At 51.2% G+C, this 142,281-nt stretch overlaps 3 protein-coding genes across 3 annotated transcripts in view; all 3 read right to left on the reverse strand.

Annotated features, from left to right (window-relative positions):
- Nucleotides 1-15,726: 15,726 nt before the first annotated feature.
- On the reverse strand, nucleotides 15,727-34,530 carry Clec19a (C-type lectin domain containing 19A). The gene is made up of 5 exons (XM_076840116.2): nucleotides 34,443-34,530; nucleotides 23,617-23,782; nucleotides 19,620-19,713; nucleotides 17,088-17,220; nucleotides 15,727-15,806 (listed from the first exon to the last, which is right to left on the reverse strand). The coding sequence occupies exons 1-5, from the start codon at nucleotides 34,528-34,530 to the stop codon at nucleotides 15,727-15,729; spliced, it is 561 nt and encodes a 186-aa protein (XP_076696231.2).
- Nucleotides 34,531-42,401: 7,871 nt separating this feature from the next.
- On the reverse strand, nucleotides 42,402-102,500 carry Syt17 (synaptotagmin 17). The gene is made up of 8 exons (XM_077106072.1): nucleotides 102,486-102,500; nucleotides 98,918-98,935; nucleotides 98,121-98,269; nucleotides 92,529-92,677; nucleotides 88,086-88,705; nucleotides 67,989-68,109; nucleotides 66,387-66,542; nucleotides 42,402-43,392 (listed from the first exon to the last, which is right to left on the reverse strand). The coding sequence occupies exons 1-8, from the start codon at nucleotides 102,498-102,500 to the stop codon at nucleotides 43,196-43,198; spliced, it is 1,425 nt and encodes a 474-aa protein (XP_076962187.1). The 3' UTR covers nucleotides 42,402-43,195.
- A 34,474-nt stretch (nucleotides 102,501-136,974) lies between these two features.
- Nucleotides 136,975-142,281, reverse strand: part of Itpripl2 (ITPRIP like 2) — a 6,267-nt gene continuing 960 nt past the window's right edge. Inside the window, exons 1-2 of the mRNA XM_077106049.1 lie at nucleotides 141,122-142,281; nucleotides 136,975-137,926 (exon numbers count right to left, since the gene is read on the reverse strand). The exon at nucleotides 141,122-142,281 is cut by the window's right edge and continues 960 nt beyond it. Coding sequence (XP_076962164.1) covers nucleotides 141,457-142,281 — 825 coding nt within the window. The 3' untranslated portion in view covers nucleotides 136,975-137,926; nucleotides 141,122-141,456. The remainder of the gene's footprint in view (nucleotides 137,927-141,121) is intronic.

Below are 142,281 nucleotides of genomic sequence, written 5' to 3' on the forward strand. Positions count from 1 at the left end.
GGAAGAGCTCACCTGGTGATCAGGAAGGAGAGAGAGAGAGGAAAAGAGAGAGAGTGATCTAGAGAGAGAGGAAGAGAGATCTCTACTCACCAGATACAAAATAAATACCCCGTAGCCAGGCGGCCAAGGCCCACCTCCTCCAGCCACACCTCACCTGTCTCCAGCCACCACTCAATTAATCCCATCAGGGATTAGTTTACTGATTAGGTTAAGGGTCTCATAACCCAATCACGTCCCCTCTGAACCCTCTTGCACTGTCTCACACGTGAGCTTTTGGGGGACACCTCACATCCAAACCCTAACACCCAGCTACATAATAGGTCCAATAAAAGGTAATAAAATGTACCTAACAGAAGGGTGGTGACCTCCACCTGGGAAGGGTGGGGGTGGGGGAATGGAGAGGAGATGGTTAGTGGGGACAGGGGCACATTGGGACAGGAGAAATGCTGTCTAGTGTTCCACAGCACACTAGGACACCTAGGCTTTAAAACAATTAGTTGTGTATTCCCAAATAGCCAGCAGGAAGAATTTTAAATGTTACCAACACACACACACACACACAAAAAGATAAATGCTGGAAGTGATAATTGCTCTAATCATTACACATGGTACACATGCATGGAAATGTCACATGGAACCCCATAAATACGTGCAATTATTATTTGTCAATTAAAAATAAGAATATGGCCAGGTGTGGTGGCCTATGCCTGTAATTCCAGCCTCAGCAATGTAGGGAGACCCCATATCAAAATAAAAAATAAAAAATGCTGGGGATGGGGGCTCAGTGGGTTCAGTGCCCTTGGGTTCAATCTCTGGTACCCAAAAAAAAAATTTAAATAAAAACTATGTAAAAAGACATAACATAGAATTTACTATTTTAGTCATCTTTTAAGTGCGTGGCTCAGACTATATTAAGTACACTCAAAATATGTAACCCTCACTACTATCCATCCCAAGGATTCTTTTTTTGGGGGGGTACGGGGATTGAACTCAGGGGCACTCGACTCTTGAGCCACATCCCCAGCCCTATTCTGTATTTTATTTAGAGACAGGGTCTCAGGGAGTTGCTTAGCACCTCACTGTTGCTAAGGCTGGCCTTGAACTCGCGATCCTCCTGCCTCAGCCTCCGGAGCCGCTGGGATGACAGGCGTGTGTCACCGTGCCTGGCTTCCTAGAATTCTTTATCCATCCGAAAAGAAACTGCACCCGTGAAATGATCGCTCCCAACCCCCACACCTTCTCCTCTGGTTCACTTTTGTCTCTGTGAAGTGGCCTGTTCCAGGTGCCTCATCTCAGCAGAGCCACACTGCCTTAGTCCTTTGCGTCTAGTTTACTTCACTTCGTGTGACGTTTTCCAGGGTCGTCTGTGCCGCAGCTCGAGTGAGGACTCTATTCCCTTCCTTGGTTGGGTGATAGTCTCAGTTATTTTTAACAGAGGCGGTGGAGCGGGGAGGCAGGCGCTGCGATTTTCCAGAGGACTTCAGCAACGGGAGGGAGACAGAAAAGTCACCTGTGTGTCATTTTCACGATGGCCGGTCACCTCCACCGTACAAAGAGCGCTCTTCCCTGGCAATGCCGAGGACCCAACCCAGGGTCGCAGGGGCTGGGCAAGCGCTCTACCCCAGTTACACCCCCAGCCCCAAGGAACTGTCCAACCCACGTGCCCCATGGCCCCTTCCAGTGAAGTCAACTTGGCTGGAGAGGGACCTGTTTTGGGGGGTGGGGGTGCTCCCCCTTTAATTGGGCTGGTAATTTATAGCTGACAAATTTTGCGGTGGATTTGTTTGCTATCAACTTGGCTAAAATGAAACGAGGCTTCCAGAACTCCCTGGTGCAGAGCTCCTGGGCGGCTGCGCCACAGACGCACTGCGCACTGCGCGCTCATCTTGGGCGGTGGAGATGGAGCTGCGTCTCCCTGTCTCGGTTTTGGCGCTCACTCCCGTTGGCTCTTATCTGCTGGCTCACCTGGCTGTCCCTGGCAGCAGCCAAGTCTGGCACCGCCTAGATCTTCCTTCAGCTCTCTCTGCTCCTGGCTCAGAAGCGTGTTAAGCTGCAGGATGAACCGCACCCGGGACTCCTGCTGGGTGCTTCCGTCTCTGGCGCTGGAGGCCTGGAGGCAGTGAGACTCACATGGGTTCTGGCCTGTCCTGGTGGGTCCAGGTGCCTGGCAGGTGCTCATTGGTCATTGCTCTCTTCCACTTCACGTCCATCATCTTTTCCTGTCTGTCTTCCCTGGGGACCCAGCACAAGACACAGAAACCAAGGCCCCACGTAGGCTGTGTGCACAGCTCCCACCACTGGGTAGGATGAGTTGCTATGAAAACCCTTTATGCACTGGGCCCGGTGGCCCCTGTCATCCCAGCAGCTCCTGAGACTGAGGCAGGAGGATCGTGAGTTCCGAACCAGCCTCAGCAACTTGGAAAGGCTCTGGGCAATTTAGCAAGACCTTGTCTCAAAATAAAATATAAAAAGGGTTGGGGATATAGCTCAGTGGTAAAGCACCCCTGGGTTCAATCCCTAGTACCCTTCTCCCCCGCCCAAACAAACAAGAAATCCTTAGGCTTTGTGACTCCTGATGATTGCATTTCTCCAGTGGGATGACAATGAAAATTTATAAATGAAGCCCTCACTGATAGGTGGAGTTTTAGACCTCTGTTAGCTCATTTTTTGTGTGTGGTGCACTGGGGATCCAACCCAGGGTCTTGCACATGCTAGATAAGCACTCTGCCACTGAGTCACACCTTCAGGGTGTCAGCTCATTTAGTGTTTATACTCTTGTCCAGATGTCGGCAGGAGAGATGTTGTACCCATTTACTGAAGAACATACAGAGACTTGAGCCGTGAGCTCAACGTACAGAACTAGTAAGTGGTAAGACACCAGTAAGAACAGGGGCTTTCTGATGTCTAACTCTGCCCCCCTGCTGCTACGTTCTGGACTTTCTCTCACTTTGACAGGTCAACAGCACCAAAGAGGCTAAGGAAACCCATCCACCTGCTTCCTGCAGATCTGTGTCCTCCTTGGCAATGGCTCTATGACTGTCAGATTGAGAGAACAAAACGCAGAAGGGCCCACTGTTCTGCAATGCCCTTGAACCCTGCTGGTTGGTGAAGAAATCCAAAGCACAGTCTGAAGGGCTTGGCCAGCCACCTAGACCCCCCGAAGCCCTCTCCTGTAAGAGGGGTGCTCACCTGAGCTCCTCTGACAGACCTTTGTTGCACACTCATTTTCCCTGTTTCTGCTTCTCAGAGATGAGATGCTACTTTGGCCAGGTAGTGAGATGTTGATGAGGCCGTTAATTACTGGTGGGCAGAAACACTATCCATTCAAAGATATTAGGGTTCTCCAGAAAAACAGAACCAACAGGATGTGTGTTGTGTTAATCAGTAATACGTATATAGCTTAAAATTTGTATTTTAGGGAATTGGCTCCCACGGTTACAGAATTTTTTTTATCAAGCAGGGGCTCATTGCCTGACCTGTGTAGCCAAAACTGTGGCACTGAGTTTCTGCAAAAAGAAAAAAAAAAAAACTTCATTGTGTGGCAAGAAGGCCAATGTATCTCCTTGATCAGCTGGTAGGAGGAGTTGGTAGGAAGGGAGAGGAAGAAGTTGGGTGGTCTGCCCCTTTGCAGGTCACATGTTTCTTCCTGGAGGGAGTCACGTTCTGTGCAGAGAATTTGGAGCTGTGATGTCATTTATCTGAAATCGGGCATCTTCTGATCATGTCCGTTCTTGAGAAGCTGGCTCCAAACCAGAAGCATCATTATCAGGAGATATGAGTTTTGCTGGAGTCCTAGCCCCAAGGGGAGGGGGCTGCCTTCTGGGAGACCCAACAAACTAGGTTCAACCACTGGTTCCAAAAATCAAATGGAAAAAAAAAATAAGTAATTGGTGGAGCAGGAAAGGAATTTCATTCAGTGTAGCTATACTGGAAGACGTGGGGAGGTGAGCAGTGTCTTCAGCCCTGACTTTGGGGTCCTGATGGGAGCCTTAGGTTTAAATTGGGAGGAACTGGGGCAGGGCCAAAGGTGTGCAGGGTTAGGCATTGGCCTGGTGGATCAGTATCTCAGGGCTGGTTCTGCAAGGTCCTGGGGAAGTGGTCATCTCCCGAGGGGGCAATTCAGTTTCCATCTTGAGATGATTGTTCCTTCTCAGTGGGGCTACCTCATTTCCCTCAGGGGTAACTGCTCCTGCTTAGGGGGACAGCCTCATCACGGGGTGATCTGCCCCCAAGGCTCGCTGTTCCTGGAATGCCAGGTGACAGCAGTAGACAATGACAGGCAGAAAGGAAAGATGCGGAGTTGGTTCTCTGGGATTTAGGACAATCTGGGGGTCTGGAATAGGGTCCTGTAAAAGTGAACAGTTGACAACCCGTTGATTATATGTCCCTGCAAATTTTGAAACTACTGTAATTATTCTTGGCTGTCACGAGCCGTCCATGGGCTGAGTGTGAACTATTACGCACAGTCGCCAAATGAGGGGAGAGGCCTGGCACTGCGGGCTCCCTGTCAGGGAGTGATCCCAAGATGCAGGTGCGCCTCCCCCTCCAGATCTGCCTAAGATCCCACACAGCACCAGGGATGGGTGTGACATGCCAAGATGTCAGTCCCTCTGCTGATCACAGGACATCACGGAGCAAGACTCCACCCTTGAAACCTAATCTCTCTCTGATGTCTCCATCATAAAGTAAAGGAAACGCAGGGCTCAGGCCCTGTCATTCCAGCGTGGAAGCTGACCCTTAAGGTGGCAGAGCCGTCCCACACTCTATTTGAAAAACTTGTGTCTGTGTCATGTGATTTTTTGCTGCTGTCTTAGATTAATGTTGCAGCCAGCTCTTTTACACACCCAGTTTGTGTCATCTGCACGGGGCATGGGCATGGGCGAGACTTGGCACCTTTAGCCTTGAAGGGGGATGGGAGAGATTGGGTAAATTCAGGACAAATTGATCTCGAATTACCAGTTTTTAGACAGACACTCCTTACGTGATAGGCATGTCTACATGGAGAGCTGAGCAGGAATCTGCCCCAAGGTTTAGAGTAGAAAGGGGACTGTAATCCCAGTCCTCAGGAGGCTGAGGCAAGAGGATTGCAAGTTCAAGGGCAGCCTCAGCAATTTAGCAATGCCCCAAGCAACTTAGTAAGACCCTGTCTCAAAATCCAAAAAAAAAAAAAAAAAGTCTGGGAGGGTGCTGGGGATATGGCTCAGTGGTTAAGTGCCCCTGAGTTCAATCCCTGGTACCAGAAATAAATAAATAAATAAATAAATAAATAAATAAATAAATAAATAAACAAGAGGGGCAGATACAAAATGAAGGCAGAGATGTAAAACTTTTATCCTGCCTTTAGGATATCTACGGGCCCATGTGAAGATTTTAGCAAAAACATCTTCTAAATCTCTATTATATGAAGACTTTTCCGGAAGAACAACTTTGTTATTTGAGAATTTATGTCTGGCTGTGTCTAGGGCTTAGCCAATTTTATCACCATGTTTAAATTTCCTCAAGGGTTTCCTCTTCAATTCAGATCACTCCCTAGGAGGAAGCAAACTTCTAGATCAGGTACTACAGAAATTCTTAGAAAATTGTAGAAATTCACTTGAAATCAATAGACCCTGAGGTTTTTTTTTTTTTATATAACTTAAAGCTTTTTGAAAAGTTTTTGGTTGTAGAGGAACACAATACCTTTTTTAAAATTTATTGATTGATTTTTGTGTGGTGCTGAGGATGGAGCCCAGTGTTTCCCATGCGCGAGGCAAATGCCCTACCACTGAGTCCCCAGCCCCACCCTGAGATTTTAATTGTGTTAAGAACAATTACCCAAGAGTTTGGAATAAAGTTAAAAGATTTCAGTATAACTTTTCAAAATCAAGTGAGAAAACCGTCTGCTTAAATGTTATCTGATACTCTGGTGGCCGTAACTTTGACTCTATTATTGATTAAGGCCCAGGTTCTATAAAATTAGATGTTAACTTGTAGAAAATTGAGAAGTTGCTAACGATTCTTGTCCTGTGGACATGCAACCGATTTCTGTCTAGTAGAAAAGAAAACCTCCAACATTATTGACTTTTTCATTCTGCAATAATTATTCTAGAACCTTTGATGTAAAGGGCCAGAGGACACATATTTCACTGTCACAGTGGCGTAAAAACGACCACACATGATACGTACCTGAAGGATCATGACTGTGTCCCAATAAGCTTTCTATTTATGGTTACTGAAATGTGAATTTCATATTATTTCCATGTGCCCCCAAATATTGTTCTTTCTGTTTTCAACCCATTTGAATGTAAAAACATTCTTAGCTGGTGGGCCATCGCCAAGCTGATGGTGAGTCCGATTTGACCACCAGTTTGCCGTTGCCTGGCCTAAAGTTTTTATTGTCCTTTTGCAAAGGGATCATTTAAAATTAGAAGCCCCAGATGGATTTTTCTCTTGTCCATTTCCCTACTAGCTTGTCAAGCTATTTTTCTCGACCACAATTTCTGATAAGCCATCATCTCACGCTAGAATGGGAACTGAAAGTGTCCCCAAAGCCCTGACCTCCAAAGGTCTGGCCCCCAAAACCCTGGCCCCGGCACCCACGGAAATAGAAAGCAAAGCCAAGAACCAGAATTTTAACACCTCCCAGGCTGGCTGGATCTACATATATATATTCTTGGCTTTTTTTTTTTTCCTGTAAATTATAACATTTCTGTAGGCTGAGCAACGGAAGATTAGCCATATTCCCATTTTAGACAAACTGTGATCAAATTAATTTTCCTTTTTTTTTGTATCATTTTCTCTTATTTCTGATGCAGGTGGGTGACTGAATTCAATTAGGTGGAAACCCGGCAGCCTCTGCCGGGGACCTGGGTAACACTGTAAGTCCTTGAAGTTTTGTGTTTAATTTAGAAGTTAATCCTGCCTTTCTGTTTCCTGCCAACTGCATGTGCACGGTGGGTGTGTGTGTGTGTGTGTGTGTGTGTGTGTGTGTGTGTCTTAGCTCTTCCCACCTCCTTTGAACCAGTTTAGCATCCTGCTCTTTCCTTCATTGATGAGTTAAGTAAATTCCTGGACATGCACTCACTGTGCATTTGTACGACGGTTATGGTTTTGACCTTCTGAGAATTATGCGTGGACACATGTCACAGAAACTCTCAGGGGCTACTTTCTTCTTTCACGTCCTTCCAGTGCATTTTGATTTCAACTCGTATTGAGAGTGGAGTAGTTTGGTGGCCTCTTGTTACCTCCGTTCCCCTCCCTCCACTATGCCTACCGTTTCCCCCCACGGTGCTATTATCCCTGGGAGCACCTTCCTCCATGAGACAGCTGGCAGGAAGGAGAGCTTTGGCCAGGAGTGGGGCTGTCCCCAGGCTGGCCTGTGTGGGCTGAAGGTGATAAGTTAATGACACTGGTAGTGGTGACACACAGCAGGGTGTATCAAGGAGGTACGATGGACTTCAAGCTGCCACGCCTTCCCCAGAAGAGAGCAGGGCAGGTGCATTCTCTAGGGGCTCCTGCAGGGCTTCTCCCATCTTTTCCTGGCAGCTGGGGACTCACCCCTAGGGACCTGTGGTATCATTAATGCAGATCAGTGCTCCCCAGAAAACCTGGCTTTGACAGGCCCGACTTCCTGGGGGATTATTTCTATTGTAAAGCAAAGAGCAACGACTCCAGTGGGTGTCAGGCAAAGTATAGGTTCCTGCAGGGGGAGGTTCACTGAACGCCTGGCTGTGGCTTGTCTCATGGGGGGCAGGTGTTAATTAACCGGTCCCCAGGCTGTGGGAGGTGGGCATTTCCCAGCTGAGGAGCACATGGAAAACCCGGCACGCCCTCCTCCTACCAACTCAGGAAGATGGCCAAGAAGCTAAAAAAAAAAAAAAGGCTCACTCTTATCTATGTTTTTGCAACTGCTCCTATGGTTCCACCTTGCACCCTAGGTATGTTTTGCATCTGTATCTAAGAGCCGCATGGAGTGTCAGTCAATGAATGTGTTGTATTTTCCTTGACTGGTAGTTTATTTTAAGGGCAATAGTTCTCCAACTTTAAAAAAAAAATTAATTAAAAAAAATCTTATTCCCTCACTCCTTATGCTTTAGATGACAGAAGAGGTTCACGTTGAACTTGGAAGTGTACTTATAAGTAGATCATTTGGTCGTTCTGATTTTAAACTCCAGTCACCCTCTGTACAGAAGAAAAAAAAAAAGGGGGTTTCCCAGGGGCCCAGCCGAGCCTGGCTTTTGGAAGTGGATGAGAGGGAGACTTAGGAATGGAAATGGGAAGACCTTCTGCTTTTGGGGTGTGCAAATTGAGAAAGAGGAGAGGGTGTGTTCCAGGCGCGTGGGGGCGGCCCACACTGGGGAGCCCAAGTCCAACCACCTGGCATTTGTGCCTATTCAGAATACGGAGCTGAATCCAGGCCCCTGGAGTCTGCGAGGAGAGTCCGCAGAGCAGATCCGCGTAGGCAAAGGGCTCAGGGCCTCTTACGTTATGGAAAACGGTGCCCAGAGGGCGCTGTCCTGGGTGGCGGACAGCTGAGTCCATGCCAGGTCTCAGCAGAGCGGTGCATCTGGTTTCTGTCTCCAGCAATCAAAGCAGTCTCCAGGAGGCATCTGCCTGCAGAAAGCCCCCCAGGGCTCCCGGAAGCTCGAGGACTGCTGGAGAGTGGGAAATAATGTGTGGGTAGAAGGGCAGGGGACCAGGGTCAATAGAGACTGCAGGCAGGGACATCTGACTGCTCCAGGGAGTCTCCGAGTGTTCACCTGGGTCCTTGAAGAAGCAGGTGCTCAGACAGAATCAAACATGCAGGAATTTGATTCGGGAAAACGCCCGTGAGAAGGAAAACAAGTGCATTCTCGTGGCCCTGGTTATATGCAGGCTCAGGAAACAGGCCTCTATGAAAAGTCCGTAGGGGTTCACCCTGGCTGGTAGGATGGTGGACACACACATACACACACACACACACACACACACACACACACACTTTCGTCTACTTTTGTAGTTCACCTGTATTTTTAAAAGTCAGCTTTATTGAGCTGGACACGGTGGCCCACGCCTGTCATCCCAGTGGCTCAGGAGGCTGAGGCAGGAGGATCACGAGTTCAAAGCCAGCCTCAGCAACTTAGCAAGCCCTGGAGCAACTCAGCGAGACCCTGCCTCTAAATAAAAAAATAAAAAGGGATGTGACTCCGTGATTAAACACCCCTGGGTTCAATCCAAAAAAGAAAGAAAGAAAAAAAAAAGTTAGCTTTATGGAGATAAAATTGTATAAAAGACCCTCACGGCTAATGTATAGAATTTGATGATTGTGGACATATACCTGCTAGTGACTCCATCAACACAATCAAGGCAATGAATAGATCCACCATCTCCGAGAGTACTCTCTTTCTGCGTGGTTTCTATAACGAAAAAAATAACCCTATGTACCCTTTGAACCAGCAATGGTAGGAATCTCTCCCCGGGGGAGTGACTGAACGTGTGTACAGAGAACCTTATCACTGTGTTATCTTTAGCAGTGAAAAACTGGACGCGACAGAAATGCCTAATGGTTCAAGATTGGTCAAATACAGCGGGACCCCACGCTTCATTGACAGTGCTGGTACATAGTCACTGTCCTGAGCGTCAGCTGCCTGTCCACCTGTCTTCCCTGCTTACCTGTCTGTAGTTAATACCCAATAAATAGACCTGGGTAGATGGTAGTCATCATAGGGCCGTGACGTCATAATCTCTCTCGATAACAGTGCCTTTCTCCCATATCCATCTGCCCGTTTGTCTGTTGCTTACCGTTGATCACGCCACCGACTCTCTCTCCCTGCCTCTCTCCCTCTTCCCGCCCTCTCTGATTATCCTCCGGCAGGACTGTCTGACCGCCTTTCCCGCCGACAGCATCTCTGCAGTAACAACCCGGGAAAGGTCGGGCAATCTGTGGGCTGTCAGAGGCTGGCACTGCGGCACTCAGATATGACAGGAGACAGGAAGAAAAACAACACCCTGAAGTAGATGCAGCCCCTGTGACCTGGAGCCGTGAAGAAAGGGCAAAGTTCTGCTTAAGGAAGCGGGGAGATGTGTAAGGGGCTTCAGAAAGATTTCCATCTCAAGTGGGAAAATAGAGATAGTTGTGGCCCTGGGGAAATATATTGCAGTTTTCTGGTAAACGTCACCTATCCAGAACTCCTCATTCCCCACTGTTACTTGATAACCCAGAGTCAGAGCTGGACGTGGCTCTGTCTTCGTTTTACTGAGAAAACTGAAACAGAGAAGTTAAGTCACTCCCAAGAAGTCACACAGTAAGTGGCAGTGGTGGGATTTGAACCCATTCCTTTTTGATTCCATGTGTGATGACGTGGCAGGAGGGGCAGAGGGTCTCCGGCCGTCAGCTCCTTCAGGATCAGCCTCAGCCGCACAGAGCTACCTTAACTGCAGGAGCGTCCTTCCTGGGTAAGCCCGCTGGGGTGACTCAGTGACACTCTGGTCTGAAGGCCTGAACGTCTCAGCTCCACGTCATCCACTCGGATGGCCCAGACCCTGCCAGGTTGGCTGAGAGTTTGTCCGCACCTTCCTCTGCCTTCCTTCCGCAGATACTGGTCCCTAGTAAACGTCTTGTCCTCAAAACTCAGTAGCTGCTTCCGGCTCCGTGACCCTGATCCCAGGAGCAGGTGAGAAGGTGGGGGGGGGTCCCCGGCTGTCCCAGGGACAGTGAGGCTCTCAGCCCTGGTGATGTGTGGGAGGGACACAGCCCCCCCTGGGCACAAGGTGGGGGCCCAGTGCCGAGACCTTCCCTGGGTGACCTGGAGGGCTCCCGGGCAGCGGGAGAGGTCCAGGGAGCAGTGTATCAGCAGCCGAGATGAACAGAGAAGGGTGGCATCCGGGTGACTGGATGGGACAGCCGTGGCTAAAAGGCCCTGGTGCTGCCCAGAGAGAGAACGGGGCGCCCAGGAGGCAGTTCAGCTTCCAGCCAAAGCCGAGGCTCATTATGCCAAAGGTTAGGACCCTGACGCATGGGATGGGGCCACCAGGGTGGTGTCCCCAAAGATGTCACCCCCCCCAGGCCCCTCTGAAGCTTCTGAGGCTGCAGACCTGGTCCCCGAGCTCCCTTGCCGGTGACTTCCAGTTGGGTCCACCCAGTAGGAGCCACGGAGAGGAGACTGGGGGACAGATGCGCGTCTGCCTCCCAGCTCCCCCTCGGGGCCGCGGGTGGACCATGGCGGCCCTGGGGACCCTGCTCTTGGTGGCAACTCTCTTCCCTTGCACCATCCACCCAAGGGGGGGCCATCTTCCTGCCCTTTTGGTTCCGGAAATCTCCACTAACCTCCGTCGGCTGCCGTAGCTCTGCTCACTACTTGGAAGACACTCTTTAATTCCCCTGTTTCCACAGCTCTTTGGAGAATCCCCTCTGTCCCCCCACCAAGACCGACTGGAAACCTCACCCCTGGGCTTTGGGGGTCAGACGACCTTGGGTTTCAGTCCCGCCTCTTGGCTTGGCTGCTCACCTAGCTGTTGGGACCCTGCTCAGCCCTCCCGGCTCTCGGTTTTCTCACCTGTAAAATGGGCTCAGTGGCGATCCTTCCCCCTACCCAAGGAGACGGCTTGGGTCAAGACGCCAAGCATCACGTTGGCACCCGGGAAGCTCCTGGCAGATGCCAACCATCACTACAGTGAGCCCCGTCTCGCCCGCGGGTTCCCCTGGCTCCCACACCCGTCTGGAGGGCTCAGGGAGCAGACCCACGGGGCAGACGGATCAACGGAGAGGCAGGGGGCCTTCCGGGCTCCCGAGGCCCCACGTGGAGTTAGGTGTGGGACGATGCCTGGGAAGTTCTTCCCGTGTGAACGTCACCCCCCTTCCCTCTCTGAAACGTGAACCCTAGAGGTCAGAGGGCAAACTGCAACCCCCCTTGGCCCCCCCCATAGGGCCTGGGGGTTAAGAATCAGTTTGACAGGCTGTAACATGCGACCTGACTGTGAACCGCAGATTCTGGTGTCCCACCCAGTTTTCTTGGGACACATGGCCACGTTCGCGGTGTCTGTGGTTGCTCCCCCCCAGCCACGGCCGAGTTCAGCAGCAGCCACGGAGAACCATGTAGTGCAAGAAGCCGAATCGCAGACGGTCTGCCCCCCGTGGGAGAAGGCGGCTGAGCCCCGGGATGGCAAATGGCTTCTCCACATCCTCGGCTGCTTGCCAAGAGAAGCCGGGGAACCCCACAGAGGAGCCCATTATGGCTTCCATGAGTGACAGTAATGACCCCCGACGCCGGGCTCCTTTCTGGGTAACATCTCATCTGGTCTCACCGCACAGTCGTGTCCTGCTCACTGTACAGAGAAGGAGACCAAGGTTCTCAGAAGTGCAGTGATTCGCCCGAGGCCACGTGAGTGCGCCGTGGTGGAGTCCAGGACTGAATTTGTGAAAATACGTCCCTCTCCTGAGCCAGGAAGCAGCCAATCTTACCACACAACCGTCCCCCACCTTCTGTTTCACCTTCCCACACGTTACTGGCCCTGGAAACCACCCACCCCCTTCTCCTCTGTCTGGTCACTTCTCCAGAATTTATCGCCCTCTGTTATGATGGTATATAAGCTCCCCCAGTCTCACAGCATCAATCCCATCTTTCTGCTTAGCTGGGCACATATCCATGATCCCAGGCTCCTGGGGGGTGGGCTCAGGGAGGAAAACTGCAGCCTGGGCAACTTAGCAAGACTCCGTCTTCAAATAGAACTTCTTGTGCCTTTTTTCTCTTTGATCTGACTTTTAATTCATAGGTCCCCACCAAAGAATATAGAAGATAGTAGAAAGGGGTCTTCCTCTCCAGTACCCCCAAACTCCGCAGGACGAAGGCGGAAGTCCCTGACCCAATTTTTTTTTTTGTTTGTTTGTTTGGGTTTTTTTAGTGGAGAAGCAGAGGTGGGCAGCAGTTTTCCAGTAGAGCCAGCATCCAGCACAGGAGGCCAGCCTCTCTTTCTTGCCTCCTAATCTGCAGCAATTTCTCAGACCTCTGCTGACTTGAGGTTGGAGGTAGAGAGATGGAGTTCCCTTCACCTTGGACTTCCTGTGCCCCCACCAGAGGCTGATCCATTTCAGCCTGTAACTCCAGAACCATGAGCCAAAGTAAACCTTTTTTATTTATAAGTTGACTGCCTCAGGCATTTCATTATGGTGATTCAAAGTCCACTCATACAGTACCTGTTGTTTTCAATGGTAGACTCCCAGGGTCAATTCTGAAGCAATAAGAAAGTCCCATTTTAATATCTTTTTTTAGAAGCCTCCTCCTGCAAAATCTGCAAAGCAGCACGATTTACTAAATATTCATTTATGTGTTTTTGCATGCTATGTTCTCCCTGGTACCCAAGGTCTCCAATTTTTAGTTTCCTTGGTCTACCCCAAAGCTGAAACAAGGCTCAGGGGATCTAAAATAGAACCCAGACCTCCTGCCTCCCTGTCTAATGTTCTTCCTATTAATGAATATTTCTTGTTTTTCCACCTGGCATGGATCCCTTCCTTCTGGTCAAATTTTTAAAAATTGAACTAAGATTTCTATCATGTAAAATTCATCATTGTCACCACTTAAAAATGGAGAATTCAGCCCCTTCTGACACATGCACAGTCACACAGCAAGCACCACGATGCTAATTTGCAGAACATTTTTGTCACCTCAAGAAGAAACCCGGCATCTGTCAACAGTCACTTCTCATCCTGCCCTTCACAGATGGGCGGCTTCCCGACATTCACACAGAGCTGCACGGAGCTGAACGACACATTCTGGGAAATGTGTCACTGGGTGATTGCATCAATGTGCAAACATTGTAGAGTGTCCTTACACAAACCAGGAGGCCACCGAGTCACTAAGCAATAGACGGTTTTTGTGTTATGTGTGGTGCTGGGAATTGAACCGAGACCTTTTGCTCATGAGCCACACTCCCAGGCCCTTTCTAAGTTTCCTTTTGAGATAGGTTTCCCTAAGTTGCTGACTCTGGCCTGGAACTTGTGATCCTCCTGCCTCAGCTTCAACCTCAGCCTGAGTAGCTGGGATTACCAGTGTATGCCACTGTGCCTGGTGACAATATACCCTTATGGGGCTGCCTCATGCATGCCATCCATCTTGACTAGAACTTCATTATGTGACACATGACTGTTATGGAATCATACACCATATGATCTTTTGTAACTGGCAACACAATGCTTTCAAAGTTCATTCCGGTTATTGTATGGCTCAGTACTCCATTCCTTTTCATGCCTAAGTAATATTCCATTATATGGACATAACACATTTTGTTTACTCATTCATCTGTTGATGGACATTGGGGTTGGTTCTATTTTTTTTTTTTTGCTGTTATACATGATGTTTCTATGGCCATTCATGTTTATTTTTTAAAGATTTTTTTTCAAAAATACCTTAATCAATTAATTATAAAAATATGCGGTGCTGAGGATTGAACTCAGTACCTCATACTTGCTAGGCAAGCACTCTACCACTGAGCTACTGCCCCAGCCCTATGGTCACTCATGTTTGAATACCTGTTTTAATTCTCCTGGGTATGGACCTAGGAGCGGATTTGCTGGGTCAGGTGGGAGTTCTGTTTTAAGTTTTTAAGGGAATGCCAAATGATTCCACAGAAGCTTTGCTATTTTCCATTCTCACCAGAAATATATGAGTCTGGTGATATTTTTTGTTTTCCTTCACAGAACAAATCTCCTCTTTGGACCTATCTGGTTCAGAAAAAAAAAAAAAAAAAGTATATGCGCGCGTGCGCGCGCACACACACACACACACACACACAGAGTTAATTAATCTATTTTATTGAGGTAAAATTGGCAAGCCTTGTATTTACAATCATCCCTCCCTCTCTGTAGGTGCCACATCTGTGGATTCAACTCACAGCAGATTGTAAATATGAAAGAAAAAAAAATGCTTTGTACCAACCATGCAGACTTATTTTTCTTGTCATTATTCCCTAAATAATACGGAGAACCACCATCTACGTGACATTTCCCTTGCATTAGTTACTATAAGGAGTCTTGAGATGATTTAAAGTATATGGCAGACTGTGCCAAGGTTCTATGCAAATGTCACACCCTTCCATGGCAGGGAATCGGGGAGCATCAGGTTGTGGTATCTGCACGGGATCCTGGGACCAACCCTCCATAGAAAGGTGTCATTCAGTGCTTTGATATAAACATGCACTGTGACCCATGCGCAGTCCAGCTAATTCACCTGTCAGTCACCGCACACACCGACCTTTTGGTTTTGGAGAGGATCCTTAATATCTCTGACCTTTAGCAGATTTCAAGAGACAATGTGATATTACGAGGTGCAGTCACAAGATTTCCAGAACTTGTCCATCTCGTTGCTGAAAGCTTGTGCCCTGCGCCCAGCATCTGCTTATCCCCCCACTCAACCCCTCGGACGCGGTCAACTCCGCCCCCTCGGCCCTGTTCCGTGCGTCTCAGCAGGGCCCAGCCAATCAGCTTTGCCAAGTGAGGCTTCAGGGCGGGCAGGAGGCTGCACCCAGCCAATGAGACTCGAGCCTGAACCCAGAGCCACCCCTGGGCTTGCACCAGTACATCCACCATCGCTTTCTGTTTATTGAGCTAGTTCCATTTGGGTCTCTGTCACTTGGCCAAGTGGCCACCCTGAATAATTAAGGCTTGTTTGTTTGAAATCTCGTCTGTAAGATTTACCTCTGGTGGCATTTTGCATCTACTCAGCTTTAGCTTTATAGTAGGTACAGCTACTCGGTGATGCTGGGGCCAACGGTGCATCAGTTAACGCTCAGAGGTGGGATCTTGCACACAAAAGGGAACTTCCGGCTGCAGGCGTTATCATTCCATGACCTCAGAGCTGTGATGGAGGAAGCAGAACATCGGGTGAAGATCTACCCACCACAATAAAAGTGACCTCACCACCCCACTGGAGTAAGAGCCCTCCTCTCTGGTAGGCCTCTCGTCTACACTGGTGGCCCTTCCTTGCTGATGCTCAGGAAGACTGCGGTCTGATCTTATTCCCTCATAAGGTTGGTCTTGGTTGGTCCCCATGGACGGGCAGGACACACTTCATTCAGAGCCTTGGCCAGCTCTGTTACTGGGCTCCCAGTGGCTCTCAGGATAATAAGTTGCTATTCTATCCTACTCTCCTCGCGTCAGGAAAAGAAGGAAGAGCGGTTAAATGCTGGGGTCTGGAGATCTTGGCTTGAAATCTAGCTCCATGACTTGCTTACTGTGTGACCTTGAAGAAGTTGCTCACCTTCTCTGACCCCCAGTTTCCTCATATGCAAAGTGGGAATATTAACAGTTTTCATTTCTTAAGACTGATGTGGAGAGTGACGATGTTGTTGATGGTGATGGTAATTTCTAACAGTGCACACCAACCCCGACAGCCACTTCCATAGAGCATCTTCCTGTTCCTTCATGTCAACCTGGTTAAGTATCATTAGTCCCTGGGGATTGAACCCAGGGGTGCCTAACCACTTAACCACTGGGCCAGGTCCCTAACCCTTTTTGTTTTTGATTTTGAGAAAGGGTCTCCCTAAGTTGCTTAGGGCTTCATTAAATTGTTGAGGCTGGCCTCGAACTTGCCATCCTCTTGCCTCAGCCTCCTGAGCGGCTGGGATCATCAACCCCATTTTGAAGGCGAAGGCTCGAAGGTGCCAAAAGCTTATGGCATTCTCCTTGGGCTACGAGATCAATGAGGGGTCGAGCTGGCGTTCACCGAAGGATTGTTAACTCCAGAGGCCAGGCCCGTGCCACCGGCTGCATCAGCTGGACCTCCCTCAATCCCCTGAAGGGCCCAGGACGCAGGAATGTGTTAAGTCCACTTTAAGACGGAGGAAACAGTTTCAGAGAGGAGTGTGATTCCCCGCGAGGACGCGGGGCTAGAAGGTGACAGGGCCTACGTCCAAGCCCAGCTCTGCCCTGCTTGCAGCAGGGGCCGCTCAGCGCTGACATGCAGAAGGGCCAGGCCTTAGATATCCTTAACTGTGCCTGCTGGGGAGAGTGGCCCTGCCCCTGGCACCCAGGGACCTCGGCTCGCTCTCCAAGGTGCTGAAAATCTGCCAGCTCCCCCCAACCCACCTCCCGCCACGGGCCTCTCCCCAGTGCCTCTGTGAGCCTGGGGGACACCCACCGCTGGCCGGCCGGTACCACATCTGCACACAGTCCTCCTCCTCCGGCCGGGCGTGGACCCCATCATCTGGCTGGCTGCCGTCCCAGTAGCTGTAGTCGTAAGAGGAGTTGTCCGTCCACTCAAACTGCCCTTCCTGGGACCCACGGGGAGGGAGGGAGCCAGGCAAGGAGAGGGCAGTCAGAGGTCTGTCCAGCTCAGCTGGGGTAGCATTCCAGCACCTTCCTCCCCTCCACCTCTGCCGGGAAGCCCTCCCTTCTCATCGGGTGCTCCTGCAGTGGATCTCCGCCACCGTGGCTAGTGCAATGAGCCTCGGGGGTCACCTGCTGCCCACAGGGAACCAGGCAGCAGCCCTGGGGTTCAGTCCCAGCTCTGCCCACGCGGCTCCAGTGCCCAGGACCCCAACGGACTCGCGGGTGGCAGGCCCTCCGCGTCTCTGTGGGTCCAGATGGTCTGCATCATTATTTTTTCCTGGTGTGGAACTACTCTGTCCGATTGTAGGAACAGTCCCGTTGGGAATCTGATTGATGCTACAATAAACGTGCAAATTAACTGTGGGAACAAAGACTTCTCTGCAGTGTGTAGGAACAGGAGCCCTTTCCCCACTCATTCAGCTTTTTAGAAGACTGACCCCCACCAACACCGATGATCATGGAGCCCGTTTTTACGTCATGGAAATTGTGTGTTACTCCTGGGATGTGGTGCGGGGAGAGAGAGAGAGGTTGAGGCTGAGCTGCAGTCGGCGTTTCCTCTATCCACTTCCTAGCTCTGTGACCTGGACAAGTTAATCAACCTCTCTGAGTCTCCATTTCCGCACCTCTATAATGGAGCTACTACCTCCAGACAGTGGTTGTCAGGGTTGGATGGAGTCAAGGATGTGAAGGGATTAACACAGAGCTTAACACAGCCATGAAAAGAAAAGAGGAAAAAATCTCGCAATCCTTTATCCTGTATCATTTGTTATGATTATCAGGACTTATAATACAAATTCCTTAAACTCCAATTTAATGTGATTGTCGTCTAACTTTAGTGTCGCTATTATAAATAGGAATTTTAGGTTTTTTTTTTTTTTTAAGGTTAGAACTTCTAAATGGGTTCCTGACAGATTAATTCAGATTAATTTTGTTGGACGTGGTGGCTGATGCCTGTATTACCAGCAGCTTCGGAGGCTGAGGCAGGAGGATCATGAGTTCAAAGCCAGCCTCAGCAAAAGCAAGGTGTTAAGCAACTCAGTGAGACCCTGTCTCTAAATAAAATACAGAATAGGGCTGGGGATGGGGCTCAGTGGTCGAGTGCCCCTGAGTTCAATTTCCAGTAACCCCCCAAATATATATACACTAATCCAGCCCCGCTGCTTCTTCAGCTATTTTGAAGCAATTTCCACCATCCTTCGTGGGCTCCTGTGCTGTGCCAAATACCATGCTAAGCCTTTCACATGCATTAACTCCTTTATAAAACAAGGCACTATTATCTCCGTTTCACAGACAGAAAAACCGAGGCTAAGAGAAGTTTTCAAAAAGTCCAGCGTCTCCTACCCACCAGTGAGTGCCAGCTCAGGTGGGTGAAGATCTACCCACCACAATAAAAGTCAGGAGCTGGACCCGGAACTCGGTTCCCTACTGAGCTCCAAGGCAGGGCAAGAGCGTAAGAATAGCCCCCCACCGCCCCCAGGGAAAGTCTGGGATGGATCTCAGGCGGTGACCATCCCAGGCAGGGGATGCAGCCGGAGTCACCTCCTCAGCCTTACTTCCCCCATTCACTCTGCCCACCCCGCCCCACCCTGTCCTCCAGCCACACTCATCTTCCTTAACAACCCTGAAGGTGCGGTCAGCTCTCCTGCCTCAGGACCTTGGCCCATGCTGTCCCCCCGACCTGTCTCTGGCTGGCTCAACTGATCTGTTAAACACAAGCTGAATTGTTTCTTGCCCAGAGGCTGCTGTGGCCCCGGGGTTTGCACAGCAGAAAGCCCGGCTGCAGGAGGCAGATGATTGATAGCTGCAGCCTCCGGCCTCTGGGTAGTCACCATCTTGCTGGAGCTGAGGGTGCGCTGCTGCCCCTTGGGACCCAGCCCTGTAGTCACACCAAGGCTACGCTCCTCCAGCCTGTTCCCAGGCAGGGACTCGGCAGGACAGGGGGACTAACGCTGGCTCAGCTGGGGGCTCCCCACCCGCCTAGCCAAGACCTCAGAACTGTGCTGTGGCAGCTCCTCCCCCTCCACTCTGCCTCCATGGGTCTCAGGTCCACAGTATTGTCCCCTGTGCCACCTGCTTTATATCTCACCCATCTTCCCTCCACAGTCTCTGAACCCTCTCATGTCTTGCTTCCAAGAACTCAAGTCCAAACAAGGGGCCTTCTCTGACCAGATTGTGCGGTCATATCGCCTTCTGTGACACGGATCCTGGGCTACCTGTGGCCTCGCGGTGTCTGGTTTCCCTCTTCACCGTGTCTCGCAGCAGGAGCCTGGCCCACGGGGGAGGGTTTGCTAAATAAAAAGGAGCCTTGGTCAGAGTCCCCGGGAGCCCGCTGCCCCCTCACCTGCCGATGATCGTGAAGGCCCGTCCAGATGTCCGTCGGGATGCCCGGCACACAGCTGTTCGCCAGGTCATACACAAAGACGTTCTCCTCCCAGCTGTGAGTGAGAGAAACGCGGGGCGCGTGAGTCCTACCTGGGCTCTTGGGGTGAGGGTGAAAATCGAAGGCGGCGCTCGCTAGATTCTCTGCACCAAGGAAGCCTGCTTTCCTAATCAGGTCGCCCGTATATGTGGCCTGCTTTCTTCTAAAAATTTAAATCCATTTAAGAAACGCTAGCAGACAGCGGGGGGGGGGGGGGGGGGTTATGTTAAAGATATTACCAAGAGACATTGAAGGTGGGGGGGGGGCGTAGAGCACACCTGTCATCCCAGCAATCAGGAGGCTGAGGCGGGAGGGTCACAAGTTCAAAGCCAGCCCCAGCAACTTAGTGAGGACCTCAGCAACTCAGCGAGACCCTGACTCTAAATAAAATATAAAAAAAGGGCTGGGGCTGGGGCTCCGTGGTTGAGCGCCCCTGGGTTCAATCCCCGATGACTGCATGTGCACATAAAGTACCTTATTGAAATCTCCCCTGGCCACTTTTGTCCTTTACCCTGCCAGTGCGTATAGCGCCCTCTCTCTTCTACTCCATTCCCACAAGAACCAGGGGCAGCAAGATGGGCTTTTATTCTAGAAGCTAAGGCAGGAGGATGGATCGTTTGAGGCCAGCGTCTGAGGCCAGCCTGGGCAACATAGGGAGACCCAGGCTCAGAAAAAAAAGTTTCTTTTTCTGACATATCATCTCCAGGTTCTTTTCTGTTTACCTGGACAGTTCATCTCTAGGCTAGAATTTGCACAGCCCTCTCAGCAAAACCAGTCCCTGCAGTGAAAGCAGCCCGACTTCCTTAAATGACATCCGTGTCTCCTTGGGGCCTTCTCAGTCCCTGTTTCAAAGACTTATCACATAGTTCAGCCCCCAAAAGAAATTGATGCCAAGAAGAAAAAAGAAGTAGAGATGGGTGGGTGGGCAGAAGCATGGGTGGGTGGGTGGATAGGTAGAAGGATGGAAGGACAGATAGATGGCTGGACAGATAGAAAGGACAGACAGCTAACAGGCACATAGAGACCCGAGCGCTGATTCATGCCGGGTCTCTCTTGGTTTTTTACACATCCCGACACAAGGCAGGCACTGGGGCAGACATCACTGGCTGGACACCCCACAGCCACTCCTAATCCCTTTAGGAAGTCACATTTCCTTTTCCCAGCCTCCTTTGCAGCCAGCAATGGCCACAGGACCAAGTTTGGCCACCTGGATAGAAGGGAAAGTTCGCAGAGGGTATCAATGACGGGAGCGAGGTGTGGGAGAGGCCCAGTTTTCCCCACCGCCCTTCCTCCTTGGGTTGAAGCCAGGTGTGGACATGAAACTTGGGAACTCACCCAGTGCCCCCGATATCAGCGAGCCCATTAATGGTCATTTGCAGAAGTTAGAAGGGTGGGTGAAGGATGTGAGCAGAAGTGGGTGAGTATCGGTACACGTCACTCAAAGTGTTTACAGACCCAGACCGGCAGATCCGGCTGCATAAATGATTCCCATTATCATCCAATAAGTCATTATAAAACAATAATCATCAGCCCTCACACGTGACCAGTAAGTCACTTCCAACAGGATTATGGGGAGGGATCCCCAACAAGGTCTATGGGCTCTGGTTAGCTTCTTCCAAGTGACGGCTCTCTAAAGGCGGCCATCTTGCCTAGAACGTCGTCCACCATGAAAATATTTCCCTTTGCTCGAGGCGTTGGTGACCCATAAAAGTGCACATGGGTCCTCCTTTTAGTTCTGTGCTTGTGGAAGACACTGCTGATGGGTTCTGGGTCAGCAGCTCTCAGAATCCTGGACACGGCCCTCCAGGAAGTCACGTGTACAAGGGTTGCTTAGTGGATACTATTGGAACTGGAGAGGAGAGGGAGGCAAGGCTCCCTTGCATCCCTTGGAAAGATGGCCTGACATGGGAATGCTAAGGGAAAAAAAAAAATCTCTCTGAGGTCCCTAGAACGATCATGAACGAAAATGACAGCAGTTTCCTGTATGGAGCCTGTGAGTTGGGCAAGCCCTGAGTGAGAACTTTAGATGGAGCATCAACTTTAGAGACCCACGACTTTTAAAGGTCAGCGTGGAATCTGCCTGCAAGCCACTACAGTGACGAGCCAAGCTGATTGGCCTGATTTCTTGTGTCTTCTGTACTGCCCCCCCCTTCTGACATCCGCCCTGGGATGACCTAGCACAAGAGCACTTACCAGACACTGGTGCCTTGCTCTCGGACTTCACAGCCTCCAGGACTGTGAGAACGGTTCATTATAAATGACCCAGGCTCAGGTATTTTGTTATAGCAGCACAACATGAACTAAGACAGTGGTTCAAGAGTCATTTGGAAACAAAGGATGGCTTCTCCATTAACAAAACACAGTGACCCTAAGACACAAGGAAACAATGCCCTTTCTTGGTGCATTATTATTATACAAAATAGTGGAATTCATTGTGATATATTCATACATGCTCATGATTTAGTCAATTTCATTGCTCAGCATCTCCCCTTCCCACCCCTCCTGCCTGCCCTCCCACTGGGTCCTCTTCCTCTATTGTGTCTCCTGTCTATCTTCATGAGGTCCCCTTTCCCCTTTTCCTCTCTAGCTTCCACATATGAGAGAAAATACGTGACCCTGGACTTTGTGTCTGATTTATTTCCCTTAACCTGATGTTTTCCAGTTTCATTCATTGAACTGAAAACCACATAGTTCCATTCTTCTTTATGGTCGAGTAAAACTCCCTTTTGTCTATAGTCTAGGTTTCCTTTATCCATTGATCTGCTGGTGGGTGCCTCGTCTGGTGGCATAACTTGGCTTTGTGAATTGCGCTGCTGTCACCTCGGGCATGCGTGCGTCTCTATCGTGTGACGACTTAACTTCTTTTGTATAAAGAGCAAGGAGTGGTGTGGCCGGGTCTCATGGTGGTCCCAGGCCTGGTCTCTGGAGGAACCTCCATTCTCCCTAGTGGTTGTACTCATTTACAGTCCCACCAACAGTGTCTAAGTGGAACCCACCAACGCTCTTTCTAACGTCAAGTCTCTGAGATCCATGAAGAACAGAGGCCAGTGGAGAGTTTGTAGTTTGAGAACCAAGGGGACCTGTTGCACCTGCTCCGAAAAACTCACAGACCTGCCGGAGGGTCAGCTCCGAAAGTTGTGGTTGAACTGTGCAGAGACAAGTGCTCTGGGGGGAGGGTGGGTAATGAATGGGACTAGGGGCCGGGGAGTCAGAGGTGGCTCTAGTGAAGGGGTGTTTTGGGAGCTACCCTGGGGGTAGCAGCAGGAGGAGGTAGGGAGGGAAGGGATCCCCAGCAGAGGAGACAGAATGTGCAAAGGCGAGGAGAACTGGGAGGGCTGGACCAGGCTGGAGAACCAGGTGGCCAGTGTGTCTGGGGCCTGGGAGACACAGGGGGGGAGGCCTTGTTGGGTGAGGGATGCAATGCAGCCCGAACCCCCTAAAAACAAAACAGAACCCAGTTCCACACTTCATAGCTTTGCAACTTTGCCCGAGTCAGTTACCTTTCTGGGTTCCTTTTCTGTAAGGTGAGAATATCTACCTAAAACCAGGGAGTCGTTACGTGATGAGGTTCATGAACCCATATCCAATAAAAGCCAGCTCTGATTCCCTGTGGCTCGGACATCGTGTTCTTTATACGTATGTTATGTCAGGGGCGTCTCTGGCCTATGATCCACAGCACAGCAGAGTGGACAAGATGGGCATTTATAAAGAGAGGTCTTCCAACGTGCTCTTGGCTACTGCTGCTAAATGCTTTGCCGTCGACTGCCAAGGATGAATTCAGTGAGAATTGGGCTGGATAAAGAGTAGTTTAATGATCAAAGAGAAAAATCAGTGGGAGACACTATCTTCCACTCCCTTTCCCACGTGGGACCTTGGTTGAACTGTGGAGGTCCGAGGGGTGGGAGGGGTGTCCACTCACCTGTGGATGGAGGCCAGTTTGGCGGATTTCCTGCCGATGGAGAACTCGGAACAGTGGAGGTCAGCCTCGGCCCAGGTCTTATTGAGAGGAAAGAATCGATAGCAGTGGCCTTTGAACTCCATCCAGAACAGGGGACACAGGGACGTCTGAGGCAGCTCTGGCAGGGCTGGGGACAGAGAGAAAATGGACCGGAAGAAAGGTTGGTGGTGCTCAAGTTGCTTCCATGATTTATTACGTATTTTTTTTCAAGAATGAAAAGAACAGGTGCCCCGTCATGATAAATGTGGGGGTCTGCCTGTGATGGTTTGGATATGAGGTATCCCCAGAAGTTCATGTGTCAGGCAATGCAGGAATGCTCAGAGGGGGAATGACTGGACCATGAGATCTGAAACCTCATCAGTGGATTAATCCACTTGATGGATTATTAATTGGAAGGGATTCCTGGGTGGTACCTGTAGGCAGGTGGGGCATGGCTGGAAGAAGTGGGTCATTGGGAGTGTCCCCTTGGGGATGGAGAACTTACTGCTCTTTTGCTGCTTCCTGGCTGCTACAAGCTGAGTGGCTTTCCATGCATGCCTAAATTTTTCAAAATTCTAAGAGTAACTTATGGGGCTGGGGCTGGGGCTCAGTGGCAGAGCTCTTGGTTAGCACGTGTGAGGCATCGAGTTCGATCCTCAGCAGCACATAAAAATAAATAAATACAACAAAGGTACTGTGTCCATCTACAACTAAAACAAACAAAAAAATTTAAAGGAACATATCACTCTCAAACTTGGAAAAAGTGGATTCTTGGGCACATTTCCATTCTGTCGGGTTTGTACACAGTGACAGTTTTTAATGCAATTGTGATCATATGGATATAGGACAGGATTCTGTTTTCTAAAAATTAAGCAGTATCAGCATTTCCCCCATCAGGATACCTTTTTGTAAACATTAAATAGCTCTTAGCTGCTCTCCCGAGTGGCCCTTCTAGAGTTTATTTAATGATTCTCTCATTTGGGGATAATCAGATTTCTTCCTTTAAAAAAAAAAAAAAACGATTACAACATCACCAAGGTGAGCAGCCTTGAGCATAAAGCTTTTTCGGCCTTTCTGATGATTTTCTGAGAGATTTGGAAGGCTTTGATACAATTTGCTAAATTGCCTCCTGAAAGCAATTCATACTACCACAGGCCACGTCTGCGAGGACTCGTCTCCCTCTGCCCCGACCAGAGCCCGGTGTCATTATTTTCATGGCAATCTTTGCAAATTTTATAAGCAAAAAGATGGTATCTTGTTTCGATCTGCAGTTCTGGGTTCCCTGGTGAGGGTGCACATCTCCCCGCCTTTATCAACAGCTACAGCTAAGGGCTATTTATATCTTCTGCCCGTTAAGTGACTGGGGTTTCAGAATCCGCTGGTAACGCGGCAGAGCAACGCATAAGGGACCCACGTTGGAGATAATAATGCTCTCTCAAGTCTCAGCCCCTCAGAAAGCTTTTAGGAGAGATTTTTTTTTTTTTTCCTGGAAATCACCACTCAAGGGGACTGACTGGGAGGGGCAGACAGGCCGAGGATCTTCCCCTCGCTGGGATGGACGGCTCATTTTCAAGGACATGCAGGGAGCCCAGACAAGTGGGGGGCTTTGTTAGCCTGGGCTGCCCAACCAGAGTCCTAGCCCCAGCTGTGCCTGAGTTTCCGTGAGACTCCAGAACATTCCTTTTCTTCTCGGCTGTCCAACTAGATGATCCCTGGGGTCCCTCCTATCCAGCCATGTGGAATCTGCCTGCAAGCCACTACAGTGACGAGCCAAGCCGATGGAGTCCTAAAGCAGTGGGTGACATTCACTGAGCATCTGTGCCGTGTTCAGCACACACAGGGATTGGGGGCCTCGACAGTGGAGTCGTCCTGTAACCAAGTGGCAGAGCAGGGACTTGAACTCTGCCCTCTCCACTCCAAAGCCTTTGTTTGAAAAGTGTGCGTCACGCTTCACTGTGGGAAATCAACAGGGCTCAGAATGGTTCATTGTATTGAGCCTATTTATCGGGCTAAATAAATTCGTGGAGGTGCGGGCCTCTAGAGCTTGCTCCTTGATAGCATGATTATTAGTGATTAGCTGCAAGGTTCTTGGAAATTGCTGAGATCAAATGCAAAACCAAAAGCGTGTGTGTCTAGGCGAGTAGGTGCCTCTGGGTGCTTTCTCTGGGGACAGAAAGGGACAGCCACTTTAATCAAGAGGGCTAGCTAAGCAGGCAGGTTCCAGGCCATCCTTCCCAGGACTGGTCAGAGCTGCTGGGCCTTCTCAGGGACCCAGGCTGACCCCTCCTACACTCCAGCAGCTGTGCCCCTTGGTCCTGGCGAACCCCACCCTCTTGGTCAATCTTGGCCAACAGTCTTTCTGCACGTGTCAGGATCAAAAATGGAACCAGGTGATTTTGGAATTTGCTTTTAATCCTTTTTCTGCAGAGCAAAGGGGGCCAGAACTCTGGTTAGCATGGCCAGAGTCTTCAGCCTGTCCCTCCCTGTCTCTGGGTCTCTGTCTCTTCTTCTCTCAATGGACAGCATTGGACTAGGAGGACTTTACCTTGAGGTTTTAAAGTGGCCTATGCTGAGAGGGTCAAGGACTCTAGAAATGCTGGGTGTGGCTGAGCTCCCGGTGGGGACTTTGGGGCACTGCCTACCACACAGACTCAACAGACTCACTCCCTGGGGTCTACTTAGGGAGCGGCTTCTCCCCTTAGCATGGGCCAGAAGCTGAAGATGATTCCCATTCTCCTCCCACCTGTCACTTATAGGCAAGGACTCTCATTGGTGAGAACTTGGCCAGGTTTGTCCAGGTTGGTTGGAACGATCAATGCGAAGTACAACATCAAACCCCGGGTCCCCAGTCCCACCCATCTGAAGGTACCTGGGAATCTTAAATACCCCGATTATCAGGCTTGGGGTGAAGCTCACTGGCAGAGCACTTACCTAGCCTGCTTGGGGCCCTGGGTTCAATTTCCAGGACCACAACAAAAAGTTGGTGTCATTCTATAATAGAGTTGGAAATAGGGTGGCCAACCCACTCCACTATGCCCAGGACTATCCCAATTTTAAAGCCAGAAGTCACCGATCCCAGGTACCCCTGCAAGCCCCAGCAAACTGGAAGCGTTGGTCACCCTTGTGCAGTGATTCTCAACTAGGGGATATTTCAACCCCCAGAAGACAATGCCCGGAAACATGGTTGGTTGTCACAGCTGGGGGGGAGGTGGCCCTACTGGCCCCTAAGGGGGAGAGGCCAGGGGTGCTGCTAAACACCTACAGTGAACAGCTCCCCACATTGGGATAATCTGACCCCAACGGTCCATAGAACTGAGATGGAGAAACTGCCAGGAGGTGACCAAGGAGGACGGCTTAGGCATGTATCACTAAAGATGACCCCAGACCACAGCTCTGCACCAAGGTCCCCACAACCTTACGGTAAAAATACCTGCCCAGCACCTGCCTGTCCCATCCTAGGCCACCCTTGTTGTGAATCCTCATAGCCAAGGATTATTGTTTCAAGGTAATTTATATGATCCTCTGCAGGGTTCCTTTGGACCTCTTTTCTTCAACCTCTTGGATACTTGGCTGACTCTGGAATGAATAGTCCCAAGGCGCACCATTTCCAAACTTGCAAGAGATTCTCTTTGGAGTATCTCTCTCTGTTTCTTCTTTAGGTCTTGACTCCTCCCCTTGTATGTGGAGCCCCTGAATTACAGAGACAATACCACTCAGGGCAGATGGCCACTGCTTCCTCTTCACCTTGTTGTCTCTGACCCCCAAACACCCCCTCTTTTCTTAGATACCCAACCTAACTTTATTGTCTTTACATTTATTTTTATTTCTGCAGTACAGGTTTGGAACGCAGGGTGCTCTACCCAGCCCTTTTTATTTTTTATTTCAAGACTGGGTCTCACTAAATTGCCCAGGCTGGCCTTCAACTTATGATCCTCCTGCCTCAGCCTCCCGAGTCACTGGGATTCCGGGTGTGCACCCCCACACCTGGCCCAGCCTAACTTTAAAACGGTGTTTGTGAAAGTTCACAGGACATTTCTGCGTGGCCACGGAGGAAAGCTTTCGCGTTCTCCAATTCACTCTCTTGTCTGAGCTGGAAGACTCCATCATTTTTGTCCTTTTAATTTTTTTTTTCCTCCTTCACTTTTTAAAAAATAAGCTTTTAAAATTTTGGAATAAACAGATTGACAGAAAAGTTGCAAAGATGAAGATGCCCTTCAACAGTGTCCAGGTGTTAAACTCTCACATGACGATTGTCAAGACTAGGAAATTAACAGGGTGCAATATCATTATCTAAACCACAGACTTTATTCAGATTTCACTAGTTTTTTTTCCTTCTTTTTTTCTGTGCCCAGATCCAAGCCAGGACACCCCATCCATTCACCTACCTATGAGTTTCACTGGGCATTAAACACCACAGCGAGGATTGAATGGGAACAGATAAAATCAGCAAGACTCGGTTGGAACGGGTCAGTGTCTAGCATTGCGGGGTGTTTGCTGGGGTCACCCTTAACCCCTCATCACTCCCTGGCGTCCAGGCGGCCTTGGGGTCTGCTCCATCCCATCCCAACGCCCCTCTAACCTGCTGTTTGTCTTCTCCCTTCCTCGTTCCTCCTCTCCCTGGGTCTCTCACCTGCTGCACCGCCTCCTGGTTCTCCCCTCCGGGCTCAGCTGCCAGATCCAGCCCTGGGGACAGCCTCACCCTCAACTAAACCCTCCAGGCGTCGCTCCGCCGGTGGGAAGGGCCCCTGGCGACCCTCTTGCTTGGCCAGACCTGCGCACACGCCCTGGGCCTGGCTCTGCCCCCGCCTGTTCCCGCACACGGCCGCCCGCAGCCTCAGCACCACCCGGAGCTCACTGGCGGCGCCTCAGGCGCGGGTCGCCGAGGTCGCACGTGAGCAAGACGCTCCAGGTGACCTGCTCACCTGGCCCTCCCTCCCTCCCTTCACTCACTCGCTGAACAGGGCTCGGCAAAGGGGAATGAATGATGGATGGAAGGCAGGGGGCTGGTTGGGAAGACGGGGAGGGAAGGGTCCTGGGTCCGAGAGCCTGGGGTAGAGGGGATGGGGGACTGGGGATGGGAGGATGGGGGAGATGGGGGATGGGGGATAGGAGGATGGGGGATGGGGGATGGGGGATGGGAGGAGTGAAGGGTCCTGGATCCGAAGGCCTGGGATATAGGGGATGGGGGAATGGGGATGGGGGGATGGGGGAGATGGGGGATGGGGGATAGGAGGATGGGGGATGGGGGGATGAGAGGAGTGAAGGGTCCTGGATCCGAAGGCCTGGGATATAGGGGATGGGGGAATGGGGGATGGGGGGATGGGGGAGATGGGGGATAGGAGGATGGGGGATAGGAGGATGGGGGCAATGGGGGATGGGGGGATGGGAGGAGTGAAGGGTCCTGGATCCGAAGGCCTGGGATATAGGGGGATGGGAGGAATGGGGGGATGGGGGGAATGGGGGCTGCATCAAAAGGAAGCCCCGCCCCCAGCGTGGAGCACCCTTGACCCGGCTGTCGACGCCCAGCCTCCGCGTTTCCGTCCCTTTTGATTTCTCTCCACGAGCAAATGAGGGTCCTGGATTCCTGGGGTGAGACCTACCAGAAAACGGGGCTGCGACAGGTCACTGCTCAGATCCTCCCCTTCCACCTGGGCGGGCAAGGGCCTTTAATTGGGAGGCAAAAGGAGCTCGGGGCTGCGCTGGAATAAAAATTAACCGTTGTCTGCCTGGTACCCCTGTCCCCCCTGACTTCTGGCAATTTAGAAAGGCGACAGGTCTTCCTTGAAGCTGTTTCCAGATCAGCCTCTGCTATCTGTCTTGGGAAGGGATGTCCTTAGCTTCATCGCTTGACCTCCAGGCAGTGATGGAAATACAATGACCAGGGCCAACCCTTGCTGAGCATTTACCCCGCGCCAGGCACTGTGCTTTTATGTCTATCAGGTCATTTCATCGTCACACATCCTGCCAGGTAGGTGCCACGATCACTCCAAGAAACCAAAGTACAGAGAGGCTGACTAACTTGCCTATGGTCACACAGCCTCTAATTGGCAGAGCTGCTGTTTTAAAGTCAGGCTGTGTCTGCTGCATTTCAATCCATTTCCTTTTGCTTTCCTATGGATGATCTGGGCCTTCATTCATTCCTTCATTCATTCATCGAGTGCTTTTGAGCATCTACTTGGTCTCAGGCAGCTGGCTACAAGCTGGTGTGGCTTCTGACCTCATAGGTCCCACAGTCTCTGGAGACCAAGATCAAGAAAGATGAATGTAGAAATAAAGATGTCATTCAAAAGTAACTGGCAGATGTGTGTCACATGGGCAAAACCTTGAGGGAGCAGTCCCTTTCCTGATCAGAACTGGTGGCTGCCTTGTCCCTGTTGTCAAAGAGCCTACAGGTGATTAGGGACAGGGCACCACCTTGCTGGGTGGGGGAAATCCAGGGGACTGTCACCGGAGCACCTAAAGGTGGCACATAGATTGTATTGGGGCCATGTGGGAAGCTTCCTGGAGGAGGTGTTGTCTCCACTAAGATCTGAAAGAGGGTAAGAGTCAGAGAAAGAATGTTCCAGGGGGAGAGCATGCCATGCTCCAGGGGCTGGAGGTGCGGAGGCGATGGGTGCTTGGAGAATTGAAGTGGTTTATTCTGGCTGGGAACATGAGAGGCAAGGAGGTCAGAGAGGAGGCTGGGGAGGACGGGGGCAAGTGCGGGGCTAGGAGGCAGCGAGGGATGCCCCAAGAAGCTTGTTGCTTTGGAAACCAAGAGGCCGAATGGCATGGTCTTTTACTTCCATTAGTAGCACCAGAGGCCCCAAGGTCTCCCCTTTGGGGTGGGCGTCAAAGCCTTTGGGGGCTCTGAGCTTGTTATGGAAAGAAAACACACCAGTGCAATCCGGGGCTCTTCCCCCCACCCCCTCTCTCTTTTTAAAAGAATAAATTGTCACTTTCCTACTCAATCTGGCTGCCGGCTCCCCTGGCCCCCGTCCAGCCGCCCACAAACGCACCACTCTGCTGCCTCCTGCCCAGATCGGCCCTGGGGCCCAGCCAGGAGAGGAGGCGGGGAGGTTCTGGGGGCCACATTTGTCTGCCCCATCCACTTAGAGGCCCCCAGACTCCAGGAAGGTGGTGCCGGGGGAGGGGGGCTCAGAGTCCTTGTGCTGTCCTGCTGCTGGCTGGCTGCCCTGCAGACCCCTCCCCGGCCTGCGCTCCGCCTCCCCTCTCTGGGCTGCTCTGGAGGACCAGGCACAGGGGATCAAGGACTGCACAGTCCCCCACGTCGCTCTAACTACTGTGCTGGCTCCTTGACACCAACCCTAGGAGGGGATCCTGTCACTCCCATTTTACAGTGGAGGATGCTGAGGCTCAGAGAGGTTGTCACTTGCTCCCTGGGCTGGCAAGTGGTGAGACGCCCAGGGTTGAGACTCGGTCTGATAGATTCAGACACTCCTGGGGGCTATTGCACTTCTAGAAGGTTCTTTTTCTTGGCCTCGGTGTTCTCATTTAGAAAATCAATACAGCGGACCGTCCACATTTGTAGGTTCTGCATGCATGGACTTAATCAATTGTGGATAAAAAGTATCTGGGGAAGAAACCTTGTGTTGGTTCTGCATGCACAGACACTTTTCTTGCTATTCTATAAACGATACAACATCACCTTATACAGAGCATTTACGCAGGACTGGGCATTATAAATAATCTAGAGATAATTGAAAATGAAGAGAAGACTGTGCTTAGGTTATATGCAAAATACTATGCCATTTTATGTAAGGGACCCAGGCAAGCAAGGATTTGGGGACCCACGGGGGTCCTGGAATCCATTTTCTACCGTAGCTGAGAGATAACCATGAATTAAACACTAAATTTAACAATTATTTAATTAAGCAAATAAATCCACATTTCCTGGGTGCCCATATGACTTGAAATGTGTGCCTCTGAGTTGCTCACAGGGAGGAACATACAGGGCAAAAAAATCATCATATACTAAGTATTCTACAAATATGTAGAGTACCTGGGACCATAGAGGAGGAGTGGAATGGGCCAGAGTGTCCAAGGTACACTCCAGGATTCCGTCTACTCTAGGAGAGAGGTACATTCAGCTTCTGGGACTCTGTGCTCCAGTTTAAGAGCTGAGACTCTGGAGTTAGATGAGTCTCATTGAAAACTTGGCTTCTCGCCCCTCAATTTCTTCTTCTGTAAAATGGGCATGGCGGTAATGCCTGCGTCCCAGGGGAGATAGTGTCTGTTTTAGTCAGCGTTTTCGCTGCTATGACTTTAAGGCCTGGCCAGAACAACTGTAGAGAAGGGACACTTTCTTTGGGGGCTCACGTTTTCAGAGATCTCAATCCACAGACAGCGGACTCCGTTCCTCAGGGCTCAAGGTGAGGCTGGACATCATGGTGGAAGAGTGTGGCAGAGGGAAGCAGCTCACAAGGGGATCAGGGAGCAGAGAGAGAAAGACTCCACTCTCCAGATACAAATATAGACCCCCAAGGCCACGCCCCCAATGCCCACCTCCTCCAGCCACACCCCCCTGCCTCCTGTCACCACTCAGCCAGCCCCACCAGGGACTAATCCACTGTCAGGTTAAGGCTATGACCCATCGTCTCTCCTCTCCACCTTCTCGTATTGTCTCCCGTGTGAGCTTTTGGGGACAGCTCACATCCACACCCTAACGTGTCTGACTCCTAGTGGGTATTCTAGTAAAACACTAGGTATTGTTACAGCAGAAGCAGCTCGGGCCCCAGAACCTCCCCAGAGCCCAGGTGCGATGCCAGGTTCCTGGGAGAGGAAGAGGCTACCGAACAAGACTGATTCCCATCTGCGCCCCAGAAACCCTGCAAGAGCAGGTCCCGAGTGAGTCCCCAGACGCTCTGCTCTCATTTCCTGTGTCATGGAGAGTTCTTGGGCCCAGGGGCCAGGGAAAGGACTTTTTTTTTTTTTTTTTTTTTTCTGGTTTGAAGAATCATAATAGCAGATATCTGTGTGGCTCTCCCTGGGTGTCAGGCCCTCCTAAAAGCACTTCACATTCATTAACCCACTTCAACAATGTCGTCTGAAGCAAGTTGGGAGGAAAGGCTTGGGGGAAGCGTGTGGTCTGGCTCAGTTCTCCCAAGAGGCGCCTGAGGCTCTTTCCCAAAGAAAACCTGGGAGCCGCACGTTCAGGGTGGGGAGTGAAGCCGGGGATGAGTGACGGACACCTGTTCTGCACTGAATGATGGGTGGTGTACCAAGGAGGAAGAAACCCAGGCCATCTGGGATAGACCAGGGCCCCTCCAGGATATCCTGTCCAGCGTCTGCCCTCCTTGTCCATCACACGGGTGAGCCGTCGAGACCCACGGTCAGGGTTGGAAAAACACTCACGTGGACTCCCTGACCTCTGCGTGATGATGTGGTGGCACTGGGAGGTGGGGGTCTTTGGGATGTGGTTCTGGTAGTTGAAGCCACGAGAGTGGGACACTCCGTGGTGGCATTATAAGAGCCACATCCACCAGGACCTTGATCTTGGACCTCCCGTCTCCAGACCAGGAGAAATAGTGTCTGTTGTCTCAGATCCCAGTCTGGGATGTCTTCCTGGCCCAGCTGGAGCCCGCTAATACACCCAGCAGGTTTGGGCAGAACAGAAGCCCCCCGAGGTTTGCCTGCAAAACCATGAGGACCCCTCGTTCTTACCAGGAGGGTCACCAGATTTGAAACAAAAGCAAAACAGAAAAAAAGAGGTACTTACTTAGATGTGGATTTCAGATCAACAACCAAGGACTTTTCTTACAAGTGTGTCCCATGCAATATTTAGGATATACTTATAACTAATAAAAAAAGAAACCTACTGGTATTTCTTTCCTGGTGTTTTATGTAACAATCCTAGCACCCCTATTCAGACAGCCCAATAATTGGCCTGATGAGGATCTCCACGTAGGGATTGCATTACGAGTTTCACTTTAATGAAGGTTAAGAAAGAAAATGTGGTTTCTCCGCCCACCATAGGGTGTGGGTTAAATAAATAAATAAACACAACAAATTCATATTAAAAAGTGCTCAGAGCTGTCTCTGGCACAGAGAAAGGGCTGTGTGAATCTTCATCGCTGTTATTGATATTATTATATCTTTTAAATAATGTTGGGAGAGAAGCTGGAGGGGTGTCAGACAAAGAAAGGGCCAGCGGGGCGGGGGGAGACTGTAGAAGACGGGACCCTTTTTCTGCAGACGGGGGTCCCCAGAGTCGGCTCTCAGGCCTCGCTTTTGCAAAGTGGGAGAAATCCCGCTCACTGAGACCCTTCCTGGGACACTGGGAGGCCACATACTTGAGGCTGGTGGGTTCTAATACCTGGGGACATCCCACAAAACCTAAAGAGCTGGGTGCTAAGGGGCCAGGCTGCCAGAGGGTCACCAGAGGACAACCGTGTCCAATCTGCCTGTCCAACCTCGGTGGTGGCAAAGCAGCAGGTCGGAGAGCTCCCTGGGAATGGCCCTCACAATCATGATGGGGGGGGGAGCCCTGACAAAAGTGCCCCGAGACGGTCCCCTGGCCATCCCCACTTTCTAGAACAAACTGAGGCTTGGAGAGATTGAGAAGCTCGCCCGGGTCGCAGGGTCTGTAAACTGCAAAAGTGGATTTAAACCGAGGAATGCAGAGGTCTGGGCTGGCAGAATGGCCCTGGTGGGGGAGGGGAGCTCTCCCGAGGCTCGGCCCACCCCCCCACCCCACCTCCAGCCATGCCTCTGGCCAGGCCAGCCTGCAGCCAGGCCTCGGTGGCGGACCTTGAAATCCCTCAGAGTGTCCCCTCCTGCCCCTGCTCCCTCCCTTGCCCTGGGCTCACCTGGGCTGATGTTGATGTCTGTCTGTGGAAAGGCCTGGGCACAGAGGAGGCTCAGGGAGGCTGCGGCCCACAGCCCCCACCTCTGCATCCTGAGCCCCAGCAAGCTGCTTCCGCTGGAGTGGAACAGCAGAGCTCTTCAGCCAGGAGGGCTGTCCTAGGCGGGCAGGGTGGACCCCAGTCCCCTCCTCCTCCCTCCTCCCTCCTTTCTGCACCGCTGGAGGGAACTCTGAGTGACAGCAGAGAGCCCAGCAGCCCAGGGCCAGCCTCCCTCAGAACCATGCGCCCTGTGGCCTGGGGCCTGTGTTCTCTTCTGGGAGACTCGGTTTCCTCCTGGGTAAGGGCAGGTAAGGAGTCTCCCGTCCAGCCTCTCCCAGGACATAGAGCATCTCTCGCCCTTGGAGAGAAGAAGTGTCAGAAGGTAGAAACATAGGGGAATGTCGAGTGTGGAGGTCTCCTGAGTCACGAGTGGGATTTGTTTGGTTCATACAGTGTTTTAAAATAAAAAAAAAAAAAAAAAAGAAAAAAAAGCCAGGACATAAACGTAGGAGATTTTCAGTAGAATTGCATATTTCTGCCTCCTGTTAAAAATCTGAATATTGGAAAAGACTTAGTCATCATTTCCAAGGGAGAACAATCAATTGCACAGGGCTGAGAAACGTGCCGCATCGGGCAGGGTCCATGAGCTTGGGGACACTGAGGTCCCACCCACTGGTCTACCCTGAAGGCCCCTGGATCTGTCCAGGGGCCTCCAGGTTCAAGGAGGAACCTGTAGAAGGTTCCACCGGGTTCCACGGGGTGTGCGCTCAACAAAGAGCCAATGCCGGCCTTAGTACCCAGCTCCGCTGTGTGATTTATTCATACTCAAATGTTTGAGATCCACTGGGATCTCACTGCAGTTACGGAGAATTAATATTGCCTCAAAATCAGAATCTTGCCAGGCTTGGTGGTGCATGCCTGGAATCCCGTGACTTGGGAGGCTGAGGGGGAAGGACTGCAAGTTCAAGGCCAGCTTCAGCAGCTTAGCGAGGCCCTAAACAATTTAGTGAGAGCCCGTCTCAGAAGAAAAAAAAATAAAAAGGCCCGGGGAACGTAGCTCAGTGGTAAAGTCCCTCTGGGTTCAATGCTAGCACCAAATAACAGCAACAACAACAAAAATAATAAATAAAATAAATCTCTCTCCTATTCTCCTATTCATCCTTGGACAAGTCACCTGGCCTCTCTGAACCTCAGTTTCATCCTCTATAAAATGGGGGGTAAAAAAGTGCAGACCTCACAAAGATTAAATGAAATTATTTATATTATTTGGCACAGATGCTGGTGAGAAGTGGGTGCTCCTCAAATGAGGGCATATTTTGTGATCATTTTTCTTGATCTGGTGCAAGACTTTTCCTGGCCACAGTCACTTTTTTTTCCTTCCAATAATGCTCGGTCAGGTAGCTGGCATCCACGGAGAGGACTGGAATGTGTCAATTTGGTTTCCAAGTCACTCATTTTTCTCTCTGAAACACCCACTGCTGTGCCTGTGAGGAATAACTTAACTTGTGCCCACACAGCCGGCACTGGAGCTCAATGTCTGCCTTGGTCTGACTCAGGATATGGCTCAATTCAGCCCCGCACCAGTCCTCGGTGTGCCCTGGGTAGACCACTTGCCTCCAATCGGTTGTACAAATGCACACCCCCAAGTGCGTGTCTGTGTGTGTTTATTCCTAGGTAGGACACACCTATTGTCTAAGCATTGCTGAGCATACTAATGTATTGTGCCTGTTACAAACACAACCCCCAAGCTGACTTATTAAAGGTTGGTACACAATATAAATATCCCATAGGAGAAAGCTGAGCTATTTTATCCTCATGGACTCTCAGCCTGTGAGCTGGTTCGGAGGTCCCTGCTGTCACGTTCCCGGGGCTGCCTGTCAATCACACACAGCTGGCTGAGTACATTTTGTGCTGTTCTAACAGAATATTTGAGACTGGCTAATTTTTTTTTTTTAATTTTTTTTAAGATGTTGATGGATCTTTTTAAAATTTTATTCATTTATTTTTATGTCGTGCTGAGAATCAAAGCCAGTGCCTCCCCCATGCGAGGCAGGCGCTCTGCCGCTGAGCCCCAGCCCCAGCCCCTGAGACTGGCTGATTTGTAGTAAGCAGAAGCTGCTGGCTCACTGTTCTCAGGCCGGAAAGTTCAATGTCAAGGCCTCACAGCTGCCTGCTGCACTGGTTCATGAGGAGCCGGAGAGAGCAGAGGACGGGCACCCTCCCAATGGCCTCACAGTGACAACCGCATTTCAGTGGGAGTTGAGAGGGGACAGACATTCAAATGGGAGCAATGTCCCTGTGCACATGAACATTCTGGGTATGGAGGAGCGGGGTCCACACAGGCCGCTGGAAAGCCTTCCGCACCGGGAGAACCTTTGATTTGAAAACTAATGTGATGTCTGGAGGTTTGGGTGAGTCAGTTCATGTCTCCTCTCTGGATAGAAACCCACAAAACATTTATTCCTTGCCCAAACCCAAGTGTGGTGCTTGGAGCTCTTGAGCAACAGAATCTCCAGCCCCGCCCAGACTCAGAATCTGCATTTTGATTTGTCCCCAGTGGGTTGTGTGCATAATAGTTTCTGAAACATTGCTCTAGACAGGGGTAGGGAAACTTTAAACAGCCAGACAGTAAATATTTTAGGCTTGGTGGGCCATGTAGTCTCTCTCACGACTTTAACTCTGCCAGAGACAACAGGAATGGGCCTGGCTGTGTTCCAATAAAACTTTATTTACAAAAACAGACAGGGGGCCAGACTCAGTCCACGGGCCATGGTTTGCCTTGCTCTAGGCCTCAATCTTGCTGGCCAGAAAGTAGACAATTTCTTCATTTAACCAGATGATCTTTACTGTCCTTTGGGGATGGGAAGGGTCTTTTGTACACAATCTACATTCTCTGGCTTCTTAAAATTGTAATTAATGAGAGGTACTATATCCCTACACACACACACACACACACACACACACACACACACACATTGTGTTTGTGGCAGCCTGAGGAATTCTGTGAAGATCTATCTATCAAACAATTGATTGATCATCACTATCACCTAGATAGCTCCACATCTATCAATCATCTCTCACCTCTTTCTATCATCTGTATATCTCTATGATTATCAATCATTTCCATCATCTATCACCTGTTTTTCACCACTCTCCTCTCTTTATCCATCTATACCATCTATCTCTACGTCTATCTTGATTTCTTAGCCTGTAAAGAGCGTTTAAGAATCGTTGTTTATCCACAGCCCCATCCCTTCACCGCCACTATACAAGGTGTGATGGATGCCGACTCATCTGGCGGCTTTCAATTCAGATGTGCCCATGCTTAGATTCTAGACCCGCTGCTGTGTGACTAAGCACTGATGATTTAATCCCTCTCAGCCTCTGTCTTCTCATCGGCAAAATGGGAACAAGTCGATACCTCCCTCATACAAGGGCTCAGAAAAACGCTTGGCACCTGATAGATGCTCCGTATGTCGGTGACGTTAGGTCACTCAGGAAAATACTGGACAGGAAGGTGTAGAGCCGGGCAGTAGCATAACTACCTCCTGTGGATGTGGTTGGGGCGCCCCCAAGGGTCCCTATGTTGGGAGCTTGGCACTCAGGGTGGCAGTGTCGGGAGGTGGTGGCACCGTGAAGAGGCGCGTCCCAAGGGGAGGTCCTCGTGTCCTTGTGAGAAGTCTCCCTTGAAGGAGATACGGTTTGGATCTGTGGTGTCCCCCCGAACTTCCGTGTTAATGCAGAAATATTCAGAGAGGAAGTCATTGATTTTGAGGCTGTAACCTCGTTTGAATGGACTGTCTGGGGGTGACTGTAGGCAGGTGGGGTGGCTGGAGAAGGGGGTCCCTGGGGTTGTGTCCTAGGAGGGCGCGTCTTCCCTGTGGTCTCTCCCTCTCTCTGCTTCCTGGCCACCAAGAGCGGAGCGTCTCTCCTCGGCCACTCCCTTCCACCAAGACCCCTGCTTCCTCTTGGGCTCAGAACAGTGGAGCCAGTCCTCCGTGAACTGAACCCCCGAAACCAGGAGCCAAAATACACCTTTCCTCCTCCAAACTGCTCTGGTGGGGTATTTTGATTCCAGTGACAAAAAGCTGACTATCCCCAAAGGGATTAAGATTAAAGGGTTGCTCTCCTGCAACCCCTTAAGGTTATGAGGCAGCAAGCCTTCCTTCCCCCTCTCTCTGCTTCCTGGTTTGAAATGTGACATCTGGCTCCTACATACACTCTCGCCACAATGTGACACCATCCGCTGCCCTCAGCAGAGGCCAAGCCAACAGGGTTACCTGATCTTGATCTTTGACCCTCAAAAACTGTGATAAACCTCTTTTCTTCATAAGTATCCTGCCTCAGGCATTTCGTTATAATGATGGAAATCTAACACGGTGCCCAAACGATAACGGGGGCGCCAACCTGCCCTTCGTTCTTCTTTCTAGATGTCAGTTTTTATCCACTAATCATTCTGGAGTTATTTCTAAATAGTATTTTTGAACACTGAAAAAGGAGAGCTATCCCAGTAGCAGTGGAAGAAAAGCAGACAGGAACAGAGGGCTTGCTGGGGGAGAAGCACCAGTGCCCGAGTATAGCTGTTCCTGGTGCTCCGGGATCTGAACCCCAGGAGCAGGGCTGGGCAGGAGTCGGCGACTTCTGTCAGGTCCCAGGGTGTGGGACAGAATTCCTGAGGCGCCCTGGGCTGGGGCCTGAGCTCAGAGTTGCTCTGAGGAGGAAGGAGGAGGCCCATGCCTTTTGATCCAGGAGACAGAGGACGAAAGGTGACTTTAACTCTCCGCGGCTGCTCCCGCCCACCGCTGCTGTTTTGAACTGAGGTCCCCACACCTCAAAGAGGGTGTCTGAGTGACCCGCGTCTCTCTCTTCCCACCTCCTACCTGAGGGGGAGGAGGATGCTCATTAAAACTGGTGGGTAGCCCACAGCAGAGCACCTCAGGCCCTGGTTTCTATAGAAACTCCGTCCCCTGTCCCCTTCCAACACTCTCTCATCTCCTGACAAACTCTATTCCTGGAGACGTGGCTCTGCTCTGTCCTAACACTGTTCCTGCTAGTCGACCAGCGAACGCAGCCAGAGGTGTGCCCGGTGACGAGGACCGTCAGGTACCCAGCAAACCTGCCCGTCAGTCCCGTGCGCTGGACGCCCTGTTTTCCAGCAGAGTCCTTGGCCACACCCTCTCTGAATCCTAGGTGTTGGAGGGGACCTGGTTCCAGGTTGCCCCGCAGATACCCAAATCTGCAGGTGCGCCAGTCCCTTCCACCGAATGCCGTGGTCTTTGCACAGAATCTGCTCCCACCCTCCCTTCCACCTGAAGCCGTCTCTGGGTTACATGCGATCCTCAATGCGAGGTCAACGCGGTGTGAATAGCCGTTAGGTGCATTGTTAGGGACTGAGCACCGATGGAAAGTCTGTGCTGTGTGTAATACAGATGAAATTGAAACATTTTTTTTTTGATCACTGGTTGGTTGAATCAGAGGTTCCTGAGGCCAACTAGTTGGCACGGGCTGCCTGGACACAGGGCCCCAGACTGGCGGGCTCACGGTCTCCGTTCTGGAGGCCGGAAGCCTGAGGTCCAGGTGCCGGCCAGGGTGGGTTCCCCTGAGGCCCAGTGGGACTCGGTTTCCTCTCCTCAGCAGGCACGTGGCCTGTCTCCCTGTCTTGACACCATCTTCCCCGAGGGTCTGTCTGTGTCTGAACCCCGCCTTGCATGAGGGCACCAGCCACAATGTCAGGGATGGCCCCAGCGGCCTCACTTCCACTCCGTCAGCTTTGTAAGACCCAGTCCGTAAACAAGGCCACGTTCTGAAGTCCTGGGGGTGGGGGTTCCCGAACGTCTTTTGGGGGGACACGGTTCAAACCACCGCAGGCTCTAGTCGGGGAGGCCGGGCTGGTCTTCAAGTCCCACCGTGGCTTGCTCCCGACTTACCCCCGTAGACCCCGGCCTCCCCCGGGGGTGAAGCAGATGACCAGGTCCCCTGGAAGCTGCAGTGTGGGGGGCAAATGAGGTGGCACTTCCCACGGTGCCTCGTCAATCCCCTTGTGACTCCTAGAGGGTAGCAGGTGCCCGTCTGCCACTATCCCGGCGTCCCTCGGTCCCCCTGGGTGGGGCCTGCAGGACCCTGGGCCATGAAGATCAAGGGCGCCCAGCTCTCCCTCCAGGAAGTTCTCTGTTGCCATAGGACCTTGCTCAGCCCGAAGGCCACAGGCCCAAAGTGCCAAATGTGAGTCCCTCCAGGGGCAAACCTCAAGCCCGAGGGACAAGGGTCAGCAGGTAAGTCCTCCACCTTCCCCCCGAGTGTATCCACGGGCCGCCCGACTGAGCCCCGGCCCGGCCCCCTGCTGATGAGCGCAGCTGCTTTCCTTCTCCTGGTCTTTTCCGTCTCCCTTGGCTGCCTGGGTCCCCCCCCACCCAGAGCACTATCTGCACCCAAGTCCTTCCCCTGGGGTCGGCTTTTAAGGAACTCAGGACAAAAAGGAACCTGAGGCCGGCTGCGAGGGGTTTGTGGTTTGTGCAAGGGACGCAGGGAGGAGTGGTGGGTGCAGGACTGGAGCCAGGGTTTCTTTTGGCACTAGAGCCCCGGCCTCATGGACGAGCACCCCCTCTCTTGTCCTGGACGCCACCGTACCCCTGTCCTCCTCGATCCCACCACAGCAAGGAAGCCGTCCCTCCCATCCTCTCCTGAGGACACAACTGACCCCAAATCACTTCAGAGCAGGAGACACGGGAGACCCCCCAGGTCCCTTCCTGCAATACCCAATATGGCCAGGAGGGGGCGACACCTCTCAGCCCACGTGGCATTTACCTGGGTCAAATCAAGCCGATGGTTTTGGAGCGAAGAGTCCCAGAGGCAGTGTGTGAGCCATGGGGAAATAGTCCCTATTCCCATTTGTCAGCATTGGGGTGACATGAAGCGTGCCACCTAATGTCCTAAAGCTTCGTTTTCAAAAGGCTGTGATAAGGATTAAATGAGATAGCACCTGTCCCGGGTTAGCACACTGCGTGGCTCAGGGACGGCCACCGATGAGTGGGAGATGTTAGTACAAAGGGTTAAATAGGCACACAAGCCTGTGTCATGCGGCGGTCAGGAAGGAGCTGTTGTTTCAGTCCTGGAAATAAGGGCCCATTTAACCTGGGCCTTAAGAACAGGAGTGTTGCTTAGCAAGCATCAAGCCCTGGGCTTAGTCCCCATGGCAACCAGGATGCTCAGATCCAGAGAGGGAGGGAGAAAACAGAAGTCTGAGGGCCTCACGTGATCTCCTGGATCCAGCTATGCCTGAAGCCCAGGACTTCCCCTGTTGTTTCAACTACTTGGAATTGATTTCCTGACACTCGTCTTCTCTTTTGGCGGATCCTCCTCTCAGTCCTCAGATCAATACCTTTTCATGTTTTAGCTGTTCTTCCTTCCAGGACCCCACACTAATGTCACCCACAAGGTCCAGCATGACTGGCTGTCGGATCCCACTGTGGCAGGCTGTAGGCCAGCGCTCTACCACTGAGCCACCACCCCAGCCCCTCCGCCCTTCATATCCCACATTCATGAAGGAAAAAAAAACAAACACCGATACATGGCACAAATAAATGATCTTTAATTTCAATAAACAGCTCCTCATCACGCTAGACGGTACGCGGGGGGAAAGACATGGAGCATCCAACAGGGAGAGGGAGAGACCTCTGCTAATTCTACACTGATTCCTCAGCCCGTGAGAGGGGCCTCGGTCCACACCCGGACACACCCAGCTCCTCCGGGCGGCTAAGGAGGAGGTGGTCACGGATGGGGTGTGTGGCCACGTGACTCCGCGGAAGTCCCCAGTGGGTCTTTATGGCAGGATTCGCTCAGAAAACGCCAGCTTTTCCCTGTCACGTCCTAGTGACTCGACACACACACGTCCCCGTCACCCGACGGTGGGGGGGGGGTCTTCGACAGACAGAGGACACGAGGACTGGGCGAAATCTCACAAGGTGCAGGAGGTGGACAGAAGGGCATGCTCAGGGCGGGGGTCCTGGCCGGTACCTGCTCTCCAGGACACGCGGGCCCAGAAGTGTTCAGCGGAGGGGCACATGCACACAGACGGACACGCACAGGCCCCCGGGGGTCAGTCCCCGGGGGTCAGCTGACACAAGGACAGGTTCAGTTCAGCCAGGAGAGGGTTCTCACGCTCGGGAGAGTTCCGCGTGTGTGTGGCTATTTGGTTTCTCCAAATAGTCTAATCTCTATGTGACAGTCACTAAGGAGGAGACGATACTTACACCTTTGGAGAGAGGTATTGGGTTTGGAGAGCCCCAGGGAACAGCCGCCCGTCCAGGGGTGGGTTTCAGGATGGGGAGGATCAAGGCTCCCCCCTGCTGGCCAAACTCTCGCTCAACTTAAGTCTTGGAGACTGGCTCACTCAGGAGGCCCTTTCTCCCCTCGGGGTACAAAGTGCATTTGGGGACAAGGGCATCAGCAGGAGCAGCGCTGACATTAAGTCCCACGGCCCACTCAGTGCTCGAGATGTCTCGGGGCTTCTAGAAAGTTCTCAGGCCTCCCTCAGTGAGGGCGGCCCTTGTGTGGTCAATAGTCGCTTCCTCTCGGTTCTGAGAGGTCGTAGGTGAGCGTGTGTGTGTGTCTGTGCGGAGGGGTGTGTGCGGGCGTGGATGGAATAGGGAGGTGACACGTTTTTTCTGTCTTTTTTTTTTTTTTTTTAAAGCAATTGAAAGCCGTAGCCCCTCCAGCCCTCAGGTCACCTCCAGGGAGGCAGGGGACACGCGGTCACACTCTGCCCGTGACCTCAGGCTGTGCCACTGCTCCACGGCCGTGCGGTGGGTGTTGAGCATCCGTCGCCAGTGGTTGGACTCGGAGGGCCCCGAGGAGTACTGGCCGATGACAATCCTCCCGATGAAGTCGTTGCTGCTCTTCATGTTGTGGCCGAACACTAGGGAGCAGGAGGGGAGCAAAGGGGGGACGGGACAGAGAGCAGGGACAAGACAGAGACCGTTAGCCGACACACGGCGCCTCTGCAAAGGGGCTCGCTGCTCTGGGGACGGGGTCTGTTTCTTTCATGGAGAGAGTTTCCCCCGATTCCCTCCCCTCCTCTTCCTGTGAGTCTCTCTGCCAAAGCCACCTGGGGTCTCCTGCTGTCCCTGACCATGAAGGCCTGTTCCCACCGCCCAGTCTTTCCCCGGCTCCCCTTTCAGCCAGATAGCTGCCATACCTGTCACTATGCATGTAGGGTCCCCTGCCTCGCCATGCTGCCTCAGAGCAGTGGATGGTTCTAGAAGCTGTTCCCGTGAGCTGCTGCAGTCCAGCTGAGTGGGCACCCCTGAGCTGCCCAGTGGTGGCCCTGTTGGCACTGTGGGCTGGATAACCTTTTGCTGTGCAATGTCAGAAACGCAGCAGCATCTCTGGGGTCTAGCAACTAGATGCTAAGAGCAGCCCTCACCTCAAGCTGGGACAACCCCAAAAGTCTCCCGAAGGCGGGGAGACGTTCATCCCCATGAGAACCACCGGGGTTAAGCTCTGGGGTGAAACTCAGCTCTGTCCTTTGACAGAGCCCTGTGACTCTGAGGCGAGGAAGGTGATCTCTCTGAACCTCAGATTCTTCTTCGGTGCAAGAGGATCCTTAGTAGGACGTCATCTCACAGGTCGATGTGGGGTTTCAAGGAAATCGTGTGTGGAAAGCCCCCAGCTCCCATCACCGAGTCCCTAGCAAGTGGTTTCATAGCAAGTGCTCGATAACGACTGCCCGGCCATTGGGTCCTGAATTTCTGTCGCAGGAATAAGGCAGGTTTGCTGGAGAGAAGCGGCTGGGGCAACTTCTGCCACCTGGGTGAGGCCCGTCTCCTTGGAAGGCTTCTTTGCAAATTCCCAGCACAAGCTTCATTTATGTCTTTTAAGCCCTAATGAGATGGTTAGCTTGATTTATCTTCCCGGCCAAGTTCTGGCTAATTCTTTACGTGCATGTGGGCAGCTGAAGCATAGCAGCCTGCTAATGGGGGAGCAGGCTGTGTCGCTTATAAATGAAGGGCCGCAGAGGGGGAAAGATCACACACTCACCCAGCGTGAGCCGAGCCAAGGCAGGCTGGATCCCAGGAGGGAGGCCGATTATCAGATAAAACAGCTAAAATATGCAGCCCCAAACAGAGCTTGAACACTAACGAGCCCGTTCTCCCCCGTGGGGCTCATGCCAAGCATTTCAAATGATAAAAATGGGGGGGGGGGAAGAGGAGTGGAAAAATAAAGACAAGACCCTCCCGCCCCCATCCGATGTCTAATAACCAAGAAGACCTAATGACCTAGGATCAGTCAAACACAAAGCCACGTCCCTGCAGGGGTCCTGTGCCCGTCAGCTCTGTGGGGGAAAAATGGGCCACGTATATTTTTTGTACATTTGGTAATGTGCCCAGTACGCACAGGTGGACTTCATTTACATGAAAATCCCTTACAAAAGAAGGGAAATGTCAGGAATAGAATCTTTGTTTAATAAAGGATTAAGACTCTTTGATGCTCTTGAAAAACAATTTTTAAAAACAGGGAGCACTCAGGACTTCTCCTAACCATGCTTATTGGGGAATACAGGTTGGAGGTCACCAAACAAGAATGGGTTCCAGACTCCCCTTCCCTGAGGGCATCAGATCTAACAGGAAACAATTATGAGACTGTTTTAGGCTCCATTTGTTTTTCTCTTCCAGGGGCAAAACATTCTCTCCTTCTCCCTCTGTTCAAAGCTTGAGGATATCAATGAATAACACACCTAGTAAATGGGTATGGGTTTTATATCCTTGGGAGAGGACTTTGATTTTTTTTTTTTTTTAATTCAGGGGCACTCGCCCACTGAGCCCCATCCCCAGCCCTATTCTGTATTTTATTTAGAGACAGGGTCTCACTGAGTTGCTTAGCAGCTTGCTGAGGCTGGCTTTGAACTCGCCATCCTCCTGCCTCAGCCTCCCAAGCCGCTGGGATGACAGGCATGCACCACCACGCCTGGCAGGAAAGGGGCTTTAAGAAAGGAAATCTTAAGGACTCTCATGTGCTCTTGCTGGAAGAGCCAGTTGGTTCGACTTTTGGGATGTCTGTTCAAAATAAAAGCGTCCTAACTTGAGTCCCAACACATTCCTTTATAGGACTATTATCCCACAGAATTTTCTGCACAAATGCACATACAAGTATACTTTACACAGACGGGTTTGGCAAAGTTGAGTCTCCAAGCTGGATCCGGTCCACCACCTGTTTTTGTAAATAAAGTTTTATTGGAACACTGCCAAACCCATTTGCTCATGTATTTTTTTTTTTTTTTTTACATAATGTCGCTTTTCGGCTTCAGAGCAGGAATGATGTCATTCTGTTCAGGGTGCTGTCAAAAAAATGCCAAAAACTGAGTGGCTTATAAACAACAGAAAATTCATTTCTCCCCCATGGCTCGGGAGGCTGAGGCAGGAGGATTGTGAGTTCAAAGCCAGCCTCAGCAACTTGGCAAGGGCCTAGGCAACTGAGTGGCAGAGCACTTGCCTGGCATGTGTGAGCACTGGGTTCGATTCTTAGCACCGCAGATAAATAAGTGAATAAAATAAAGGTCCATTAACAACTAAAAAAAAATTTAAAAAAAAGGGGGGGGGTGTTATTGAGGATGTGGCTCTTTACCAGTGTAAAGCACCCCTGGATTCATTCCTTGGTACCAAAAAAAAAAAAAAATAATAATAATAATAATAATAAAGAAAGGAAGGGAGGAAGGGAGGAAGGGAAGGAAGAGAGAAAGAAAGAAAATTTATTTCTTATAGTTCCGGAGGCTGAGAAGATCAGGGAGCTGGCGAATTTGGTCTCTGGTGAGGGCCCTTTTCCTCATGGATGATGTCTTCCCACCACTTTCTAATATGGTAGAAGGGACAAGCCAGCTCCCTGGTGTCTTTTGTAAGGACACTGGTTCCTTTTGGGGGCGTGGATCTCAGGACCTAATGGCCACCCCCAGGCCTGGCTCTTGACACCACACTGGGGACTGCGATCCAACACGAACTGGACTCACGTCTGAATTTCGTCTGAATCCTTTTGCTATCATCAACTGTCACCATGAACACAATGGCTTTGCTCTGTTCTGCGAGTCCCTCTAGTGAAGACCTTGTAGATTGTAGACCCCTCGCGCATCAAATGTCCCCAACTGGTTTGCCCCCCTTTCTTTTTTGAGGGGAGGGGGTGAGGGCACCAGGAATTGAACCCAGGGGCTCTTAACCCCTGAGCCACATCCACAGCCCTTTTTATTTTATTATATTTTGGGACAGGGTCTCACTAAGTTACTTCTAAGAGGCTGGCTTTGAACTCACGATCCTTCCTTTTTTAAAAAAATAGATTTTATTTATTTATTTATTCAATCATTTATTTGTTAGTCTATACGCGGTGCTGAGATTCGAACCCAGGGCCTCACACATGCTAGGCAAGTGTTCGACCCCTGAGCCACAATCCCAGCCCTCACGATCCTTTCTTATCTCATCTCCCCACTCCCCTAGTGCTACTTCCTGGGTCAAGTTATCATCTGAGAATCCACTTTGGGGGGTGCCTACACTGACCCTGAGGGGCGCTGGGAATCTCATGTAATAATAGCATGGAAATCCACATCACGGTTAAAAATGAGACATACCCAAGTACATGAGATGGAAAAGTCTCTAAGACGTTGCTGGGAGACAAAAGTGGGTTGCAAAACTGTACATATAAATACAACCTCTCTTTGTTAAAGCGGAGGTTTACAGGTGAAGAAAACTCTGTATAGAAGAGCGTCAGTTCACCCAGCGGTGGACAGCAACTTTCTCTAGAGCGAAATCGCTATGACTTCTGAATTACATAAGTATGTACAGTTTGAACTTCTTATCACCAGTACATATTCTGGAAAGAAAACAAAGAAAAAAAAAATAAGTGGCTCTTAGAGAATTCACATCTAAATCGCCAGAAGGGAAGAAAACGAAAAGGAAGTCTAATAGCCTACGCGTCTTATCCCAATTTGCAAAGTAACTTGGCTGGTGAATCACTTGGCTCTAGGGAGGCGAGGTGGGCGCGCTGGAGGGACGCAGCCCTCCCCAGGGGAGGGCAGCGCTGTCCTGGCCACCTGAGTTGACTGGCAGGCGTCAGCCTTTGCAGATCACTTGGTAGAGTGAGGGCACCCGGAACATTTTTGAAAAAAAAAAAAAAATCAAAATTTAAAATGCAAATTTATAAGCTGAAGCTGATGTAGAACTAATGACTTCTATAATAAAAGTCTCTTGGGAGAATACCAAGATTCGCCCTCCCTGGCTGGAGTGTGTTGCTGGAGAGAACAGACTATTAAGATTTGACATCTAGAATCCAAAACAAGGATGAGAGGCAATGAGACAGAGACCCCTGCCCCTTCCATTAATGGCTAAGGAAACCGAGTCAAATGGCTAGCAGCGTTTGAAGCAACCAACATGCAAAAGAAGCCAATTCCTGATAACTAGGTCCCTAAATTTCCTCTCTTTAGAAATACTCATTACTACTATTTTTGTTCTAAGCACCCCCCTACCCCATTTCTCCTACTCACTGTTACTGGGGCCATATTGGAAGGTAGACATGAATGTATTACTGGACAATGGATTGACTCCCAGTGCCCCCTGGTCATCAGGAACCCATTTCCCAACAACCTGAACAACCCAGATTATGGCAGAAAAATAAAAACCAACCCTCCACCCCAAACATCCAATAGAACAGATGACACACAGCCGGTGCACAAGATTCACAGAGAGGGATTCTCAGGCTTCTCTAAGAACCTATTTACCGTATTTTACAGCAAAATCATCGCAGATTTGAAATGAGTTTTTAACTTAAGAGTTAATGACAGGTCTGTCTACCTCTGTGGTGCCAATCACCATAGCCATCCAGGTCAGGGGACCACTGGATCCCAAGGGCAGGCTCTGGAGGAGCCCGAGAAGCAACACTGGTTTACTAAGTACCTACTACGTGTCAAGCACGTTCCATGGATCAATGCATGGAATCTACACCACGCCCCTCTGAAGCAGGTCTCTCATTCTCAGCACTATGCACATTTTGGGTCGATTCACTCTGTGCTATGATGGGCGGTCCTGAACATGGTCAGTGGCACTTCTGGCCACTGGATGCCAAGTGCCAGTAACCCGTGCCAGTACACTCAGCCCTGCACTGTAACAAGCAAGAGTCTCTCCTGACAATGCCAATCCTGCTGGGAACCACCTCTCCAAGGCAGCTGCTCTCGCTGGCCCCGTTTACAGCCGGGAAGACTGAGGTCCAGACAGGTGAAGGCAGACCACCCACGGCTCCAGACAAAATCCCGGTGCCCTGAATGAGTCAGGGGCAAGTTGGGGCTCTCGCATGTTGATATTTGCAGTAAAAATGAGTTTGTTCTTCTCCGTGGGAGCTAAACTCTTTTGGTGGCTAATTTCATTTGCCAAGGCAGACGGCTCTGGAAGGGAAGCTGGATGACTTGGAATGTGGGTGTGATAAACACTGCAAATTAAAAGAAAAGAAAAAAAAATCTCAATTCCACCAACGGGAGCAGATGCGACAGGTCTTCGTCTTGCAAGCTGGGTTCGCAAGGTAACAGTGGGCTCTCCTCTGGGCCCCGGGCTCTGGCTGCCCTTTCGGGCAACTCTTGAGCCTGACAGCACAGGGTAGGGACACCTGCAGATTGTGGCCGGAACCCCAACACCTCAACACTGCACCCTGCGATCCAGTGGTGGGTGCCGGGAAAATTGCTCCTGGATTTCCGGAAAAAAAAAGTTGTGCTAAGCCGGCAAGACCCACCCTGGTCTGCTTCCCAGGCCTTCCTTAAAAGGGCCCCCCCACTTCTCAGGGTGCGTAGAGCTGCCTGCTAAAGGACACCTGCAGAGCCTCGCCTGCCTCCTCCCTTCCCGCAGGCGCATCCCGACACAGTGACCCCCGTTCCCTTTGCAACTTCTGCAAAACTCCCCAAAACTACAGCACTCCTCCCTCTTCTTCTTCTTTCTGGAACGTAAAAGCTCCTTTCGGATTTTTCTTCCAAACAAGGTAGATCTTCGCCGTTTATACCACCAGTTTCTCCGTTTATACCACCAGTTGCCGGATGCAGGTCTCCAGTCCCGACCTTCACTCTGACTTTGGTTGTTGTTCTAAGAGGTTTCGTCCATGACTTCAGGGTGATGTTTTCTGAGCTTTCTTGGCTCATTTTATAATTCTTGGCAGCTGCTCGGACAGAACTTTCTCCATGTTTTTCCTTCCGACAGAAACTGACAATTTAGATAACCACGTCATGATAATTAAAAATCAACCACACCGAATCCTGAGCTCTTTGTCCTGGGCACTGAGCAAAGCACTTTATGGACATTTATAAAATTTAATCCGCGTTGCAACCTGAGTAGGGGAGGTACTGTTTACACCCCTATTTTGCAGATGGGAAATTTGAGGCTCAGAGGTGAAGAGAGTCCAGAGTCGCCCAGCCACCACGTGGTCCAGTAGGAATTGAAACTCTAAGCTTCATTTCTCTCTTTCTTATCTCAGAAAGAAAATCTCACCCATTCCCCACTTTCCCTGAACCTCCCATGTGACAAGGACAAGATCAGAAAAAAAAGATACACAGAGGAAAAAAATACACCATTTAGAATAGAGCTACATCCCATAGAACCTTTCTAATATACTGAAAACGTCAGGTTAAAACAAGCACTTAATACCCAGCGCCTACCAGACACCACAGCCCAGCCTAGCTGGCCTCCCAGAGGCTTAGGACGCTCACATTGGCCTACAGCCCGGCAAAACCATCTCACAGAAGTCAGTTTGATAAGGAAGCATTGGACATCTCATGTCACTTGTTGGATATTTCATGTAACTGCACTTCAAAACAGAATGGCTGGCCAGGTACGGTAGCACATGCCTGTCATCCCAGAGGCTCGGGAGGCTGAGGCAGGAGGATCGCAAGTTCAAATCCAGCCTCAGCAAAAGCAAGGCTCTAAGCAACTCAGTGAGACCCTGTCTCTAAAAAAATACTAAATAGGGCTGGGGGTGTGGCTCAGTGGTCGAGTGCCCCTGAGTTCAATCCCTGGTACTCAACAAAACAAATCACTCTCCCCCCAAAAAAATCCCCAGAATGGCCATTTGAATTTCCTTTCACATCATCGTAAACTCGAAGGATTGTTAAGTCCAACTGCTGTCAACTGGGGATCTTCTGAGTGTGTGCGCATGAGTGTTTGAAAAGGAGTCAGGTCCCCAACCCAGCAATGCGAGGTGAGGGGTGCCAGGGTCAGAATGGCCTTGGAAAATCCCATGATGATTCCTCTCAAGGGCCCACACTGGGGACCTTGTCCCCATGTCTCTAGGGACCAGCACATTTGTCTCCAGCATCTGAAGGGTGGCTGCTTTTTGGCCCGGCAGCAGGAGAAACAAACTGTCAAAGGTGCCCAGGAATGACGGGTGGAAAACCAACACAACAGCGTCTAACAGTGACACAGTGCCAACCGCGGGCCAGCCCTGCCGTGTGGACTGCCAATAAAATGTTCAGCCCCCACGACAGTCCTGGGCGGTAAGTGCTACTATTATCCCCATTCCTTGTGCCTGGAGGGCACACACTGGCATGGGGGCCGCTTTCCCTGGGTTGGGCCGGAAGAGCACGGGGCAGGCCCTGGAAACAGGGGTGGGCTGTTTGGGTGGGGAGATCCGGGAGCTCTGGGTGCCCAGGTGACCAGAAAGCAAGATGTGGCTCCCTGGAGCCCTGGGCTCCTCCCTCTGTGGACTCCCCGCCTTGGGACCCCTCATCCCATTGGAAGCACGAGTCCCGAGGTTGGAGCCCCACTTCCCGAGCCCTGCAGGCAATGCTGAGTTGTTGGATTCTTTCATACAGTTGGGACGGATTTTGCCTCTCAATCTGGCCCTGTCTGGAGATATCTATCACCCTGTTTTCAGTGGAGAGGGGTTATCAGTGACATCCAGTAGGTCCAGCCCCAGGGTGCTGCTCAGCGTTCTACAAGGTACAGGACAGTCCCCTGGCACCCAAGAATCGTCCAGCCCCAAGCCCCTGGGTGGAAACCCTCTGCCTTAGGGAAATGCATGAAAGATGAGATGCGTTTTCATTAACACCAAATCCCCCCTCGCCTCAGCCCCTCAAGGAAAGCCGCTGATATCCAGGAAGCTATGCAGACCGAGAGAGAAGGAGCCCAGGTCTGAGGAGGGAGCAATGAGAGGAGGCTTCAGACCAAATCAGGGGAGAGGAGGCGGAGGGAGGCCTCTGAGGAATGGCCCAGGAGCCCTCCTGAACCGGATGGGACTGAGGAATGACGAGGAGCTCTTCCGCCTTCTTTAGGGGCTGAAGTCAAGATGGAAAGTCCTTTCCGACTCCTTTGGGGCTGCCGGGCCACTTCTCTATTCCTCGGTGGAGACTGAGCCCCGCGGCTCCTGCGTTCGTCAGGACGACATATGGTCGAAGAATGGCGTTCGGCTCTGGGTGTGAATCACACCATCGTGGGGGGAAGCATTTAAAGGTGCGACTGTAAAGCCATGTGCTTGTTTTTACATGAACAGCCACAATTTAAACATCCGAATGGGGACCGTCTTTGCACATTTGTTTCAGATCTGCTGGCACGGTGGCACCGGGGGACTGTTCCCTGCAAATGTCTCCAGAGCTAGTTACAAGATACCTGTTGAAGCTGGGGGTGGGGGGTGTGATAATGAATCATCTCTCCTCAGTGCCTGGCTTTACCACCCCCCCGAAGCCGGCTCCAGAGGTCCTGTTGGTTGGTTTAGGAATGGGGGACTTGTGCCAGGTGTTTTAAAAATGCTCCCAGGTGCAGCCACACCAGTTAGATGCAAGAGCAGGACTGTCAGCTGACCTGATGGCCTAGCCTTGTTCTTTCTACAAACAAGGAACCTGACATCTGCTCTTTCGTTGGATTAAACTTCTCTGACTGCTATGGTGCAGATCTTGTCCCTGTGGGGTGGAGCCCTAACAGTGACAGAAAATGCTGCCTGTGACGGGTGGGGACTTTTAACACTGCAACCCCACCCAGCAGAGGACCAGGGACCTCTACATAGGCGCTCACCCTCTTCCCAATCAGAGAAGGCAATTCTCCCCTGGGTGGAGGGGATAAAGGATCAAGGGTGCTGAGGTGCTACTTTAGGCCACAGTGGACACACTTTTTCCATCAAAGGACAGATACCAAGTATCTGAGGCCCTGGGAGCACCCAAGGTCTCTGTTGCAAGTTCTCAAATTGGCTGTTGTAGCAGAAGGCAGCTACAGACAGTATGTCTACGAACAGGTGTGGCTAGGTTTCAATAAAACTTTATTTATACAACAGGGAGTGGGCCCGATTTGGCCTATAAGCTGTAGCTTGGTATAGGTTCTCAAAGTGGGCTCCCAGACCTGCAGCATCAGCAGCACCCAGGGACCTGTTAGAAATGCAAATTCTCAGGCCTACCCAGACCTGCTCAATCGGATACTGTGGGGAGGAGATTCCGCAATCTGCTCCAGCCAACCTCTGACATTGATTCGTAACTCAAGCATACACTATAGTCACGGGGGAGTTTTTTAAACTGTTATGGTGGAGAAAGGGATATCCATGGCCCACTGGGGTGATCTCCGGAGGTGGTACTCAGGCGTCAGTATTTTTTAAAAAGTTCTCCTGGGTTGGCCCTAGCATACAGCCAGATTTCAGATCTCCTGGTCTAAGGTAAGGCCCCTCATGCAAACATTTAGATGGGGAATAGAACCCCCTTAAAAATACCCAAAGAAAACAGCCTTATTTCTGATTAAGGGTGGGGACATTCCTGAGCTCCATCTGTGGACTCACTTAGCTTTCCAAGACCCAAACCATTACAAAACACGTCACTCACTTCCAAGGATGAAAGATTCTGCCACAGTTACTTAGGCTTTCTTTTAATGTGGGGCATACTCTGGGGTAGTTTCAAAGAGACTCGTTCTGAATAACAGTAACATTGCTTAAAGAACAGTAGCAGTCCTCTGACCCCTGTGCCCTGTGTACACAGATCTTGTCTCACCCTCAAGGCCACCTGCCAGGGTTTGAATGGTCTCCCATTTTTCAGATAAGGAGACTGAGGCTCAGGGTGTAAGTGCAATGAGCAGAACTGTTCAAAAGTGACCCCTGAAGCTCAGGAAGGACTGTTGGACCATGGTCTGTCTAGGACCAGTGCCCCTGGCCTCTGGGGTGGGTGGGGGGCTTCCTCCACTGGAGAAAGATGAGCACAATCCCCTGTGGTCTCTGGTTTCTGGCATCCCACCCAGGCTGGAGGTGACCCACCAACAGGCTTCCTGCCCATAAAGTGGCGGCAGGACAGACACAAAGTCCTGCAGTGCCTGGCCGGGTCGCAGCTCTCGAGGGATGGCAGGTGAAAGTCAAGACTCTGCCTTTCTTGCCAAGACCTGTCCTTGGTCATTATTCCTTATTCCCAAGTGGAGTCTACTCCTTAACCTATGGTGGGTCACTGCGGCGTCTATCCTGAAGCCTGGTGCAAGGCGAGGTGTCAGATCCTAGTGAGAGGTGGAGGCGAGGCTGGGACCCAGCCATGGCCTGGTGGTAAAGCTGGGGTGTGAACTTGGGTCCTGATGACTTCATGTCCTAAGTCCCTGCTCCCAACCTGGCTGCTTGGCCCACGCAGCAGCATCCCCAACGACTCCTTGATAGAAATGATGCTGCTGTTGACGGGCACATTCTGGTGTGTTTGAAAATCACTCTACTTTTAGGATGGATACCGACACCTTGGCCGGGATGTTCTGTGTGTGCTTTGTTGGAATGAACAGCCTGGCATAGTCACAAACCAAAACACGACCCCAAGAGCAGGAGTGCTAGGTGCTAGGTGTTAGGAATACATGTCACCACTATGTTGGGTGGAAGGGGAGGCATGATCCCATTTACAGAGAGATTGAAAAGAGGTGCCCGGGTGTTGGGTGAGAAAACTCAGGACAGTTATCCCAGGGGGAGGAGTGGCCATGGAAAGGGGATCGGAGGGGATTTCTGGGAATGTTCTGCTTCTTAATCTGGTGAAAATTTATGCATAATTTTTTTTTTTTTATTGCAAATGGACAATGGCTATCAAAACGGAAAGATACATAGACCTGCCACAACCCAGGGACTTAAAAATCCACTGCTGGGATTTTAGCTCCAGGACCATTTGGACACACTGGGCAAGAAATATGTGCCAGGAGGTTCAATCCAACAGTGTCTACACACACACACACACACACACACACACACACCAGAATCCACCTGCTATTCAGCAAAGGGACTGATGACATAAATTGTTCCTCGTCTCATTGACTTAGTGGAATATGATATAGTATGTGAAAAATGCATTTTTTAGAATAGGACTAAAGAGCTGCCAGTGCTCCCCTGCCCACGCGGCCCCTTCAAGTCACTACGTGCACATGACAAGCACCCGTAAGCCACCGGGCTGGGGCGGGCGGAGGCCTGAGTTTGAAAACCCCCGTCCACCTTCCCGTCTGCAGAGCACGCTGTCTCTGCTCGCACCCGTCTTCACGGCTGGAGACGGGGAAGCCGACTGAAAGATCCGCCTGGAAGGGACCTCGGACACTCTACCCTTCATCTGTCCCACTGAGGCTGCTGAAGAGGGCCCACTGGGAACGCAGGGAGGTGACAGGACCATGTGGAGGGTACAGGAACCCCAGACAGGTGCAGGACAGGGGCCAGCAGGCTCCGTGCCCAACCCGACCTGCCCTTCTCAGTTCCCCAGGACGTCATGGCCCCCCACGCTCCAGGAGACCAAAGAATCCCACCATTCGACCTCGGGGTGCCTCGGCCTGGGTGCCCATGACCTTTGTGCTGCTCCTCCTCTGCAGTGGGGGGGCGGCTGGGCACTGGGGGGCATGCAGCAGCACAGCTGGCCTCTCCCCACTAGATCCCGGGAGGAGGCCAAGTTGTGCAGCTAAGGGCCTCCAGGCACTGCCGAGACCCCCTGGGGCACCATGCCATCCCCGTGGAGAACCTGGGTCTAACTGCTTTCATAAATCAGCAGGTGCCTGGGGCTTGCCGGGCACGAGGTGGCCCAGGTGACGGCCAGCCTGGGATCTGGAGACATGGGAGTCCCTCAGTGTTGACCTGGGGACACACTCAGTGGTGAACGGTGCACAGGGAGACGGCACAGCAAGCTTGCTAAGGGCAAGGTCCGCTCCGTGTGGTCCCCAGCGACTGCTCGCCAGGCGCCATGGACTCAAGGTAGGACGTCATTTCCCAGCAGCCCCTGCAGTGACGGACACGACTCCCAGGCCTGGCCTCAAACATCTTCCAGTGCAACCCTCACTGCTCTCCCTCTCCCTGACCATCATCAGCTGGAGGCAAAGCCCTCCAGGGCCTCAGAAGAGAGCGGAGCCAAGGAATGGAAGGAGCCTGGTTGGCTGAATCCCGGCAAGGGGTGTCACCTGAGAAGGGGGCCGCCACAGACTACCCAGGAAGCAACAGGCATCTGTGGTGCCCTGCCGCAGTCTGGCTGGGCGCAGATCACGAGCCACTCAAGCAGGAACAAACTTTATTTCCGAACTCCACCAGCACACTCCCCGGAACTCCCCCCAACGCCACCCACGCGGCTCCTCCAGGAACACACCACACACCAACCGGAACTCCCACCCCCGGAACTTCCCCCACCAACGCGGACTCTTCAGGAATCCCCGCGAGAGCTCAACCGGAACTCAACGGGAACTCCACTGAGAACTCAAAAGTCATCATCTGAATGGCTCGCTAGCGGCACCTCTCAACCACTACTTCTGGCAAAAATGCCACGTGTCATCCCGACTCGGCTGTGGCCCTCAACAGTGCCCAGCCACCAAACCTCTGTGGCCTTCCCTTGACTAACCCTCTCTCAGTTCCCAGCCGTCCTTCGAGCCCCCTCGGCTAGTTTCTTCCCCTGTAAAATGGGGAGGAATCCTGGGTTTGAGTCCTGCCTTCAGGACCTTGGACAAGGCCCGCCCAGCTGGCTGCCGGGATTTCTCCTGTGCAAAATGGTAACAAAGCGCCTTCATTGTTACAGTGTTGCCATGAGGGTGGTGTGTGGGGGGAGGCCAGGGGACCTACTTGGTGGGTCATTGGTGCTCCCACAGGGCTTGGAGCTTACGATTTGTGGGGACAAAGAGCTACCGACGAACTCCTTGCCTCCAAGTCAGGCCTTTCCCGCGACCCTGCCGGGCTTCCTTCTCCAAGCCACACTGGACGACTTAGGAAAGCAATCCTGGCATATGTTATATGTCCTGGTCCCCTCATTACCAAAGAGGCCACCAAGAGGCCAAGGGTGACCTTGAACCAAGACAGAAGACAAACCCACCCTCCAATTCACCCACCAGCTGCCTTCGCAGCCCCAATAGGTCGAGCAGAACGGGACCCCACAGCAGAACATGGATGTCCACTTTGGTCACCAAGTCAGAAGACACTGTCCTGGTCATGGGCCTGTTCTGTAACCCGGGATCTTAAAACGGGTGACCAACAGTTAGGCGCCGAAGCCTGTACCCTGGAAGTGGGGCGCACCTGCTCAGGAAGGCGGAGGGAAGCTGTGCTCTCTCACCGGCCGCCGGCTCTGCTGACTCTGCCCACCTGCCTGCTTAGTCGAGCCCTCGCTTCAAGCTCGCTCTAATTATGATTTCCAGCTTATTATGATAAGCCAACCGCATTCTGTGCTGCTCTAATAAGGGGGAGGCAGAAACCCAGAGAAGTTTTCATAATGACTTATAAACTGGAAAAGAGAGAAAATTACACCCACGGAGCATCTGCTATGTGCTAAGTCCCTGCATGCATGTCATCTTACCCCGTCCTTCACAGAGCCAGGAGCCACATCTGTTCCCCAGTGCCTAACAGCCTTGGGCATACAGTAGGTGTCTGATAAACTCGTACCACCACCCCCCTTACCATGGCCCTGACCTAAGGCTCTGGCCTCATTGCACAGTTTACTCTCTTCTTCAACTACCTACTGGCCAGTCTGACCTTCTTCCTCTTCTTTCACCAAAACTAGCCTATTCTGCCCCAGGGCCTTTGCACTTTCCGTTTCCTCTACTTAGATGTTCTTTCCCCTTATTTTTCCATAGCTGGCCCTTTCTCAGCTCATGTTATGCAATTTAAAGTCATTCTCCAGGCCCTCTCTGATGCCTTACTCTAGGATTAGTAAGGTGGTTATCAACTGTCTTACTCCAACCCGAATGCCAGCGCCAGGAAAGGATGTATTATTTCTATCTTTCTGCTCTTGTTTCAATAACAAATGCAGCTCTTCAGGGTCAAAGGGCTGCCCACGTGTTTGAGGGAGTAGAACCTGGAGCTGGGTGCCCAGATTCTGGTCCAGATGACCTGGGTTTGAATCCTGCCTTCAGGAACTGGGACAAGGCACTCCGGAGGCTCTCATTGCCCAGTCTCTTCACCCACAAAATGGTAACAAACATGGTCTCAGCGTTGCCATGAGGACGCGATGAGCTATTTCGTGCCCGACACTTGGAGCGGTGCCTGGCTCCGTAGGAAGCACTAGATGCGAGTTTGCTATTATTATGGTCAAATATGGCACGAACAACCCTGAGAGAGATTTTATTCGCGTCTGATAGATGAAGAATAGAGTTAAAGGCATGAAAAGGTCTTGTTCAAAATGAGGCAGCTGCTAAGCTCTGGGAATCCAGCTTTCTGATTTCTAAGCCAAAGCCAGTTTCGCTAGAGCAAAAGGTTTCCTTGAAATGTCAGCTCACGCTGCGGCTGGCACCCTGCAGGCCCTGCGCTTGGAAAGGTCAAGCTGCTGACGACAGCGCTGGCTGGGTGGCTGAAGTCAGGACCAGGTGACGGCCGGGGACGTCTAGAAACATGCTCCGGGTGTCTGACGTCATCCCCCACACCAGCCTTACCCGGGCGCTGGCCGAGCCCGAGCTGTCGCTTGCCCACAGCGAGGAAGCCTGGCCTCTGCTGGCTTCCTGCCCACCCAGCCCAGCTGGGGCCCTGCAGGGACACGTGTGGCTGGATAAATCCTCTGCTCCTCCGTCCCCCACACCCCACAGGGACACGTCTGGAATAAGGCTCCATCCAAAGGCATCAAGTCATTCAACAGCCATTTCTTTGAGTGGGACACAAACCCCCAGGGGCCCTGGCAGCTGGCCTGGTCTTCAGAGGCTGCCTCTGGCTCCCAGAAGATCCACCAAGTCTCCCGCCTGGGCCAACTTGGGCAGCCTCAAGGAGAAGCTGAGAGGCAGGTGCCACCAGGGCTCAGGGCTCTGCCAGGAGAGCCCCCAGGGTGACAGGTTTGCACTTCCATCTGCTGACTGCTGGCAGGAGTAATGGCCTCTGCCCACTTGTAGGATCGACGCCCCTAATCCACGGAGCCCTCAGATACACCAAGCGCGGGGCTGAGAAGAGCACACACATCCTTCCTTGTTGTCCCCTCTACAGCCTGCAGGGCGGGAGCCAGGATCTAGACAGGAAGCCCAGACTGGGCCCAGCTCAGTGGCTTGGCCCAGGGAATGCCCCCCGCCCCCGCCTCCGTCTACCCCACCCACACGTTCCACCGACTCCACCTCCAAAATCACAGTCCACTCAGCTGCTTCTCCAAACCCCTTCTGCCACCTGCCTGGTCCAAGTCACCAGGAAAACCTCTCTCCTGGCCCAACGCAGTCGCTTTCCGGAAGAACCCTTCTTCCACCTTCCTCCCTTGTTCTCTTGCAAGCCCCGGCTAACCGCTGGGGTGATGCTTTTCAAACAACATCAAGATCCTGTCCCTGGCCAAACCGCTACAAAGGCTCCTCAGTGAACTGAGGGAAAACCCACAAAACTCTTTTCCCTCAGGATCTGCTGGACCTGCCCCTGCTAATTCTGCAAACTCACGTGGTCTCCCTGCTCTGGCCATTTGGGGGTCCCCTGGGAGAAACAGAGAGAGGGTCTCCTTGCTGTTCAAAATGGGTTCCTCCGGGTCTTGCTGTCAGAAGTTCAGGGGCCACTCCCGACCTACAGGGCCAGTATCTGCCTCTTAACAAGATCCCCAGGGGATGCTCACGCACGTCACCCGCAGCGTAGAGGTTCAGAGAGGGGAGCTCAGGAACCAACGAGTGTTAGTTGACCACTCAACCACTGGTCAGCTGAGTGACTTTGGTAAGTCACCAGTTTGATAAATTCCTGCATAGTGAGGAACTCTCCTTGCCCCAAGAGAGGTCTGGCCTCTGTCCTGGGCTCCTGAGAGTGACCTCTCACCCCTGGAGTGTCCTGCCTCAGAGGAGAGTCTGAGTGCTTGGGGGCTTTGGTGGCAGGTCATCCTGACAATGTGACATATGATGGGACTCTAGGGCCACACGGCATTAGTTCTAAGTCCAGAGAATCTGATGACTAAAGATATTATCAGACCTCCGGAAGGGGGGCTGGAGGTGGAAGGAAAGACACTTGGACAGAGTGTGACTGGACCACGTAAAGTGCCAGACACCACGACTCGGTGAGCTGTGCTCTGTATGGTCACACGGGGTGGCCAGGAGGAGGTGACAGTAATAACTCCACCAGGGGCGGATGACTGGGAGCTGGGAGGTTAGCCACCTCCTGGACCTGCCCTCCTCCCTCGGCTGATGGAGACGGTCCTACGGACCCCCTGAACTTGAGCCTGTGGCTCGTACCTGAAATGAGGAAAAGTCTTGTGGGCACTGCTGTCTCCGACTCTGCGGGGACTGAACCCATCGCATTTTCCCTCTCTGAGCTTCAGTTTCTCCAACTGAAAAATGCCCATAACACAGATTGTCCCTTATGTGTTTGCTAAACGAGGATAATGAGGGCACAGGAGGTTTACGGTGGACATAAGTACTACTGTTGCCACTGTTTGGATAAGAAAATGAAGATCAGAGAGGTAAAGCAATGTCTTCATAGACACACAGAAGCCACGTCTGGCCGATGGTGGCCACAGTGCCATACAGTGTCCCCAGGGGTTGCTAATGCCTTCTGGGAAGGGAAGAACTGTGGTGGTGTGGCTGAGATGGGGCCCCAGCAACCTGGTAAGGAAGCCGCCTGAGTTCCTCCAGAGTAAGTTGCCCTCGTCCACTTCTGTTCTCTTCTCTCCTTCCAAGATTCACATGGTGAAAGTTAGACCTTGGATCTCTCTTCCTGGGTTCCAGTTTTCTTTTCTCTGTGGCCCAAGCTGCATAATTTCTCTCGATCTCTCTTCCAGCTCACTCTCTTTTTCTTCTATCGTCATCATTCTGTCATTTGGCCCACCCAGTGAGTATTTTATTTCAGTTATTGTGCTTCTTCCGTTATAAAATTTCCAATTGGGGAAAAAAAATTCCATTTGGTCTTAAAAAAAAACAAAACTAAACTACTACTGTGTGCTGAAATTCCCTATTTACTATTGTTCTCAAGAGGGTTTGCCGTACCTTTTGGAGCATGGTTATCACAGCTGCTTTAAAGTCTGACTGTTCCCATATCTAGGCCACCTTGCAGTTGGTATCTGTCCATCCTAATTTCTCTAAAAATTTGTCAGATTTCTTCAGTTCCTCATAAATCAGATCATTTCAAATTATATCCTCGTCATTTTGAACATTATGAGACTTCAGTGTCTGGTTTAAATCCTGCAGCATGCATCGATGTGACAGCAGCTGACCAGGATAGGTCCTGACCACAGGTTCTCATCTGCCGTCTGCGGACTGTGACTGCAGTGTCAACTCTGTTTGCCAAGCCTAGGCAGTGCTGCTCACGTCGGCCCCTCTGAGGTGTCCCCTAGGGCCCAGTTTAGGACCTGGGTTAGGGACTACCCTGTAGCTCAGTTCTGAAAGCCCACGTGACACCACCTGGGGTGAGACCAGCTTGTGAGCAGCTAGAAGTCCATGCACAAGTTCGTGGCCCCTTCTCAATCTCCCCGCTTTGTGATCGTCCCCACACTCTGGCTCCCAGGGGTGCACCTCCATGGCCTCTGGTTAGAGATCATGGCCTTTAGTCTTCCTCCACTCACTGCCCGGGACCAGGTCTGCAGCTCAGCGGCAAGGCCAGCTCTTGCTGTGACCTGTCTCCCATCTGCCAATCCCAGGGAACAGCAGGAAGCACAAACTGGCCTGGTCCTGCGGCCGGGTTGGCACAGATCTAGCATCCGTCCCTGGCGGCTGGACACGGCACCAGCTGGCAGCTTTGGGGTCCTGGCGATTAGGTGAGGGAGACGCTGGAGAGGCGCGCCCAGGCAGCTGGGCCGAGCTGTCCACCACCCGGGTGCCAGCATTTCGACTCTCTCACGCTGCGATGATTAAAACGGCAGACAGGATTTTCCAAGCGTCCACTTCTGGACTGGATGGGCCCATATGCTGATCCGTCTCTGATGCCCATAAGAGGCACGATTTGCTATACTTGATACAGGAGGAAGCTGGCCCTCAGAAAGGTGGCGTCACTTGCTTGAGGTCACCTAGCTGGTTGACAGGGGGATCCAAACCCAGGTCTGCGCAATTCCAGGGGCCGTCCCTCTGGGTAGGGTCCATCTATTCCCAGCAGCATCAGGAGCATCCCGCCTGCTGGTTATGGAGCACTAACTAGGTACAGGGCGCGACCTAAAGCTTATGCTATGAAGGACTGAGGCTGGACGCTCATGACAGAGGAAGAACTTGGGGCTCCCCAAAGGGGTATCAATTACCCAATGTCAAGGGCTTGCCAGGTGGGAGGCGAAATCTGAACCAAATCGTAAGCCGCTGCGATCCACATGATGATGGGCCTGCAACCCTCTCTCGAGGAGGCAGAGCTGGGCTGGTGCCCACGGGGTCAGGGCATAAGGGCAGAGTGGGGAAGACTGCTGGGAGCCTGCAGAGAGGAGGTGGGGCAGCTGGGCTGAGGCAGGGCCAGGGCTCTGAGTGGACATCTGTGTCTTAGAACAAGCCCACGGCCTCCATCTCAGAAAGGCTGGGCCCTCTCAGACAGGATATCCTGTCTCCTCTGCTGGGTATCCTGAGCTTCTCCAGGGTCCTGCTTTTCAAACGTGTCCTCTGGTGCCCACTGGACCGGGGTCAGCCCTGCCTTCCAGGCCTCTCAGCTGTTCCTGCCGCGTCTCCCCACCCATCTCATTGCCCGAGCAGATTCAATTAACCAATTTGATGCTCCAGCTGCAGAAAGCCAAGTAATTATGGAAAACAGACCAGGTGCCTTGGAACTTGCTCTCACAGTGGGGCCTGGGAGGCCTCCAAACAGCAAGCTGGGAGGGAGGCAGAGCCGTTCTAGGCCAAGGCTGGCCAGCCCAGCCTGCATAAGAGAGCTATCTGGCCAGCTCTGACAAATACAGATGCTCCCCAAAAAGCAAAACAAAAGCAGAGGCCCAGGCTGGTTCTGTTACTATGGGCTAGGGCTTGGTCATCAGGAATTTTTAAAAGTCTTTGTCCCATTTTCTGTGGCTATAACAAAATACCTGAGGCTGGGGAATTTATTAAGAAGAAAGGTTCATTTGGCTCCTACCTGGGGTTTTTTGGTCTTCCCAAACTGAAACTGTGTATCCAATAAGCAATAACTCCCTATGCCTCCCCTCCCATCCCCTAAGGACCTTCATTCTATTCTCTATGATTGTGACTACTCTGCATACTTCAAATAGATGAAATCATGCACTGTGAGTCCTTTAATGACCACCCATCTTCAATGTTTTTCCATATTGAGGCAGGTGACGGATTTTCCTTCTTTTTTAAGGCTGAGTAATATTCCACTGGATGGACAGACCACAGTTTCTTTATCCATTCATTCCTGCTTAGATACTTGGGTATTTTGCACCGTTTAGTTATTGTGAATAATGCTGCTGTGAACATTGGTGTACAAATATCTGTCTGTGCTTTGAATTCCTTTGCACATATACTTAGACACAGAATCGCTACATCATATGACAATTCCATTTCTAATATTTTGAAGTATCGCCATTCAGTTTCTTTTTTTCCTCCTTCTCCTTCCTTCCCTTCCTCCCTTTCTTCCTTCCATAGCGGCCCAAAGACCTCCGGGGCCAGCTCCACTTTCCTTGGGTTCAGTAAAACCTTCCTGCATTTCCCAGAAGAACTCTGCACCACATGTTGCTATCTCAGGAGTCAAAAAGTAATGACTCCCCTTTCTTTTCTTTCTGTCTCCCTTAAAAAACAAAAAACAAAACAACCCTCAGTTGCAGAAATCACCTAATTGAAAGCTGCAGGAGAAGAACCCTCCTCCTCCTCCACCTTCAGAAAGCCCAGCCCAGCAGCTAATTGCGGGTTTGTATTGGGGATTCTCGGCAAATGCTTAAATTGCAGATCAACCTGACTTTTGTGATGAAGTGTTTGGAAACACACAAGGGGCCTGGGTTTGAGATCCTCAGCCTGGAGGTGACAGCGCCGCTTTCTCTGCTGACAAATAAAGCAAGTTAGAATCTTGTGATTCAGGAGAGCGGCAGCTTTGCCTGGATTTCTACAGGCTGCACCCCCCATTTCCTCTACTATCCCAGCCAGTGGCCTGTATATAAAATGCCAGCCAGCCGTGATTCCTACTCACACGGTGGCTCTGAACCCTGACTGAACATCAGAAATATCTGGGTGCCTTAAAAATACATTTACACATGTCGGGCATGGTGGCGCACACCTGTCATCCCAGCAGCTCGGGAGGCTGAGGCAGGAGGATGGCGAGTTCAAAGCCGGCCTCGGCAACTTAGTGAGGCCCTGAGCAACTCAGTGAGACTCTGTCCCTCAGGAGGCTGAGGCAGGAGGATGGCAAAGCCAGCCTCAGCAACTTAGTGAGGCCCTGTTTCAAAATAAAATATAAAAAAGGACCGGGATGCGGCTCAGTGGTTAAGCGCCGCTGAGTTCAATCTCCAGTCCCCCACAGAAAAGTTGTGAGAGGGCTCACTCTGTGCTAGGGACAGCGGCCTGCACCGTGTGTGTGCTGATCTTGTGGATCTACCTAGTGATCCTTAGAGGGGTCCTTGTTATTCCCGTTTCACAGATGAGAAAAACCTAAGCACTCAGACTGGCTGAGGGCCACCAAGGTGACTGAGTGGCAAAGTGGGACCCCGGCTGGATCTCCAGGCTGTGCACTCAACCCCTGTCCTTCTGGTCCTTGGGCCTTGTACACCTTTCTGTCATGTCACTCAATGTAACAAGCATGTGCTGCTCTTGTCGTACAATTTTAGGTGAAATATGGAAGTGTCGGGGCTCCCAGGGTCCTCTGAGGCCCCCTCTTCGTCCAAGCAGGCCACGGGAAGTCTTTATCCCAGTCCAGGTTGGGAATAGATATTCACATTTGGTTCAACCTTGGCCTACGCGCCTGCCCCTCAGGGACTGGACAGTCACTGATCTGTCCGGGCCTGACACCTTGGAGGGGGCGGCCCTGGCCTGTAACAGCAGCTGTCCCAGGCTGCCCCAGTGAGGATCCTGAGGTCTGCACAGGGCAGGCAGCCCTCCATGAGACGCAGACTCCAGGCCACAGGCCCTGAGATGGTCCAAAACCAACAGGCCTGTGGGGGGTCTCCAAGAATGGACACGTGCAGCACGGGAAGGGCGACCAGCTTGTGCAGAGGGAGCCTTGCACGAGGGTTCTTCAGCCCTGAGCTCGTGGGAGACCCGGGCCAAGGATTCTAGACTAGATCTGAGCAGAGAGCTTCCATGTGCCCCAGAGCAGCACTCCTGAAGGGGTGACGCTGGGTCCCCAGTGCCAGCCCTACCGGGTGCTGGAGGAAACGCAGACCTTTGACCTGTCGAGCTGGCAAGACCAGAGCTTGAGGGCTTGGGTGGGCTGCGTCGCCTGAGTCACTAGGCCTGTGACCTGAGGACGATGATAGTGACTGACCCACAGGGCGGGTCATGGTGAATGTCAGCCATGACATAGGGACGTACCTACTGTGATAAGGACACCCGGAATGACACCGTGACTTTCACTGACTCCGATCCCACGTGTGCGCGGCTTCTGAGACAGCTCCCGCTGACCCCTACCTCACACCGTTTATACCCTTGTGAAATCCCTTCCTCCTGAACGTGGGCTGGACCCAGTGAGTCGCTCCAATGAATAGACCCAGGCAAGAGTGATGGTATGTCACTTCCAGTATCAGATGACAAAAGATTCCCCCTTTCCCTCTGTTTCTCCTTCACGTTTTTCCACCACAATGGAAGCCGTCTGCCATGCCGTGAGCTCCCTCAATGGAGCAGTCCACGCAGTAAGGAATCGAGGAAGATCACCGGCTAACCACTGGGAAGGGACCGAGTCCCCCAGTCCAACAACCTAAAGGGAACTGAGTCCTGCCAACAACTACGACAGAGTGCTTGAGCGCAGACCCTCACGATGAATCCAACCACACATATGATCATGGTGCACCAATAAATAAATAAACAAATAACAACAATAAAAAAGAAAACAGAGCTTCCCTGGTTGGGCCTTCAGGTGAGCCTGCAGCCCCGGCCAACTCCCTGACTGCCGCCTTGTCAGAGACGCTCACTCAGAGCCACTCAGCAAGACTCTGCCTATGCTCCCGAGCACAGGAACTGTGATTGTTGATGTAGGCTACAGTGTGACCACTGCACCCTGGAAACAAGACTAAATCACCCTTCTTATATGTCCCCCTATTAGACTAAGGAACTTGAATCATCATCATCATCATCATCGTCATCAAAGATTCCACACAGTGAGCACTTATTATGTGCCAGGGACTGTTCTGTAGTCATTAGATACTGATTCATCACAAGAATCTTACAATACAAGGCACCATTACTGTCCCCAGTGAGAAAACGGAAGCTCAGAAGCGTTCAGTAACCCGTCAAAGATCTGAGTTATCATGTGGCAGTTCCGGAAAATCTAGCTCCAGAGTCAGATTCGTAACAGAGAACAATTTTGTTACACGGCTCCACGGTCTTGCCCAAGTTCACAGACGGTCAGTGGATTCAAACTCAGCTGGCTGAACACCCGACATGACGTTCCTAAACACAACTCGCTCCAGATGCCTTTCGACTCCGGGACAGGAAGGGGTTGAACGGGCCTCACCTGGGCTTCCTCGAGGTCCAGGAGGCTACCTACCTGTGAACACGAGGCTGGCATTTTCCAGTTCTTCTTGGGGAACCTTGAAGCTAAAGGACTCATTGTAGAAAGGATCAATGGTGCCTCTTAAGAAGGATGTCTTCTTGGTTTTCACGAGCTTGAGTCCGTGCACCAGCTGGATTTTCACAAATGGGTCTGAGATTTGGACACAGCACCAGAGAATGTTGAAGACCATGGAAACGAATCCGCTTACCCCTCCACCAGGCCCACCCCCTCCACCAGTCCAGACCTCTCTTTCATTGATTAATCTCCCGCCCATCCATCTCTTCTATCATCCACGCACCAGTTCCCCGTCCATTCCTTATCTGCTCATCCTTGTCCTTCTTCCTCAGGGATCGAATATTTACCAGCCTCCCGCAGGTTTCAGTCACGGGGCTCATTTTAAGGTAAGAAAAATGAGGACTCAACAGAACAAATGATTGGCTCAAGATGGGACCAGCAGAGGTAAAACCAGACTCAGAGGTTAACCTGGATCTTTGTCTGCTGACAAATTTATCGTGTGAGCTCACAGCCCATCCACAGAAGAAAAGAGATTAACGAGTTATGAATATCATCCTTCCATCATTTTATAGTTTAGAAAAGGGGACTCATGTACATCAACTAATTTAACATTTATCTAAGATCTCAATGCAATGAGATGAATACTGTTATTATGCCAGTTTTTGAGATGGAGACATTGAGGCATTTAGAGAGGTTAAATAACTTCCCCAAAGACCATATCATCTGTAAGCGGCGGAACCGCGATTTGGTTCCAGGAAGTTTGACTCCTGAACCTTTTTACTCATTCATCACACCGTCTCTCTCCCACTGGGATGACTCTGAAAGTCTCCAAACCTCACACCATTCCTTCCACTAGTTCCCTTGAAACCCCCTGTTTCACAAGGTGTCTTTTGAGCATGCCATGTGTCTTCTAGACTCGGTTGTCACCTTATTGCAAAAATAATTTGTTTATAGCATTTAGAGAAAACAATATTTCCACCACTGAACTTAAGCGGTGCCAGGGACCGTGGCTATTTTCACAATAATACCTTTTGCTGTCATGGGAGAAGCTACATACAAATGTCCCAGACCCTGTTCCAGTTCATTAAAAGTCATGTTTGAGTTGGTTTTGCTATAGACACTTAACACGTAGTCCTTTCAATTAACACATATGCCCTTCTAGGCTGGGGTGTATAAAGATTTATGCTACACATGGAGTGAGCTGGGGGTGGAAAAAGAAACTACCAGGCTGTGCCCACCATGCTGGTGGATCGGAATACAAAGTCCTTACACACTACCGCCACCTAGAGCACGGTGTCTCTATTGCAGGCACAGTTTTGTGAAGGCGAGCAACCTCCTGGGGGCTTCCGTGTGTTCAAAGAAAATCTAAATTTTTCAGGAGTGATCACACCTGGTCACAGTCCACTTCCCAGTTCAACCAGGGCTCCCAAGATGGTATCAAATACCTGCTTCATCCTAAGAGATGTTTGATCTCCCAAGGCCTTATCAAGAGAACACAGGATGCAGAAAAATCAGGTTCCCCCAAACAAACACAGATGTCCCCTTAAAGAATTTGGGGGGTGTGTGTAATTCTGAGTGTACCTGAGCCCTGGCTCACATCGGTCTGAAGAAGCTGCTTGGCTCGAATGATGTCCACATTCAGTCTCCCGGCACTCGGGAGGTAGTTCAGAGACAGGAGCAGCTCCCCCAGCTCCACTTCATTCTGCAGAGAAAGAAAGTGGTGTGAAAGTCGCTTTTTTTTTCTTTTCCTCTCTCATTCCTTTTGCACCCACCATGCAAGAGACGGATTCCAGCAGCTTCTAAATGAGTAGCTGTGGGTGGATCCGTTGACAGTGGGTGCCTGTTTCGTTGACTTCTTTTAGATTCTGCCTCCAATTATTTTCTCCAATCCATCACAGAATGTTTTCTTCTGCCCTTAGAGCCCTTAACAGCAGCAACCACAATTTTAACAACAAAAGTTTGGATAGTTTAAAAAATGCAAGATGTCACGCATTAGGCTAAGTGCTCTCTGTATGTCATAGCAAATTTAATCTCCATAATGAGTCCCCGAGGAGTTAGTTTATTTACTGACTGAAGAGATGAAGAAATGGAGGCTCAGAGGGGTTAAGTAACATGTCCAAGGCCACACAGCACCAAAGTGGTAGAACTAGCCTTTAGACCCAAGGAAGCTGCGGGACCGAGGGGCACAGGCTCAGGCTGCCATTTTGGCAGGGAGACCAACTCTCTCTGAGAGGTGAGGCTGGGGGATGGCCTCAAATGTCATGAAGGACTGAGGCTTGGGAGGCAGGTAGGGGGGCTCACCAAGCAGAGGGAACAGTGAGGGTCAGGGCCGGTGGCGGAGGAAGGAATGAACTTGGTGTGTTTAAGGGACAGAGGAAAGGCCAGGAAGAGCTGATGTGAGAGACGTCCATCGGAGCCAGAGCAAGCTGCCCAGCGCTGTCCCCATGGGGGCCTGGCCACCCCCAAGGCCACCCTCACAGGACTCGGGAGGAGGAGAGGCCATCTCCTAGGCCCTCGGCACCTACAGGCCTTTCCTGGATGGACCGGGCGGCTCTTCCTTCCTGGGGCCCAAACACCCCATCAGCAAGGCAGCTGCCCACGCGTCCCCAGGGTCTCTGGCAGCCACTAATCTCCTAGAAAGAGTCTCAAATCTTTCTATCAAAGCCCTTTCCTTCCTCCTTCCCCCGTAGGACACAAGCTTCGCCCATGCTGTCCCCACCCCGAGCACGGGATGGCGTGTCTTCTGGCCAAGCGTCGCCCTTGATCCTCTCTCTCCTGCGGGACGGGAGCCATCAATTTGCACAAGACCCATGTTTGGAGTCAGGGGACAGCTGTGGAAAATAGAGGGTGCTCACTGAGCCCCGTCAGAGGGTTTGTTGATCCGCGTAACCAACATTCATTCCATCGCCTACGTCGACAAGACGTGGCTCCCAGAGGTGACACCTCATTAGAAAGGCCACAACAAACAAACCAATAAATACACAAAAGCAGAAAGTGGCAGGTGTGGGCAAGGTAGTAACTCTGCCGGTGACAATGCGACACGGCAAGGCCAACATGGTCAGCCACTGTGGCAGCTCCAGCAAGGGTTGAGCACGGAGCTCCCACGCGGGCCAGCGAGTCTACTCACAGGTAACCCCCCCCCCCAGCAGAAAACACGCAGCCGCACAAAAACCTGCTCCCAATGTTCACACAAGCATTATTCACAACAGCCCCAAGGGGGGAGAGGCCCAGTGTCCGCCAACGGGAAAAACAACTTGTGGTCCATCCGCGGGACGGGTGCTCTTCAGACACGACGAGGGACGATGCGCTGACAGGTGCTACAATGCGGGTGAACCTCGAGGTCATGCTCAGCCCAAGAAGCCAGACGCAAAAGAGCACATTTGGTAGGACTTGGTCCAGACCCGGAAACCCACAGGGACAGGAAGCAGACTGAGCCGCTGCTGGGACCTGGGGGCGGTGGGCACGGCAGTGTGACTGCTTCACGGGCACAGGGTCTCCTTCAGGTGATAGAATGTTCTGGAATTCGAGGTGATGGCGGCACACCACGGGGTGTGGACTCAATGTCGCTGAATCACATACTTTGAAATGGCTGAATTTACGTTTATATGAATTTCACCTCAATTAAAAAAAATTATAGGGCTTATGTGTTAATGGGCCATGGGAACCAGACCCAGGAAGACTGAAGTACAGCCTATTCCCCGCAGGGGCGGGGACAGAAAGGGCTTCATGCAGAAGGAGACACTTGGGCTAGGCCTTGAAAGGTACGTAGGATTTGGTCTGGTTTATTCTATTGCTGAGAAATGTTACAGCAAAGGCCATCCATGCGAATTCTGCTCCTGAACTTCCCGATCTCACCACATAAAGCCCCAAGTGACTTGTATTTATAATGAAGTAACCAACGATGCTTAAGAACTTAAGATTTTAAGATAAATTAGGAATCTCCTTACAAATAACATCACCCCACCTTTGCATTCCCAGTTTGTGTGGGTAAGCGGGAAAGAATGCTGGTTTCCCCTTAGGCAGAACAGGTGTGTGCTCTGGACCCCCCAAAAGCAGGTGAGGTCCTCCACCTCCACTTTAAATAACAGAAACATATTTGGGAGGGAAAGGAGTGGATATTTCAGTAATAACAATGAAGGAATCATTGAGACATGAGGACCTTGCTGAGATTGACAGTTGAGAACTATTACTATTTTGAATGGCATAAGGTAGGAATTGGGGCCTTAAGGTCTTTATTTTAACCCAGACCTGGAGAAAGTGCAGAGTCCCCCACTTTAACATCTGCCCCAGAAGGTGCAGCACAGAGGATCAGCAGCAGCCCACGTGAGCATCAGAAACTGTTCCTCATGCCTAGCACACATGAGGCCCTGGGTTCCTTCCCCGCACCTTAGAAACAAAACCAAAAACCAAAACCAACTGCAGTTCTAAAAATCAGAAGGCAAAAATGTCCCCAAAGGTTTCCTGGAGCCAGAGTCTTTCTTAATTCCTCCTCCCTTTCAGAAGTATCTGATACTACATTTAAAAGCTGACCAGTAGCCAGTGGCTAGGGGACTTCAAACATGGGAACCGAAAGCAGGGCCACCTCATCCAGAAGTTCCCCAACCCATGGCCCAAAGACAGATTGTGGCGTTAATGGTGCTCTTTGCAGATGCCCATAAAGTACTGGTGGATTAAAACTGCACCAACTCGGGGTGATTTGGCCCTTTCCCCATCTCCTTCAGGGATGTTTGACAATGTCAGCACAGTTTTGATGGTCACAACTTGGGACAAGGGTGCCACTGGCATCTGGTCTGGTGGGAAGACGTCCAGGATACTGCTAAACATCCTACAAGGTGCAGACAGCTTCCTCTTGCCTCAATGAAGAATGATCTGACTGCAAATATTCACAGTGCCCGGGTTGAGAAATCCTGAACCAAATCCATGAATCCTGGGCTCCTTCAGGTTTCTCTCTTGGACACAACTCTGGCCAAGCGAATTGTTAACTGGAACCCGACTTGAACTCTTCTGCAATCAATTTCAGAAAATATCGTTCCCTGCCTCAGTGGAACTTGTCCTGAACCTTCTTCAGACCCCAAGAGGCCAAAGCATCAGCTCTCAGCCAGAACCTGGAAAGGCTGAGCTAAGGTTCTCCTCCTTCCGCTTCCTCCCCTTAGGATAATTCTCCCAGGAAGTGGGCCTCGCCATCCCAAGGAGAGTGGATGCTTGCTCTGGAAGGGTCTCAGTCCTGAAATCCCCTTCCCCTTAACCAAACTTAGTACAATAATGTTGGATGCTGGAGCTGAACTAGTTTAGTGGCACACTCTATAAAAGAAAACAGAACCATGCCATTCGCTCTTCTCCCTCTTTAAAATCCTCCATCGCTCTTAATAATATCTAGAGCTCTCGGCCTGTTCTGCAGCGGGATCCGCCCCCTCGGCACTTCTGACACTTGCAAGGCGTCCCTCTTCACCGTGGAGGGCTGTCCTGTGCACTGTAGGACGTTAAGTAGGTCCCCAGCCTCCACCAGCTGGGAGCCAGTGGCATCCCCTCCCCACTCCTGTGACAACCCAGATGTCTCTGGGCATTGCAGTGTCCCCTGAGGGCAAAATCACCCCACTGAGAACTACCCCTCAGAAGGATCTAAACGAGTTGGCAGAACCCATCCACCAACCACGTCTTCCTTCTGCTTTTTGAGAACACAAGATTACTCCAAGGCTTGCTCCTGCTGTTTCCTGGGAATCTCAGGTCAAATGTCACCTTCTCATCTAAGCTTTCTGTGGCCATCCCACTACAAACAGCCCCCTGTGTCTATCACACCACTTTGTTTTATTTCCTTCATGATACTTTGTTTTTCCTGATATTTTCTTGCTCTCCCTAAAGCCCAGGACGGCGCCCATCTGCCGGCTACTGTAGATGATCCAACTTGTGATGGTTCGACTTATGATCTATTTCCACTTTACATTGACATGAAAGGAATCGCCACTCAGTAGAAACCATCCTTTGACTTTTGATCTTTCCCTGGCCTAGTGATAGGTGGTCTTGCAATGCTCGGGCCGTGGCAGTGAGCTCAGCTCCCGATAAGTCACATAATCAAAGAAGAAACGAGGAGTGTGCTGTGTTGCTGAGCTGGGATGTTTGGCAGGTTAGATGGTGCGATGGTCAGCTTTCCCTCACTGTAACAACATACCTGAGATAATCAACTTATAAAGAAGAAAGGTTTATTTTGGTTTACAGTTTCAGAACTTTCAGTCCATGATCTGTTGGCTCCTTTGCTTTGGGGCTGTGGTGAGGCAGCACATCATGGTGGGAGTGCATGGTGGAGCAAACCTGTTATTCACTTCATGGGCAGGAGGTGAAGGAGAGGAAGAGGATGGGGTTAGGGTCTCATTCTCCCTTTCAATGGCACACCCCCAATGACCTGAAGACTTCCTAGGCCCCAGCTCTTAAAGGCTCTGCCATTTCCCAACAAGGCCACTCAGCGGAACAAGTCTTCATTACATGGACCCTTGGAGACACTTAAGATCCCAATTATAGAAGCAGAATAAATCCTTTTTTTTTTTTTTTAATTGGGATTGAACTCAGGGGCACTCGACCACTGAATCACATCCCCAGCCCTAGTCTGTATTATTATTTTACAAACGGGGTCTCACTGGGTTCTTAGCATCTTGCTTTTTGCTGAGGCTGGCTTTGAACTCGCGATCCTCCTGCCTCAGCCTCCCAAGCCACTGGGGTTGCAGGTGTGCACCTCCGGCCCGGCTGAATATATCCATTTTTGACTTAGACTATTTTCAGTTTACGATGGGTTTACGGAAATGTAACTCCATCGCAAGTCAAGGAGTTGCCTGTGTTTACAGCACCCGGAACCACGTGAATCCAGATGACCCCGAGCACCAGCTCAGGGGGCCGCAACATGGAGGCCGAGCTGTTGCCATACCACGGTCCCAGAGGGGACCTCAGAGAGACATCCTGTCACCTGCCCTATCTGAGTTCAAGACAGTCAAACCTGAGATAGAAGAAGGGACTGGGTGACCGATGACACTTCTACCTCTTCTCTTTTTGAGGCCACGTCACACATGAACGTAGCTCCTTTCTGGTAAGAGTCTGATGAGCTGAATTTGGTCAAAGCACAGGGGGTGGGCTGGGGAGAACCAAAATAGGCCCGAAGCCTCCCAGAACGCTCCCCAGCAAGCGCTGCCGACAAAAACCCTCTCTCCCTGCAGCCTCTAAAGGCACAGGCTCTCATCAATAAAAAGGAAATCAAAGAAAACCATCTGGGACAAACGACATTCTCTGGGGAAGACAAGAGCCCGGCTCTCCTCCTGACGGCTCCCTCTGAAGTGCTTCTAAATGGCCCTTTGGCTGGCCCTTACCTGGCAGAGGGCTTCATCTGTGTGCACACAACTTCTAAGCAGCCCAAACTCAGCTGCGCCCGCCCTACCGCCACCTGGGTCGTCTTTTGTCTCATAATTTACTGCACAGACAACCTTACGTAAGAATGGATCTTTTTTAAAAGCAAAATCCAACCACAATCCCAGCATTTTACACATTCCACCAAGTGCTCTCTTTTCTTTCTATTCCCCTCTCTAAAAGTCCCCCGCCCCCGGCCACTGTCAACGCTTCCTGCATAACACAGGCAAGTTCTTCAATTCCCTTCCTTAAAAACTGAAACATAGAGCCCCACTTGGCATCTGATGTCGGAGACATGGTAAGTGTCATTTTTAATGTCCACACGTAACATTCCATGAGGCTGAAATACTGTAACAGATTGTAACCACTTTCCTACGGCTAGACACTGGGGTTATTTATTTCTTTATTTTTTTGATACCAGGATTGAACCCAGGGGCACTCCACCACGGAGCCCCATCCCCAGCCCTATTTTGTATTTTATTTAGAGACATGGTCTCACTGAGCTGCTTAGCGCCTTGCTAAGTTGCTGAGGCTGGCTTTGAACTCACAATCCTCCTGTCTCAGCCTCCCGAGTCTCTAGGATGACAGGCGTGCGCCACTGTGCCTGGCTGGACACGGAGGCATTTTCTTTCTTCTAGGTCACATCCTCATAAAATCCAAGCATGGGATCACGGGCTCAAGGAAAAATCAAGCTCTTTTTTCTGCCACTTGATGTGAATCGCCAGACTGATTGCTAGAGAACGGCTGAACTTTAAACACCAGCAGAGGGGAGCACAGAAGTCTCCCCACCCGGTGACCAGCACTGACTGCTCACATTTTAGCAAATGCATGCAGGATCCGTGTCCCTGCTAAAATATACAGCTGCAAAATGCTACCACATGCTTTGGCTGCATTTCTCAGACAGAAAATCCGGGCAGGTTTGGAGTTAACTGCGCAGGAGTCTCTTTTTCCCCTTATCTGAGGGGTGTGTTCCAAGACCCTCCAGGTCACAGATACTGTAGAGCCTCGTGCATACCGTCTGGGCCTATCTGTTCATACCCATGCTGTAGTTTGATTTCTACATTAGGCACAGCAAGGGATCCATCATGATGATCATAAAACAGGACAATTATGACAATTCATTGTAATAAAAGTCATTTAACATTTATGAATTCTTTCTAGAATTTTCCATTGGTAGACCCTGTTAACTTCAATCAAGGAAAGCGAAACTGGATCAAGGGGGACAAGAGTATTTCCTTTTTGGCTCAGGAACCGTGATTGTCTGACTCTCTGGGTAAAGTTCAGGGTCCTCTAGGTGGCCACGGCGTGGCGGAGGAGACAATCGATTTCACACTGGATTTTATCTGTTATTGGCCGGCTTTTAGGTCTTCCTTGTTCTAAGGACACCTGATTGTGGGTTTAGTTTAAAAACGCAAAACCCTCCTAAGGAGGGTGAGCCCCTGCCCCTGTTTGTCAGTCATCCACGCTCTCCCTTCTACGAAAATCCCCTTCATTTCTTTTGGCTCATTTGTCTCTTAGGTATGTGTTTTTCTCTTATTAATTTACAATCGGGCTTTAAGTATTGCGGACCCCAATTATTCAGCAGCCATGTGTAGTTATGGGATGACTTATGTATCCCCCTCCACGCAGAATGGGACCGTGTTGGAAACAGGATCACAGCAGAGACTGTGACCGACAGTCCCGGCCAACTAACCCCGCGCGGGGCAAACGTCTTCTCCCCGCGTGGCTGGCCTTTCGGGTTTCTTTACCATGGTTTCTGGTGGACAGAAGTTCATAATGTTAACACGATATGTGTGTCCACGGTTTTCCTCTGTGGTTTGGATGATCACCGAAACAGACCCTTCAGCCCCTCTGCTAGAACAGAACCTCGCCAACTGTGGGTGCTTGGATGTCTAGTCACACCCCAGATGTGAAGCCGAATCTTCCAGGAAAGCTGGAGGGCAGGTCACCCTTTGGCCTCTGAGAGTCTGTGCTGTGGGCTCGGCAGCCACTCCAGCACCTGCAGAGACAGAGCCAGATGCTATCTGCACTTGGGTTTCCCAGTGAGACCAGACTCTCACTCACCAAGACCTCTTTAACAGAGCATGTCCAGCCCTGCTACTTACAGAGAACTAGCCAGGCACACAGCGAGCACACAGTAGGCGCTCAATGCTTGTCCACTGACCAGGTGGCTAAGGCAGGACAAAGGATGCAGCGGTGACCAAGACAGGCGGGAGCCATGGAACAGAGGTCCTGAGAGTACACAATGCTTTCCTGATTAACTGTCAGGCCGCATTAATTATGCAGTTGTTTAATTAGCACGGTGGTGGTGTGTGTCATGAGTAAGGGCTGCGTGGGAGTCTCCCTGGAGGAAATGGTACTGAGGTAGAAAGGCAGAGCTGCGGCTCCAGGAGGCTCCAGTTTGGATCTGGAATGTTCAAGTCTCGGTCTCCAGCTTGACACTATTGGGAGGTGCTGGACATTTTAAGAGGTGGGGCCTAGCGGGAGGTCATTGGGTCATTAGGGGTGTGTCTTTGAAAGGCATCGTGGGAACATGGTCTCTTTCTCTTTTGTTCTTTGGCCAGAAGAGCAGTTTTTTTTTCTGCCATGATGTGCCACCACACCCACAAAGCCTTGGGCAATCATGGCGGGAAACCTCCAAAACCAAAATAAAACTTTTCTCTTTTTAAGTTGATTTTCTCATTTTTTTGTTGTTGTTATAGTAACAGAAAGCTGACTGATACAAGGGCCAACAGGGGTCAACAAAGGTGAGCCCCTGAGGACAGTGTCACAGAGTTCCAGGTGGGAGGTGACGGTGGCCTGGGCCTGGCTGGAGTCGAAGGGATCTGAGGTGGCTAGGGAGTGACGTGATTTGCCCCTGGGTATGGGATGTGGACGGTGGTGCCCTCCAGCGACGCCCGTCGGGGAGGAACTTGGGGAGAAGCCAACAGGTGACCCTTCAGGTGAAGAGTGAGATGACACCAGCCGACCCAGCAGGGGACCAAGGTTCTGTTTCCAAATGTCCCTCAACATGACAGTCCTCCAGGGACCTTGTAAACGGCAGTCTCCTGGGACCTCCGGGAACCCGTTCAGTCATGCTTCAGGGCAGAGCCTGGGAACTGGTGTTTGTCACATGTGCCTTAGGAATACTGATGCCGTTGGGGGATCAGGTGGGACTCTGGAGGGACCCTTAGGTCCCTGGAAATCTCCCCGGGGTGCTCCACTGTGACCTTCGACATCCCACACCCCAAACTGGACTAATCATGGCCACCGGCCCATCCTCACCGGCTCCTCCCGCTCCTGGGAGACCTGAGCCAGCTGACCGAGGGCCCAGGGACCCCACAACCCTCCTCCCTCAATGTCCTTTCCAACTCCTGAAACTCACCAACTGGGAGCCCGCCACAGCCACTCGACGTCACACCTGGACACCTCTCGCACCCTATCAGGAGTCACCCTGCCTCTGGCAACTCCGGGAGAGGGAGCCATTTGCAGGTGGAGGCCAAGGGTGCTGCCCAATGTCCTGCCATCGTGGGACACCCCCACAACACAACGACCCAGCCCAGGACGCCCCGAGCACCATGGGAAGACCCCACCTCATGCAAAGTCCAACCTGACCACGGGTCTCGCCTCTATTTTTTATCTTTTAATGGCTTCCAGTTCCCCTCAGAATAAGAGGTAAGATCCGTGACTGGTCTAGGAGGCTCGTCCCACCCCAGCTGCCTTCCATCTGGCCTTACGCCATTCTCAAATGATGCACCAGGCAGATGGGACATTCCAGACCAAACTCCCTCCCACTCCCTGTCCACCCGTGGTGGCCCGTGGCCTTTCCATATGCTCCTTACCTCTTAGGACGAGCTCTTCTTGGCCATTCATTCCATGAACAGAAACCCCACGTGAAGCCAGGTGCTGGGGTCGCACCAGGCGCAGAGCCATGAATGTCCAGGGAGCACCCACAGAGGACAGGTCTCCAGACTCCGGGTTCTAAATGTCACCTTGGGCTAGACACCAAGCCCTCACTGCCCGCCCTACCTCCAGGACCCACGCTGGAGTCGACAAGAGGAACCTCCTAACACGCGCGTGAGACCAACGCACTGTGACCACAGCAGCAAACACTTTCTGAGCATGTCGCGTGCATTAGCTCATCCGGCTCTCAGGAGGACCCGGGGTGACGCTGCTGCCCATCTGATGGCACAGGTGCACCAGGCAGAGTTCTCAGGGCTTGCCTTTATTTCCCTATCTAATCCTCACGTGGACCCTGCAGGGAGGTCCTATGACCCTCCTCAAGACCTGTACAAATCAAGACACGCTCAAGGCGTAACAGAGACAATGGGTGTGACACTTTAGTATGATAAGGCAATGCCGAAGCTCAGATTGATAATTTTTTATAGGTTACATGCGGAAAGGATGACCTTTTAGCTACACTAAAAAGTGTTCAAATAAATTTAGTTGTTTTTTTTTTTTTTCTTTTAACGAGGCTATTAGGAAATTCAAAGTCACATGTGGTTCTCGCATTACATTTCTTTTCTTTTCTTTTTTTTTTAGTTGTAGATGGACACTCTATTTTTATCTATTTTTTTAATGTGGTGCTGAGGATTGAACTCAGGGCCTCATGTCTGTGAGGCAAGCACGCTCTACCACGAGCCCCAGCCCCAGCCCTTCACATTACATTTCTATCAAACAGAATGTTCCGTGCTATAAAACAGGATGCTGATTATAGGTAATACGTTGGAAAATCCAAATCCATAATCTGAAACTATGAGTGATTCGATACACAAGATCCAGAATCCTAGGCAGCAAAGGTCTACCAGGGTCTATTCTGGACAGGGCAAATCTCAGGTGAATGCAATTTGCAGAAACATAAATACCCAGCACTCCCACTGGCAAATATCATTTTCCACTAAACACATTTTCTTCTTCTGAGATCAAATGAAACATTCCTCCTCAGCAGGCAATTCTGGTTTTGTTACACAAGATACTAGACCCGGACAAGACCCAAGAATCATGCTCCATGAACTTACAAGTGCAGAAGGGTTCCGTGGAACACCACCAAAATGGCAGCCGTACCTTGGCTGTGCTCTGTACACCAGGCACTGGCATGGCATGGGCATGGTACCAGCTAGGCCATTTCACAAAACCACCTCCCATCCAACCAGTAAGTGGCAGAGCCAAGCTTAAAACTCTGCCCTGTTCTATTCTGCTCTAATGGCCCAACTCTTTCCACCCTCCACCACCACCCAGCATGCTCAGAATGAAGTCCAGAGCTCGCCTGCATTAGAATCTTCTAGCACATGGGCTAGAATGCAGATCTGTGGGCAGCACATCCAAGAATTAGGAAATCAGAATCAGTAAGGCTGAGGTCTGGGGACCTCCTCCGTCTCTGCTCTGGGAGAGGCTAATGCTTGGTCAAGAGGTAGCGGACAGCCCGCTCTGCGGTGTCTGAGAGCTGGACCCGGGCCTCAAGACTCTGCCTCCAACTGCAACCCAAAGCTGACCACTTGCCACCTCCACCTTCTATGGAGTCCAGAGTGTCCCCATCTCTCATCCACAGCCAGCAAAACTCCTAATGCCGTTAGGTACCTTGCCGGGTTCCATGAGGAACAGCTATTGATATTAACGATTCTGTTATTATTTTTAAACACATTTGCTTTACTGCATCTCTGTGTATCCATCACTGCTGTGAATGAATGCATTTCAAAGTAAGCTGCGGACACGGGAACACTTCCCTGGGCCTTGGTGCACTTGAGCTCCTGCCACAAATACATCAGAAGCTGGGCAGCTGGTGAACCACAGAAATGTGCTGCTCAGGGGCCGGGGCTGGGGCTCAGTGGCGGAGCACTTGCCTCCAACAGGTGAGGCCCTGGGTTCGATCCTCAGCACCACATAAAAATGAATAAGTAAAGATATTGTGTCCTTCAACCAAAAGAAAGAAAGAAATGTGCTGCTCACGGTTCTGCAGGCTGAGAGGTCCAAGATCAAGGCGCGGGCAGACTTGGTGCCCGGGAGGGTCTGCTCCGTAGACGGCACGTCCTCACCTCACCCTCACATGGAGGAAGGACATACTGGCCTCTTGTAGAATCAGTGGTCCCATCAGGAGAGCGCTGACCTCAGGTCTAGCCACCTCCCCAAAACCCCGCCTCCTTGTGCCTCAGCTTGGGGGTGAGGATTGCAACATCTTTATGTGGGGGAGGGACGCGGACACCCACACCACAGTATCCCTAAACGTGTCGGCAGGGATGTCATTCATCAGAGTTTAATGGTTGCCTATGGTTGGGTATTCGTTTGCTTTAAGATTTTTATGTTAAATTTATATATCATGAAATGTGCAAATCTTAAGACTCAGGCTTGGTGAGCCCCCCAAAGGGACACACCTGTGTATCCTCCCAACTGCTCTGGGAGGTTCCGCCAGGATCCCGGGGCCTCCAACACCTTTGCCCTTCCTTCCCAAAGCCATGTGCTCTCAAGAGGAATGAACTGGAAACACCCTGGATATGTATACAGCTCAAGAAAAGAAAAGGGCTGACCAGAGATGTCTGTACACCCAGTGTGTTCCAAAGCAGCACAGCATGATTACCAAGAGCCAAAAGATGGAAGCAACCCAAGTGATATACCAATAGAGGAATGAATGAACAAATCTCCCCCGCACACACATACACAAGCGCACGTATGCGCACACACAGAGGAATATTACGCAGCATTTAAAAGGAAGATCATCTTTTCAGATGCCACAACGTGAACAAACCATAAGGACATCATGTGAAGCGAAATAAGCCAATCACAAGATAAATACTGTCCGTCTCCACTTCTGTGAGATCCCTGGAGCAGTCAAACCCACCAAGATGCCAAGCAGAATGGTGGTTGGCAGGGGCAAGGGAGGAGGGCTGTGTTTTTTTTTTTTTTGTGGCCGTAACCAAAATATCTGAGGAGACCAATGAAGGAAGGAGGGATCATTTGGACTCGCGGTTTTAGGAGTTCAGTCCTCGGTGGCGGGCTCCGCTGCTCTGGGCCTGAGGTCGGAGAGAACACTGCGGCCGAGGAAAGCTGCCCAGCTCATGGCAGCCAGGAAGGAGCTGGGAAGGAAGGGGCCAGGGACGAGATATAGTCCCCAAGGGCACACCCAGTGACTGAGTTCCTCCAACCATGCCCCACCTACCCACTCGTGCATTCAAATCACTAATCCATCAAATGGAATCAGCCCATCCAAGAGACGGGAGCCCTCACAATCCAAACATCCCCCAGAGCCTCATCTCTGGCCACCGCTGCCCTGGGACCATGTTAGAGTCTGTAAACAAGTCAGGATGGCGCCTGGCAAAATGCCAGGGGGAGTGGTTTGTGAAGTCAGGCCATCGAGCCATTAAGTGTGGAGATTCCTTATTGGTTGACTGCTGTATCTAGTTTATGTTAATTAAGACAAGCTGTGCGGAATGTATAAATACCTCTGCTGTCCTACAAGAAACGGCTCCCACTCCTGCTGTATCAATCTACACAAGTTGCTCGTTATTTTGCTGCAGCCGGACTGCGACGACAGGACCAAGTCTCCAACACCTAAGCTTTGGGGACATTCAAGATCCAGCCCATAATGAGGGGAAAGGGGAATCACTGAGCACAGAGTTTCCGTTCCGCAGCATGAAGACAGTTCTGGAGATGGACAGTGGTGAAGGTGGACCGTCCTCATCCGCGTGCTGAGAGCCAATGAACTGGACGCTCAGAGATGGCGAAGATGAGGCCATGTGTGGATCTGTTTTTCTTTTTCAAGACGCAGGTTCTCACTCTGTTGCCCCAATTGGCCTTGAAATCCTACGTTCACACTCTCCTCCTGCCTCAGGCTTCAGAGCAGCTGGGGCTACAGTCCATTCCACGTCTGGCTTGGATCTCACGAGCCCCCCACAGGCCCACGTGGTACAGCCTCCGTTCCCATGTTGGCAGTACTGGGAGGTGGTGGGACCTTTAAAAGGCGGGGCCTATAGGAAGGTCCTTAGTCAACGAAGGCAGCCCTTGAAGGGAATGGTTGGGAGCCTCGCCCTCCTCTTCCTCCACCACTCCACAGGTTGTGATGTCGGTGGTTTTACTCCATTCTGCCCATGACCTACGGTCTCATCAGATGCACCACAAAGTTACCCTGACCTTGGAATTGGAACCTCCAAACTATGAGCCAAAAGAAACCTTTTCTCTCATGAGTTCGTTTTCTCATGCATTTCATTATAGTCCTGGAAAGCTAAGACCAGGTGACAAATTTTAGATTACATGTTTTGCACCACAATTAAAACTAACTAGTAATTTAAAAAATTTTTTTATTAGGTACTGATGGACCTTTATTTATTTATTTGTTTATATGCAGTTCTGTGATCGAACCCAGGGCCTCCCACATGCTAGGCAAGCGCTCCACCACTGGGCTACCACCCCAGTCCCTAACTAGTAATTTTTAAAGAAAGAGTTGAACCGACACAGATTCCGCTGGTAAGTGGCCTTCAATCTGCTTGGAGGAGCGGAGTCTCCCTTCACACTCAGGGTAACTTTGTGTTGCTCACCCTCAGGTTTTGTGTCTCTGGGTCCTTATCTTCCACGATCTTTTGACCACATCTAATCAATCAGACCACAAATACGTGACAGGCCCATTCGCTGCCTAGTTCCTGAATGCCAAGACCAAAGCCACAACGCTCACAGGCCATCCTGCCGTGAGCCGGAGAATGCCTACACACCGGCCCGATGAGTCCCCTGCTCGCCCTCCATGTGGATTCCCCAGGGCAGAGACGGCAGGACTAGACCCTAGAGTTACTCTGACGGTGTACACCATTACCAAGGGATCAAGTGGCTCTGATTACACCTTGTGACACAGCTATGTCCTCCCTTCCCGTTGAACTGACCACAAGCAATCGGGTGAAGGCAGATGCTGGCCTCCAGTGAGAACCAGAAACTCCATTCATGGTCATGGCCTTCACGCGCTATGTGGGGATTTTGTTTCTCGTCTACACTGCAGGCCTCTTTTGCTCAATGGAGGTTTTTGTCTGGGGCCAGTCTCTCCTTTTCCATTGTACGGTGTGAAAGACGAAGCAGCACCCAGGAACCGGGTCCCTGTACCCTCTGCTCCAGGATTCTCCCCCCACTCCAAGTGTGGGCTAGGACCCGGCTCCCAGCATGCTCTCTGCCCTCCTGCACGGCAGTCTGCAGCACTCCTGTCGGTACTGGCTGGACAACTCCGCCGTGGGGACCGTCCTGGGCAACTTTGCGGCATCCCTGGTCTCTATGCACGAGATGCCAGTAGCACCTCCCACCCACCAGACCCAAAATGTTCCCCAAGTTGTCCCTGGCTCAGAATCGCTGTTCTAGAGCTTTGGCAAGAATCAAGTTTCCCAGTCTGGCTCATAGCCAATGACTGGCTGATACTGGGGTGCAAAAGGCCAGCTCCCTGGCTCTAGCTGTCCCTAGAGAGGGAACAACTGTGCAGAGTGAGTTTATGATGAGTTTATGATGGAGAGTCCCCTCCCAGCTCTGGGCCAGCCCGGCTCTGGGTTTGGCAGGAGACCACGCAGTGCTTGGCTGTTAACCCTTATCTAGAAGGATTTTTGCATGCACCCTATTTATGGAATGAATTATGTCCCCTGAAAAGACATTCTGAAATCCTAGCTGCTAGTACCTCAGAATGTGATCTTTGGAAGTAAGGTCATTGCTGACATATAGAAGACCCCCAACTCACAGTGGCTTGACTTACAATGTTTTGACTTTATTATGGCGTGGAAGGGGGCTCATCAAAACACCGGTTTCCATTCTCAGTAGAGTTCAACACATTGGGCAACACTTGGTTATAAAGCAGAACTTGCGCTGGACGGTCTTGCCCCGCGCAGGCTGATCCAAGCGTTCTGCAGGCATTTAAACCCGGCCGAGCCAAACTCGGGTGCAGCAGATCCAGGGGCGTGAACTGCACTTGGGACTCAGGATGGGCTAGCTGGGAGGTGACCCTGTCTTAAGTCCAGGGGCCCCTATGATGATTTTATCTAGGATGAGGTCACACTGGAGCGGAGCCGGTCCTAATCCACATGACAGGTGTCCTGGGAGACACACCCGGGGAGAAGCTGGCCATTGACAGCCAAGACAGAGAGCAGAGAAATGCAGCTGGGAGACAGGAAAGGTTGAGAAGCACCCGCAAGCCAGAAGCCAGGAGGGAGCCGGAGGGAAAGACCGCGGAAGCTGCGAGGGAGCCTGGCTGTACCAGTGCCTCCATCTTGGAGGCTGAGCCTCCAGGACTCAGAGACAATACATTTCTGGAGTGTTAAGAGACACGGATTCGTGCCCAGGAGACTAACCCACGTCTCCATCCCTGTCATAGGCTGTGCTTCCAGAGAACCCAACATAACCAACTGGCCTTTCCGCCCAGAGAGCGCGGAGCCCCAGGTGAGCAGGACACTCTCCTGCAAGTCGGCATGAGCTCCTTGTCTCTCAGAAAGTATGGCTCTGGCATCCCAAAAAGAAACCCATGCAGCACGATTCCCCCAAGTCGGTGTCACTAACACGAAAACTCTCAGTTAAGATCCACAGATTCGGCTGGGGTTGTGGCTCAGCGGTAGAGCGCTCCCCTAGCACGGGCGGGACCCGGGTTCGATCCTCAGCACCACATAAAAATAAAAGCATTGTGTTGTGTCCATCTACACCTAAAAAATAAATATATATATATATATAAAAAGATCCACTGATTCCCCAACTGCAAGCCGGACCTCTTGTGTTGGAATCAGGGGGAGACGGTGCCTTCCAAAGGGTTTTTTCCAGGGCAGATGTGACCACGCTCAATGAAGCGGGCGCCTTGGTCCCTGCACGAGGCGCACTATATACTAAGAACTGCCGTTTGTAAGTCTGTGTCCTCTGCTAGTGGAGAGTTCCCTGTATGATATTTCTTTTGTTGATCCAACTAAAGATCTCTGGCACCTAATAGGACCTTAAGAAAAATAGGAGAGAAAAAAAAAAAACTGAGCAAACTAGAAAAGAAGAAAGAACAAAGGGTAATAAGGGGGGAAGAGACAGAAGAAATCTATCCAAAGGGTCTAGATGATTCTCCCAACACTGCTCTAAGCAGTTGTGAAAAAATAAAATAAAATAAATAACGTTCTCTTAATCATACAAGGGGCACAAGAGGAGTCCTCGGCCAGGACTTCAGGGCCAAACCCACAGTGACAGGAAGGGACAGCCACCATCCGCCTGCCAACAGCGGGCAGCCAGCTCTGAAGCCCCGATGTGACAGCACCGAGCACAGATGAGCAATCCGAGCTGTTCCCACGCTTGAGAGATCTCAGTCTTACACACTTGGAGCTCACGGAGGTCCCCGGAGGTCCCCAGAGGTCCCCAGAGGTCCTCAGTGAAACTAAGGTGCTGGGAGCCATCAGCCAAGTAGGTATGACAATTTCCTTGCCAAGCGTACCCCCATGTTTCTTTAGTGGAAGGACTCATGGAAATAGGACATTTTGCAGGACATTGCATGTAAGGTGACCTTGCTCAAGGACCAGGGCGGATCCGTGTTTAGGGTGTTCCCCCTTTAGAATAGGGCGGTTTAGCATAATAGGAGATTAGGGTGTTCCCCCTTTAGAATAGGGCGGTTTAGCATAATAGGAGATTAGGGTGTTCCCCCTTTAGAATAGGGCGGTTTAGCATAATAGGAGATTAGGGTGTTCCCCCTTTAGAATAGGGCATATCCTGCTGCTGAGTTCCTCTTGAGTTCTTAGGGTTCTTGGCAGACAGAAGCCCAGGAGTAGTGAATTTGGGCAGAGTGTGGATTTGGGCAGAGAACGTGGATTTCCCCAGAATGTGTTTGTAGAAGGCCAGTGTGAGATCGGGAATAAAGAATTGCTGCTTGAATCTACAAGCTGTGTGGTGGCTCGTGATTTGTGCCCAGCCAGAGACTGCGGCACTAAGGCCCGGCCTGCAGCTCATGCCGAGGACAGGGAGCCGGCCTGTCACCAGGGACAAACCTGCTTCCACAATGACAGAAGCCAGGCCCTGCTGTCTCTCTTTAGGAGGAAGGCAGACAGCCGTCCTTAGAGTCACTCGGCTTCTGAAATGGCAGCTGCCCTGCTTCAAGAAGCCACGAGGTGGGGAGTGGGCAGACAGCCTCTCCCCCCATCCCCCCCCCCCCACCGCCTTCTCCACGATGCCCACGCAGGTGTCATGACTGTGTCCTGACAGGAGCTGGCCCCTGGGGTGGGCTAACCACCCACCAGCTCCTTTACCCAGGAGACCCCTTAACTCGGAGCTCACACCTGCAGGATGGTGTCCCTCCCTCCACTCCCCCGTGAGACAGCACGGGACCCTCGCACAGCCAGGACAGGCGGGGAGGCTGAGCACCGGCCACCTCCCTCACGCTTACCAGACTGAGGGTGGCCAGTTCCCCTCCCCTGGGTCCATCTCCCAGCCCTGTGTCTGCTGCTGCCATCCACAAGTTAAGTCCAGACGTCAAGCATCACGGGAGACACACAGGAAGCACCCAACCCACCTGCCGGTAGTCCCAGGAGGGAAGGTCCACCCAGAGGAGCGGCCAGGTGGTGGGCTGGGGTGACAGCAGTCGCCGCCAACACCTTGCCCACCCTCTCCCCACCCTCAGCACCCCAGCACACCCCGCCTGCCAGCCAGATGCCACCAGCTGCACTCATGGACACAGGTCAGAGGTCTCCTGGCCTGCCAGTGAGTGCCACAGATCCGGGGTGTCAGGGGACGGACCTTCCCAATTCCCAGCAGCCCTCCATCAGTGACCAGCCCAGCAGCAGCTGGTGGACAAACACCCGGCACCTCGCCCCTCTGCAGCGTGATCCACATGAGCACCCAATTCCCACAGCAGGGGGAGGAACCAGTCACCTCCTGGGACAGCCAGCTAGATCATGCATCCTGTCACCTCCTGGGGTCCCCTGCCTCATAAACGACTTCCTCTGCCTCAAGGTCTTCTAGAGGAATCCAAACTAAGGGAGGGATTGATCTCTACCATTGAACACACACTCACTCACACACACTCACACACACACTCACACACTCACACACACTCACACACACACTCACACTCACACACACACACTCACACACACTCACTTACACACACACTCTCACACACACTCACACACACACTCACACTCACACACACTCACTCACACACACTCACACACACTCACACACTCACACTCACACACACACTCACTCACACACACACTCACTCACACACTCACACACACACTCACACACACTGATAGTGGAACAGTCCCTTTTGTTTAGAACCTGCACCTGAGGGTTGGGACACAGTGTGTGCACAGCATGCATGAGGCCCTGGGTTTGGTCCCCTGTACCCGGCAAAAGCTGCACCCCTAGTTGTGGAGCAAGGTCATCAAAGCTTTGGCCAAGAGAGCACTGTTTTGAGGTGCACCTGTCGTGTTCATGTAGAACGATCCTGCCTGCACGGGGTGGACTGTGGTCACCCGTGTGACAGCTGGATGGGCCTCCTACTGGTTGGGTCTTCCCCTTGCCTTGGGGGGGGGTCCAGATCCTCCTACCCAGCCCTGGGTGGCCTCCCAGCAGCAGCCAATCACAGGTCCCCCACTGCGGGGGTGGGGGGGGCAGGAAGCCAATCTAACAATTTGCCTGAAAAATGTCCATGCATCAGCCAATTCTCCTGCTCACTTTTTTTTTTTTTCCCAAATCAATTTCTGGAAGTCAGAATGACGGATAGCTTTATACCCCAGACAATCATTCTCCTGATTAAATAACTCAACATCAATAACAGAACAAGTCCCAGAGTGGTGCTGGTTACATGAACCTACATATGTGGTGAGATTTCACAGAACCACACACACAAACGCGCCCCGCCCCCAACACACACACCCGTGCAAAAAAAAAAAAACCAGGGACATCTGAGCCAAGCCCAGGCTAATCACCATTACCCATTTCTTGATGTGGCTAATGTACTCTGGGGTACATTGAAACGCTGTCCTTGGGGGACAGAGGACACAGGAACTGCACGTGCTTTCCTCAACCTCTTGGGAGTCAAAAATCATGTCAAAAAAATTTAAATAATATCTGGGTGCATGACGCAGGCCTGTCATCCCAGCCACCTGGAGGCTGAGGCAGGAGGATCTCGAGTGCAAAGCCAGCCTCAGCCAAAGCCAGGCCCTAAGCAACTCAGTGAGACCCTGTCTCTAAAGAAAATCCAAGATAGGGCTGGGGATGGGGCTCCGTGGTGGAGTGCCCCTGAGTTCAATCCCCAGTCCCTCCAGCCCAAGAAAAACATTAAATAATAAAATCAAATAAAAATGATGCTTTTTCCCCAAAGCTGGCGAGGAAGCCCCCCCTTACCTGAGAGCTGGGGATCAGCGCCTTCCACCAGTGCCCGCCCTTCACCAGGTCCACCTCGCACAGGGGCACCGACACCTTCCCGATGACGCAGTGGCGGGAGAACTTATCAAAGTCCACCACGGTCAGGAGCAGGGTCCTCCTCTGGGCCTCCAGGAAGGGGATCTCGAAGGTGTAGCGCTCCTCGAACACGGGCTTCTGCGTCTTGCGCTTGACGGCGGTCTGCTTGGAGTTCTTCTGGTCGGGCAGCAGGCAGACCTTGACGTAGGGGTTGGAGTGCGCCAGGTCCTGGCGCGCGCCGTCGTGGGAGAGCGGGGGCGGCAGGTCCCGGGCCTCGATGACGCGCACCGTCAGGTGGTTGTGCAGCAGGTCGTACTGCGTGCTGAAGTGCAGCATGCCCAGCTGGTACCTGGACAGGATCTCCTCGTCCGTCAGCGAGTCCACGTCGTCGCTGCCCGAGTCCAGGGAGTAGAGGCGGGGCTCGAACTTCCTGAAGTAGTCGTCGGGGGTGTAGGTCCGGCGCAGCACCGACGGCTGGATGGGCTCCTTCTTGGCGCTGAGGACGCCAAACTCAATGGGTTTGATGTCGATGAGCGGGGAGCTGGGGCGCCGCGACTCCAGACCTACACGGCCCCAAGAAATGACAGTGAGAACCGCCACCTGGACAGCGGAGGGGACATCGGCAGCAGCCGACAGGTTCTCAGTGTCCACTCTGCTCTGAATGCTCTTCTCTGCACACTTGGAAAAACGGCTGTCCCTCCGGCTGTCCCTCCATCTGTGCGGGGGACTGGTTCTAGGATCCCCCCAGATACCAAAAATAGGTGGGGGCTCAAGTCCCTGGTATTAAACTGGGGTGGTGTTTGGGGCACAGAACAGGGGCACATCCGCTTGCTCCTTTCCAGGTTATCTATAACCCCTAGTCCCCTCTCAGCGCCAAGTCCTATGGAAATAACTGTCCTACTGTGAGGTCCAGGGATAAGACGGCGTCTGTACATGTCCCATGCAGACTCTTTCTTCTTTCTCTGAGTATTTCTGATCCACAGCTGGTGGAACCCGGGACACAAAACCCTTTTAATATTGAGACAGAGTCTGGCTGAGTTGCTTAGGGCCTTGCTAAGTTGCTGAGGCTGGCTTTGAACTCGAAATCCTCCTGCCTCAGCCTTCCAAGCCACTGGGATTACAGACGTGTGACACAGGGCCGAGTGGACTCTCCATTTACACCAAGATCACACCATCGCCACCCTCACAGCAGCCAAGGGCCAGGTACCTTCTAGACGGACCGCCTGTCCCAGGTCACCTAACCTTTTCAGCCCCTTGAATTATTAGGTTCACTCTCGTCCCCACTTTACAGACGAGGAAGCAGAAGCTCTAAGGAACATCCCAAAGGTCACAGGCTTCTACGTGGAGGAACCAGGTGACGATCCTGGCCCACCTGGCTGTGATCAGGACCCTGGACGGCCCCTCTGTGAGAGCCAGCGTGCCTGGCTCAGACTCCACCTGTCCGCTTACTCCTGAGCCCTGGGACTCGGGCACTTTATTATAGACTCTCTGGGGCTCAGTTTTCCCATCTGTAAATTTGAGTCAGTGCCGGCTCCTACCTCAAAGATGGTGGCACAGGTGCCCCCCCCACCATGAACCTGCAGAGGTCAAGGCCTCCACATCTGTCACTCTAATCTTTGCTCCTCCCTCTGTTCTGAAGATGACCTCATCGCATTCTCTCCCTTTTTTTTTTTTTTTTTTTTGGTACCAGGGATTGAACCAGGGGTGCTTTACCACTGAGCCACATCCCCAGCCCTTTTCATTTTGAAAGAGGGTCTCGCTAAGTTGCTGAGGCTGGCCTTGAACTTGCAATCCTCCCATCTCAGCCTCCCAAGCGGCTGGGATTACAGGCGTACACCATCACGCTCAGCACAACATTCTTGTTAATTGCTCGAACATCTGTTTTGCCAGCAAACATCATGAGACTCCTGCCTGAGGCACAGGAGCTCTGCTGATAACGGTGAGAATAAAAGTCTCCCACATTTAGAGCTGGGCGTGAGACTTAGGAATCATGGAGACCAGCGCTGTCCACAGAAATACAATTACAGCCAGGAGTGCAAGCCGTGAGGGTGACTTAAAATGGTCTAGCCGCCACAACTTTTCCTCCTCTTTTCAACCCAAATCTTGCCATCTGGTCAAATGCACAAGCTACACAGCAGAGTGGACATGTTTCAAAATCTGAAACATGCAGAGAATCAGGTGAAATGAATTTTCACAATTTATTATCTGACCTACTAGTTGAGCATCCCTCATCTCAAAACCCCAAATCTGAAATGCTCCCAAAATGCAAAATGTTGGGGTGGAGGGACAGGGGTATCAGGGATTGAACCCAGGGGTGCTCAACACCCGAGACACATCCCCAGCCGTTTTTATATTGAGACAGAATCTCACTAAGTTGCTTAGGGCCTCGCTAAGTTGCTGAGGCTGGCTTTGAACTTGCAATCCTCCTGCCTCAGCCTCCCAAACCACTGGGATTACAGACATGTGACACTGTGCCTGGCCAGAATCCAAATTTTTGAGCACCAACATGATGCCACGGGTGGAAAATACCACACCTGACCTCATGTGACAGGTGGCTGTCAAAACACTAGGCACACTAAAAATACTATATAAAATCACCTTCAGACTCTGCATGGAAGAGGTATATTAAGCATAAATGAATTTCACATTTTGACGTAGATCCTACCCTCAAGATATTTCCTGATGTCTCTGGAAATATTCCAAAATCTGAAATCTGAAACACTACCGACCCCAAGCATTTCAGATGAGGGTCACCCAATTTGTATATCCAAAATATCATTCTGACATGTGACTAATATAAAATGTGTAAAGTTTTGACATGTAATACAAAAACATTTTAGTTCAAAATGCTTAGCATACCTTAAATTCTCTTTTTCATTCTGTCTTCAAAGTCTAGAGTGTGTTTGACATTTTCACCCCTCCTAACCTGGCCCAGTGCCACTTTTGTGCCCAACAGCTAGGTGTGGCTGGTGGCTGTTGCACCAGACAGCAACGTCTAGAGCTCAGGAGGCTCAAGAGGCTCAAGTTGCCCTCAGTTCCCCTAATTCAAGACCTGAACTTCCCCCCCCATTTCCTTTCTCATCTGCTCCCAGCAATAGAAGCCAATGACCTCCACCTGAATGGATTTGTCACTTATGAATTTTAAGATTTTTCCTTCCATTAAAAGAATCTTGGAGCCAGGCACAGGGGCGGGCGCCTGAAATCTCAGCAGCTCAGGAGGCTGAGGCAGGAGGATCCCAAGTTCAAAGCCAGGCTCAGAAACTTAGCCAGGCCCTAAGCAACTCAGCGAGACCCTGTCTCTAAAGAAAAAATGCAAAAGAAAAGGGCTGGGGATGGGGCTCAGTGGCTAAGCGCCCCTGGGTTCAATCCACAGTTCCCCCTGGCAATAAAAGAGGATCTTGGGGGCTGGGGATGTGGCTCAAGCGGTAGCACACTCGCCTGGCATGCGTGCGGCCCAGGTTCGATTCTCAGAACCACATACAAACAAAGATGTTGTGTTCGCCGATAACTAAAAAATAAATATTAAAATTCTCTCTCTCTCTCTCTCTCTCTCTCTCTCTCTCTCTCTCTCCTCTCTCACTCTCTCTTTTAAAAAAAAAAGAGGGTCTTGGACATCAACTAAATAAGATAAAGATAGTTTGGGGGAGTGAGTGATAGGAGGTGGGAGTCTTTGGACTTTCTTCTTCTTCCTCTTCTTTTCAATCCAAATCTTGCCATCTGGTCAAATGCACAAGGTACACAGTAGAGTGGACAAAATGGGTGGTCAAACTGACCCAAATATGCATTTTTTTTTTTTAGGTTCAAAAGTAAGAAAGTTTCATACACAACCCCAGGTGGCCAGCTTCTCTTGAGAAAGATCAGGCCGCACTGGGACCACGGCCTCTGAGCAGCAGCCACCAGGCCCCTTTCAATGAGACGTGAGCTTTCCAGTTGGCCACAGTCCCCACTCTGCCCTAGAACTCTACACCAGAGCCTCAGGGGCCACTCGTCTCTGCAGGAGGGCAAGGTCTGTCTCTATCCAACCCTCTGGCACAACCCCCAAAGTCACCTGAATTAGCAAGCCCTGGGCTACAACAGGGCAACGCTCTCCTTTTAGAATCTGAAATGATACATGGGAGAATGTCAATCAACTGAGTCAATCCAACGGGTGATCAGTCAGAGCAAAAATCAATCAAAATGATCCTTCTTGACCGAGCTCAGCAGAAATCAGGGAGGTGTGACCTACTCCTCTTCACATCAGCATCTGTGTCACCCTGTCTCTTAGACTGTCACCCACTCCACCTCCTCCCCCCAGCAAGGAGGCCCTTCCCCCTCTCTCCTCGGGGACACTGCTGAGTGCCGGGGAAAACAGGCCAGGACCCCCAGGGCCCCAGCAGGGACACTTACTGGAAATCCTCCGCGTCAGGCTGTATGTGGACTTGGATGTGTCTGAGGACGAGCGTCTCCCATCCGGGGAGTTGGTCCGGGGAGTGAGGGGGACGTCGCTGGCTGTGTGGACGGAGTCACCGTCCTTCTCGCTGCTCCGGCTGGCCATCCTACAAGTGGGGAAGAGTGGCCGCGGGTTGTCGAGCAATCCCCGGGGATGTGCCCCCCGGACCCCCAATTTCATTGGCTGCCTGCGCCTTTTATGCACCAGGAGTTGGTGGGTGGGGAGGGATGTGTAAATTCAGGCTGTTGCCACGTGGGGGCGCCACTTTGGCTAAGTGAAGACAGAGACCTGTCAAGGAGACCTGTCCATCTTGGGTCCAAAAGGATAATTTGTGGTTGTTTACAGGCATCCAAACTCGGGCAAGTGGCTTCTGGTGACAAGAGTCCTACTATTTCAACAGTCCCCGCATCTATAATTTAACATCCTTCAAAAATCTCCCATAACAATGTCACTCAAGGGTTCTCTGAGTGGCAGGGCAGCCGCTGCAAAACAGCCCGGAGAATCAATGATTCAAGAACAGAAATTCGATGGGAAGAAACAGCCATGAATTTGCAGCAGCACCAACAGCCATGCCTCCAAGTGCCCCCCCACCCCAAGAAGGGACACATAAGGTTCTGGGGGGCGGGCAAGGAGATGGGGGGCGAGCAGGGAAGAAGTGATAGGAGGTGGTCAGTCTGCGCCCTGGCTGTGTGATGGGGGCAAGTTCCTGTCCTTCTCTGAGCCTCCATTTCCCCACAGTGCTGCCTTGGGTGGCTGCCGCACCTGCTGGACACGTTAACACATAGAAGATGCTAGAACAATGTTTGGTATGCAGTAGGCAGGCGCTCAGTGTGCCTCAGTGATGTCATGACAACAGGTGTGGCCTCAGGGTCTCCTGAATACCCACCAGGCTACTGAGGAGGCTGGGGGCAGGGAAAGCTGGCAATGCGGACGGGGAACCTGCAGCTCCCAAGGGCCCTGAGTCACCAGGGCTGTGGTCCACCCTCCAGGCCACTCCCCCAGCCTGAGCTTTCCGCCTGCGGCAGGTGATTTCCAGGAAGTCTCCACGGGCAGAGCTGAGACTGCGCCAGGTGCCTCCCACCGACCGCAGGGGAGGGGACAGGCAGGACCCAGGCCCTGGTGCTGAGAGGGGAGGAGCGGGGTGTGCTCACCCCCTGCCGCGGGTCAGTGAAAGGCGCAGGTAGCAGATGGGGGGGGCAGGGGCGCGGGCCGTCTGTCTCCTTTAATGGAAGCAGCCTCCTCCTCCAGGGAAGGAAGGGCCCGAGTGTCTCCACCCCAGGCGCCTGTCCTCCTGCCTGCCCCAGCTCACTCTGGCACCTCCTCCTCCTGCCAGGACTTAAAAGTCACCACCCCAAAGCCTCCCAGACACAATTGCCGGCCTCTGCAGCCACCAGGCCCCTGCCGTCCCCCCACCAGGCCCAGCCATGCTGTTCTCCCTGCCCAGAATGTCCCTCAGCCCCTGAGCCCCATCCCCAGCCCTATTTTGCATTTTATTGAGAGACAGGGTCTCGCTGAGCTGCTTAGGGCCTCGCTGTTGCTGAGGCTGGCTCTGAACTCGCGATCCTCCAGCCTCAGCCTCCAGAGCCTCTGAGATGGCAGGCGTGGGCCATGGCGCCCAGCTCCAGTTCCTTCTTATTGTTCAGGTCACTGCTTCCACGGGGCTCCTCCGAGGGTCCCATCCTGTGCTGGGCCCCCCCATGTCCCTGCTCCTTTTCTCCCCCTGCTGCACTCCCCAGGGCTCCTCCCCCCTGGAGGCTGGCCTGCTCATCCTCTGCCTCTGGCACCGCTCCCTGTGGGGGACTGTGCCCCCCGCCTGGCCCTCTCGCGGTGCCTGGCACACTGATGCCCCACATTTCTCTTGTCAATGAATGAATGAACACGCCTCTCCCGGGGTCCTTATCTGAGTCTCAGGTCACAGGTCTCTGAGTGCGCGTCCCTTGTCCCCTCTCACACGGGGATACGCTGCTGAATGGGGGGCCCTGTGCTCGTGGTAATTAAAGCTCCAGGCGCCGAGCACCCGTGGCGTGCCGGGAAGTGCACAAACGCACCGTTTCACTTCACTCTGGCAACCAGGGGTCAGGGTGAACCCCGTCCCCTCCTGAAATCGAAGCCCCAGGGCCACGCATGGGGGACAGAGGGATAGGGAACAGGCACAACCGCGATGGGCAGGACCCCAACTGAGCCCAGGATAATGTCGAGGTCTGCAAGTGGGGCATCCCCTGTGGGACCGGTCCCCACTGTGCACACGCCAGACACTTAAGGTATGCGCCAGGGACAAATAAATAAGCACCGTTATTAATTGTTACTCCTCAACAAGGGATCCTCCGACGTGACCCCACAGCAGCCAATCAGACCATGGTTTTTCGGACCCTTACCAGCCCAGCCCCACCCAGCTGAAGAAAGCTGGTGACCTGAGCATGTGACAATAAGGTGTCCCCCGAGATCACCTGCAGAGCACAGGCAAAGGGCCAGCTCCTCTGCCACGTGCCGCTACACAGAGGCGCGCCCGGTGGCTCCCAGCTCCGATGTCACTGTAGGAGCGGCTCCGCCAAGCCGGCGCTAGTGACATCTCTCTCCCTGCCTGTTTGATAACATTCAACTGCCCACTTGGTGAATCAATCTGGGGCGAACACAAGCTGTAAATTCACTTTCTGAACGGCGTACCCTGCCTCCCCCCAGCACAGATTTCGCCTGCCCTGTCGCATTCGGTCGAGTGCCCAAAAGTGGGTTAAGCGCTGCTCGGGGTCCAGGGGAGGAGACCTGGCTCATCCTGGGAAGCGTGAAGCTCATGTATGGCTGTTCACGCTGCAGACTGCACAACTCTAGATGGTGCCATTCAGCCAGACCACATTGTGAAGGATGCCATCCGCAGAGTGTGTGGCGTGCTGACCCCGGTGGGAACGTTCCGGTCCCCTTCTTCCATTTCTCGGCTTGCGGCAAAACCAAAAGGCATGGGTCTGCTTGTGGTGTCTTCCCACCCGGGGCCCATTCCCTCCTCTCTGGAGTCAGCAAACCGCAGAGCCAGACCCCCGCCCGACCTTGGAAATGGCGTGTCACTGGATTGCAGCCATGTCCCTCGGTCCTCCTTATCAAGGCTGCTATCACCCAGCTGCAGGAGAGGGAAGAGGTTGACATATGGCCCCTCGGTTAAACATTCACCCTCCGGCTCCTGACGGGAAACAGTCGCCAGTCCTCCATGCCCCAGCTTAGCTCCTGTGTTGATGGTGGCTCTGGGGTGGGCAGGCGACCCAGAATGATTCCGGAGCATCATTCCTCCAAGGGAAGGGCTAGGTCAAGTGACTGACCCAGGACACAAGCCAGGCCGGTGAGTCTCTCCTAGTTTGGGTTTCTTTGTATTTTTTTTTTTCTTGCTACAAAGACAATAGAAGGTAAGTCCCGTGCTAGCATGTGGGGAGAGCAGTCCCATTCAGAAAAGAAACAGAAGAAAGAAACGATATCACGTGAGCTACTGGATCCAGCCATGCCTGAAGCCCTCATCCATGGACTATCCATAACAAGACCCTCTGCTGGACTGTCACATATAGTGTGCAGGGTGTGAATGCACAACTCTAGGGGACAACTGAACTTCCCCACCTGACTTAGGTCCTCTATGAAATCTAAAATCCCCCAGCACGGTAACAGGACCCCAGCTCTGTGTGTACTCAGGAAGTAACTACCAAAAAAATGACAGTCACTTTTCAACTGGATGGCTGGCACTTCTGGGATTCCTTTTCCACCTGTAGGTCAAACTGGTTTTTTTTTTTTTTTTTTTTTTTAAAGTGGACAAGACAGGCAAAATTCCCTGTCCTGCCAGAGTCCGCCCTCTTGCAAGCAGAGCTTCAATGAGACCAGATGGGCTGAGCCAGTGTCTGCCACAAAAGCTGCTGCAAAGTGGGAATTACTTCTCGATGAATGAATTGCTTTCACCAACGTCTCCACTTCAGACACACTCAGAGGACTTGGGCTGCCCACAGATAATGGAAGAGATCCTCAGCACCTTGACACCAGCTTCAAGTCTCTCTATCCACAGCTAGTAATGGCAGAAGCCAGTTCTTAGAGAGCTCATACTACGGTGCTGAGCGTGTGGTATGCACCTCTCACTTACTCTCGGCCACAATCCTGTAAGTTCTTTTACTATTCCACTTTCCAGATGAGGAAACCAAGACCACAGTACAGTAAAAAGAATCCCATTCCTGATCCACAAGGTGTGGTCAGGCATTAGGTACTTTTCCATACGGGAATTCATTTATTCCTGCAATTAATCTCAGCACTAGGAGATGCCTCTATCTTATCATCCTGTTTTACAGATGGGAAACTGAGGCACAGAGTGATTTTTTTTTTTTAAAGTAACTTGCCCAATTCACAGTACTAGAAAATGACTGTAGAAACAGGATTCGAACTCACAGTCTGACAGAGAGCCACTCTGCTGTGGAGAGATCTGGTACTTGCTTTTCTGTTTTTGTTTTTGGGACCCAGGACTGAACTCAGGGGCGCATAACCACTGAGCCACCTCCTCAGTCCTTTTTATTTTTTAATCTTGAGACAGGGTCTCACTAAGTTGCTGAGGCTGGCCTCAAACTTGCGATCCTCCTGCCTCAGTCTCCCGAGTCTCTGGGATTACAGGTGTGGGCCACACTGCACCTGGCTGAAGTTTGCTTCTAAGGAGAGAAAATGAGAAGACTGCGGCACAGTCCCCAACCTGCAGGGAAAGCCGGGCATCAGAAGCTTCTGGAATCTCAGCCCAGGGACTCAGCTCGGACAGTACAGGGTACATGCTCCCGGGGCTGTGGGGACTGGTATCACCTCTCTCTTTTCTGGGGCTCCTCCCCGACCCCCAGGAGCTGCACTTGATGATTTGCAGGCCCTTCCTCCTGGCCTTTACCCAGACTCTCTGACCATGTCCCTCTCCCAGCCCCAGGGAGGTGGACCAGACACGTGGCTGAGAAGCTTCAAAACGGCGTTCCCAAAATATCTGAGCGACTGGCAGATGGAGATGTTGTATGCAGGCGCGGGAGGAAAGCGAATTAGAAATAAAATGAAAGATAGCTAGCGAGAACATAAACAGCGTTGGAGGGCTGGATGGAGCCTGGAGGTACTTTCCTGCTTCCTTGTTTCTGAAATTCTGGTTTGGACCAGCAAAGAGAAAAAAAGGGGGGGGGGCAATTGCTTGTTCATCCATCTACCCCTCTGTGCAAAAAATATTTATTGAGCATGTACTAAAGTGCAGAGAGTCAGGACAACTTGTCTGGGATGCAGACCCTTAGACTGCGGCCACCCTTTGAAGAATGCCAGTGTGCACAGATCTCTTTTCCTCTTGGAATATCACTCCCCGGGATCCAAAGTGCCCACACAATTAGCACTGGGAGGCCGTCTCCCATCTCAGAAGCCCCGTGTGAAACCAGCTGAACTACAGCTACCCCATGGGACCAGCTTGCCAAACAGAACAAGGGGTTCAGGACACATCCCCGCCAGCAGCGGAGATGCCCCACTCACACCCCAGAATCAATCTCTCTCCGGTGGCCCGGACCCGACTCTCAGGTGGTACTTACAGCCAGGGAGGAGTCTGTGCGGGGAAAGGCCCCAGGATTTCCACTTCATCCTCACTTGACTGGCAGCAGCTGGACTCGTAGCACTTCTGACAGCAGTGCCGGCAGCTCCATCTACACATCAGCAGATCAGAGATTCTAGAAAGAAAACCCTGAGGCCCCGGGGGAGGTGGGCAGCGGGCGAGGGGGGAGAGGGAGGGGAGAAACAACACCCAAAGTTACAAGCAGCCGATCCCCGGCGGAAACAAAGACAGGAGCATGACTCTGGACGCGGAGCCCGGAGAGCAAGATGTTTTCCATCTCTGTTTACCCACCGCGGCACAGAGACGGCCAACATCCGCGCCCAAGCCGCTGCCAGCCAGCCACACGTTTGCAGGTATTTCTTTCCTAGTGTCCGGGAGCATCTTTCTTGGTTGGCCTTGGAGTGTTTTCTAGAACCCTGTGAGGGCTACACCATAGGTTCTCCCAACACCGATGAGTCTTACTCTCTTCTCGAAAAGCAAAGAAGCAAAAAAAAAAAAATTTTTTCTTTCTTTTTTTTCCCCAATGATTTCGAAAGTGAACAGGGAGAGTCAAGCGGAATGAGCCGGGGTGGGGAGGGACATCTGTCTTGCTATTAGTGCTTCCTCTGACACGGGGATTGCCTTTCACTCGAAAGGCAGGGGATCGGGGTGCCCCTGGTCCACAGCCAGTTTTAATGAATCGTCAATGTCCCCGAAGCCCCACATGACACTCCAAAACGAGAGACAAGCCCTTCTTGATGAGAAAACCAGACCCAACACATCATCGAATTAACCCACCTCGTTCAGTGGTTCCAGCTGCCCTTTTAGAGATCCACACCGAAGCCCAGGGGCGGGAGGAGGTGAGGGTTGGAAGAGAGAGAGAAAGACCAGTTTAGCCATATTCCAAAAAAAAAAAAAAAAAACGAGAAGCACGCCACCTGGAAGGCGCCCTGCATCTTCCACTTACCATCCTGGGAAGGGAGAGGAGTTTCTAACAAGGTGTTGCTTTGCTCAGGACTGCTGGTAGCCTCCTGATTAGCCAACACCGAATGAATGGGCAACTTGAGCATTTCGATTGGGTTTGCACCGTATGCTGTTATGAATCAGAGCGGGTGGATAGAGAGTCATGCTATCCAGCACAGCCAGACTCCAGGGGACTCGCAAACCTTCCTATACAGAAATAGCCAGGAAGCCACCCCAAAAGGACATGATGAGCTAGCGTGCAGGCAGGCACCGAATGGATGTCACTTGGAGCCCACGCCCTGCCGGAGGCCCTACCTTCCAATTCTGCTCCAATAGTGATGTGCAGAGTTTTATATGACCACCCACTAATTGGGGGAGTTGGACAGGAAGCTGCAATCAGGTCCTCAGGGGGTGGGGGGGTGGGGGGGACCCCCCCACACACCCCGTTTTCTTCTCACAGGTTCTCAAGGCGCAGACTCCCCCACCCTCTTGCTAATGACTTTCAAATGGGCCGAGTAAACCAGGAAGCTCAGGGGCCTGCAGCCCAGCCCAAGATGCCTCCCGAGATGCACTGGGGTGCCCAGCTCAGAACTTGGAAATCAAGAGGGAGACGTTATCATCTTTTTGGGGGGTCTCTTGCAAGCAGGGAGAAGGTCTCCTTTTGCTCCCATGGACATACTGACTTCTTTCTGACCCTGGATCATGCCCACCTTCCCTTTGAAACAAAGGAAGGTGGGCCCAGCTCTGAGCCCCAGGCCCGCCCTGCCCAGCTAGCAGGGAACTATACGGAGTCGCTTTCCAGTTACTTTCTGCATCCACCGCCCCGTGATCCTGGTTTCCTATTAGGGTACTTGACATAAAGTTTCCTCTTCACATGACTTTTTGAAGTTAAAAAAAAGTTCATTTATAGAAAAAACAATTAATAACAGTATAGGTCTTACATGGCTTATGAAAAGTTCAGAATCCTTGAAGCCGCCAGAGACAAACTGCAGCTTGGGAAAGACTCCAACATACTCCCCCAAACCCCAACCTCAAACCACACACAGAACAAGATCTGAAGGTGCACCCAAAGGAGCCGGGTGGGGGAGTACCAATCCTGGCCCCGCCCCACTGACTGGCCATGTGACTTGAGCAAGTCAGGGAGCCTCTCTGAACCTGTTGCTTCTTTTCTTTAGTAGAAAGGCCACTCCCCACTTAAAGGGGTGCTGTTGAGATGGGACATGAACTTTGAAAAAGCTTGTGCACTTCCTGGCTGCAAAATAAAATGCACTCTTTCTGTGTCTTATGAGAACAAGGTGATTGATTGCCCAGGCCCCAGGTATTGTCCTGGCACACACACAGAAGTACATGGATCAGCAGGAATCTATCACCTGGCGGGGTTTACAGGTAAAAGTGCTTCAACTTTGTTTGGAATAAAGTGATGTTTATTTACAAAGTCCCATGTCCATTTTCTCCTTCCCCGGGCATAGGCTGGTCAAAAGGGAACCATCTATAAAACCATGATGACCAGACCCAAGGCCACTGTGTGCCCCTGCTGAGGATGCACAGTTTTATCAAAGCCCAGGAGCAAGATGAGTGTCGTGGAGCAAAAAGAACCCAAGAAAGATGAAAGGGTCAAGGGAGGAGAGGTCCTCTGGATGGCCGACTCTTCCTCACATGGGGGCCCGGGGCTCGTGGGTGGTCAGCAATGGAGAACTGATTGAGGCCAGAAGGCAAGGGAGGGAGAACCCAGCTAGTCTAAACAGAGGTGGGCAGGTAAGGCTCCAAGGTCCACGCTGGCCCCAGAGCCTGCTTCTCTCTACAGCCCTCCAGCTAAAACGGATTGGTAAATTTTAAATGGCTGGGGGGCAAAAAGTCCAAAGTAGGTTACTCCTTCTGGACTTGTGCAACATGTCCAAAATTTAAATTTCAATGTCCGAAACAATTAGTTTCATTGGAACACAGCCACGCCCACTCAAGGACTCTGGTACCGCCACAGAGTTGAAGAGCTTTGACAAGGAGCATGTGAGCCTCCAAGAAAAAAAAAATATTCACTTTCTGGCACTTCACAGAAGTTCACCAACTTGTTCTGCAAGGAAAAGTCGGTATCAGGAGCCCTCACGTGAGATGCTCAAGGTTATCTCCTATACTATACCCAACGGGCATTTTAGATCCCACCTGGACCCCTGAGCAGCTGGGTGGCCTTGGGCAAGCATTTAATTTCTGGGCTGCAGGTAGTCATTAAAAGCCCCCAAAGGCTTGTTTTAAGGTTCATTTTTCAGTAGATTGTGCATCCAGAGGGGCAGGGACTGTGCTGCTGTGTCCTCAGCACAGGGGGTGGTCACCCAAGCATTTGTCCAGTGAGGAGTGAACAGTCTCCGGACAACATTCAGCACATAGTAAATATGACCTTCGTTGAACTTGAAATGAGGACCTAGGGATTCCACGAAAAGGAAGCCACTCCAGGGATTCTTAGCTAGAAGAGGAGTGGGGAGTCTCTACCAGGTGACAGACCACAGAGTCCCTGGGTCTAGGGACAAGAAGAAGGAATGCGTGAGCAGCAGCCCCCAGCCTGGGCTGAGGGGATAAGATGAGGCCCGGGAGGGGTAAGCGTTGGCTTTGCGGCCAGGCTCAGGCGGAGGAGCCAGCTCCCGAAGTCAGCAGCTCCCTGGGTCTGACAGCCAGTCTGACTGCGTGACCTTGGCATTGACCTGTCGCCACTTCTCTCTTTGCAGAGGAGAAACGTCTCTCAAATAAGCAGCCCAGCTCATCCCCACCCCACCTGCCAAAAAGGTGCTTGGAGATTATTTCAGCCCACGGGTTCCTGGGGGAGCTTCCTCAAGGTGATGGGGGGAGGGTCCAAACTCCCAGACCCCAATGCAACGGGCTAAAGTGCCCAACTCCTTCACCTTCGCCAATGCGCTCTGGCCTCTATGTCCCCCACCCCTCAGTACTCAGTGCCCGGGAGAGACGACGTCCTTGTCCCTCCTGGCCGGAACAGCTGCCTCAAGCTCGCTCCGCCGGCCAATTAGCCGGAGCCGTCACCACGGCAACGGCAGCTGGCGGGCCGGGCGGCTGGCGCGCCCCGGGCCGCCCTCTCCGCCGCCCCTCCCCTGGGGTGGGGTGCCAGGGGGAGGACTGGCGGGCGGGGGTGGGGGGGTGTCCGCCCCACCCCCATTCCCTGCCGGGGAGCGAGGGCGCGCAGGCAGAGCCCACGAGGGCCCTCCATCCCGGGGTCCCGGGGTCCCGGGGTCCCCTGTTCTTTTCCCGGGGCGCACCACCGCTGCTGCACGGGTCGCCTGCGCTCGGGCACCCTTTTTTCTCGAGGCAAGTTTGTGGGAGCCTGGCCGCGTGCCCTCCCCTCGGCGCGCGCCCAGCCGGAGGGCGCTGCCCCCGGCGGCCCGCGCCCCCGCCTCAGCCCTACCTGGATGTACGCCATCTTCGCCCGCGCGCACTCACTCCGGCCCGGGCATGGCGCCGCCACCGCCACTTTGCCCTCGCCGACAGGGGCGGGGGGAGAAAGCGAGGGGGAAAGGAAGGAGAAGGCAGCCGGTGGCCCCAGACGTGACTGGCGTGGCTGATGAGCGGCGCCCGCCCCTCCGCCGGCCGCCCCGTCCTGGCCTCCCCTGCGTTCCGGCTCCCGGAGTCGGGCCGCCTCCCCGGATCGCAGAGCTCCGCACCCGGGGCCCCCGCCGCGGCCTCCCTGGCTGTCCTGCGCTCCCCCCGAGGCGCTCCCAGGCTGGAGTAAGGCCGGGCCGCCTGGGAGGGAGCCCGGGGCAGCCGCGGGGACTGCAGCGACCCCGGCGCGGGCGGGGCCGGAGACGCCGAGGCCGGAGCGCGCGGGAGGCGGGGGAGGGGACCGGGCTGGGGAAGGGGGTGGCGGGGGCGGCGCCCAGGTCAGCCCATCCGGCGGGCCCCAGCGTTGGCACCACCCGTAAGCAGCGCTCCGGGGGTGGCCGCGAAGGTCGGAGTGCACAGCCTATCCCGCCCTGGGGTCCGGAGCTGGGAGGGTCCTCCATCCAGCCCTCTCCCCAAACCCGCTTGGAAAAACTTTATTCCCGCCCCACCCGACGCGCCTAGATCGGTTGCGGCGAAACAGGTAGAGGCTAAATGAGTGGGAGCCCTGAGCTAAAGGTGGGCGCAGGGAGCCCCGAGGGCGGTGCCGTGGCCGGGGCTACAGGGGGCGCTCGGAGAGAGCGGAGCGCCCCGGTACCTAAACCTGCCCGAGTCGCGCCCTGGACGCAACAGGTCTAGCGCGGGGCGGCACAGCAGCGCCACCCAGCGTCGTGCCCGGCTCCTGCGCGCTTCAGCCCGCCCGCGACCGAGCAGCCAGCTTGCGCCCTGGGGCGTGTCCACCGCCGAAGATCGTGGCTGGGGCGCGCTGGACCCGAAGGCCTCAGCTAATCTCCCGGCCCAAGATGTCCCCCCCCCCAGCCCAAGGCCACAGGGCTCGATGTGGCTCTGCATCGAGGAATTTGAATCGAGACATTGCCCTCCGCTGGTTCGCCTCTTTAAAGGACCAGCTGTCTCCTGTTGTTGGTCTCCAGCTTTTCAGCTTTTTAATTTTAATCTCCCAGCGCCTCTGGCTTTTCGTCAGTGAAAAGGGGATAAAATCTCTGTCCTGCTTGTCCTCCAGGACTGTTTTGTGGGAGTAAGTGAGAAAGTGAACGCGGAAGTAATGAAGCATGCAATACACATATGTGTATTTATTTTGTGTAAAAAGCCAGCTGGTGTGGATTTTGAGCATGATATGTTTAGTTTGTAGCACAGCACATGGAACATGCTGCGCGCTCCTAATCCGGCGGGCATAAAGCCAACGCTTCCTGGGTATTTTTCTATGTCATCCTTGTGCACCTTTGCTGACCTGAGTCCCTCTAGCACAAGCCTGAGTGTAGTAGGTAGAGAGCGAGGTTTTTTGTTGTTGGTGGGTTTTTTTTTCGGGGGGGGGGGGGTGTTGCTGGATCGAACCCAGGCTTGGGCATGCGAGGCAAGCACTCTAGCACTCTACCAACTGAGCTATTTCCCCAGCCCCAAGTGAGGGTTTTGCTATTGCTCCTAACATTGCTTCTGGAACGGGTGCTGCAATGATCCCCAAATTACAGATGGGGGAGACCAAGGGACAGAGAGGTAAAGCCGCTCACGGGGGGGGGGGGGGGGGGGGGTGACAGCTGGTGTTGTAGGTCCTGGTCTTTCACACTGTTCTTGTTTCCCCGGCACTGATGGAGCAAACTCAGAAGTAATGAAGTGTTTGAGTGGGGGGTGGACTGAGCCAAGGAAGGATGCCTAGGGGACTGGTGTGCCTTGCCTGGACACCAAGGAGGTGGAGGAGTTGCCAGCTAGCCTTTGAACAATGCCACACGCCTGTTTCCAGCTTTTCCCACAAATTCTATCTTAATTCTCTGATTAGCAGGAGGTAGGTGCCCTTACCATCCCACTCTTCAAATGATTGCAAAAAAAAAAAAAAGGAGGGGCAAAGAGGTGAAGTGACCTTCCCAGGGTGTATAACAGCGTCCAGGGCCTGGGGTTCAAAACCAGATAGGGTGTACTTGAGTTTGTCCCCCATTCTCTGCTTCCTGCTGTCTCATAACACCTGACCTTGGGGGAAGGGTGAGAACACTTAGAGTTAATTTAATACCTTAATCTCTTAAGATCTGAAAATGGGAAAACCAAGCTCCCCTACCCTAAGGGACGAGCAATGCAAAGTTGGTGGAGAAGCCCCCAGTGCAGGTGATTGACAATGCACAGAATTACACGCAACACGTGGTGTGATAAAGAGAGGCCCAGGGGGCTTTTACATAGGAGGGACCCAACCTAGTTTGATGAGGGTCATAAGGCTTCTCCAAGGGATGACATTCAATTGAGTCCCAAAGAACTGAAGATGAGATTATTCTAGAGCCTAGTGGTGCTTAATTGGGGGAGGGGGTTTGTGGAAATATCTCTGCAGGGTCCATGAACTTAGAAAGAATCCCCATCATATCTCTAGTGCCACCAACCTCTACCTGAAACTTGATATTTCTTTCCCTTACAAATGCCAGCAACAAATTAAAACAATGTGAGCCCTTAGCTGGGACTTTGTCACCCACAAAAATCATGTATGTTCACATCGACATTAAAAGTTGTTACAAATAACTTGAAATTTCATTTATACCCTTTCCTGTTTGAAAATTACCATAGTTATTAGTCTCACCACTAGGGCTTTCTATTTAATGTGTTAACAACAACAACAACAACAACAACAACAAAACACATATAGCTGGGCGCAGTGGCACACGCCTGTAATCCCAGTGAGTTGGGAGGCCAAGAGAGGAAGAACGCAAGTTCAAAGCCAGCCTCAGCAACTTAGCAAGATCCTATCTCAAAATAAGAAATAAAAAGGGCTGGCGATGTGGCTCAGTGGTTAAGTGCCTCTGGGTTCAATCCCTCATAGCAAAAAAAGAAAAAAAAAAATAAAAAAGCTCATATAGTACCATATTTAAAATTGTTTAGATACTTTGACAACTGTATGTGCAACCAATTTCAGTATCATCCTATGTAGTCTATGCTTTAAAAAATTATTGGGAGATGCAGTTTACAGGCTTCCACTATCTGCCAAGGGTCCCATGGCACAGAAAGGGTTAAGAGCTCCTAAAATCTTCCAGGGGAGACTGGGAACTGCAAGTCCTTCTCTGGCAGGGTGGTTCCTGTACCCCATGGAACTGTATGTAGGGAGGAACATGACTGGAAAGACTGGGGGCAGGGGTATGCGTGTCTACCTGGCTGTCTTTTTGCTGCAGGAGAAAAGCCCAGAGTCAGGGAGCCGGTGGGAGGCTGTTTAACAATTCAGAGAAGAAGCCAGGTGGGCTGAACCAAGACGATGGCCATGAACCCATGGCAGTAATGAGGTGAACTGGGGAGGGGTGGACAGCAGGCCAGGGTGGAGGGGAGAGGGACGAGAGCTTTCCTATTTGGATATTTTGAGTCTCAGATATTTTCTAGAGTTCCTTAGAGAAACCCAATTGACCCAGCTTGAGCAAAAATAATAATTTATGGGCTCATTAACTGGGAAATCCAAAGGGCAAATCCTCCAGGCACAGCTGGAATTAGGGATGCTGTCAGAGTCACAAGGCTCTTTCTAGGTAGATCTCATCTCTTCACTGCCTCCCCGTAAATGTTAATTTTTTTTTTCCCTAGAGTAGATCTGCTTCCCATGGCTGAAAAAAAAAAAATGGTCTTAAGTTTATATTTTTATAGTTTGTGCTCCAAAGGGAGAGAGATTTGACATCATCCTTATGGAGAACTTCTGGTCCTGCTCAGGTCACATGCCTGCTGTGTCCAGAAGACCCTGCTCTCTGCAGGAGCCCAGACAGGTGACCAGAGATACGTGGGCACAGTGAGCTGCAGTCCTGCTGGGAGATGGAAACATTGTGCCCACGATGAGGCAACCGTGGAAGACCTGGGCAGTGTCCAGTGGGCAAAACAGAAGGTTCTGGAATTCACCCCTTCCCAGCACAGAACGACACTCAGAGCTAACCCGAACCCGAACCCTAACCCTGTCAATCACCTGCACTGGTGGCTTCTCCACCAGTGCCCTCTGGTGGGCACTTCTGGACTCATCCATCTTCAGCTGCTAAAACCAACCCGCCTTCTCGCTTTTCCTCTTGAGCACCCAGCCCTGGATGTGGGAGACACAGGCTCCTAATAACCGTCTTCTCCTTAAGACTCTTCAGAAAGTAGAGGTGGGAATGGAAACTGCGGACTTCAGAATACCTACTGTAATTAAGAAGGGCCCAGACTGGTAAAAACCAATCACTGGCATCCATTTGGGTCACGCAGATCCTGGTTAGGTGACTTTCTATTTCTGCCATCCGGGCTTAACGGCACTTGTCTTTGAAGTCAGTTTTAATTATAAGATTCCCAGACGTGCCATCCGGGTCCCGTTTTAGCTGTTCCCGTAACCCTGGGCAGTGTTTCTGGCTGTCAGGGAAGTAGGAAGGCTCTGGGGTAATTAAATAGCTAGTCTGAAATAGGAAGGGCGGCCCCCAGTTAAGTATGAGCCCTGGAGCCCAGGCCGCCCTGTGTGGGTGTCAGGGCCTTTCATCTCCATCCTCACCAGGGGTGGCCTGGTTGGATAGCAATAGATCTAGCCTGTGACCTCCACCCACCTTGACCTCCAGCAAACCAGGTCGCCTCTGTGAGCCTTGGTTTTCCTCATCTGCAGAATGGATCTAATGTTCTCCTACCAGGGCTGGGGTGGGAGGTACAGCAGATGACAAGATTGCCTTTGAAATGCTGTCACGCCAGCATTTCTCTTTGGTTCTCTCTTTCCCCGAATGCATAACATTTAATCTGATTTATTTTATAGTTGGAAGGGGAAAAGCATGTCATGGAGGAAGAAGGGGTGACATGGAGGTGACATGGGTCCAAGTCTGGCTGCCCGCCACTTGCCAGCGGTGGGACCTCCGACGTATTTCTCCATCCGTGAGCCTCAGCTTGCTGCCCAGAAAATGGGTTGGCAACAGCCACTCTTTTGTAGAATTGAGGGGTCCACTGGATAAATGTATACAGCCAATCTATACTTAGTGCCCACAGCACTGTGACTGCCACCAAGGAGACGCTCGATAAATGTAAGCTGTTACTATTTTTTTTTAGTTTCAAAACATGTACGCATGACACAGACAAGTTGGTAGGATGACTTGTCCCTGTGCTAAGTTCTTCGTTTACCCTGAGCTGCGTTCCTTCTTTGTGCATGGACGAGATGGAGAAGAGAGAGCCACGTCAAACACACAGACAAGATTGTGCATAGAAGGGGGAGGAGGGGAGGGGAGGAGACAAATGACCTGTTCAACTCCCTATTCTCAGATTCCTCACCCAGAGATTCTGATGCAACAGATTGAGGGGCGGAGCCTGAGGATCTGCTTCCCAGGAGATGCCCATGCAGGTGGTCTGAAGTTTAACCTTGACCTTTGCCTTTTGGATATCATCTCTGTGATGTTGGCACACTTTCTACCTAGCAGGATGCTCACTGCCAGCCAGGCTGCCCCATGGTGGTGTTCCACTGGCTTCAGGGCGTCAGGGTGGGAAATGGCACGGGGGTAGGGGGATGGGCCTGTTGGTACCCATGGGTCCTGAAGATGCTCCACTCACCCGTGCGGCTCCACTTCCAGCTGGTGCCTGCATCCTCTCCGACGGCTGTTCATCTTGCATGCTGTCTGCTGGCTTCACTCCTGAGGCTCTTGCTTAGATGCAGAAGGCTGACAGTCTAGCTCTGACTCCCCCACCCCATGCTCCCTCCAGCCCCCACACTGGTTCAGGAATTTCCACTCCATATGCCCTTGACTGAGGCTGGTAGCTACAGCCAGCCAAAGCCTCTCCACCCCATGATTCAGAAAAGGGTAGCTAATTATGTAGTCTTCAAGAAGGAAAAATCTGAGGGCGATTTTAATAACAGGCTGCAAACATGAAGGGTCATTAGCAGGAAGCTGGTGACCACCTGTTCCCCCTCTCTCGGCTATCGCTAAGAGGAACAGAGATGGGTTTTACTGCAGAAAGAGGAGCCCGTGCCAGGTTAGGCATGAACATGACAGCACTGATGTAGTTTCAAGGGGTAGCATATAAAACCTGCTTTCCTAGGATTTATGACAGGAAAAGCAGCTTTGCATCTGATGTGTCATCCTCCCCAGAGGCCGAGAGGAGGACCTGAGGCTGGGAGCATCTTTGAGCCAGGATGTCATCTTACTCATGCCGATCCCCAGCACCTGGTGCACTGTGGACCAGGGGTTCTCAAAGTCTGGTCCCTGGACCAGCAGCCGCTGCCACTTCTGGGACCTTGTTGGAAATGCGGTCTCAGATCCCACCCACACTGCCTGAATCAGAAACTCTGGGGGTGGGGACCAGCAAGCTGTGTTTCAGCAAGCCCTCCAGAAGATTCTGATGCTAACTGATGTGTGAGAAGCACTGTGTATTCCTCACCTGGGATCTCAGTCAATGCGAGTTTCTGACTGAGCAGGTCTCCGGGGCAGGGCCTGAGAGCCTGAATTTCTAACAAGCTGTAAGCGATGCTGCTCCACTTTGGATGCTGAATGTCCTCAAAGATCTGTGCATTCCAGGCTTTGTGCCTAGGGTGGCACTACTGAAATGTAGTAAGGACCTTTAAGAGGGCTGCTCTAGTGGGAGGTCCTTGGGCAGATTATGGGACCTCTCTCTCTTCCTTTTCTTGCTTCCTTGGCCGTGACACGTACTTGTGCCATGATATGCTGCCTCACCATAGGCCCAGAGCCACAAGGCCAACCAATCATGGAAAACCTCCCAAACTGTAATACAGAATAAAGCTTTTGTCTTTTTTAAAAATATGTTTTAGTTGTAAACAGACAACTTATTTATTTTTATGTGGTGCTGAGGATCGAACCCAGTGCCTCACACATTCCAGGCAAGCTCTCTACCACTGAGCCACGACCCCAGCCTCAAGTTTTTGTCTTTTTAAGTTCATTATCTCAGGTACTTTGTTACAGTGATAGCTGACTAACCCAGATACCAGTGTGGCTGGTCCACAAACAGGTCACCACCATTTGAAAATTTAAAAAAAAAAAAAAATCTAGAATGCAGACATTTACCCCTGCACACACACCACAGGGCTCATCCCACTTCCAGAGGAAGCACACAAAGGATCAGGGCAGACGGAGGATCTGCCTCAGCCACACCCCAATTCTCGACTCCCAGAAGTTATGAGATAACAGATGCTCTTCTCAGCGGTAGAGCACTCAACTAGCATGGGGGAGGCACTGGGTTCGATCCTCAGCACCACGGAAAGATAAATAAATAAAGATATTGTGTCCATCGACAACTAAAAACTATTTTTTTTTTTTTAAATCTAAAATCTGAAATATTCCAAACTCCGAAACTTTTTGAGCACCAGTGTGATAGCACAAGTGGAAAATTCCACTCCTGAAAATCCACACTCCCCTGTGGGAGGTCACAGTCAAAACACCAGTGCGCTAAAGATACATGAAATTGTCTTTGGGCTATTTGTATGGTTAAGGTGTGTAGCAAACAAATGAATTTCACATTTGGACTTGAATCCCATCCCCAAGATCTATCATTATATATAGAGAGATATACAAATATTCCAAACCCAGGACAATCTGAAACCCAGAACATTTCTGGTTGTAAGCATGTCAGATAAGAGATACACTATTTGTCTTTCTGGTTTGCTCAAATGTCACCTTCCCAATCTGTTCTTCTCTTTCTATTTAGAATACCTATTCTGTCCTTTATCAGGGTATCCCTACTGCCTTTCCTTGCTTAATTTGTCTCTATAATACATAGTACCATGAGATATATCTTTTTTTTTTTTTTCCGTATTATCCATGGTCTATCTCCCCAACTAGGATAAGCTCCGTGAGTGCACGAGTGTTTTGTCTGTTTATGTCAAGACTGTGTCCCTTAACTCCTAGGACAGTGCCCAGATTACAGAAAGCCTCAGTAATAGGGTAGAAGGAATGAATGGGGCCGACAGGCTCCCTCCACAGAAGTGGGCAGTGGCACCGCAGTGTGTCAGCGTTCCATCTCCTCAGCACAGTAATCCCAACGAGAAGAGGGATTTTCCCAGACATCCATATACATCCGTCCAAGGAAGGACCCCGGACCCCACTTGGGTGTCATGGCTCCTTGTGAAGGGAAACGTGGGGAATCTAGAGTAGAGCCTGAGACTGTCTGACCTCCCATAACCGTTTTGCCTTCCCAGGGGATGGAGCTGAGTCTGAACACACTATCTCTTATTTTCAGGGTAAGCTCACCAAGGCCTATATTCTAGTTCAAGAAAGAGTTGGTTTCTCTGTTGTTGAGAAGAAGTCTGCGCTGTCTAAAGAGCTGCAGGAAGATTATTTGCAAATGTTCATTATTCATCATTACCAAAAAGTGGATACAGTCCAAATATCCATCAGTGGAAGAATGGATAAGCGAATGCGGTACAGCCATACAATAGACTGCGTCTCTGCACCAAAAAGGAACGAACACTGATACAAGCTGCACCATGCATAACCTCCAAGACATTAAGTGAAAGAGGTGAGAAAGGAAAAAACTCATATTATATGACTCCATTTATGTGAAGCATCCAGAATAGGAAAAGCCAGAGAGACAGAGAATAGACCAGTGGTTTCCTGGGCCAGGGGAGGGAATAGGGAATCAATGTAGATTTGGGAGAGTGACAGACATGTCCAGAAGCTGTGTTGTGACCAGGGTTTCATGACTCAGTGAATTGCTAGGAATCATCGAGTTGCACAATTAAAATTGATTATTTTGATGATTTGTAAATTATACGTCAACAAAGTTGTTTTTAAAAAAAGAAATAAAATTAAAAGCCCTTGCTAATTATTTTTTTTCTCCATGTCTAAAGGATCTGCCATCAAATTCTGTTGGGAAAATCACGATTCCTGTTTTTACAGGTGTTTCTATAAAAGATCAATGAGAAGCACCTCTCCGTGTTCCAAAATAATATAAATCAAGTTTATACCAAATAAATTCATACATTATATTGGTCTGATTTTTTGTCCTGTGTAAGCCAGTAAAAGGGATCGTGATGTTCTGATCCTTTGAGAGTGTTTTTTTTTTTTTTTTTTTGGTCATGACCACAGAGCCTTGGTTGTCTGACCTTGTCCCTGAAAAATGCACCGCCCAGCAGAGCAACTAACCAAAGCCACACTCACAGAGGGAACGGGAGCAGGCGGTAAAATCTTATATTGTGACTACAGCAGATGGAGGCAGAGTGAAATTCTCTGTTAAGCCTGTCTCTTTGGTGGCCTGCGATTTCCATTTGGATGTCATCAAAGGCGACCAGAGGTCACATAATCCCCCACCCTAGGTCAATGGCAGGTGCAAGGAGGGAGGGGGATGGAGCACTAGGTCACATGATGTAGCCTGGGTCACATGCCTACAGCTGGGGGTGCAGTGCACCATGATTGGCAGCCCCACTAGAAACATATGGAGCAAGAGAAGGGCAGTTCCCATAAAGGAAATAAGGTGATGAGACAGACACGTCAGGTTTTTTTTTTTATATTATTCCCACGTGCAGAAAAGCCATTATCAGTCCAAATGTCTTAGGAAGGGCAGCCCAGGGTCATACGTGACCACTCATGGGAATATGCCTACTATTTTTTTTTTTTTTTTTTAAAGAGAGAGTGAGAGAGGGGAGAGAGAGAGAGAGAGAGAGAGAGAGAGAGAGAGAGAGAGAGAGAGAGAGTTTTTAATATTTATTTTTTTTTAGTTATCGGCGGATACAACATCTTTGTTTGTATGTGGTGCTGAGGATCGAACCCGGGCCGCACGCATGCCAGGCAAGCGCGCTACCGCTTGAGCCACATCCCCAGCCCCAATATGCCTACTATTTATTCAGATCCCTTCTTAAAGCCAGCCCCATACACAGCTTAGTGCTCTCTGTGCTCAAGGGGACATGCAAGTGCTAAGAATTCTGGGAGGAAAAGTGGTCACTTTATGGTCTGCGTGGACAGAACAGCAGCTGAACCCCTTTCACAAGACTAGGTACTTGAGAAGTTCAGGATTCAGTACAAAATGAAATTTAAGAATTTTGAGAAAATGAAGGCAGCAATTTAAACCAAGTGTAAGGTCCTTCTGAGTTTGGAACCCAGGCCCCTCCTTTCTTGCTCCACTCCCTCAGCCCCCCTCTTACCCAGTGTCCCACAGTACAAAACCCACCCACCCACACACCCACCCCACACACTCTACAGACTCAAACCCAAACATCTCTGCAGCTAGAGGGCTCTGCAAAGCCCTTTTGAAGTGTTGTGTACATAAAGCGTGTCTCCTTCAGGATGGGTACTTATGTTTCTCTTTCCCAGAAACGGCCCCAGGATTCTTCCTGGGACTGGGGCTGAAGACCATGAAGGGAGTAGCTTCTGTGATGGAGTCCCCACCACCAGGACTGATCCATGTGTTGATCCTTACTATTTGACTCTTGCCGTTTTATATGCACTGATGCCTTCCGGTTCTCACAACCACCCTGTAAGCGAGGCGCAGGGGCAGGAACGAATTGCTACCCCATTCTTCAAAGAAAAAAAAAAAAAAAACTGGGATGTTAATAAATCAGACAGCTAATCAGTGGCAAGGCTAGGATCTGAATCCGGATCTGACAGAGAGTAGAGTCCCCCCTGTTTCTGCAACAGGAAGCAGTGCTTGATCCCTAACCCCACAGAGTCCTGGATACCAGACACAGGGCGGATAAAGACATTTTTATCTTGAGGTGTATCTTGCACTGCAGTGTTCAAATTCTCTTAAATTAATCAACCTTGAAGGTTATCATGCAGGGGAGAAAAAAATGTAGGCCAACCAACATACCTTTGGTAAGTCAGTGTCAAATCCTGCTTGACAGGTATCTGTGGGTTCCAAGTTAAGATTAAGGAAACCTGAGCCACTAACCGTAAGGGTAAGGGTCGACCATTCTGCAGAGATAGGACAGGCTTGAGATGATTTAGGAGAACTGGAAAAGAGAAGGTAAACTTTTCAGATCTTTCTAAAACATTGATTGGATCAATTATTGTGTGAGGCGCATGGAGCACAAGTTTCTATGGGTCTGGGGTCCGAGGAATGCATGCCATGGCAATGCTTAGTGCAGACATTTCCACGGCCCCCAAAGCCTACAGGATACATACCCACCCCCTGGCCCGGCAGTCTGGGCTTTGGTTTATCCAGCATCACTTCTCTCATACAGGGAATGCATTGAATGCTGCAGAAGGGAATGGATCGCAATAGGGAGAGCGGGTGTTAGAAAGAGAGCTGAGAGGGAAGTGGGAAGAGCTGTTGCTATGGTTTGGATGCCAGGTGTTGCCCCCAAAGCTCCTGTGCCAATGCGGGAATGTTCAGAGGTGAAAGGATTGGGTGGTGAGAGCTGGAACCTTGGCAGCCATGTTTGAATAGACTTGTTGGGTGGTAACTGTGAGTGGGTGGGGCATGGCTGGAGGAGATGGGCCACTGGGGTGGGCCCTGGAAGGGTGCATCTTCCCTGAAACCCCTTTGTCCCTCTCTCTCTGCCTCCTGGCCACCAGGAGCTGAGCTGCTTTCCTTCACCGTGGCCTTCTTCCATGAGCAGGCCCAGAGCAAATGGGACCAGCCCACCATGGACTGAACCTCTGAAACATGAGCCAAAATGATCATTTCCTCCTCTAAGTTGTTCTTGTCAAGTATTTTGGACTCAGTGAGGAAAAGCTGACTCACCTCCAGGTGGTACCCTGAGTTAACAGTGAGTTCTCTCTGGGGCTGGGTTGGCTTCACTAGGAGGCCATGTTTTGCTTCCCTGGCCACCAGACTTCCCTGGAGAAGGGTTCTGGCCCCCTACCACCATCTCAGACGGGATGGTATCCAGAAGTCAAACACAGGCCCCTCGGCCTCTCTCATACTGGGGAAAGTGTAACCAATAACTCTAGGTTTTTCCCACAGATGTGACATGGCCCACAGAGAGACTGTCCCTCCCCTCAGCCCCCTCCTTCTCCAAAGAAGCTGCTTCAGTGAGTGCCCATGACATTACTGACTGGGTCTGGCCTCCCCGAGCTTCATCCAGCTTCTCAGGGACAGTCGCAGTTGACTTCCTGCCACGGAGCGTTAAACGGGATCCTCATCTGCCTGATCTGAGCCTCTGGCCAAGCCCCCCACCCAAGACTTAGAGAGCTCAAACTCGTTCTTGCTCCGACAGGTACCTGCATTCCCCAAGACGGTTCAATGTAATTTATGACAATTGTGAAATTTCCAGGAGCACTTATATAGCCACTTGGCCCTATGTGTAGTTGTCCCTCAGTATCCGTGGGGGATTGGCCCCAGGACTCCCACAGATACTAAAACTCAAGAATAATGAAGTCCCTCGTGTAAAATGCCATAGCGTTGACACATCACTTATGCACACTCTCCTGGACATTTTAAATCATCTCTAGGTGACTGACACCACCTGATACAATAGAAATGCTGTGTAGATCGCTGCTAGACTGTGTTGTTTGGGGAATACTGACAAGGAGAAAATCTGTGCATGTTCAGTTCAGATGCAATTTTTCCCTCCCGAACGTATTTGATCTGAGTGGGGTTGAATCTGTCAAGCTGGTCTCAAGGACGAGGATGGGCTGAGCCAGGAGTCTATGGTGCAAAGCCAGCCAAGTGCTTTGTGATTCTTCTCATCTGGGTCTGAAATTTCCCTTCCTGGTTCAGGAAACTTCCTCCTCGTTAATGTGTCAACTCCGTCACCTCCAACTGAAATGTGTCTTTCTCCAGGAAACAAAACTAACAGAAGAGGCTCAAAGGGTGTCCCCAGGCCAGGAGCATCACTTTGGAACTTGTAAGAAAGAAAAAAAACCCGCAAACCTCTAGAACCCAAACCAATCTTTCTGAATCAGAAACTCTTAGGATGGTAATTGCTGGTGGTGAAGCCCAGCAATCTGTATTATCAACCTAAGGCCTTCAGGGGATCTGATACATGCCCAAGTTTGAGAACCACTGTTCTAGGACCTGAATCAACGATTCTCCATTCTGACACCTGGAGAGCTTTTAAAAATTGCTGATTTCTAAGCCCCGTCACACACCAATCAAATTAGCGGCCCAGTCAAACTCTGCCTGGGGTCTGGGGTTGTAGCTCAGTGGTGAACTACTTGCCTGGCATGTGTGAGGCGCTGGGTTCGAATCCTCAGCGCTGCATAAAAATAAATAAATTAAACAAAGCTATTGTGTCCATCTACAACTAAAAATATATTTAAAAACAAAATCATCCTGACCAGTTCTAGATCAGCAGAACTATTCAGGTATCTTGCAAGCACGTAAGCAATAAGAGTGGCTACTGTTTTAGGCAGTTGGGGCATGGGATCATTTGTTATGCAGCTGTAGCTAACTGACTCAGCATCTGAATGGCCATCTGGTGGTACTTGCTCAGACTCAATGCTCAGTTCTTTTTGCTGCTCTCGGGCTATTCTGGCTATTGGTAGCACAGCCTGACATGGGCCCTCAAGGGACCTTTGCACTGATCCTGCCCCCACCTCCGGCAAGACAATCAATCAGGGGCAGAAAGGCGCTCCAAACAAGAGCTGTACAACAGAATCATAATGCAAGCTGCATATTCCTTTTAAATTTTTCCATTAGCGTAAAAAGGAACAGTGAAATCAATTTTAATACTATGTCTTTTTGCATATTTTATTTTACCAGGTATTTTCTTTAACCCAGTATATCCAAAATATCATTGTTTCCACATGTGGGCCACCTGTGGCTACCACATGGGAGAGAACAGCTCCATGCACTTTCCTGGACATGTCCCTTCCAGGCAACAGTGACAGCAGGCGAGAGTAAGAAACAGAAGGAGCATTAGAGCTAAGCCTCTGCCAAGCCCACGTCACGCCAAGGCTTCACCCAAGACCAATTATACCCAGCATGCTGCCAGGTGTAAGACATCTGCTCACACTGTCCTCTCGCCCTGCATGCTTCCTGTCCCGCACCGCTCAGCACACAGGTCACCATCTCTGGGAAGCCTTCTTTGAATGTCCATAGCACTAGCTTCAGAATTCTCAAATAATTCTTAAGAGCCCAGACCAAGACCCATTTTTGCCTTTTGTTGAGCACTTACTATGTGCTGCGCATTAGGCTCAGGGCTAAACCTGAATTGTCTCATTGGACACCTTGTGCACAACACAATGAAATCGGAATCAGACTCCTCCTTATACAGAGGTGGAAACAGGCTCGGAGAGGTCCAGGGGGTTCCCCAAGCTCACTCAGCCAGAAAGTGGAGGAGCCAGGGTTGGAGCCTGGGGCTGTCAGGCTCCAGGGTCCGTGATGTTCATGCCTGACTCCTGGCTAATCAAAGTGGGGTTCCTTGGAGAGCAGCATCAACATCACCTGAAAACTTGCGCGAGATGCAGAATCTCAGGTTCCAAGTCCACGGAGTCAGAATCTGCGTGTTAACAAGATCCCAGATGGTTCGTGGGAATATTGAATCGTGGGAGGCTGGCCAGGGCTAGCCCTTGAACTTGCCTGTTTGTCTGTTTCTGTTTCCTCCTGAGCTCACCAGCCCTGCAAGGGCAAGGAGTCTACATTTTCCTGTTTCGTGAACACCTAGGACAGAGTGTGGCACAGCGTTGCCCAAGTCCTTTCACCGGGTTCTTCTTATCTCCTCCACCCATCCATTGGAGTTTCTGCAAACCACCCACTTCCCTTCTCTTCTTTTTCTTTTCAGTCCCGCCCGGGGAAGAGAACCAGAGCACGTCAAGGATGGCCAATTAAATCAAACATCTGCCTGTGTCCTGACAATAGCCTGTTCCACTCCCAAAGTACACGGCCTGCCAGCGTCCTGGGGCTCCCGGGGCCTGGCACCAATTACAGAGCTACCCCACCCCCAGCCGGGGCCAGGGTGGAAGTGGCCCGTGTGCTTTTCAGGAAAGGGTTCTCTCCAAATCCAACCCCTTCAGCTATTCTAGGAAGTGTTCATGCTACTCAGCAGAGGGAGTTCCAGAGTTTGCACCCAGGAGGAAGCTGGAGATGGGACTCTGGAAGGAGGGAGGACTTGGAGACGAGGCATTTAGGGCCATATTTTGATTGTGTCCAGTGCCCGTATTAAAGAATGGGTGAGCTGATGGAAACTGGGAGATGGTACAGGCTGAAGTCCCCGCAGTGGGCTGTCCCCGTGGAGCCACCCCTGATAGTCACATCTCGGAAGAGGAAACCATGAGCTATGGGGGGGATGGGAACTGTGGACCCAATGTTGGTTCCAACCAAGATAGGGGATTTTCAGGATCTTAGAACATCAGAGCAGGCTGCCCCACCCATGGCCAAAGATGGAGATTTCAAAAGATCTGTTTAACGTTAAGTAGGGATTAGCGTGGGTTGGAACTTTGTCCATCTTTTTGGTGCCGTGGAGACCAGGGGTGCAGGAACACCTGGATCCTGTCCCTGACGGACCCTCTCTTCACGCGTTCCTTTCCCATCCCCCCATCCCCCAGTTCCTTAGGGAGCCGTATCAAAGGGTAGCGTGTATCTCAGAATGAAACCCTTCTTTATTAGTAGTTGAACCTAATAATCACCAGTGTAGAACTCTCCTGCAAAAAAAAAATTAGATCAGAGCACTTAGTTTAAGCTCTATACTAAAACCACCTTCCATGAATCAAAATCCAACTCCATCCAGGGCCAATCCAGTGACCATTACGTGAGGGAACGTTCGAGAACTCAGGCAGGACTTTAGATGAGGCCGAGCAGGAGCTGTGGACTTTGTTGCACACTGATCCCTCCTGCTAGGGCGCATGGCCCAGGGGGTGTCCAACACTCCAGTGGAGCCCGTGGGCACCCTCCCCTTGGAGAGGAGCTGAAGGGTGATGGGCAGAGGTGGCCAGGCATGCAGTGTGCGAAGTCCTCGCTGTCTCTTACAAGTGAGTAACTATCCAGTCCCCACTCAATGCACGGATGAGAAAGCCAAGATTCACAATGGAAATGTGGCCAGCCCAGGGTCACCCAGTGGGAGCACTGGCACAGCAGGAATGAGAACCCACGCTTCCGGTTTCTGGTCTGGAGCTTGGTGGATGGAGGCTCTTTCCACTTGGACCTCGCCTTCAAGGTGGAGTCAACTGTAAACGGATGAAATGAACTTCAGTGGAATGGAGCCTCCTGGAAATGAAAGCAGCATCCTCATTGGTCAAAGTAGGACCGCATGGTCAGCCCTGGCTGGGTGTGTGTGTGGGACACTGAGAAAGCAAGATACGGGATCCTGAGGTCGGCTGGCTTGCATGATCCACAGTCTGATAAGAGTAGAGAAACAAGTGGGGGAAGGGTAACTTTAGGTATCATTATCCAACCCAGTGATAATATCATGCTCCTATTACTAATGAACGTCCCGCTGTTGGAGAGCTAAAGTGATTTGCCCAAGGTCACAGCTAATTAATGGTCCCATCACATCTCTGCCTGACTCCAGAGTCAGCCTTTACCTGCGACAGCACCCTGACTTTCAGAGAGAAGACCAAACGAGGGAGCTCTTCAAGAGTTCGAGGGGCTGGGGCTGTGGCTCAGGGGTAAAGCACTGGCCTGGCATGTGTGAGGCCCTGGGGTCGATCCTCAGCACTGCCAAAAAAAAGAAGAATTTGAAAATGACACAGTAAAATTATGCTACTGTTTTCTAAATCATCTCAGTTGACTCATACATAAAATCTACACACATCTTTTTTCAAGATGAAAGAGCTCATTTTTTTTTTTTAACATCAGTGTGGGATCATTCATTCTTCACAACAGAACGCGACACAGTGGCTGTGTCACTTCCCGAGCCACCGATTATACATCACCTTTGTTTACGACCCGCTCAGCCCATAGATCCAGATTCACATTGAGTTTAACCTGCCTGGTCCTCGATCTCCTCATCTGAACATGGAGCTGATCATTCTAGAATGTTCCCAAGGTGCCCTGTGAGCTCTTATAAAATACTGTGACAAGCCATGTGCATTCACAGGACAATAATTGATCGTCAAGAGCCTAAACAAGGCTCCTCAGGAAATCCTGCTACTTTCCAAGGTGCAACTCGGAGATAGTTCTAAAATATTCTAAAATAGTCCCCATAATTCAATTTTTTTTTGGTTATAACACACCCTCGCCAAAAATCTAGAACATTCTGAGGCTCGGTTTCCTCAGCAACAAAGTCCTGTAGTAGCATAAAAGCATCCCCCCCGCCCCATCCCTCATCAGACTCATGGCAAGCAGGGCGCTGTCCCTGAAGGACGCGGTTCGTGGGCAGCGTGTCCGCCGTGAGTTGACGTGACCTTTCCCCCCTTATCTGTCTCGTCCCTGGAGGGACAGGTCCTCTTATTACATTTTCCCAGCCTGGAGTCGAGCTCCACAGGCAACCTCCTGTCATCTGCTCTTCTGATGGCCATTATTTCTTCTAAGAATCTAATTAGGATCTTTTAAAGAGTTCGGCCTGGGAACAAGGGAATTGAAGATGACTCAGACCGAGCGCTGCCTCAGGCCAAGCGAAAAGGAAGGCGATCACTCATCGATTGTTTTCCGTCTCTCGTTCCAGTCCGCAGGCCGGACAGAAGGTGGACCCCTTTCCTGCCAACTCTGCGGGCAGCTGCAGCGAGCGCAGAGCCGTGGGAGTCTCTCAAGCTGCAGGAGTTTAGCCACATATCATCGCAGCTAGGGCTGCGCTCAGTGGGCAGGCACCAGGCCGGGCCCACCACGTCCCTTTTAATTTTCTTCTTTTGGGGATTAAAGGAAGACTAGATTTCAGAGCTTGCCTTCAGCAAGGTAAGGCCATGTGACCAGTCCTAACCAGCCAGCTGGAGCAGAAAAGACAGATGTGTTTCAGAGCCAGGACTCAGCCTTCAACCAGCTCTGCCGCGAGGCGTTTGAACTGCTGTGGGCCGGAGTCCCTGAGTGACCATATGCAGGAGAGTCCCTCCACCACACTCCCGACCCCCCTCAGTCAGACATGGGGAAAAATGAGAAATACACCTCTGTTAAGCGACTGAGGTTCAGGGATTCATTAACTACCATCACCTAGAGGGAAATCAGCCTGGCTGGTTTAAACCGTAACCTTCAAACCAATTAAACGGAGAGTGGCGAACTTAGGGAGAAAGAGGATGGCTTTCCTTGATCTGGTAAGTGTTTGGAGGGCAGAGTGCCGAATGCCAGACACCGTGTTGGTGTTACAAAAATGAGTGGCGTCTCTGCCCTCACGGGCTCAGGGTCTGACAACAGCAGCAACCCAACACACGGCACAGTAAGCAACGCTGCTGGAAATGCAACGCAGGTGCAAAAAGACGTTCTCAAGGGCCAGGTCATCCCCTCTGTTCAAAACAAACCCACAAAGCTTGTAAGAGAGGAAAGATAATCCAAGTCTCAGTCTGGGTTCTTCTCTCTGCTGGGCTCCTCCTACCAAACCTCACTGGTCTGTGAAAACTTAAAATAGTCCTTTATAAAAAGCAGCAGCCGGAAGCCCCACCAGCCATGGGAGGTGAGCTGGGAGGGGGTCGCCCATCACGGTGGGGCCAAGAGGTCCTGGGGCAGCTCTCTGCCTGAAAGGCGCCACCTGGACCCGCAGATCCTCTCCTCAGGAGGAAAAGGCCCAGGAGAAAGAGAGGAAGCTTTATCTCGGAAATCGAGAGCAGAATGGTGGTGACTGGGGGCTGGGGGCGGGCGGGGAGGAAGTGATGGAGAGAGGCTGGTGGGTGGGTACCAGGGCCCCCCCCCGTCAGAGGGCAGCTCGAAGGTCTAGGGGCCACTGCGCAGGAGGGTGACTGCGGAGAACGGTGACCTACTGCCCCCCTGGAAAAAGCTAGAAGAAAGCATTCTGAGGGTTGTCAACATAAGGAAGTAGAAAGTATTTAAGGGAACGGATCCGTCACCCTGATGTGGACATCGCACGGTGGATTTATGGGAGGAAACACCACGTGGCACCTCGTTGATGTGAACAGGGCTTGTGAATCCATTGAACAGTAAAGTTAACAATTTTTAAAGGAAACGAGACGCACTTCCTCTCTCCCCAGGTTCCAAGGCTTTGCTACTTTGAGTAGATAACAATTCATGACCCACTCAGGAGCGAGACCATCCTGTCCCCAAATCCAAGGAGTCCGCTCCGTCAGGTCCCTTCTGCTAGCACCTAGCCATTCACTAAGCTCCATGGGTGTCCCCCCAGGCCAGGGCTGGGACAGGCGTTGCTGGGAGCCATTAGCCAAGTAGGTATGACAATTTCCTTGCCAGCTACCCCCATGTTGCTTAGTGGAAGGTGACCTTGCTCAAGGACCAGGGCGGATCCGTGTTTAGGGTGTTCCCCGTTTAGGATAATCCAAGTTTAGGGCTTTCCCGGTTTAGAATAGGGCGTATCCTGCTGCCTGAGTTCCCCTTGAGTTCTCACGGGATTCAGAATATATTTGGGAGACAGAAGCCCAGTGGGTGTGGATTTGGGCAGAGAACGTGGATTTCCCCAGAACGTGTTTGTAGACGGCCGGTGTGAGATCCGGAATAAAGAATTGCTGTTTGAATCTACAAAGCTGTGAGTGGCTCGTGATTTGTGTCCAGCCAGACTGCGGCAAGGCGTGGCCAGGGTGTGGTCTGGACATCCAGCCCAGCTCTGTTCAGTATGAGACGATCCCTGAGTCTCCAGGGACATCTCAGTCCCTGGCACAGGGCCTGACACTATGACCTCCTAGCTTGGCTCCTATTTGTGGGTTGGATGCATGTGGGCAAGAGACGTCCAATATACAGGAGACACTTATGGGGTGCCTACTGTGAACAAGGATCTGTCCCAGGCTCCTCAGGTGTAGCCGTGAGCAAAACAGACCACAAAAAAACAGGTCTTGCCATTGTCACAGGGACACACCAGTGTGGGAGCTCAGGGGGAGGGACACGGGACATAAGCAAACCTGTGGGTTTTCCCATAATGAGAAAAGTGAAGCCGAGGGACGGCAGGGGTGTGAGGTCTGGGGCCATGGGGATGTGATTTTAAAGGGGGTGGGCGGGGCAGCCTCCCAGGGTGACAGAAAGCTGGGCAGAAACCTGCATGAGCAAGCCTGAAAAATCGGTGGCCAAAGGATGTGGCGGGATCCTAATAGAAGGCCACAGACGGGCGGAGTGACCAACAGAAACCTGGGTCCCAGGGTCCCCGGGCTGAATTCCGTCCCTGTCGGTGGACGAGTGAGAGAGGAAGGAAGCCCTCTGCTGCTTGGCTTCTCGGGGAGAGGGTGAGGCGGTCAGAGAGACGCAGGCCCCGAGGAACAGGGGGTGAGGGATGAGGAGAAAAGCCCCGGAACCAGACCTGGGTTGATTTTCAATTCCTTCTTGCTCAATTCAAAATGTCTTCCAGCTCTGGCTCTTAACTATTTCTGGAAACGGTTTTATAAACTGCCGGCCAGCAACAGGATGCAGCAGAGAGAGGGCTGAGCTTGGAGCCCAAAGAACTGGGTTCTGCTCTGCTGGTGACCTTGGAGAAATCACATAACCTCTCTGAGCTCTCTTTTCTTCATCTGTAAAAATGGAGATGAGAATCTCTGCTCCTTCACGGAACTCCTGGAAAAGTTCAGTGAGGTGATTGGCAGGAAGAGGAGGGCTTGGCCAAGAGAGAAATGTAATATAAATAAAATCGTAAGGTGTTACTGTGTAAAATACTGCAGACAGTTCGGCTAGGGGCTTCCAGCCATTACTAAGAGAGCTTGTTTATTACATTCTAGCAGCTGCCCTGCTTGATTCCTTTCAGCCCTGGGGCAATCAGAGAGTTGCCAGAATAAAGGGTTGGGGAGAAGAATGGTAAAGAAAAGAAGAAGGTAGGCCTGTACTCCCAGCTACTTGGGAGGCCGAGGCAGGAGGATCACAAATTCAAGGCCAGCCTGGACAGCTTAGTGAGGCCCTGTCTCAAAATACAATAAAAAGGACTGGAGATGTAGCTCAGTGGTAGAGTCCGTTCCTGGCTCATCAGGGATCTCTGAAGACGCCGGTGGGCGCCTGGCATTGACCTTGATGGGAACTGACACTGATGGCCGCCCCCCTTCCAGGCTCTGTGCTGAGCTCTCCAGGTATCCACTCACTGAATTCTCCCAACACTTTGAAGTTGGGGCTATGATCTGCCCGTTTTGCAGGTGAAGAAACTGAGGCCCATGGAATGAAGCACTTTCCCAGGGTCACCTGGCAGTTAAGAGCCAGGATGGGCTCTGGGGTGGAGCTCAGTGGCAGAGCACTTGCCGACCGTGCAGAAGGCCTTGGATTTGCTCCCCAGCACTGAAAAGGGGCGGCGGGGTCGGGTGGGGGGGTAGGCAAGTCTGACAACTACTCTCCTCACCTTGAACTCTACACCTAAGGTGTGCCTGGGACTTAATAGATGCTCAAGACGCTTAGGGGCTCTAAATGCTCTAACTTCAACCTCAGCTCTGGCCTTAGCCGGCTGTGTGAACCTGGATCCGTTATTTACCTTCTCCGAGGTCAGTCACCCCTGCCCCGTCAACCCCTCCATTGTCCCCATGTGAGTGGGGGCCGTTACCCAACCTCTGTGAGCCTTAGTTCCCTTATCTGTAAAATGGATCCAATGATCACGGTGTCTGTGAAGCACACGGCCTGGTCCCCGGCAGTGCCACCTCCACTCCATCTGAGCGGGGCAGGAAGAGCAGACAGAAACACAGGCTGGAGAAGTCATTTAGGCCATTCACATCCCGCTCCTTCAGAACTTGGGATCAAGGGCTGGGGATGTGGCTCAAGCGGTAGCGCGCTCGCCTGGCATACGTGCGGCCCGGGTTCGATCCTCAGCACCACATACAGACAAATATGTTGTGTCCGCCGAGAACTAAAAAATAAATATTAAAAAAAAAAAAAAAAAAAGAACTTGGGATCAAGGAAATAACCATCTCAGCTAAAGACGAGCAGGTCTTCTTCCATTAGAGAATAAGAGACTGTGGGCTCCGTTGTATTTCCCTCACTGTTCTGCCAGCAAGTTCAGGGCTGAATCTGACCCTCATTAACAGTAACTGCACCTGGGTTTAGCCTGGCTTGGTGAGTTATGTGCCTTTAGATTTCTGTTCCATTGATTTGATTGCTCGGGTGACATTCAGCGTAAAGCGTTTCATCCAGCCGTCTCAGAAGTCAGCGACATCAAAACCGTCGGTGCCATCTCCTACGGCTCCCTTTTAAGGAAGTATATCTGGAGCCCAAACACTCCCCAAACTTGAATATTGACAGTGACCAAAGGGACCGAGATTAATTTCAAAGAGGAATTAGTCCATGAGACACATCTCAGGGGAAATCAAAGGCGAACCCTCCCCAGCCCAGCCGCAGGCCCTGTCTGTGGGCGGGGAGGTCAGCACTGGGCTCTCCCGGGTCCCCCCAGGCTGACACTTGGCTTTTCTGAGTCCCAGCTCTCCCAGGGACAGAGGCCGCCCGTTTTCCCATGCAGGGCCGGATTTCCTGCTTATCTTTCCAGCCTGGGCGTCCACACGTGTAAGAAGCCAGAACAGTGGGAGGTGTTCCCATAAGGCCAACTGGATGTTAAACACGTGGAGGGTGCAGGGAATTTACATTTAAATTAAACCTCCATCGTCCCCATCCTTTGGGGTCTCCAGAAAGAACGTGTGTCAGAAGGCGCAGATGTTCATGGTGTCACGGCCCAAAGACTGGAAGACTGGAAAGAGGCCCTCAGGGAGACTGGTTCAGTGGCACATCCATGGGGTGGGAAAGGAGCAAGACCCCAGCTAAGATCCAGGACACAGCCCCTTTGGAAAGGGCTTGCCAGTGGGCAGTGCCGTCCAGGAGACCGTCGGCTGATGTTTCTCCTCCCCTCTCACAGTAAAATCCAAATATCCTCTGAACCTGGCCACTGTGGACGCGTAGGACCAGACCATTCTTTGTTGGGCGGGGGGTGGGGGGGTGGGGTTCATACAGGGCAGGATGCAGCTCAGAGTCCCCGCCTCCATCCCTTCGGCAAGTCGTGACAACCCACAGTGCCTCCAGGCACTGCCCAATGTCACTAAGCGCAATGACACGGAGAGATCTCACCAAGACAACATTTAGCCCATGGACCCCCGCCATGCCCTCACCTGCGCACACTGGATACGTTATTTATAAAGCCAATTCGGCAGCAGGAGGGGCTTCCGGAATGAGGCTAGGGCTATTCTGGGTCAAAGTTGCAACTGTTCGAATGTTTTTCGCTCTGTGCTATAGCTGTTCTGCAATTATGTTATAATTCAACAAAATGTTTACAAATGGGGCCTGTCCAGAGGGGTCGGTATGAAAAGGTCTCTAATACATACGGTCAGTGGAGGAAGAGGCAGGATGAAGGCTGGTGTTTGTAAAGGACACGCAGGAGATTGGCAGGTGGGGGTATCTGGGCTTCTTGCTGTTGGGAGTGTCAATTGTCAATCACTGCAGAGCACGGCTGGCCTTCAGGGACAGTACTAAAGTGACATGGATCCTGCGACTCAGCACATTCTGCCCCCCAGAAGTGTATCCCAGAGAAGCTCCTCCCAGTTGCCAAAGGAGATATGTTGCTGGAACAAAGGATGAAGGCTCAGAGAGGTTAAGAAACTTGCTGAAGATCACACAGCTTGCAAATTGAAAAACTAAGGTCTGATATCTGTCAGTTAAAACCCAAAGCTTGACCTCGTAACCACCACACTGTAGGTCTGCTATCTCCAGGGCCTGCTGTACTGGTGGCAGGGTGGGGTGGCACGGTGAGGAATGACATAGCCAGCAACTTGGCACCCCAAAGACCACACCCTCTGTACTTCACCAGGGTTGAGTCTTCAACCAGGTATGGGGGTGGGAGGGGTTTCTCCAGGCCATTCAGCTCATCCCCTGGGCACAGGCCTCTCTCCTCATTTCTCAGGACATGGTGGAGCACGCCAGATCCTCTCTTGTACTGGTCTCTAGACTTGTCAACCCCTCAACAGCTTATTTTCCCAACTGTATATTCTAAATCCACCAGCATATCAGCCTTGCCATGAATGAAGAGCACTCCCACCAAACCACCAGGGCTCTGGTCCTGGCTCTGCTGCTCACCAGCTGTGTGACTTTGGACAAGTAACTCACCTCTCTGAGCCTACTCTCTCTTCTATAAGAAAAACATAATGGTAACTGTGTCAGTCAGTTTTCCGGAACTGTAACAAATATCTGAGTTAATCAACTTATAACGAGGAAAGGTTTGCTTTGGTTCACGGCGGAGGTTTCAGTCCGTGATTGGGGGACCCCATTGCCCTGGGGCCTGAAGTGGGGCAGCGCATCTTGGTGGGGGAGGGGGTGGCAGAGCAAAACTGCTCGCACGTGGTTGGAAGAGGAAGGAGATGGGCCTACTATCTCCTTCAAGGACTTGTCCGGAGTGACCACAAGACTCCCGTGAGGGCCCACCTCTTAGCAGTGTCACCGACCCCAATTGCATGTCCCTGGGGAGTGAGCCTTTAATACAGGGTGTTTGGGGAACATTCCAGATCCAAGACACAGAGCACCTGCGAGCCAGAGGCCACCGGACTCTGGAGCGCCGCCTGCTGGACACTGCGTGCCCCGCCCACACGACAGTGATCAGCCACCAGGGCACTGGCTCCGGACACGAGGTTCCTCCATCAGGATCAGTCCGGCTCCAGGCCAAGTCCTTCCACCGAGGCTGATGTCAGTGTGCTGAATTGGAAGTCTGCATCCTGCCATTGTCCCCAGCATCGGGGGATGATGTCATGGAAACTGATGACTTTGTCCTGAAGGGGGGGGGAGGGCTGTCCCACCCCAAAGGGGGAAGCTGTGGCCTGAGGCTTTGGGCACCGAGATCTCTCCGTCCTTGCCAGACACTCTGCCTTGTCTGAACCTGTGGCCGTGAGCATCTGATGGTCTGGTGTCTCAAAGGAAAATGCTGTTTCCGTTTTGAAAAGTGAGTCCAGGGCTGGCTCACGTGCTTCTAGATACTCCTCTGGTTCACTGGTTCCTCTCCCCGGCTCTCTGAGCATCATCCAGCAGAACCAGGAGGCTCCCCTGCGGTTCCTTCACCCTTTGACCCTCTGACTCTGCGCCGAGCTAGCAACCCGGTCCCTCTCTGCCAAACAAGCCACAGACCACCAAGTGTCAAGAATGAAGGGCACCCGCCCTGAACCACCCCTTTATTATTATTAACCAGCACTAATCCTGCTCTCAGCCTGATACCTCGCATCCTTTCTTTAATCCATACGTTGACCCAAGAGGGAGGTTCTGTTAATTCCATTTCACAGATGGGGAAACCGAGGCTCAGAGAGGGAAAGGAAATTCCCAAGGTTCTAAAGTCCAGCGACATCAGCTTCTGCCTGATCCCCCAGCCTAAACTCCGTCTGCTGTCACCAGCGTCACCCACCTGCTCCTCCTTCCCGAGCTGCCCCCGCCCGCACTGTCTCCTTCTTCACATTCTCTCTTCCCTCGCTGAGGGCACTTTGCCTTGGGACCCCCTGGGGAGCTTTGAAAATGCTGGATGCCCAGGTGCAACCCCAATCAGTTACGTCAGAACCTCTGGGGGTGGCCTAGAAACTTGGGGTTGTGGTGAAGGTATACTGTGTTCTAGTTGCGAATGCTCCCACCGTGGTTCGAGCGAGCAGCCCTGGTGGAGAACAGGGTCAGAGTTAGTTATGAGCCTGTCCCAACCTTCTTACAAGAATGGCCAAAGTGGGGCGATGAAGTGTCCAGCTTGCTGGGCGCTGAGGGCCTTCCAAGGACCTGGGACTCTGAAACATCTTGGGCAGACTGAGATGCTTAGGCTCGGCCAAAGCCAGTTCCCACTGGATGCTGAGTGCCAGGTGGTACTAACTGCACGGAGTGGGGGCGGGAGGCAATGGGAGATGGTGTGTAAGGGCAGGTAGAGTGGGTTTCCTGTCAGGGATCTTGGGATTCTGTTGAAATAAACAACAAATAAAGCAGACCCACCTGTTTTGAACTTCCAGCAGACCAATGTCACGTTCATGGTCATCTTCCTATGGAACCAGTGGTTCTCAACCGCAGAAGTACCTTAGAACCATCTTAGAGCTTGAATAAATCCTGATGCTCAGGCCCCACCCAGATTTATTTAATCCTACTCTCTGCGGGGGTAGATCTCAGATATCAGCATTTAAGAAAAAAAAAAAAGACTCAGTCTGTGTTCTGTTGCTATAACAAAATACCAGAAATAGGATAATTTATGAAGAATATTGAGTTTCGTAGTTCGCGGTTCTGGAGACTGGAAGTCCAAAAGCATGGTGCTGGCATATGGTGAGGGTCTTCTTGCTGCATCATAACATGGTGAAGGCACCGCATGGTGAACAGAGCAAGGGGGCCCGTGTGGGTCTCTTCCTTTCCTTACAAAACCACTAATGCCATCAGGGGTCGACTTGTGAGCTTTAGAGAACATTTCTATTCCACCTGCTTTTATAGCCTCTGATAGGAGTGAATCCTGAAGAGGCAGCGCCAACCATTCATTCATGGAGCACCAGGGAGTTCCTAGAACCTGGTCCCCAAAGGCTGGGGGTCGAAGTCCCCACCAGCTCAGCGGCTGTTCTGCTTGGGACTCCTTTGTGACCCCGGGATTCTCTCCACATCTAACAGGAAAGAGGTGCCTGGGTCTCAAGTCTGGCCTGAAGAGCAGAACCGCCTCACCATGCCTGGCCGATGCCCAGAACCATGAACATCGTAATGACGGTGCTTGTTAGTTATTAATCTGAGAAGTTTTAGTTGGGACAGAGCAATAGGTAATGGGTACCTCACAGAATTTTTAAGCACATAAAAAAAGAAGTTGGCAAGAAAAGGGTTTAGTTCCTGTAAAGAGCCAGAGAGTAAATAGTTTAGGTTTTGCAGGTCCCAAGGCTGTTGTCACATGACTTTGCCCTCCTAGCACAAAAGCTGCCACAGAGACTCTGTGAAGGAATGAGTGGGGGCCGTGTGCCAATAAAACTTTATTGACACAAACCAGAGGCCAGCTGGATCTAGCCACAGTTTGCCCTGACCTAGAACACAGCCTAGAACAGCCAGGGGAGCATGAGTCATCGTGAATGCGTGTGGGTTCCCCAGTGTGTGTGTGTACCTGTGCACGTGTGTGTGAGGGAGTGTGTGCCTGTGTGGGGGTTCTCTTAAGTCCTTCTGCAAAGACAAGGTGACATTTGGCCCGGCCATCCAGCGCTTGCTCTTCTGGTCTGCAGAAAGGGAAGCAGCAGAAACAGTGGAGGAGAAGGAGCTGTGTGTCCTCGTCACCGGTTTCCTCTGGGCTAAGCCCCTGTCTGTTGGAAGCAGGACGCAGTCCCCCTCGGGGTAGGGGTTGAGGAGGGGACACTGTAAAAATGGAAGAAGAATCCTGCAGCTTCTAGGAAGGGGTGGGGGTGGGGAAATCGTCCCCCTCCTGTGTGGTGGCTTTTCCAGGCCACTTGTAAACATCTGCTTGCTTGTTTTGATCTTCCCTCTGGGACTCCGAGGGCCACTTCCTGTATGACTAACGGCCTTGGCTGGGTTGGTGAGGGCCGGGATTGCAATGTGTCCTGAGAGTTCCCTTTAGAGCCAGAGATGGGTTCAAACTCCTGTTTGCACTTCCTTACTAAATGGCCTGGGCCACATGACCTCCTCCTGCGTCTGTAAAATGGGGCTGCTGCGGCGGCGGGGCTCTTGGGACCCGCAAACATTTGGCAGAGAGCCTTGTGCTCGGTAAGCTCTGGCCAGGGCTACGCAGACCTCCCCTGGCCAGTGTGCTGGGCTCCCAGATTGCAGCAATCTGATCTCCAAGTCTGGGCCAGGTCACTTGTCATTTGCAGTGTCATAGAAACCGGTTTCTGTGCCTCAGACCATTCACCTCTGCTCATTCCACACTCATCCACGTGTTGATTTGATCAGTACCTGTCTCCCCTAGCCGACTGTCAGCGGCAGGCAAATGAGGTGGTGTTTGTTTTGCTAACCATTCAGTATACCCAGTCAGCACAGGGTCAGCCGCAAAATACTCCACGATTATTTCCTGGCTCTCAAGAGGGTCCTCAATATGAAGTTGTTACAGGAACCCTTTTCAGCATCCCGGGGCATTAGTTAGATTAAGCGAGGTTGTGCTGCGGTAACAAGAACGCATGTGAATTTCAGTATGAATCAAGTGACTCTTAAAGGCCATCATTCTCGTCCCAGTGACAGTTTCATCTTATGCTGCTGCCATCATAATACAAAGCCTTTAGTGCCCTCCGGGATCACATGCTTGTCCCTTAGGCTTCTTACCCATCAATCAGAGCCCAACACGTGACCCTGCCTAACTGCAGGGGGAGCAGGGAGACAGAGGGTCATGCATCTCAGCATGCAGAAGTGTTCCCACCCTGTGTGGGAGGGCTCAGACGCTGTGGTTGGTCTCCTGTGTCTGGGTTTAGCAAGAGGAAGCCCGAATGTACTTTGAAGAGTTGGAGAGTGAAGATCCCTACTAATTAGACTGCTTTTGAAAACCAGATATAATCATACTCCAGGATCCATGGGAGTCTGGCTCCAAGACCCCCCACAGATACCAACATGGTGGACGCTCAAGTCCTTTATATAAAATGGCAGGGTATTTGCAGATAGCCAAAGCACATCATTTAAATCATGCTTTAAATCATCTCTAGATGACTGATCATAACGAATGCAGCCATGTAAACAGTTGTTACACACGTTGTTTAGCGAATGGTGGTAAGAAAAAGGTCTGTCCCTGTTCAGTACAGACACGATCTTTTCAAATATTTTCTGTCTGCGGTTGGGTGAATTGACAGGTGTGGAAGCCCTAGATTTGGGACGTGGACTGTTATTATCAGAGATAAATAATCATCACGGGGCCTTTTCTTAAAATACGGAGCCCTGCGTTCCACCTGCCGTTTCTTGACATGCGAGACCTGGATGGCTCCTCATCTCCAGATGCCATCACCGTTACCGTGGCTGAAATGTGTTTCCATTTTGATAAAGATCAACAGTCGCCCGTCCAGAGGCACAGCTCGGAATTCAAGGAGACCAGGGATTAAAAACAAACCCTGAAGAGCTGAGGATGAGGCTGGATTCGATCCTCAGTGCCGCATAAAAATAAATAAGTGAAATAAAGGTGTTGTGCCCATCTACAGTTTTAAAAATATTTTAAAAAAATAAACCATGAAAAAAAAATCTTTGGGAAGAGAAAGTCCCTAAAAGCTTTTAGCTCGAGGCCGGCAGGCAGTGGGTCTCCTGGGTTTTTGTTGGTTGGTTGGTTGGTTTTGTTTTTCTGGTTTCTCTGGAAGGTGAGCAGGTGGACTTGAACTTGTCTTTAGTGCCAGCTCAGTCACAGATGAGTGGGGGAGGGACACTGGGCCAAAAGGTGGACAAAACCTTTGAATCCTCATGGAAACAGCTGGAACTGGGGGAAGACAGGCTGTTTCTGCTGTAGGTGGTGAGTGTCCTTCAAAGCTCTTTGTGTTGAAGGTTTTGTCCCCAGTCTGGGGTGCCCTGGGGAGATGGTGGAACCTGTAGGAAGTGGGGCTTCCTGGAAGGAAGTTAGGTCACTGGGGCATGCCCTTGAAGGGGACATTGGGTCCTGATTCCACCTCTTCCTCTCTCTTCGCTTCCTGCCGTCATGAGGTGAACAGCGTTCCTCTACCGCATCCTCTCCACCAGGACGTGCTGCCCTGCTACAGGCCCCAAAGCAACCGAGCCATCTGATGATGGCCTGACGTTTCTAAAATCATGAGCCCAAAGAAACCTTTCCTCCTTACAAGCTGATTATCTCAGGTACTTTGTCACAGTGAGGGAAAGCTGACAGACACAGCATCTGATGGATGTTCTTTCCAGGCTGGAAGACCTAAAGAAGGAGGGCAGGGTCCCTCTGGATGTAGAGGCTCTTCTTTGTGAAGAAGTTTGATAAGAACCTTGAAGATTCTATTCTTAATAGTATATAAGCTTCCTGGCATTGGAGAAATGAGACCTGGCCAGTGGAATCAAAGCCTCCCTGTGCTAAAACTCAACGCAAAGTGGATCAAGGTCCCAGGAATTAAACCAGAGACCCTGCACCTAATAGGAGAAAAAAAATGGGCCCAAATCTCTCTTGTGCAGGATTAGGCCCCAACTTCCTTAATAAGACTGACTCCTATAGCACAAGAAATAAAATCAAGAATCAATAAATAGGATGGATTCCAACTAAAAAGCTTCTTCTCAGCAAAAGAAACAATCAATGAGGTGAATAGAGAGCCTACAGGATGGGAGAAGATTTTTTACCATCAGATAGAGCACTAATCTCTAGAATATGTAAAGAACTAAAAAAATCTAACTCCCCCACAAAAAAAACCCAAATAACCCAATCAATAAATGGGGCCAAGGAACGGAACAGACACTTCTCAGAAGATAATGTATGATCAATCAACAAATATATGAAAAAATGCTCAACGTCTCTATCAATTAGAGAAATGCAAATCAAAATCACTCTAAGATTTCATCTCACCCTAGTCAGAATGGCAGCTATTAAGAATACAAACAACAATAAGTGTTAGTGAGGATGTGGGGGAAAGGCACACTCATACACTGCTGGTGGGACTGCAGAGTGGTGCAACCACTCTGGAGAGCAGTATGGAGATTCCTTGGAAAACTTGGAATGGAACCACCATTTGACCCAGCTGTCCCACTCCTCAATTTATACCCAAAGGACTTAAAAACAGCATACGACAGGGACACAGCCACATCAATGTTGATAGGTGCACAATTCACAATAGCTAAACTGTGGAACCAACCTAGGTGCCTTTCAGTAGATGGATGGATAAAGAAAACGTGGCATATATACACAATGGAATATTACTCAGCATTAAAAGAGAATAACATCATGGCATTTGCAGGTAAATGGATGGAATTGGAGAAGATAATGCTAAGTGAAGTTAGCCAATCCCAAAAAACCAAATGCCGCATGTTTTCTCTGATATGTGGGTGCTGATCCATAATGCTGATGGGGAGAAGCATGGGAGGAATGGAGAAAAGTTAGACAGAGCAAAGGGGAAGGAGGGGGAGGGAGGGGGAGGGAGGGGTGGGGGGAAGGAAACATGGTGGAATGAGATGGACATCATTACTCTAAGTACACGTATGAAGACACCAATGGTGTGACTCTACTTTGTGCTCTATATGTGCACTATGAATTGAAATGCCTTCTGCTGTCATGTATAACAAATTAAAATAAATAAATAAATAAAATATTATAAAAAAGAAGCCTCCCCACGCTTAGCAGTGATGTTTTCTCTACGCATTACTCTTGCACCCTCCCGATGAAGGAGGGATTATCCCTCCCATTTTACAAATGAGGGGATTGATGTTCAGATATATTAGTAGATTAAAAGAATACATCCAGTGAGGATCCACCGGAGGCTTCACTCCCAACATAGGACACTTACTATATCTAGGACTTAGGCAAGTAGAAATTATAATTATGGAATGAGAAGTTCTCCCTTCTTTGGAAAAAGGCTTGGTCGTCAGTCTCTGGGGCTACTGGGAGGTGGTAAGAACCTTCAGGAGGCAAGGCCTAGTGGAAGGAAAGCAGGACACTGAGGGCATCCCTTCAGGGATACTGGGACCCTGGCTCCTCCCTCTCCCCCCAACTCCTTTCTGGATACCACTAGGTGAACAGTCCTCCTCCATCACGTGCTCCTGCCATGAGGTCCTGTCCCACCCCAGGCCCAAAGAAACTCGGCCAAATGACCACAGACTGAAACCAGGAGCCAAAATAATCCTTTCTCTTTTAAGTTGATTTTTCTCAGGTATTTTGTGATAGCAATAGAAACCTGTCTAATACACCCTCATAGGTTTTTTTTTTTTTTCCTTTTACAACTGAGCACACCGTCAGCAGAGGAATTTATTTGAGAAACTGGAGATTTATTTCTTACAGTTCTGGAGGCTGGAAAGTTCAAGGTTAAGGGATCTACATCTGCCAAGGGCCTTCTTGCTGCATTGCCCCAAGGTTAAAGGCACAAAGGCTAAAGAACAGGCAAGAGAGAGAGCGGGGAGGGGGCTGAACCCATCCTTTCATCAGAACCCCACTCCTGTGATAACCAGCTCCTGCCTCCACAGCATCACTAACCCGTCCATGAAGGCAGAGTGCTCCTGACCTGCCCGCAATCTAAAGGTACCGACACACAACACTGTTGCCTTGGGGATGAACTTGGAGGACACACTCAGACCGTAGCACCTTCAAGCCAATTTTTGCCAGGCAACAAACGACCCCTAATTCCATGGCTTAAAACAGAAAATATCCAGGATTGCTCCATCTGTGGGCAGATGGGTGGTTCTGCTGGTCTGGGTCAGGCTTGGCTAATCTTGGCTGGGCTTGCTCAAGTATTTCCATTGGTCAGTCCTCAGGTCCCTTCAGCCACATCGTACCGACTAAAGGAAGGTCACAGTGCCACTCCGGTTTCCAAGGGGAGGAGAAATCTTGATGGGAGAGATTGCAGAGTCACTTGGGTAGAGGGAGAATTAGATGATTCCTGTAACCAGTCGTCCGTGGTGAAACGCGGAGTAAAGCCCTTGCAGAGCTGGGGATGGAACCCAGGGCCTCACGCACGCCAGGCAAGCCCTCCACGGCTACAGCTACACTCCCAGCCCCAAGTAACTTCTATATTGAGTCGAACTAGGTGTCTATGGATGTGGCTGCAAAAATCTCCCGTCAACCTCAATGATTCCTATGAGCAAGGTTGCATCGTTAAGCCTATTTTACAGACAGATCAACTGAGGTTCAAAGAGAATTTGGCAACTGGCAGAGAAAGCTCCTTACGGACAGGAAGCATAGGATACAAGATTGGAAGACAGGTCTTGGCAGCATGCCATGTTCTGCCTCTAGAATAACGTCTCTCCCCCACCTCTGGCCCCTCTGCCCAGGCTTGAACCACTGCGGCATCTGATTACTTCCAGCCTTGCCCCAGGGACTGGCCACTTTTTCTATAAAGGGCCAGAGAATAAATGTTTTCGACTTTTCAGGCCACTTGACCTCCGTGGCAATTACTCAACTCTATGGGTGTGGTGTAAGAGCAGGCCGCAGCAGACTGATAAAGGGGCGTGGCTATGTGCCCATCAGACCTTATTGACACCCGTAAATTCGTAAATTCGTAGGCCTCAGCTTGTTGGCTCCTGCTTCATTCATCTTCCATGACCAGCCAGAGGGAAACTGGCTCCAATGTGACCTTCCTGGCCTAAAGGGACTCTGCAGCGCCCCCAGGATCTGACTGTGGTCTGCAGTCCTGGAGGTGTGTGAGGTCCCTGGACCAGTGGGGTCACCATCACCTGGGAGCTTGCTAGAAAGGTAGAGCCCAGATCCAGCCCAGACCTGCTGAGTCGGACTTGAACTCTTGGATTCACTCTGCAGCCTGAGCAGCCCAGGTTTCCAGACCCCCGTGTCCTGGTCCCTTCTCCCCTGCCTTCCCATCCTGTCCTTTGCTCATGAATCCCTCTTCACCCCTCCCCCACCACCACCGCCAGGTGAACTAGGAAGCACCTGGGTGTTTGACCTCTTCTTCTCCAGCCCAGCTCCCTCTGCTTGGTCCATTCCTGTCCATCCTTGGATCTCGACTCAGAGGATCTGACCCCGGAACCCCCACCAGAAAAAGTGCCTCCCTTCCATTTCCATGACTGTCCTCTGCCCAGCACCCCCCCACACTGTACAAAAATGACTCCTTTAATGGCCTGCCTCCCTGTTTGCAAAGACTTGGGAGAGGCCCGTCTGTGTAGGCGTGTGTGTGTGTGTGTGTGTGTGTGTGTGTGTGTGTCCTCAACACCCTGGGACAGTATTACAAAGCACACCCACCGAACTCCTCCTACCCTACCTGCTACTCAGCCTGCGGTGACAGGTTTCCCTCTGAGGCTCTGAACTGTCTGTCCACAGAGCCTCCAAGATTCCATCTCAGGCTAAACCTGGTGATTTTTTTTTTTTTTTTTCCTTTCCTATCAGCCCATGTTTACCATTTGGAGAGCGCCCCAGGGCCCGAGAGATTTCTGGACCAAATTCTTGAGCTCTGAATTAGCCACAGGCTAAGACTTGAATTGTGTGTGAGGTTAGTGGGTGGGGGGTAAGGAAGAGGGAGCGGGGAAGGGCAGAGAGTTCTAGGCTGGGAAAGACTTGGAGGGAGAGGGCTGGCGGTGTGGCCCAGTGGTTAGGCACCCGTGGGTTCAATCCCTCCTACAAAAAAAAAAAAAAAGAATTCAAAACTTGAAGAGAGAATCCCAGGTGGCACCCCTGCTGGGCTCTGTCTTTCCCCACCTGTACACGGAGCCTATTCTGTACAAATAGTTCTCTCCAACTTCCCTGCGGGGAAAAGCTTTTCATAAAGGTTGCTGAGCCAGGAGGATGAAAGCCCATCCCGAAGGTGACACGCCGTCCAGCAAGACGGAAAAGAACAAGGTCCTCAAATGACCTGGATAATGCAAAGTGCGAGTTTACTCCAACTTGAACTCAGAAAACAAATAACAGGCCAGGCAGGAGCCATTCGGGCCGTGGAAATTTGGCGTGATTGAAATGCTTTCTAATCACACAATAATAGCAGCCGAGAGAGATCTGGTTAACTCTTTGGTCTCTGTTGTTGGAACACAACTTCTGCAGCCCCAAGACCGCATCACAATACAGTTTGGCATCAGAAGACAGGTAATTAATTAACAATAGAACAGAGGAATGTTTTAAGTCAGGTGACTGAATCAAGGCACTTTCCTTTTTAATTAAAGCAAAAGGTGCTAAAATATTCCTGAATACCTGAATCTTCAAAAAACAGATCATATGTATATATAATTTAGCTGCACATTTGAGTCTATTTTCTCTGTAATATGATAGCATCCTCTCTACCCTCTCCCAACCTATATTTGCATTTCCCACCCACTCATTTGCTGTGCAGATATAACATTACAAACAGACATGTCTAAGTCACAGACAAGTGATTTAAAAAAAAAAAAAAAAAACTAACACCACAATGATAACATTGAACTTGGTTCCCTCCTGAGGGACACGGGGAATGTGGATGAGGTCCATTCGCTCTACCAGCGGAGAAAATCGTCATCCACGTGGCCAGAGATGAGGAAGCATTCTCATCAAAGTCAAAGTCCATGTTACCGAAGAGCCTCTTCTGAGAGGTGGCAGGAGATGCTTTGGAAGCATGTTCATCCCCTCCACGTGCAAAAGTGTTAACTTTGGTGGGAACCCTGGAGTCAGAAAGGGACAGAGGCATTCGGGAGTCAAGACTGACGGGAACAGCGTCCTCCGCAGTGGGAATGGTACAAGCCCAAGACGTCTGGCCCTGAGACCCAGCACTGTTCCTGGTCACCGACCACGACTCTAAAGGGACAGGCTAAAAGGGTCCCACGAACAAAAATAATAAGAATGATTTTAATCCAACAGCCAGATACAAGAAAACAAGTTCTTCTGCAATCCTTCCTGATTACTCATCTGTAAACTCCAGCGGCAAAAGAGGTTTGCCACAAGTCCTCAGGAAAAAAGTGCCAAGTGGTTTGACAGAGGATCTGGTTAAAAAAAAAAAAAAAAAAAAAAAGGCTTTACTTCAAAGTTCCTTCAGGAAACTGAAAGTTAAGTGTTATCTGTGGCCACGTTAATTTTTTTTTTTTTTATACAATAAAGCTTAACTCTGAGATAGAGAAGAACTGAAATATCGGACCCCCAACTATATATAATACCACCACGTCCATAACAAAGAGTAGACACTTATACATACTTGGGGGAGTGATTGTGTTAAGACAAGGGTCGCAAACTGGTGGCCCTCAGGCTCAATTAAATGTTTTGGACATTTAAAAACATTGATTTAAATAATCAGTAAGTTTTAAAAAAAAAAACAACTTAGTATTAAAAAAAAAAAAAAAAAAAAAAAAAAACCTCCCCAGCATAGAGCTGAGCCACGGCTGCCCCCTTCTAAGGTGGGCATAGTCCCCACCCCGTCCTCATTTACTTCCCTCCCTTGTTCCCACAGGCTGCTGAGTTTGCGACCCCCAGCTGGAAAGAGCATACCCCTAAAAATGTGTTTCCTACCTAACCCAAACCTCTCCCGCACCCTCTGACGGTCCTCCTCTCCCTTCGGCCCCTCTCTCTCTCACTTCCACCTTGAGCCTGCCTTCCTGAATTCTTCAGATTTCTCTCTGCTCACTCACATTCTCCCATCCTGCAGCTCCAGATTCTTTTCTTGCAAAAACCATCTTTTCTGGGTCCACAAACGTTCCAGGAAGGCTCTGCGCCGGGTCAGAGGGAGTTACTGATGGGCATCTCACAAAATGGCCCAGAGATCTTCCCCAAAACATTTTTTTTTTTTTTTTTGGGTAGTACCAGGGATTGAACTCGGGTGCTCAACCACCGAGCCATATCCCAGCCCTTTTTCATATTTTATTTAGAGACAAGTTCTCACTGAGTGGCTTAGGGCCTCGCTAAGTCACTGAGGCCGGCTTTGAACTCGTGATCCTCCTGCCTCAGCCTTCCAAGCCACTGGGATTACCCCAAAACATTTTCTAGGCTAAACAGTTTTCTCCCTGTTTCTGTAGAGCCTTCTTGTATGAGAATATTGATATATAAATCTCCAGTACCAAGCATACACCAAAAATGTGTACATTTAAGATGAGGGATATGATGGAGCCCTAATAAAATCCAGAATTGAACTTAGTGTGAATGCCTCGGGCCACCATCACACCTGGCTAATATTATTTCATTTGTACACAGTACATGTTTTGGATCACTAAAATTGATCAAAATTGATCGAAATCTCTTAAGTTTTGGTTACCATGTACAGAGAATAATTGCTCAGCACGGCATTTAAATAAAACATTAATATTTTTAAAGTCACAAATACAATGCCCATTAATTTAAAAAAATAGAATTTAAAAACCTTGAGGATGGATGAGGTTTGGGGTAATTTACCTGAAATAATAATAATAATAATAATATAAAAACTACAAGAAAACTACATTACCAGGTTTATACTTTAAAATACTATTAAGATTTTTTTTAAAAAGCTATCAACTCAGCTAGAAATATCTGGAAAATTTAGTTTTTAAAGCTTTACAATCCACCCAATAGCCCATTGTTCCCCACTCCAGTAGACTAGATGTCTACAGGGGAAGATAGGGCTTGAGTATGGAAATTATGTTTATATAAATATATAGATATATAGATAAGATCTACTCTTGGCATTTATTTTAAAAAGTAAATTTTTTTTTTAAAAAAAAAACACTGTGCAGTTTATATCTTTGCAGGAAGCTGTAATTCATTTCTTTGCTCAATGCAGTACCTCATGAATTAACATTCGCCTCAAAAGCTAAAAAGAACCCTTGGGGTATCAAAGAGAGTGGCCCCCAGAACAACCTTAAAGAGACAGCGCACTATTTGAGGCTGTTTCTCTTTCAGCCCAAGGTTGAAAAGGATAAAAGAAGCCCTATGTAGGTCTGATGAGTAGGATGCCCTGTAAATCATTTATCCACAAGGATTTCCCACAGAGGTCAAGTGGGTCCCCTAAAGAAAGGCAGCTTATGCAACTCCCCCAAAATAGCTCAGAAATTAAACAATGATCCTATTCATGTAACTATTTCTGTCTTGCAAAGTTTTGCCTTTAAGAATCTAAGGAAGTACATGTCTTTTTTTTTTTTTTTTTTTTATCCCAGCTGTAAGGCTGAGACTGGCTGCATTTCCAGTCGGTGCTTCTTAGACCACTCTAACCTTGAATTTGGGATTAAAAGGAAAATCTCAAACCCAGCTCTCAAATCCCTAGCTGCACCATTCACCCAACCCTGTGATATTCGCACCCAAAGAGAAAAAAGAGCAGACTGCTGCTGTCTCTCCTGCTCTTCCTCTAACTTATTTCCTCAGCTCTTTACGGGCTCTCCCCTGGGATCGGGAGTCACTGATCTCTAGGACAGATCCCAAGGTACTGATCTGTATGTGAACTGTTTTGCAAAACCCCAGCTGAATCAAGAGCCTCTCAAAGCTGGCGCTTTGGGACCATTTGGGCTTCCCCCGGCAAGCAAGAAGAAACTTTCAGCGGAGGAGTTTGCTTCAAAAACCTTCAAAACCAAAAGGGGTTCTGTGTTCAGCCAGAAGCAAAGGCTGGCCAGCCATCTTATAGGCAAAAGACCGAACAGTCTCTTTCTCAAGATCCAACACGTTTCATGCCTGCACCAGTGTCAATTATGTATTTTGTTGCTGCTCTGCCTTGCACTGGCTCACAGTAGGCGCTCAACAAACTGGTGTTGACTGACTGGTACCCAGTGCAGCTCAGTAGCCTGGGGGCATGTGAAGCAACTCCTGGCTGCTTTTCAAAGCTGCACGTGTCTTCTAATAAAAGTAACTGGCCTTCCTTTCAGATGCAAGACTTGTGCTCCCACCACAAAACAAGAAAAGTGATCAGCATAAAGTGCTACTTGCTCTGGAAATGCCTCTAACCAACTCTTGACGGCCATGCCACATGGAAGACCGTCCTATCAAACATCTGTGATTGCACCATAAAATACATTGATATTAATTTGAATAGAGAAACAATGTTCCTCAGAATACTAAAGGCTGCACTAGAACTTCAGTTGTCCCTAAAGATTCACAGAGTTTTCTTCCTTTTTCTTTTTTTTTTAATTCAGTTGGGAACCTAGTTCCTAGCAAATAGGTCCGTCATAAACATTTGTTAATTTTAAAAAATCTGGGTGCACTGATGTCTGTGTCTAGAAACTGACCGAGGGAACTGGCTTTGAAGCTAGTTTTTGCTTTCTCTTTTGGACTTCCCTGGGAACAGATCTTTCTACAAGATTCCACACAGATCACCCTTGTGACCAAATCTCAACAGCTGCAGCTGGGCATTATGCCAGTTTGTTCAGAACCGTCCTGCGGACGTTAAGAAGATGCAGTAACTATATTCGGTTGTGGGGCCAGGGGTGACATCTAAGCCACCAAAGCCTGTGGCATCCTCCAAATTGTCCAACACAGTCATCTTGCCTTTGGCTTCATCCCTACAGTCACCCGAAGGGAAAGGTTTTAGGAGCATTTGGTCAGGTGCAAGTGCTGTCAAGGTTTAGGGTTCATCCTCAGGGAACCCCTGTGTGCGCTGACTCCTGGATGGGGGGCACCTGGCAAGGTAGCGGGGACCCCCGTAGGCCTGGAGAAGCTGCGGCAGCCTTCGCCACGTGGACAGCAGCCTCGCCGCTGTGAGTTCGCGGGTGTGTGGGTCGAAGGCGGCCAGAAGGTCAACCGGGGCGGCTTCACGCAGTACCTTGGGCAGCGGGCCCACTTCGGTGGCCGCCCCGCCGGGGCCCAGTACACAGTGGAAGAGCGTGTGCCGTCTCAGCAGACAGCCCCGAAGGAACTGCACCAACTCTTCCAAGCACTCGCTCAGGTGCGCCTCCTCCCAGCCGTGGGCAGGGACCCCATCACGCAGCAGCACCGTCAGCAGCACCGTCTTGAGCACATATGACGACAGGATGCGTCCCCACTGGGTGGCAGCCACCGGGTCCAGCCCGCGGGCACCCAGGTCTCGCAGAGCCTTAAGCAACTGCAGGCACTTGAGGTAGCAGGCACCTGGAGGGGCCCGTTCCTGCAGCCAGCCCAGGAGCTTCTGCTCCTGACGAGCTGTGTTCACACCCCATAGTGCCTCAGTGCGCAGGCCTCCTGGGAGCTCCAACAGGGGCCCGACGGGCGAAGGTGGCGGTGGCGGTGCCACGAGGAAGACACCGTCGCCCAGATGGACGGCGGGGATGAGACGCACAGCCATGGAAAGGCGGCAGCAACCGTAGTCGGTGCGGCAGGGCAGGATGTGGAGGGTGGGAGGCTGCTCCAGGCCGCCGGGGGTCAGGCTGACCCGACAGCGCCCCTCCAAGCTGTAGCGCACGGTAGCCAGGGA

The sequence above is a fragment of the Callospermophilus lateralis genome, chromosome 19 (assembly GCF_048772815.1).
Source record: "Callospermophilus lateralis isolate mCalLat2 chromosome 19, mCalLat2.hap1, whole genome shotgun sequence".
In the NCBI taxonomy this organism is placed as follows: domain Eukaryota; kingdom Metazoa; phylum Chordata; class Mammalia; order Rodentia; family Sciuridae; genus Callospermophilus; species Callospermophilus lateralis.

Coding starts and splice junctions, on each gene's coding strand:
- Clec19a (XM_076840116.2), bottom strand. CDS start 34,530: ATGCAGAGGTGGGGGCTGTGGGCCGCAGCCTCCCTGAGCCTCCTCTGT. Junction 23,783..34,442: donor AGACATCAACATCAGCCCAG/GTGAGCCCAGGG, acceptor CTCTGTCCCCAG/CCCTGCCAGAGCTGCCTCAG. Junction 17,221..19,619: donor GCCTTCACGATCATCGGCAG/GTGAGGGGGCAG, acceptor CGTGGGTCCCAG/GAAGGGCAGTTTGAGTGGAC.
- Syt17 (XM_077106072.1), bottom strand. Junction 88,706..92,528: donor CCTGACGCGGAGGATTTCCA/GTAAGTGTCCCT, acceptor GGGGCCGTGTAG/GTCTGGAGTCGCGGCGCCCC. Junction 43,393..66,386: donor TGCCAGCCTCGTGTTCACAG/GTAGGTAGCCTC, acceptor CCTGCTCCCTAG/TGTTCGGCCACAACATGAAG.